Source organism: Dipteris shenzhenensis, chromosome 4 (genome assembly GCF_047967505.1).
Source record: "Dipteris shenzhenensis isolate YYH24624 ecotype China chromosome 4, Dip_SZ_1.0, whole genome shotgun sequence".
In the NCBI taxonomy this organism is placed as follows: Eukaryota; Viridiplantae; Streptophyta; class Polypodiopsida; order Gleicheniales; family Dipteridaceae; genus Dipteris; species Dipteris shenzhenensis.
In genome coordinates, this window is record NC_141599.1 from 30,810,415 (window position 1) to 30,954,593 (window position 144,179).

Genomic DNA, 144,179 nt, shown 5'->3' on the forward strand with positions numbered 1-144,179 from the left:
GATAGGCTGAAAACCATAAACTCCATCACGCATAGCAAGGACTAGCTACTATGACATCCCCCCTCACAACATCAATGCCCAATAGTGGGTGTAGACCAGAGTATAAATAGGTGCTCACACACATACAAATCCACACACTCACATACTTGAGCATCCATTTATACAAAGGTCATCGTACTGAGTTCTTGTTGGCACTCCGGAGGTGAAGGGTAAACTCAATCATGACAAAGGCTAGCACTAAAGAAGAAGGCTAATCAAAAAGTAGTCAACATTCTCTTCATTCAAGCTACAACTACAAGTGAAGACTATACGATTTCATTTTAGTCTCTCCCAAACAAGCATCCAAGCAAGGCAATGCACCACTTTAGATAGAAAGAATCTATCACAAGGTTATGCTTTTTCCTTTAACAAGAGCAATCTCATGGCTATCCAAGAAGCAAGCAATTTTTCATTGTCCTCTACAAAAGCAAAATACAAAGCCCCTATCACAAGAGCATGTGAAGCAATATGGCTCAAAAAACTAACATATTACTTTGATTATACAAAGCCAACCACATTATATCGTGGTAATCAATCAGCTCAAGCAGTATCCACCACACCAAAGCAAAGCATATTGATGTCTCAAAGAATTTCATGAGAGAGAGAGTGCTACTTGAACCAAAAAGGGCATCACACCCCTATCACATATATTTGAGTATCTTATATAAATGTCTCTTTAATTTTGTATAACTAAAGCCAAGATACTACAAATTTAGTTCTGAAAGCTCTGGAAATACCCTTACATGAGAATCTTATCTTGGTCAATGATAGTGTCTCGACTTCCAAGAAAATAAGGACTTGCATCATGTGAACATGGATTTGCAAGAGTTAAAAACTGGGCGAACGCATTTGATAGGGCGACAACTACACGATCACAGCATGTAGTAAAGCAGATGAGGACTACTTAAAGTGGATAGGCATGTAGTAAGGCAGATGGTATCTCACGATCAAAGAGCTCTATCCAAAATTAGAATAGAACCACCAAGTCAACTGCTGCCAGGCTATTTTACGATATTGTTTCAAATCACAGATGCCCAGGAAGCTTCAGGGTTCTAAAGGACAGAATTGCAGAAGGCTTTCTGCAACCTGCAGATCTAAAAGTTCCCTGTCATTTAATATTTCTTATCATGTATTCTTTGGGGATTTATCTTTGACAATGCTGTGGAGGAATTTCATTGCTGATTGTGTGCATTTCTCATAAAAAACCACTATTGTGATTCATCTCATGTCTGCGATGTTTTCACGCTATATTGCAAAAGGTGCAATGCAAACACATCATTCCAAAAATCAGTAACACCAGGGAGGCACCAGTGCATGCAATCATCATGCAACTTCCCAGCAGATTTAGAAGGGTGTGCATCTGCTCTCAAAGAGCTCATATAAGAAATATTCAAGAGCTGGAAGCTAGTCCTTTTGACAGCTTCCTGCAAATGCTGGTTCACCAAGTTCATCTCTACATTGGGACCTAGACTGTCAATAGCAAAGAAGGCTTCCACCTACATAGTGAAACAAAAAAATTCTGTTAGAAAAAAGAATGTAGAAAGTAGAGACGAAGCATCAGTTTTGCTTCCACAAACAATGGAAAGAAATGCACTGGTATTGATTTCAAATAGAACTAAATCCCCTGAAGGACTGATTTTAAAATTTTCTCCCCATAACCTCTAAACTCACTCTTCTACCTGTTAGAATTATAGATATAATCCAGCAGTGACCAATGTAATTTAATAAGCTAGTTAGGGGCACTTTTCCCTCTTTAAGAGGTTTTTCCCCCTAACCGCAGTTAGTCCACTAACTATGGTTAGTGACTACTTCTCACTCCTTTAGTTGTATCTCTTACACTCTTCTATTGCAACTAAGCTTTCAAGCTTTCAAGCTCTCAGCTCACTCTCTTGCTCTCTCTCCACTCACACTCACATTTGGTATCAGAGCAGATCGTGCTCTTGGACCTGCTCAATGCTCCCGGACTCTAGCTCCCGCGAGCTCCCTTTGCTGGCCGTACCTTCTGTCTGCTGCAGTCTCGTCATCCCGTACAGTGCCGTACATTCCGTACAGGTCCGTACAGCCCTGCTACTCCAGCACGTACTACACCTGCGCTGATCGTCCGTACCTACTCGTACCTGCCGCTTCCGTACTTGCCGTACCAGCTCGTACCTGCAATCTCGTCATCTGTACCTGCTCGTACCTTCGTCAACTGCAGATCTGCCGTACCTGCTCGTACCTGCTGCTTCCGTACTGAGCGACCGTATGGCTGTACAGCTCGTCGCCGTACAGCCTTCAGCCCCGTACGTACCTGCGCCGTACTAACTGCTCCGCAGATCCGCTCGTTCGTACATCCGTACCTACTCGTCCGCACGTGTGGCACCAACCTACATCGACCGTACAGTACGGTCATCCGTACTCTGTCGTACAGTCACCGTACCAACAGATCTGGTGGTATTTGTGCAGACATTTGCAGTCTTTTGCAGTCATTTGGGTATTTTCGGGTTCGTAGTTGCTTGTGAAGCAGACATTGCAGGCAGATTCAGAGGTTTATACCAAAAATTTGGGGCTTTCTGCTGAAATTGCAAAATTTGGGGCTTTCTGTGCTTTTGCCCCTTTCTGGTTGCAATTTCAAGCTCGAAATTTGGGGCTTTCACTTTTGCAGTACAATTTCTTGCAAAAATTTGGGGATTTTGTGATTACACTGCAATTTCGTAGTGAAATTTGGGGCTTTTGCAGACAAAGCGCAATTCTTGCAACATTTGGGGCTTTTGATCAATTTGCCCCTTTCTGGTTGCAATTTCAGGCCTATTTTGAGGCTTTTGTGTTGGGAGAGCAATTTTGGAGATTTCAGTTCATACTGCCTTTCTTGAAGTGTTTTGCAGCACTTTTGGCAGATTCTAGAGAGTTTTTGATGCTTGGACAAATTTCTGACAGTGCAAGTGCAGAAATCTAAGTTGCATTTACAGCTAGTGCTTGGCTGTGTTTTTTGGGAGTTGTGCATTTCATTCCCAGTAAGGGAATTCAGTTTTGTATCTGCTAAAATCTCTTTCTCAAATATGGCCCAGCAAAATCAGAATGATTTCCAGTTCGGTGGTCTTTCACAGGAAGACAAGTTGGATGGTACCAACTACTCCCTCTGGAGTTTTATGGTACGCAATATTCTGATTTCTCGCAATTTATGGGATTATGTGAATGGGGGTGAGATCCGACCAGCAGGTATGGCACCTAATACCCCTCCCCAGCAAGGTGGAAGAGGTCGTGCACAGGGTGCAGCTGCAGGACAAGTTGGTGGTGCAGCTATATTCACTACTCCAGAGCAGAAGAGATGGGATTCACGAGATGCCTTAGCTTTGTCATGCATCTCTCTTTCAGTGAAAAGATTTATCATTCCGCATATCCGGTCGTGTAAGACCTCGAAGGCAGCGTGGGATATCTTAGAAAGCATGTATGCAGCCCGGAATGATGCAAGGGTATCTTTCTTGAAAAGAGAGTTAAGTAATACACATATGGAAGAGGGTGACTCCATGTCAGTCCACCTCACAAAGCTACAGGATCTCAGAGAGCAATTATTGAACATTGATGAGATTATTCCTGATTCAGAGATGATTACCACCACTCTGAATTCTCTTCCTGAGACTTATCTCAGCTTTCATACCTCGCTAAACTTATCATTGAGGGGGGGTGCAAATCCTCTCACTTTTCATGAGTTGATAGGACTTCTACTTCAGGAAGAGCAAACCAGGAAAAACTTGGCTTCACGTGCAGGTGAACAAGCTATGCTCTCAAAGTTCAAGTGAAAAACAAAGGGACAGGCAAAGACATCAGTAAATCAGCCTTCGAGTGGGTCAGGACAGCCTTCACAAAAGGCTAAGAATGATGCAAGTAAGCCCAAGAAGAAGGGTTTTTGTCATTACTGCAAAAATCCAGGTCATCACATTGCAGAGTGCAGGAAAAGGCTTGCAAAAGAGAAGAAAAACAGCTCCGGTATGGCTGTTTCAGATTCAGCTCCTCATGCATCTGACAGTGGGGATGCTACAGCCAACTTTGTTGGACAAGATTATGCCTTTTTATCTTGCATTTCAGATTCTAGGCTAGCTACTCTAGATGCTCAGGATAGTACAGCCACTTGTAATGATGATACATATGCCTTTTTGACTTGCAGTTATGATCCTTCCACGGATGCATCAGCTTTTAGTGTCAATGAAACACTGAATACTTGGTATTTTGACAGCGGTGCCTCCAAGCATATCACTTCTAGGAAGTGTCTCTTTACTTCCTTGCATCCACCTTCCGTTGGTAAGAAAGTCACTTGTGCCAACAACTCGTCATATTCAGTACGTGGTACAGGAGAAGTTGAGCTTACCGCCATTGATGGCTCAGTTTTCAGACTTTCAGATGTCTTGTATGTGCCTGGTATCACCAAGAATCTCCTTTCAGTATCCACTCTTAACAGGGCTGGATTTCATGTCATCTTTGAGGATGACAAATGTGCTGTCCGAGACAAGGAAAATGATTATGCCTTGAGATTATCTCGTACTCTGCTGCGTGGGCTTTTTCAGCTTGATCTTTTTGAGAAAAGAGCAGCCCATGCTCTTGCAGTTTCTACTCCTACTGCTGCCATGCAGAATGCAGAGTTATGGCATGCCAGATATGGCCACATGCATTACAACAGCTTGATGACACTTCAGAAGCACTCTATGGTTGATGCATTGCCACCTCTTGAGATACCTCCTCCACATGCCTGTGAAGGGTGCATTTTAGGCAAGATGCATAGATTCCCCTTCAAAAAGGATGGTTCAGTTAAAGCTGTCCGAAAATTACAGCTTATACACAGTGATGTCTGTGGTCCCATGAGGACTCCATCATTGGGTGGTCATCTCTACTTTGTTACTTTTATTGATGATTACTCCAATTTCACTTGGGTCTTTGGGCTGAAGCGCAAATCAGAAGTGTTCATGGTGTTTAAACACTTTTCAGCCATGGTTGAAAATGAATCTGGACTCAAGATACAGACATTGCGCACAGATATAGGTGGGGAATACTTGTCTGCAGATTTTGATGCTTTTCTAAAATGCAAGGGTATTGTGCATCAGCTCACAGTGAGGCTAACCCCTCAGCAAAATAGCAAAGCTGAGAGAAAAAATAGAACTCTTATGGAGATGGACAGATGTATGCTGAAAAGCAAACACATGACTCACAAATTCTGGCTTGAAGGTCTAATGTGTGCCAACTACATCTTAAATCGGTCTCCCACTAAGGCTTTGAAAACAAAAACTCTCTATGAAGTCTAGAATGGGAGAAAGCCTTCAGTGGATCATTTCCGTGTCTTTAGATGCCTTGCATATGCTCATGAGCCAGTTGAATTTCGGCATAAATTGTCAGATAAGGCAATTAAGTGCATATTTGTTGGGTACAGTGCAGAAAGCAAGGGGTACCGTCTCTACAATCTTGCTACACGCAAGATCATTGTCAGTAGAGATGTGATATTTGCACAAAATTCAGCTCACACTCGGGCTGAATTTCATACGCCTTCTTCTTCAGAGGATGTTTTTGAGGGGTTGCTACCCATTGCCTTGGGTTCCCCTGCTGATATTTCTGATGCAAATCAGAATTTACAGCCACCTCCCAATGCTCCAGTTCAGCCACAGGATGTCTTGCCACCTCCACAGGCAGTGGAACAGGTGGTTCAGCAAGAAATTGCAGACATACATGCAGCAAAAACAGTCCCAAACTAGCTGTTACAGACTCTCAGGGAGAGTAAGATTGATGCTCCATTACCTGGCAGGACTCGCAGTGCAGTAAGGCACATGGAAGGTGCTAATTCAGTGGAATCAGCATATGCAGGTACTCTTCTCGATGAGGAGAAGCCTGCAACATTCGAAGAAGCAAAGGACAATGTGCATTGGATGAATGCCATGCACGATGAATTGCAGTCCATTCAGAAAAATCAGACTTGGGATGTCGTAGACTTGCCACCAGGTAAACATGCCATTGGTACACGATGGGTTTTCAAGGCGAAACGGAAGCCAGATGGCTCCATTGACAGATACAAGGCAAGGCTGGTTGCCAAAGGCTATGCTCAGAAAAAGGGCATAGATTATGAGGAAACTTTTGCTCCTACATCCCGGAGGACCACCATCCGATCTGTTATTGCAATGGCTGCACATTTTGAGTGGAATGTTCATCAGTTGGACATTAAAACAGCCTTCCTAAATGGAGACTTCTTGGAAGAGGTTTATGTCAAACAAAATCCAGGCTTTGAAATTTCAGAAAATGCACTTCAGGTATGCAAGCTAAATAAAGCTTTGTATGGGCTGAAACAGGCCCCTCGTGCATGGTATGCCAAGATTCATGCCTTTTTGACCAGCAAGGGGCTGCACAATAGTCCTACTGAGAGCACCCTCTACATCAAGAAGAATGGGGGGGAAATTTTAGTCATCATTCTTTATGTCGATGACTTACTGCTCACAAGGTCCAATGAAGATAATATTACAGATTTCAAAGCTGATTTGCAGACCAACTTTGACATGTCAGATTTGGGGCTGCTTCACTTTTATTTGGGGATCCAGTTCTCTCAACAGAGACGTGGCACTGTTATGTCTCAGTCCAAGTATGTGCAAAAACTCCTGGACAGATTTAACATGCATGATTGTAAGCCCATAGCCACTCACATGGAGCCGGGGCTGAAACTCACAATGCATGATGCTGGAGAATCAGTTGATGCCACATTTTACAGTCAGGCTGTTGGATGCCTCATTTATCTCTGCAACACTAGACCTGATATTCAGTTTGCAGTATCTCAGGTGAGGTATATGCACAGCCCAAAAACTATGCATTGGCAGGCAGTTAAGCGCATCTTCTGTTATTTGCAGGGCACGAAGTCTTTTGGCTTGTTATTTCCCAGGGGGGGTGACTTGCAGATGCATGCCTACAGTGATTCAGATTGGGCTGGTGATTATGACACTAGGCAGTCCACTAGTGGCAATTGTTTCTTTTTGGGTAAAGCTTGCATTTCCTGGCTGAGCAAGAAACAATCTACAGTGGCTACCTCATCATGTGAAGCTGAGTACAGGGCAGCTTTCACAGCAACAGTTGAATGTGTCTGGCTGCGTCGTCTATTTGCTGATCTTCATCTGTCATTGGAGGGTCCTTCTCCAATTCTCACTGATAGTCAGAGTGCCATTGCAGTGGCAAAGAATCCAGTGTTTCATGCTCGCACGAAACACATTGAGGTTCACTATCACTACGTCAGAGAGAAGTTGCATGCAGGAGAGATCAGTATGATCTTTGTGTCCACACATGACAATGTTGCAGATATTTTCACCAAAGCACTTCCACGTGAAAAGTTTGAGGCATTTCACAGTGCCCTGAACTTATATCCGTTTGGTGATTAATCATCCTTGTACATGACATTGGCACTGCAGGGGGGTGTTAGAATTATAGATATAATTCAGCAGGGACCAATGTAATTTAATAAGCTAGTTAGGGGCACTTTTCCCTCTTTAAGAGGTTTTTCCCCTTAACCGCAGTTAGTCCACTAATTATGGTTAGTGACTACTAAGGTTTTGTCACTAGGACAAAACCTTATCCCACTCCTTCAGTTGTATCTCTTACACTCTTCTATTGCAACTAAGCTTTCAAGCTTTCAAGCTCTCAGCTCACTCTCTTGCTCTCTCTCCACTCACACTCACACTACCCAAAGAATCTTCTTTCTTCATTATGATTGATGCATGCCTAACTCTGTGAGTGTGAACATGAGTCTCATATGATCTAATATATGAATATGTCTCCACAAGAAAGAAAAAATTAGAACATTCATCATACCTCGTCATAAGTCAATGGTTTCAAGCGGTCACATTTGCCCCCTTCATCCCACTCACCACCTTCGAAGTGTCGTGGGGATTGTGTACGAAGAAATTTCAACCCTGTGGCTGGCATTTCTCTCTCAATAAAATTTAGCTGTGACAGAAAGGAGGAGAGGGCATTACAAGCATCAGTTTTACAAGAAGAATTCGTCACCCAGGTCGCAAAAATTGTAGAAGGGTCAAAGTAGTCACAGTGACGCATTTAAAAAGGAATCTGGGAAAGCAAGCCAGCACATCTAATTGTCCCAAAAAAAGCACCATATCTATCGCACTCTGAAGCAATAAGTTGAGACAAAACAGCCATCATTCGAAGACCATTTGATATACAAGTACCAACACTTTAATTTCAATAAAGGAAGACACACCATGTTTTTAAGAACCAGATCCAAGCCTTCCTCAGGAGATTTTACAGGTACAATTGGCGCTCCACCCTCAAAAAAGAGCATAGGGTACTTCACAGGATCAAATTTTTTGGGCGCCCACCACCTGACCAAAAGATTAAGCAATACCAACAATGCAAGGAACTAAGACATCATATACAACATTTTAGCAGCAGCTGATAATGCACATGGGAAAGACAAACTACCCTGAATCCTTCAAGACTTGTATCCGTATGATGGTAGAACCGTATAATCACAATCGTTTAAGATGCCAGAAAGCTTAATCCTATAAATGCTCAAGATTGGAGTTAAAGTTTAGAAACACTAAATGAAGCTTCCATTCAAAAGAAACTCTTCTAAATTAATACAAAATAGTACAATTCATTCAGTTGATAAACTTTGTGATTTTACCAGTGACCTGTATTCAAAATAAGTACATCATGGAACCCAGAAGCGTCTGCCCAGGTACTTTGTGGAACATCCACATCCACCCTCAATCCTTCCTTATAACCCAGACTCTCGAGCTGTCCCCCATCTGCTTTTGCTTCCCACCTGTAGAAGTTGTAATCAAAACGTAATTGCGATTAAAACGTAATTGCAAAGTGGTACAACTGCGAACCAGTTATTAGCTATAAACTGCTAAAGAGTTTCTAAGGCTAGCTCACAATATACAATCTTTGCCAATATTATCATCAATTGAAATTGCTTTCATACATACTATGAGTGTTTGATCATGTAACTTAGACTCATACTATGTTAGAAAAGATAAGAGTGGTGGAGGTTGCTTGCCACAGCGAACACTCCCTGCAACTGAAGATAAATATAACAAGATAGTGCCCAGGAATCACACATGTTAATATCAAATCCAACTTCTTTCTGTGGTGTGTACTACGAGAGAGAGAGAGAGAGAGAGAGAGAGAGAGAGAGAGAGAGAGAGTTGTACACAGTAAATGAACTGTGCTAGAGAGAGATGTGGAAACAACATATATAGTGTGCCACCCTCTATCAGCCAGGTGCCGACTAGATGTGTGACCCCTGTGATGCTCAGATCCTACCTTCTCATGGCACCTTCAGAACACTTCAGCCTGTGTTGCTCCCCTAGAGCTTCTGTGCGATTTTGTAACTGTCCCCTGAAACTCGCCTTCCTGCTGCTCCAGTAAACAGCCCAACTTAAGGCAGAGCTTGCTCCAGTGATCCTTGACCTCCTTGCTGCTGTTTAGGAAGCCAATGGTGGGGCACAAGTCTCCCATGATTCCCTCCTTCCTTGCTGCAGTGTGGGCAACCAATGATGATTTACTGCTTGTAATCTGGACCTCCAAGAGCCCTGCAATGTAGAATAGTGAATGTACCCCCGGGAGGCCCTTTTTATAGAGCCTGGAAACAGGCAGACTTTCTCCAGCCAGCCAGCTGACCCAGTTTGTAAATCCTACAGACCAGCCAAGCTCCATATGTTGGCCAAAAAATGCCAAACCAGATCACCTCCCCTCCTGCCACGTGTCACCGCGCCTGTCTGCTGAGTACTTCTGCCCTGCTCTGACCTCAGAATCAGCTCTAGAATGCACCCAAATGCTGCACTTGTTGCTGCTGTCTGCTGTGCAGGTGTTTCCCTTGATTGCTGCTTGCAGACCAGCTCCAAAGATTCCTTGGAACAGTCACCAGACTGTCGTGTAGCACACCTGCTACAGGCGCATCTGTCCCACTCTGTTTCGTCCTGGTAATGTGGCCTGATCAGCTCCTGCAATGCTCCAACAGGTAACTGGGTACAGCGTGTAAGAAACATGGTATGAGGGAGAGAAAGAAAGAACGAAAGAAAGTTTATTAAAGTCTTCGGAAGACCGATGGGTCTATGAGACTGTGAAACCCTGGTACAATCAAGCCGTGAGAGTGGAGCTACTAAACGAGCATCCACACCAATGCATAAAGTAAAAATAATGCAGAATGATAGTTCTAAGTATTAAGTACAACATAGTCATGTCGGTGATCGAACTATAAATCAGTCACATCATCATAATCATCCTCATCCGGACATCATAGGTGAATGAGGCACTGGAGGCAGGAAGTTGGTGATAGAGTGCTGTCGGCCACTCGAGGGTGCGGTCCTGTGATGTCTCCTGGTCATAGCTCTACGCCTAACAAGGGCTACAGTAACCCTTGTCGGACGGGCTCCAATGGTGAACATGGAGGCAATATCCCCAAGTGTAATCTGTGCGTCTACCCTCTGTCTGAGCTGTCGAGTCACTGGCTCTGAGTCCCGATCATGTCAAGGTCTCGTCTCGAGGGGGGTCCAAGAGATCTGGCTGAAAGAACTCCGTGATAGAGCTCTGGAAGGGGTCTGCCAAGGAAGAAATCTGCTCATGTCTCCGTGATTGAAGTATCCTCTCGCGGTGCCTAACTACCTCATGAGAGAGAGAGAGAGAGAGAGAGAGAGAGAGAGTGAAGAAATGGTAGACAAATGTAGAATCCATGAAGGCTTTCATTCATTCATCATCATCAAATGAGACAAGTGAAGTACAAGCCTTATAGACTACACACTCAGACACTTGCCCCAAGTGCATATGGGATAAGTCCCCTAGTGACACGTGGCACTCACACAATCACTAGTACTAGATCTCTAGTACTACACACCAACATATCACATCAACACACTCTTTGGCTTTGATATCTCCAACACCCCCTTTCAAAGCAAAGAGTGTGAGACCCAACACGCAAAGAGTAGACCGATCCCCCTCCACCGCAATACTGCGAAGATCAAGTTCAATTATCCAACACCTCCCATGTGATAGTGACTTCTCAGCCAGCTTGCGACCGCCAAGGGCAAACCATCACTCATCACTCCCCCTTACTCTGAACTCGGTGGTCAATACCCTCAAACCAAAGTAAAAGACAATACATTCATTTTTGGGAGACAACCCAGGGCACAGTACTCCAATATACCTGCCCTCCAATGGTTCTCCCGGGGCTTATTGGAAAACCTGCTTAGTACACCAGTCGCAAAACTGATGTCCGGCCGTGTGTTGCACAGGTAAATCAAGCTGCCCACAAGCCTTCTGTACTTCACTTCGTCCACCAGTGGTGATGAATCCTCGTTTGAGAGCTTCGCGTCAACCTCCATAGGGGTACCAACTGTCTTGCACTCAGCCATGCCAAATGCCTTCAGTATCTCTCCAGCATACTTCAGCTGTGAAATGAAGATCTGTTTCGGCTCCTGCCAAACTTCAATCCCCAAATAGAAATGCATCAGTCCGAGGTCTGTCATTTCAAACTCTCTTCCTAGCAAATGCTTCGTCTGCGAGATCTTCTCTTCATGGTTCCCTGTTATGACAGGTTGACCTGCTCTGATACCATGTTAGAAACATGGTGTGACGGGGAGAGAGAGATAGGCCAGAGTGAAGAAATGGTGACAAATATAGAATCCATGAAGGATTTCATTCATTCATCATCATCAAATGATACAAGTGAAGTACAAGCCTTATAGGCTACACACTCACACACTTGCACGAAGTGGGTATGGGATAAGTCCCATAGTGACACGTGGCACTCACACATGACTCACACAATCACTAGTACTAGATCTCTAGTACTACACACCAACACATCACATCACCACACTCTTTGGCCATGATATCTCCAACACAGGGTAGTCTCATACTCCTTGTTGCAGCCTCCACCACAAGTACTTCTCTGTTTCTTTTTTAGAACCAGGTCATATGTGTTGCCCATAGTCTAGGGGGCAAGGCTTGTCCAGACCTCCAATGTCATCCTGGTCATGTTCCCCATGCTGCCCACATGACAACCTGCAAGCTGCCTGCCCATGAGGGCAGCCCTGCAGACCATCTCAGTTTTGCCCCCATAGCATCTCTAAGACTTCATAGTGCACCTCCACCATGATCTCCTCATTTGGGGGCTCACAGATGTGACCTACCAAACTCCAACATATGAGTATCGGGAAAGTGAAGAAATTGAAAAATGACTCATAGACTATTGTGTAAGCATACAATGCTAGAGTAAGTTATGGCAAACAATGGGCATGCGAGAAGCACATAGTGATGGAAAAAGTCAATATTTATGGTTATGCATGCTGATATACAAAGGATTGATGAATGGGAATAAGAAATGTGATCCTTAAATCAAGTCTTGAATGGGAAGAAGAACTGTGATCCTTAAATATACAAACGATTGATTAATGGGAAGAAGAAATGTGATCCTTAAATCAAGTCTTGAATTGTATGGTAAACTCTCCCTGCTGCCGTGTAGCCTCTTCAGTTCAGCAGCTGCTAGCATGAGCTCATACTGCTCAATATGCTCACTGTCTATGCACGTCCCACTGCTCTTAAACAGGATATTGGTATGCACAATGGATTGCACTAATTGCTGCCTCACATATTCATTCCATTTGCTCTCAATCAAGAGTTGGTCTACAAATTGGATGCCCTTGAAGAGTGCTTCGTTGACTGCTGAAAGCCCTCACAATAGGGCCCTTTTATAGAGGGCTGTATGCCTGCCAAAATAGCCAACCAGGGGCCTGATCTGGTCAACCAGATATGGCAGGCCATCCCTGGCATAACAGGAAACCCCCGCACCCCCCCCTTTGGCAGCAAGGTTTTGCCAATTAGCCCTGAGTGGGCTCTGACTTCTGCTTGCTGGCAAATCTGGTGCACAAGACCTATATATGGCCCTGCCCAAGCCCCTATTAGCCCATTTGCTGGATGCCCATACTTGCCCATCCAATGCCTGTTCCAGCCTGCCATGTTGCCCTTTTCCAGGAACATTGCCAGTCATATGTGCTACCCACATGGCTGCCACAAAGCAAGAAGGATGATATTGTTGCTGCCCATGCGGCAGCCTATTTGCTGCCCACATGGGACCCTTCTTCTCGATCCCTTCCATCTCCAAGTGACCCTCCCTCGTCCTCCTCATATGGGAGCTCATAGGTGGGAAATTGACCTCTATATTCCCACACCTTCCAGCTGATGATTTGACAATTTTGGACTGTTTTGGGCATCTCTTGGAGTGTTCTGCTTGTGTTTGATTGAGGATTGATGTTTATGGCGACATATGTTCAATATTCGAATGGAGCAGAGAACCACCAAATTATGGCGATAAAATTCTCAGAAAATAATAGGGCTGAAGCAGGCAGCCAATAGAGAAGAGGCTCCATAAAAGTGTGGCGACAGAAATTGTTCAAAAGATGGTGGCAATTCTCTCAAAAATAGGGCGACAGAAATTCTCAAAATCAAGGAGAAGGTTGCGCAGGCCTCTCAGCATCACGGCTCTGATACCAAATGTTGGAATCAGATGGTGGGAAAGAGAAGAAGATGCAAGGCAAGCTGAAATTGTATTCATGCATGGTGAATGAACTGATTACAACCGCCTGGCTGAGGGCAACCTTTTCTTATGTCTACTAACCAATCACATATAACCTAATGACATACCACTGACCAATCACATGCAAGCTAGTGACACCCTATGATACCTCATGTCCTATAATCACTCAAGGTCAAGTGACTGTTGAACCCCTTCACAAAGGACAAGTTACCCTTCACAAAGAAGAAGGTGCACTCACCATTGAGTACCTTCACACTGACACTCTAACCTTAGAAGCTTAGTCACACACAACACAACCTTAGTCACACACATCTTAGGCTCCAATTTATCCAACAAGGACCAAGCATTATTGGAATATAGAAGTATGACATATGCTTAGCTTTGGCACCGATGAACCTCATTTGCAACCCATGCAGTGTCGCTATTTCTATGTTCCATCCCTCTATTTATGCTTTAAACCATGTTTGAATGCTAGAAGTTATTGTTGTTATTTAATTTCAAATGTTAATTAAATAAATCTATCAATACACACTAGCTATAGCTCATATGAGTCTAACATGTATCAAATCTTGCTTTCTTTCCATAGATTTATTTGATTAGCCAAGTCTATCTTAGTATAGAGTGTAGTAAAATCAAATTTTTCAAGCAAGATTGGAGTACAGAAGTGTGAGATTCACAGTTTTCCAGATAGAAGCAATGGTAGACACCCAAAATCATGATGTCAATTTCCTGTTCGGTAGAACTTTCCTGCTTTAGTGAGTGCAGGGGAGAAACAAGGGAACAGCAGGGATAAGCAGATGGTATGCTTTAGGTTCCGCTTCTGACAGGGGAAAAGCTTGCCGGTTCCGGGAGAAGCTTTAGGTTCCGCTTCTAAGTTACCGTAAATCGGAGTACCCTTCAGTGTAATAGGACTCTCAGTTACAGCACGCGATTGCTAAGGTGCTCCCTGCTGGTGGTTGGAACAACGCAAGCTGGATGAGGACAAATGGAGCAGATTACCCATATCACTGGGAACAGGGAACAAATCAACATCTCGATGTGCAGTCTTTAGTAATAATGGTAAAGTCCATCCATGGGTTCAAAGAGGCCGTTTCTTGTCCTTGAGGAGGCAATGTCCACAAAGAGAAAGAAGATAGTCCAATTTCTGGGCAAGATAAAGCCAGTTGAGCCAGGCTGAAAGGAGGAAGTTCCCAAGCTAAGGAGTCGTCTTCACAGGACTCAGGAGTAAAAAAAAGATGACTATTTCAGCCGTTTGACTCTTTCAAGAATACCTCAGATAGAGGTAAACCATGTCATGCAACCAACACTATGAGTATCTTCCTATTACATACTTGCATTGTTGCTCGGCTTGGTCAAGATGGATCTCTCCTGACCAAGGCAGTATATGTGTTGCATGGTTACCTTTTGTCAAGATGAATCTCTCCAGACCAATGACTGTCTATCTTAGGCAAGTTGAGTACATACCATTGGACTTAACACTGTGCATCCTGCCTGACTCAAGGCATGGAATACCAAGGCAGCTTGTTTTCAGCCAAAGAAGATAATGGAGCCAAGGACTGATCAGCAGTGAAGGCTGCTTTCCTCCTACTTAGCCTCAGTCACATGTCTAATAGATTTCAACATACAAATCTCAAAGCTTAACTAACGAAACAGCCACCAAAGCTATTTCCCAAAAATCTCTTTGTGCTCAATAAGATAGATCATATAGACTGACCATTACCAACATCCTACGACCTTAAAAATTTTAGCATTAACCTACCATATGTAACATTCTGAATACAATAATATTACTTACCACATGAATTTACACTCCACAACGAATTATGTAAATCGACCTGATAGAAATACACCATGTCCCCGTCTGTAACATTGCCCAAAATGAGTCCAAAACAATTCATACTTGTTTCAAGGAGCTATAAGAACCTTTCGATAATAATGTGTCTGGCTTTTAGCAGCTACATGTCTCTTACGTCCAGCTAACTTGTAAAAGAGAATTTCAATTGAGCCAAATGCTACAAGCTGTTAATGATTCAAATTAACCCATCAAGATAAAAACAACCTTGAGTGGAAATCAATTATCCAATAATATATTCACCAAAAATCATTGTCCATATACAATGTGAGATTAACTGAAATAAGTACTGACCGTCCAGAACGTGCTAACAAGTTTGTACGATGGTATGCCAAAGTCAAGTTGTGACTTAGAAATGTTACTGCTTTGTCCGCTCCAACAGGACGCCATTTTTTAACTTGTTCAGATGCTTGCTTCAAAGAGCAAACAAGCGAAACATACATGTTTCGATTAAGTGAATCGCCAATAAAGCCTGTAATTTTTATCACCAAAATGTCAAGAGATAAGACTATCGGCATGTTAGCTTTGGAAAATATCAATTCAGCATAAAAATGAGACTTACAATCAAGGAATACCTTTCTAAAGGTGCATGCCCCTGTGTGAACCAAGTGCATGCATACTCTTCTGCTTGTGCTCGCTCAATGTGTGCAGACATTCACCATAGTTTATTCTCAAAGCATACGCTGGCATACCTTGGGATGTACAAAAATCTGTTGCACAAGGACTAGTCACAGGTGTTTGTGTTCAATGTGTTCTTATAGCTTACCATACATAGCCTATATCAAATACTTGAACACCGATAAGATACTAGGTGAACAACAAGAAGGTCAAACAATTCAAGATGTAGATAATTTTGAAAAAAATTAAATACACATGGACTTTAGGTCCTGGGGGTTCCAAACTTGTATATTGCTCGACCATAATACTACTCAGCTATCAGCTGCAGCTTTCAAATTAGTAGCATTAAACCATATTGAGGAAAATCCTTTGCATTAAGGTATCAATCCTGGCCAAGATATTTGTACTTCATCCATACAAACATGCAAGAGACACTCTTAATGATGCTGTGACTCAGATTGGGCTAGAAATAGGAAGGCCTCCATATGAGGAGATGCCAAAGAGCAAAAGGTTAGGTGAAGAGCTCAGCCATCTGTGGATCACATGTGACCATGGCATATGCTCATGTAATGCTTGGATTTCCAAGCCATTGGTGTCTCTTGCAAAGGCCCAAGACATGCATCATTGTCTGATATCCACCTACATCCATCTCTCACTCTAACAAGTTGGCTGATGATGTGGCATGCGGAATTGCAAATCATGTCGCAGCACACGTGTCAACTGTTGATGTGGCAGTCAATTGATGATGTAGCATGTCAAACGGTTGTGCTGAGACAACAGTTAATTGCTGATGTGGCATGTCGGCTGCACATATGGCAGGTCGACTGTCCCTACATGCCAGTTGCCCCCTACTCCATGTTGGGTGACTTCTAGCCCATTAGGGACAACATAAGTAGACGATTACACCCTCCTCTCCATACATCTCAAGCAGCACTTGTGTGCAATAGCATGTGCAGAACACTTTTTCCATCTCTTATCCTGCAATTTGGGATAGAAAGAACTGTCACAATCTGAAACAATGGCCTTGGGAACTCTAGTGTACAAATACATGCTTATTAAACAATGATGGGTCTTCAGTAGCCTTCAAAGTCTTCTTGCATGGACAAAATGTCCTTGCTACTGAACCAGTCAATAACTGTCCAAATCATATCAAGTCCCAGAAGTGATCACATACTAACTATATCCTCCCAAGGTGCCTCTGGAACTGACAATGGCTGCAATAATCATTGCAGTTTTGAACTGTCATAGTTTGCCTTTTGATATACCAGACAAGATGTAACATACAAAAAGACAAATTTCTGAAACTGATGCCAATAAAATGACGCTCCAACTGCGCCAAAGTCCTATGTCCACTGAAGAATGCATTGTTCTCATTAATAACCTTCTCTCTCAAATTTTCTGGTAACACAAAATCTATTTTGATTTCAAATATCCTTCATGTTATATCTTTATGCCCAAGCAGGATGGCTAGAAAGGATTCGCAATTTAATAGAATGCAGGAATACACATGTGGGCAGCACGGGCAGAAGCAAAATAGCAAGAAGATGGCTGATCGCTCAAAAGCAAGCTCCAAACAGCACGTGAGAATGAATTGAAACAAGCATACAACCCCAACCTAAACACAAAAAAGCTAGAAAACAATGAATAAACTGAAAGCTAAAAATAGCTTTTATGTTAATTAAAGTAATTATATGAAGATTCAGACAAATATTCTAACCTAATAAATTAGAATCAGGAATCTTTTGGTGAAATGTATGTTCCGCAAGGTGCCAAGACCCCTCTATCCAAGTGCACAACCAGCACAATTTGCACATTTGATGTAACCTACGCTTGCAGAGGCCATAACTCAAAGCTAGACAACTCAGCTTTGATCCGAACTCAAACTAAGGGTTAGGGCTTGTCATATACTATATAATGTGCGAGAAAGAATTGAAACAAGCATACACCCTCAATCTAAACATAAAAAAACGAACTTGAAAGCTTAAAATAGTTTTTTCTTTCATTAAAGTAATTATTTGCAATTCAGACAAGTAATTATAACCTAATAAATTAGAATAAGAAATCTTTTGGTGAAATTTATGTTCCCAACTGAAACTAATGGTTAGGGCTTGTCATGTACTATTTAATGTGCAAGAATAAATTGAAAGAAGCATACACCCCCAACCTAAAGCCAAAAAAGCTAGTAAACAAAAATGGCTTTATTTTAATTAAAGTGATTATATGTCAATTTAGATAAACGATTATAACCTAATAAATTAGAATAAGGAATCTTTTGGTCGAATTTATGTTCCCCAATGCTCCTCTATCCAAGCGCACAATTAATTAAATACTTAGGCCTAACACAATTTGCACATTGGATGTAACCTAAGCTTGCAAAGGCCATAACTCAAACCAGATAACTCAGTTTTGATCCACATTGAAACTGACAATTAGGACTTGTCATGCACTTTCTAATGTGTGAGTGACTGGTGGTTTTAAAATTGAATACACATGAAGATTTTTTGTTCCAATACACCTAGATCTCTTGGTTTAATCCTATGCAATCTCATTCTGTCCACATAAAAGCCTAGCATTATTGCCCAGCACACCTTAGGATATATAAAACCTATAAATGAGTATGGAAACACGGTGGATGTGCAAAGCAACCCTAATCTCGTGAGACATGTTGACAGGTTGAGGGTGATTTAGTAAAGAAACATCAAGTCCTGCGGACTTGGACAACGATGTGGTTGGTATATTAATGCCATATAAACTAGGGTCCACCGAATGCACTAGCTCCAAATGTCCTAGATGTGACTATCTGCACCCTATACGAAGTGTCAGCTCTAGCTACCTTCGCAAAAAAGGTGCCACCATCATAGCAAATGGCGTACTCATGGTGTATAAACAATGGAAAAAGAAAGAGATCTCTATAATGATAATGATCATTGCACTGAATGATGATATCCCGGCCAGTATGTGAAGTCCTATAACAAAGAACTCACACAGACACTCACACATGTGATCACTAGCATGCAGATAAAAATGAAATAATTAAATAAATTAGCTGAAAATAATAATAGATGAAAAGATGTGTCCATAAAATTCAGAATTTCATTACAGCGCTTTACTCAATTCAAAGTTCGTTAGGTCATTGTTGAAGCACTTGCAATGCTTTCACATGCCTATTCCTAACTTTGGACAAAGTGGGAAATTGGATGGGACTAAGTATCTTATCTAAAAGGTGACCTAAGTTGTCATCTAGTTGCAAGGCCCATATGGGAGATCACTGAAGGAGCCAAGGTGAAGGCCAAGGACGTGATGGATCCAACAATAAGAGCTATGACACTAGCGAATTCAATAACAATGCAAGGTTGGACACAAAGAGATACGAAGCCACCCTCCACTATAATCGGCACCACTGCAAATGCACTTGTACCCCATCTTGAAAAAAGAGCACCAAAGTAGGGTATCCTACCATCCTCACCCTTAACAAATAATAGCCTAAAATGGGTGACTGTGCTCTAAACTTGGTGGAGAAAATTAGTAAATGCTTATTTTGATGCATGTAACTAACCAAATTATTTTTAAAACATGATAAAATCTAAAACATATCTTGCCATTTGATTTGATGTCATCCTGCTTCAACATGTATCCACTTGCTTGGTACTATTTCTTTTTGTTTTTCAATAGTATGCTTATTAAGAAATGAAATGTTTTCCTACTGTTCAGTTACGGACAATGGGGACTAGGTCTAGCATTTGAGGGTGGACCCCCTCGCTTGGGGTTATGGGCATTAGTGACCCACAAGAGTGATGGCCTCTCTTTGAGAGGGACATCTAGAAACCACACCCCACCTGAGTACCCAAACATGGGACCAATCAAATGCACAGATTGCATACCGACCTAGGAACCATTCAAGAGAATGTTCCCTGAGCTTTGGGTGTGGGCCTGGCAGCATGCCAAGAGTAATGGAGATACAAGATAAGACGACAAACAAATGAGCTCAGTATGGCTCAGTTATGACCTTAGAGTACGTCAATAGATAGTCTAAGCTGTTAGGAACCCGTGGGTGCGATCAGAATTAAATTCTGACAACTTTGAAATTTTAGGGTTTTTGGGAGTGACGTGGCAGCTGACACGTGGCAGACTGCCACATGGAATCTGAGCTGGCAGGTCAGTCCACCTGTCCCACACATGTGGCAGCATGCATGGCAAGTGGCAAGGCATGCAGGCCAAGTGTTTGGCCCCAAATCTGGTAGATTTGGGGCAGGTTGTGGGTTGTCCTCTTTGGGACTGCAGTCCACCAAAAATCTGGGACAAGTGTCCACCTTCCACTCTAGGCCTAGGGGGGGGGGCTGAGCCTATAAAAGAAGGCCTCTCCCCTTCATTCCACACATGAAAATTTCGTCACTTTTCTTCTCCCTCCTTTTGGATGATGCAGCAGAACCTCTCCAACTCCTTGGGTGCAGCCAGCTTCTCCCCAGGCCATTCTCTCACCTCAGCAGCACTTTCTCTCTCTACAACAGCACATTCTCTCTCTACAGTTCCAGCCCCTCCTCTCCAGAAATCTGCTCCCTCTCAGCTCTTCTGGAACAGCAGCAGCATCCTCTCTCCTTCACCTAGCCTGGAGCAGCCACAGCCCCTTTCTCTCTCCTGCTGCAGTCTTTCTCTCTCTACTGCAGAATTTCTCTCTCTACTGTTCCAGCCCATTTCCCTTGCAGAAATCTGCCTTTCTGTGCACCTCTGGAACAGCAGCAGCTCCTCTCTTACATATCCTCCCTTGGGATCAGCATTGGCACTCTCTCTCTACAACTATCACTCCATAAAAGCTTTCTCTCTCTAGCCTACAGGCTGTTTTTCTAAGCTGTTCTCATTCCAGCCCCATTTCCACACTCTCCTCACCCAAGGTAGCTTCAGAGGCATCAAGGACTTCATCTACAAAAGGGTCAAGTCACGAAGGGAGCCTGTATTGTCAAGTTTATCTCATTTACAGCACTATTTCATGTTGTTTCTACTATCTTTCTAGAAACTAGTGCTTGTCTCTAATGTTGGATGTAAGTGGTGATTGTTGCAGGCTTCTTCCTTGTGGATTGGGCAAGCTAGGAGTTGAAACCTGAGCTTGGAGTCCTCTTTTTTGTGGTCTACCTTGTACATATGCTCTTGAGTCTTGTATCTAGGTCCTAGGTTTTCACTGAGGTCATCAGTTTGAAAGGTGCATTGCACCTTGGTCTTGTATCTCCATTTTCAAGAATAAAGTGAGCCTGGATAAGGGGGGGGGGCCGTCTTGGCCCCTCAATCATATTGCATTTTCCAATGATGTCACTTTGTGTTTAAGCTGTATAAGTCTTAATTCCAACTTAATTGCAAACTCTTAAGTTCAAGTATATGTGTTTGGCAACTCGCAATCATCTCATTCAAATGCCTCTGCAAAATCCGTTGTCTGAATTGATAGAAAGCACCGAGTAGTTTACATTTGATATGCTACATGACCGGATCTAGACTTGTCAATCAAAGATATAGGTTGTCAAAGTTTGGTTGTTTTTTACGATTGCATAGAATTTTTCAAGAAAATTTTGTATACCTTGGTCGCCTAGCTTTTGTCCCAAACCCAAATGAGCGCCTAATCTTCTAACATTCACCTTAATAAAAACAAATGATACGGCGGCGAAGACCTCAAAGATCTTAAAGGATCTTTATGAAACAAAAGAAAATCACTCATCCTTTCCCTATAGGATCAATTGTTCACTATGAGGATGGAGAATGGGCACCAAATCCATGATCATCTCACCAAGGTGAAGGCTGTGAGGGACTAGTTGGCTGCAATTGATCACAAAGTGAACACAAATTCTTCGGCCATGCTTGTGCTAGGGTCTCTCTTCAAAAGCTTCAAGGGGTTCGTCACAACAATGCTTGCAAGACAATGATCCACTTCGATGATGTTTGAGGAGCCCTGGCCTCTACTGCTCCAAGAGGGAACTCAAGAGAAGCAATACGACGGAGGTGGCGGTAAGAACTCCTTCCTTGCGAGAATGTTAGAAACATGGTGGGTGGGTGGGTGGGTGGGGATGTGTGTGTGTGTGTGTGTGTGTGAGAGAGAGAGAGAGAGGCTAGGGAGTGAAGAAGTAATACACAAATGTAGAAACCATTAAGGCTTTCATTCATTCATCATCACTAAATGAGACAAGTGAAGTACAAGACTTAATAGGCTACACACACACACACTTGCACCAAGTGCATATGGGACAAGTCCCATAATGACACGTGGCACTCACACATGACTCACACAAGGACTATACTAGATCTCCTAGTACTACACACCAACAAATCACATTAACACACTCTTTGGCTATGATATCTCCAACACCCCCCTTCAGAGCAAAGAGTGTGAGACCCAACACGCAAAGAGTAGACCAATCCCCCCTCCACCGCAATACTGCAAAGAGCAAGTCCAACTATCCAACACCTCCTGTGTGATAGTGACTTCTCATTCAGCTTACCAGCAAGGGCAAACCATCACTCGTCACCCCCCCTTACTCTGAACTGGGTGGTCAATACCATCATACCAAAGTAAAAGACCATACATTCATTTTTTGGGACAACCCAGGGCAGAGTACCTCTTATTGACTCCAAATACATTCATTTTAGAGGGACAACTCAAGGCTAAGAACCTTTATTGACTCAACACAAAAACACATAGCATCACTAAACATCATCTACCAGCTCAGAGAGGGATAGATCATACAATATAGCAAATAAAGCTTGCTGCTCAGGTCAATAGATGTGGCGTAAATATTTTCGAGCTTGTCTTGGGTCTCCTTGGCTGAAGTAGTAAGGTCAAGTTAATGAAGCAATTTGTTGGCCAACCTCACACCACTAAGTGCCATTGCTTTGTCATTCTGCTCATCCCTAGCTGAGAGTGGTGCTGATGAGTCTTCACCACGAGGACGAGGCTCCATCGTATCAATCTGAGGTAGCAAAGGCAGCAAGCTGAAATGGATAACCAGCCAATAAAGGAGCTGGTTTAGGGCTCTGAAATAAATCAGCAGCCTAAGAAAAGCTTGCATAAACGTGTCCAGCAGCTGGTGGATGACTCGGAGACACCAAAATGCAAACCTTAAAGTAAAAGCAGCAATAATACGCCTCGAAATGTAGAACTGAGTGGCCTGAATCGAAGAGCAGCAAGTAGATGCCCCTAAGTGCAAAAAGGGAATCAAGAGATAAGCACTACCACTCCAAGTGCTGTAGTAGGTCCGAAACTGATCAGGCGGCTCTCTAGAGTATTCCGAAATGAAGGAGCAAGCCTCCACAATGCTAACCGACTGTTGTAGATGAGTTGGAGGCCTCAAAACAGCTCCAAAATGCAAAGGCCGCTAATCAAAGTGCATCGAGGTGCTGCAGCAAGTCTTCACGCAGAAAATCGATGGACTTTGATGTGCTGAAAGGCTAGAAACACCTCGAAAGTTCCTTTGTTGTAGGCGGTTCTACAATAGCAACCCCAAAATGACTCGAAATTGCAGCAGCAGCGTCAGAATATGTCGCAATAGCCTTCAAAGGTCACGAATTTCTGCCATCAATGAGCGTGGGTGGTCGACTGTGCTGCAGCGGCCTGGAAACCCTAAAATCGGCAATCGAAAGGCTCCAAATCAGCTAGGCGCTTGTGGCTGCAGGGTACCAACCAGCGATCCCAAGGGCCTAGGAATTGCTCCAAGAAATCCCGTATGGTGGCGATAGGCTGTGCAGATTCTAGACGAGTAGAAAAGAACACAAAAGGCTGCAAGAAGGAGAGGCGAAATGAGGCGGCTGGCTGTGGAGGAAGTGGACAGGCAGAAATGGAGGCAAGGTGAGGCAGAGACGGAAATGAGCTGAGAAGACGCTGAGCAGAATTAGGGTTAGGTTACGGTAGAGATGATGATGTGGCACCGCAGCTATGGCAGGGTTGATACCATGTTAGAAACATGGTGTGTGTGTGTGTGAGAGAGAGAGAGAGAGGCTAGGGAGTGAAGAAGTGATACACAAATGTAGAAACCATGAAGGCTTTCATTCATTCATCATCATCACTAAATGAAGTGTAGTACAAGCCTTTATAGGCTACACACTCACACTTGTACCAAGTGCATATGGGATAAGTCCCATAGTGACACGTGGCACCCACACATGACTCACACAAGGACTAGTATTAGATCTCCTAGTACTACACACCAACACATCACATCAACACACTCTTTGGCTATGATATCTACAACAGATAGCAACTAGAGGGGGAACAAACCAATAGGGACAAGAAAAAGAGAATCAAGATCAAAATTGTTTCTACTGCAATAAGCTGGGCCACATTGCAAATATTGCGAAAGGAAGAAAGTGATCAAAAGAGGAAGGACAGCTACAAACCCAAAGAAGATGTCACAAAGAAGGAGCTTTTTCTAGTCGTAGAGCACTACTCAGCTCATCCAATGAGTAAAGGCAATGATGGCTGGTATATGCCCATAGTGGCGCCTGGAGATATAAGTGCAGTAACAAGACCGGTTCAAAGTATTACAGCCAACACATCCTAACTCGTTGGTGACTGTTTGGGAACAACAAGAAGTGCTCAATCAAAGAGATTGGGGTTGGAGGTGAACATCCCTTGATGTCACCTAGAGAGAGAGGGCCAGTGCTTGTGGGTGTGCCTGCCCCTCGTGAGGTTAGGCTAGTCCAGAGAGAGGGCTTGTTATGGGTGTGCCCACCCTCCGTGAGCATAGAGTAGGAGGAGGGTTGGGAGCCCACCTGGGCACATGTACATACGAGACAGCTCCTGTTTAGGGGTCTCTTTTGCCCATATTCATGCCATGGTGGTTGGCTGTGGAGGTGCCCTTATGTGTGCCAGGAGAGGTGGCCATGTAGGCAGCTCTGTGGGCAGCTTTGTAGGCCCCAACAGAGCACAGTGCAAACAGTTCAAAGGTACACCAGGCTTGCATGGAGGGCACGTAGCACTGGGAGGCATTAAAGAACAAAGAGCCAAGATTCTTCAAATGTGGTGGTATTTGGCACCATTCATGTATATGTTGGATAAGTAGATGTTGATTTGAGTTCGATGAGGATGGAAGAGCAATGCATAGTAATCTGATTAAAAATATGGGGTGGGTGGGGAAATGTTGCATTATGAAGTTTCTTAACAAATTATATATTGGTCTTTATGGCTAACTAAGTGTGGTCAATTCTTACCATTTGAATAGGAACTAAAATTAATGCTTGATTGTTATTGGTTATATATGGGTGGGAGCATATAGTTTTCCCACTTCTTTCAATCGAATGTGTGTCTGTGTAAATTGGTGTGTTGTTAAGTATTACATTGAAAGATAATAGCAATACATGCTACAAGCCCTCACAATTGGTACGGGCAGTTCTCACAGACAAGTAATTTTGCAGCAGTCCCCTGGTTCTTACCAGAGTTGACTTCATAGAGTGAGGCACAGGAGCATCCTTCAACCTTAGACTACGAAAGACCTTGAGGATGCATAGATTTTGGAGCAACTTGGGTAGCAAAGGGTCAAGGTGTTGGAAAGGTCACCTCCCCATCTGTAAGCCCCCATATGAGGAGAGCATGGGGGACGGAGAACTAGGGCAACATACCCAGAGGCAAGAACACAGAGAGGGGGATGCCACATGGGCAGCACCTCACAAGGTCAGGACAGCAAAAGGGGGCTGCCACATGGGCAGCAAACAGGCTACCATGTGGGCAGCACACAGCAGGTTGACAGAAGAGCATGGCAGGCCAAAAGGCGCTGGCAAAGGGCAGGTCATGGGCCTGCAAAAGAGGCGTACATGTGGCAGCAAGGGCAGACTGGAGGCGCCTGCACGGCGGGCTGTCTGGCAGGGCAGATGACGCAGAGACCACACCATTGGTGGGACTCTGGATCTATCTCTTTTGTATTGTGTCCATAGCTTTGGACGGAAATATATTATTTTGGTGGTTTCTCTATCCGGTTGGTTCATTGTCTATTGATGAGTCTGCACATCTATTCTATGCACATAAGTTTAAGAAGTTTGTGATTCCACAACCCACACCAAACTGTGTGAGCTCCTCGGCAATTCTATCAGTCTTCCGCTGCCTTTGTTGGTCGATTTCTAACACAGGGTTGTAGGCCACTTGGGCAAAGACTGAATCATTGACCTAGTTCAAGTCTGGGCAAATGCAAGAGGGAGCAAGATGGCGCCTTTGTTGTGGGAGGGCTGCAAACCGGCCAATATGGCCCTAGTGGGTCAGTTTTGCTGGAGGGGGATTTCCCCTATATAAGGGCAGCCATTTGGTCTCACGACTCACTCACCAGAAGTCCATCTGAGGAGCAGCTTGGAGCTGCAGAGAGCCTGCCTCAAGGACCAGGTCAGGGACAAGGGAGGTGGCCATCAGCAGCAGACAAAGAGACTAGACCAATGAAGGCTCTCCGCACGCAATAGGTTTCCAGCCAAAGAATCCCAACCATGCCATTTGAGATGAGAGTATTTCCTTCCAATCCGAAAACATGCGGGTCACAAAAAGGCATCCCTTTCGACTAAGCATTGTCCAATCAATTTTAGCTGCACATATATAGTTCTTTTTGTCTTTGATGATGTTTGGCAAGCAGGATATTACAGGTTTCATGTCAACTATTATGGAAACCTTTTGGTGGTCCAAGTATGGCCGTAAGGGCCATCTCCATTGAGCGCCTTTGTTTGCCAAAGATGCATGGGGTTTGAATATCATTAACATTCATATGCACATTTTGGCTCATAAAGGGAAAATGTTGCTCGATTTTATGCAAGGAGATCAGCCTTGGGCTGTTATGACGTGTCACTTGCTTTCGCATTTGGCCACTCATGCCTTTGGTCACTGGCGGCCATCTCAATGTAAAATTTTTTTTGGATTTATTGATGGAAAGGTTACATGCAATGGCCAAGTGGCTGATTTTTAATATACCTAGATGAATCCAGGAACATTCCCAAACTCATCCTCTAAAAACACAACATAGTGCAGTTTCAATCTCATGATAGTCACTCACAAGGTTGAAAACCATAAACTCCATCATGCATAGCAGGGACTAGCTACTATGACATCCCCACTGACGTCATCAGCGCCCAACAGTGGGTGTAGACCATAGTATAAAAATATGCTCTCACACATACAAATCCACACACCCACACATACTTGAGCATCCATTTATACAAAGTCTTCGTACTGAGTTTCCTGTTTCTTTTTCAGCTTGGTGAGCATTCAATCTGTGTGCTGACTGTGAGTGACCATGCATCCCAAAGGATAACCAAGATGACGGACAAACTGCTCAAGCAAAGCAATATCCCCAAGCCAAAGATTATGATGCCATTCCTTAGCATGTAAAGGTAAAGGCTTGGATTTTTGAAAAATTACCTGCAAAACCGAGGGGACAGGCCGCAACTCATGTTCCCACTAAATCCTACATGTTCTTGTTATATTTGAGAACCGTTATGGAACACATTACTACGCCAAAGAAAAGTTCAAGCAGACCCCTATTCACTTTGTGAGGAAATTTTGCCTAGAGGCATATTTACGCAGTCTTTCAGCTCCAATGCCTCATTTTGCTCGATTGGTCTTCGGTAGAGATACAGTTTTACAATGATCAGAGGTCCGACTTTTACTCATTCCCTCAAACGAAAGCCATTAAGTTGCACTGATCAAACAGAAGCACGATGTTTAGCACGTATTTCACACAAAATTGTTTACCTTATAAGGAAGTCCTCAACACCAAACCATTAAGTTCCACTATCACGCAAGAGCTCCAGTTAACGCGTTTCAGAAAAAGCATGTGGAGCATAGAAACCCAGATCTTGATATGGAAGAGGCAGCTCACCAATCCGCTTGTGCTTGAAATGATCCAGGAACAAGTTTGGGTTGAGCTGAGGCAAGTCACATTTCCATGGCTGCCATCGCCAAGCTAACATTTCCCTGGAGTTAGACTTATTATTACGTAAGCAATTCCAGCCTTTGAAGATGTAACGGCAGGTCTCATCATATACCGGCCTCCTTTGTTCATCACGGACCCATCTTCCTGAAGACAAATCGCAATCAGCTTCTTTAGAAACAATTGGAGATATACCATCGCTCCACTGAGTCTTCTTCGCTTGATTTGACGGGGCATCCGGATGATGAAGATGCCAATCATCATTAGAGGCAGTTTCATTCGAAATGTGGATGTCTGAGGTTGCGTCTGATTGTAGAATAACGTTGCTCCCAGGGCCAGGCGAGTGGTATTTGGAGCGATCGAGAAGGAAAGAAAAGAACCAAATAACTATGCAGGAAAAGAGGAGGGAAGGAAAAGCTTTACAAATGGAGCTTGTAAAGCTGCAATGTGGGATGAAATGAGGCCGTCTATGAAAGTACTTGGCAGCCATAGCTAGCAAGTACTCATCTAACACTCACAAACAAGCTGGCAAAACAAAGGAAGAGTACTTGAGGTACTACTAAAGAAAAGCACTCTTTCATGCCCATTAACACCTACTTTCAATGACACTCGGGTGAGTTCCTCCTCCTTTCACATCAATCTTGCATCTCTCAGACCCTCCTTAGAGATGAGTTCCTCCTCCTCCTTGCTCATCAGTATTCCATCTCTAAGGGCCAGTGCACACAGAAGAAGAATGCACAATTTCCGCACAGCTGGTGCGACGCACGCAATTCGCCGTGTGAACTGAAACCAAAAATTTAGCAACGCCTGCCTCCGCCATTAAGGACTTGCAATAGAGCTCTCTATGGAGCCTCAGAGCTAGTACATGCCTCTGTCAAGCCTTAGTTGGCATTTATACATTGGCTCTTCAATGTCTCCCTCAGGTTTTCAAGGTTCTGGGGGTTGATTGGCTGAGGGCCAAAGTCGCATCCTGGTGCTCAAAATCGCACCTTCAACAAGATGAATTTCATTCATGTGGTCTGCCCTAGATGGTGAGAAGAAGAAAGAGAGAGAAAAAGGGGGGGAGAAAAAAGTGGAGGATTTGAAGGGATGAAGAGGAGAGAGAGAAAAAGGTGGAGAATTTCATGGGATACTCACATGCTCCTCCAATCAATGCATGCCAAAAAAAAGTGAACATAAATTAACTAAATAGTTAATTCTTCTATTTGGAGCCCAAACATTTACAAAGGCCTACCCATTAGGGGCGGGCCAAAAATGAAGGTGCCATTTAGTGTACCACTGTGAGTCTATAGGCGTTGGACTCTAATTTGTGGCGTGAAAAATCTGCCACCAACCCTGCATTCTTTTCCCCGTGTGCACTGGTTTAGGGCCTCTTTCTTGCAGCCCAGATGTGTGCCTCCGAGTGCAGGTGTGAGCATCTATTTAGTTTGTGTGACGTTTGAGCATTTGGGTGCGATGGTTATTGGAGCATTCGGGTGCGAGCTTGAGTCAAACAAAATTTGTTGGACTTGCTTGGTCACTCAATGTTGGGAAGCCAACTAGAGGCCTCCAGCCTCTTGTTGCTGTTTACGGATTGTTTGCCTCTAGCCAATCATGCGCCTTCATCCTCCTAATCAAGCTACAGACAGTCTGTATTGCCGCGTGGCTCAAATAACCATTACCACTCAAGCCACCTTCTACTAGATGGGCATTGCACTGCCTACCTCCGTGGCAATAGGCCCTAAGAGATGCAATATAGTTCCTATGCAACATAGGCTACAAGCAAAGAACTAGCCCATTTTGGTATTATGCTCAATTTTTTTAGGGGGTTGGCCTCCCTAATAATATATAAGCTGGCATATTTACCCAAAAGAAAAGCAAGTGCTACTTTTCAAAATGGCCAATGGACCAAGAGTGCCATTGAAGAAAGGCAACTTTAATGCCCAATAATAACTTATAATAGGTTAGGGCTAGGGTAAACAAACTACCACAATACTTAACACCAAGCTCAATTTCAAAAAAGTCATGTTAACCACATACAAAGGAAAACTAAATGTCAGCCAACATGAGGCAAAAAAATCCCCAACTTTCCATAAATCCATTAGCAAGCCCAAAAAGTTGTCTAATTGAACCAAAACTCTATTATCATTAGGGGGGCATTCTTCAAGTGATAATAATGGATGATCATCATCAACCTAACAAGCTGAATATGACCTATGTCACAAACGTTTACTTGCATTGTTTTTGCCTTGGATTTCAATGTTCGCATCCCTCAACTTTTAATATAGTTATGTCTTTCTTTTTGCAATACACATTTGATGGAGTGTATTGTTCCTTTCAATTATTATTTTTGTTAATGTTACTTTCATGATGTTCCTTTTAATTGTGTTTTTATTACTTGTAATTTCATCAACATCGAGGTGATGGCTATTTTTTTAAATGCCCATGAGACATGTGGTTGTGGGAGCTAATAGACCCACTATTGATAAGATGGTGTCAATCAAGATGCTTACGAAAGACTGATGATAAAAGAGGAGGAAGGCGGGGCCGAGACAAGCTTCATACCATTATTGATAAAGTTAGTGCACAATCTAGAATGTTTGTGCAATTCGCATGTTGGCTAAAATAGTAGAGACATACACCTCGACCACACTAATCATGTCAATGCAAAAACAAACATTGCAATATTTATGCTCATGAGCATGAGAGTTACCTACAAGATTCCAAAACATGAATTCCAAATATGCAATAATGTGTCATCAAATGACTAGTACTAGGTAGACACACACGTACAAAACCACATGTAGGTCTTCATAATAATTTTTATCAGATTTCCATAGATATGCGGGAGGACATACTTAAGATTAAGCCTCACACTAATTTTTTGAATTCTCATGAGGGCAACACTGTAATGATTTGAGCCTCTCACAAAAGAAAGAGTCGTAATGAACGTGCTAAAAAAAAGTAGCTCATAGGGTGGGTATATGAAACACTCATGATCTTGATCTTGCTGATCCTGTTCATGCTGTTCCTATTCCTGCTGTACCTATTCCGACTGATCTCGGCCTTGACGTCTCGATTCTTGATGACCAGATGTTTATTTTTGTATGACTGTAGTGTTTTTCCTTTGAGAAGTTGTTTTCACTAAAAGCTCTTCGAAACAGTTGTATATATATATTTGACATCTTAATATAAACCCTCATTTTTTAAAAAAATATGAAACACTCATAACAAAAATAACATGAAATGGGTATGCTTGATTATACTATACAAGCAAGTAGTAAGTTTGCTTTATGTAACAAAGCCTTTGCATATTTGATTTATTTTCTTAAAGAAACATATGCAATGTGAAATGCTAGCTTTCAACTTAGACTTCCAACTAGAGTGCACAAGGGATTGGATTCAATTTGATTTTATAAAAATTGTAGGAGAAAGTGGAATTTCCACGAAACCAATTGGAAAAAAAGTCTATAAGTATGTCCTATGAGTGCACCCCGGTGCCATTATTGGAGTTTGCCACACCAACATTTTTGTTGGTAAAAGAGATGGAGTGCTAAGAAGTACTATGGAATATGAGAATCGTAGTGATGATGAGGAATCAATTATTAGTAGAACCCATGGGAAGCATGTATTGTAGTAATAAAAGGTTGGATTTGCTCTCATGAAATAGGAAAAATTAGATAGTGATCCTTTATAATCCCTCTTGTAGATAGGCTTTAACACCTTCTTTCTCAAGGAACTTGTCCAAGAGTTAAAGAGCATCGTTAATGTCTCAATCAGAGCTTGTTCAAGAATTGAGCCTTTAACACTTTCCTTCTCAAGGAACTTGTCTAACAGTTAAAGAGCCTTTAACACTTTCTTCTTGAATGAGAGTTAAAGAGAATTATTAATATCTCAATCAAAGTTTGTTCAAGAATTGAATAGCATTAGTAACTTGAAAAGTGAAAATATGGGAGCAACATGTGGTGATTGAATCCAGTTAGAAGATTAGCTCTTATAGTGTATTCTCTTAGACTTTTGAATTAAAAACCATCCTTGCAAAGACCATATTTATGTGCTATTGTCACAATAGATGGCTTAGTGGAAGGCAAATGCAAAAGAAATGTATGAGTATCTTTATCTTTATGGCTATACTATGTCTTGGTGGAAAGCCACCCTTAATCTTGGTGATTAATAATTGCTCATAATGAATCATTTTGTTCAATTTTGTTTCTTATGAATTTTCCTTTTCATTAAATACTTTTTATAGTTCTTTTTCAATGGGGTTCAGGTCTTTAAAAAATATAGGGTTTTAGCTTTTTATATATGTTTCTTTAGATAGAGCTGACTCAAACGAGATGTGCATACTATTGTTGCAAATCTATCAATACACTTAAATTTTATTAATGATGATTTTTGTTGATTTTATATTTAGCATTACGGCTATGAGTATAATCAAAATGTTAGATAGACTCTGTTTTATCAACACGATGTGTTTTCTTCTTTCCAAATGTTGTGCAATGAAGGATCTAGTACAAGATTTCCATAATTTGTGTGATTGGAAAGAGCATAAGCATGTTTAGTTTCGTAATACATGGAGGATATACAATTCAAAAGTCTATTGTTGGTTTGTTCAACATAAGTTTCTAATTATGAAATCATAGTATATGCACCCTGAATCTAGCAATCACTACACATGCACCGCTACACCTTAGAGAGCTGATGATGTCTTGGTCAAATAGATTGAGACATCACAACACCAATGCACCCACATCCTTGCCCCCCATAAGCACCATTGCATCCACCACAAATTTTCTTTCCACATCCTCCTTTCCATCCTCCCTTTCATACTCCATGCGTGCAATTCTCATCTCATTCATTAAACATGCTCCTCGAATCCGCAACCACATACACAACAACCATCTGTCCCATCACACACTTCATCACATCCTCTGAGCAATCCCACCTTATGTTCCTTCAGTCGTTCCACATCTTCCAACACAATCACACCCTAGTTTTGCACCATTTACTTCATGTCCAATTGTGTTTCCTGCTGCACATCCATATTATTTTCCCTCTCCCACACACTCACCCACATCTGTAACTACCGCCATCTGACCACTACAACCCACTGAAGTTGCAACACATTCATAGCTTGCTCATCATGCAATGTTAGATCGGCCTCAGCTTGTGCTTCTTCAAGGATGAGATATGAAATTCACACCTCACACAACAGTGGGCACATGCTAGTGTGCAGAAGTTAGCTTATGCAACATCCATGTCCCCATATTTGAATCCAAAAAGATTTATGCTTGCAAGGTGCTGAAGCACGGAAGACACCCAAGGGAGTTGCAAGCAAAAGCTTTGGAGAATCTCAAGAGATGCCCAATAGTTGGGCATCATTCGAACTATTGGTCTTGTTCAAGATAGGAAACCAATGATTTTATTTCCATATTGGAACAAAAATCATTTGGATAGATGGTGGTGTACCTCAGACATGATGGCAAGAAGCCATCTCTAGCGAGACACCAAAATGATGCAAAAATGCCACTAGAGCTCCATGTGTTTAAGATCATGTTTTTGGATCTTCTAAGTGCACTTGTGCACATTGTCTGCTACATGCACCAACACAATGTCTTACATAATGATTTGCATGCGCAAAATATTTTGTTACGTTTCTTTAAGTCAACCTCAGCTGTACACTTGGGCATTTGTGATTGGGGTATGATGACATTGATGAGCACTACAAAGCAATATCCACCTATAAAGAGGAATAGCTGCAACAGTGAACAATCTTTCCATAAGAAATATCGTCACCTAGATAGGCAAAATTTGAGGACCACAACTTTGAACTACTAGTAACAAGAACTACGTGGAACTGATACTATTGTATATCTTAGGTCATGTTTTGCATGCTAGCACTAGAAGTTTATTTGCATGAAGATAGAAACTGATTGTTGATTTGGAACTAATAGTAGATAGGCCAGTAGAGGCATGGGTAAAAAGTATGCAGATAAAAAAGAAGTAGCACCTCCTTAAAAAATAGCAATCATTATTTTTTGCAATAACTTTTGATCTATAACTCAGATTTAAAAGTTTTTGTTATCGATGTGAAGTTGAGATTGTCATCCACGACTTTCTAGAAGAAGTTGGGGTCTAAAATTGATAAAAGAGAGGGTTGAAAACTTAGATTATGACAGGCGACCTCTCTTTGTTGTAAAAGTTGTCTTTTAGGAGTAAAGGAAGTTTGTGGGTGTCTTGAGATTGGAATCAGGGTGGTTCTCCTACTTTCTGTCATACCAAAGTCTTCATTGTATATAAGAGTCTCCTTTGATTGTTGTTCTTGTTTATAGAAGCAAAAATTAAAAGTATGGGCTTAGAAGTCATGATTGTTGCAAGGTGTGTTAATTATATATATGAGTTTCTAGCTCTTTTCTTGTGTTTGGTGTATGTTTTTGTGTTAGAGTCCTATCATAAAGGTCACCCATGGTCCTTCGGTTCCTCTCATCACTGTTTTGGAGTTCCCAATGAGGAGTTTCCTCATTAGGAATTTCCACTGGTTAAGGAGAAGTACTCACATCACATATGTAGCTATTGTTGCAAGAGGAGATGGCCCAAGATCTCCCTAAGTTAAAATAAGTAAATAAATACATAAAAGTTTCTTGGGTTGCCTAATGAGGATGTGTCTCAATTTATCAAAGACCTTGGGTTCACAGCACTACTAAAAGGCAAAGAAAGACCCAAAGTTCTTTCACAAATCCTAGGTTGTCTACAAGGTGAAGCAAGGGTATGGTTTCACAGTTTTGTTCAAGTTGGGAACCCAAAATTAGAATGTTGAGTATTAGAGGTAAGAGCTGCATTTTTTATCTAGCATGCATATGAAAGGTTTCTTAATCAAATCTAGAAGAAGTTGTGTAACCACCAGCAAGCACCGAGTCAACAAATGGACTACTACTTGAATTGCTCTGCTGAGCTGTGGTGAAAATGGAAGGCTTCTTTGCATCCTGAAGTCCCACACAAAGTACTAAAGATCGAGAGATTTGTTGCTAGTCGCATGCCGGATCTTAGGTTGAAGGTGAAATTGAAGAATCCTTGTTGGTTTGATAAAGCCATTGTAATTAAATGGGCCAAGCAATGGAAATTGCATCAATTAGGTTTGATCAATGTATCCAATTTACAAGAGAAGTGGTCTTATGCATCAAAGCTTATAAAGGCTTATTTGGATGTGTTTGTGTTGCCTTATACGCCAAGAAATGGGTTTATTTCTCATGTATCACTTCCCTTATGCACCAAGCAGTGGGTTTATTCCTGATGTATCACTTCCATAGGCTGGTAATGTCAATGATGCAATTGGATATAATGTAATGAAATCAAAGGAGACCAATGATGTGATGGAATGTAACATGAGCTTCTGCCATTGCCAATGATAGATGCTGTAAAGTTGTTTATAGAAGGTGGTGAAGGAATGCTTGAGGACACTTAAGATTCTCAGATCATAGATAAGGAATCATATTTAGTAGAGGCCAATGAAGTGGAGTGCGAGATGCTAGGAGTGATGATGAAGAAGTAGATAACTCTTATAGATCTAAGGCTCAATTAGAAGAGGATCCAAAACCTCTTAAAGAAGAACCGAGCATGCATGCTGAAAATGAGGTGGATGTTTATGCTGAAGAAGAGGAGACAGTTAGTACACGAGGTAGAGATAGTTATGGTTGATTTATGAGAAGAAACTTCCATAGATGTTGAAGGCTAGCAAGAGGAGCCATATCAACCCCATATTGATAAAGAGATTAGTGCCAATGCAAGCAAGGTGCGAGGATGATGAGGATGATAATAATGAAGAGCAGGGGAACAATGAGGCCTTCTTACTCTATGATACCGATGTATTTGATAGAAATAACCATTTTGCTTCTCTTTCTACCTTTGCTTATCCTTCTTTGGGCTATGATGTTTTATGTTGATCTGAAGTAGCATAACCTATTGTAGCAACTCCAATGTAGAAGCAGAGAGTTGAATGTTCTTGTAGGGATATGCCACTTGTTGCTATAAATCTATTACAAGTGCAAGCTTATGAGTTGGATGCCTTTAACATAAATACATCTTTCTACATCGTGTGCAATGAAGGAATCTTGGATTACTAGGTAAAGGTAGAATGTGATGTTTTGCCACATGACTTAGTGCATGATGGATCTTATGGAGAGTCATGCATGATGCATGACTCAATGCATCGTGTGCACAAACCACCGTAACAATCGAGAGGTTTTGGATTGGGTATTTGAGGAATCAATTGAAGAATTATATTTGAAGATGGCATGCATATTGCAGAGATTAAAATATGGGCTGCACACTTTGAAGACACAAGGACATGAGACTCAAATATACTTGGATGTAGGTGGATCGATGCAATGTGACCGGTATAAAAGGAAGGGTTTATTTTTGTTGATCTAGAAGGATAACAAGGCAAAGCAAAAGGAGATTGCTAGGCATGAATATCCATAACCGAGGGATGGGAAAAATGATAGGTAGATTTTGAGGACCCCAATTTGGAACTGCAAGTGATGGGAACTAGGTGGAATTGATACTATTGTATATCTCAAGTCATGTTTTGCATGCAAGGACCAGAAGTGTATTTGCATGAAGATAGAAACTGATGTTGATTGTTGAACTAATGGTAGATAGGTGAGTGGCATAAAAAGCATGCAGATAAAAAAAGTAGTCCCATCTCCCCCAAAAAAGTAACAGTCACTATTTTTGCGATAATTGTTGATCCATAACTCAAATTTAGAGGTCTTTCTTATCGATGGGAAGTTGAGATCAAGATCTATGAATTTTTAGAAGAATTTGGAGTCTAATATTGGCAAGAGAGAGGGTTAAAAACTTAGAACATAATAGGCAACGTATTTCTATCATAAAAGGTGTAGGGAAGTTGATGTTTTTGAGGGGCAAAGGAGCTTTGTGAGTGTCTTGGGATTGCAAGAAGTGTGGTGCTCCTACTTTGTGCCATACTGAGATCTTCCTTGTATATGAGAGTCCCGTTTGATCATTGTACTTCTTTACATAAGCAAAAAGAAGTCACGATTGTTGCAAGGTGTGTTGATGAAATGTATGAGCTGTTGGCCCTTTTCTAGTGTTAGGTGTATGTTTATGTGCTAGAGGCCTATCATAAAGGTCACCCATGGTCTTGTGGTTTCTTTCATCAACGTGACACTAGAGGTTATGGCATGGACCCCTAATCTTTTTTTGTTGAACAAGTTTGCAATGTCGTATCATATTTTGAATATGATGGACATATGTGTATCATGTACTCATACTGGTTCTATGCAAGTTCTATTGAATAAGCTTTGATGAATAGCTCAATGTGGAAAATCTCTAGATCCAAGCAATCGTCCTTCCACATCAGATTTTTGTAGCACTTTTGATATTGTATGACTATAGCTTAGTCCCAGCTAGAGGGAGACTGTGCTTTTATGAATGAAAAAGTCCTCCCATGACTTTGAAGGGAGACTTGTTCTCCAAGAAGCAACTTCCTACAAAACTCTTAAAAGTTTCTTATGACTTCCACATTTTTGATTGGCATGCATTTGATATTGTGGATGTAGTGCAAATGCAACTCCAATTCTTTCCACATTTCTCCAAAATGAACTTGACTCTACAAGATGTGCGCATTTATTATCAAGTAGTATATACTGTGTCTTTTTCTCAAGCTAGTTTACCCATCGTTTGTCAGCAACATTCTCAACTAAAGCCTGATGCACTTCTAGCAATCTAGCAAGCACAAGAAAATATGTGGCAAATCTAGTCTAACAAACTTTCTAGAGTTAGTTCAATGAGTGCTCTCTAAACACAACATGTAGGTATTGATGGGTCTTTTACAAAATTAAGAAGAATGTTGGCATCTTGTAGCATTGATTGAATAAATGGCAATTGTCCAATTCTTTCAAAAATAAGTTCAGAGTATGAGCACCACATGGCACCCATGTCAACGTGGGATACTTTGGCATGATCCTCTCACCTGTACTCTTATATTTTGATGCATTATCTGTTTTACCAATGCAATAACATTATCATTACCACCAATCTTGCAGTAACATTATCACTATCACCAATCTTGCAAATTGCTATTTTGTATACTTTATAAATGTAAGCGCATTTTTTAAATAAAGAGAAGTATCAATACTCTCTAAAAACATTGTTCCTTTAGGATTAATGCACATTACATTTATTAAGGGGTTGACTTGCTTATTCATACATTCTCTTTTAGAGAAGTATAACTACTCTCTAAAAACATTGTTTCTTTAGGATTAATGTACATTACATTTGTTAAGGGGTTGATTTGCTTATTCATCCACCCATCAAAAGAGAGAGTACATCTATATGTAGGAACAAAATCAAGAATCTTATTTTTTATGCGTTCTACCACTGTCTTTTGGACTTTATCAAGATGGACCATTCTCATTTTATTACGATCTGGCAAGACAAATCCTAGCCTAGGACATGACCTTAAGGCGTTACAAAATGTTTCGTCACTCATGAAATTGAATGCTTTGTCATTCTTTACAAATTATTTCGTCCATATCAAGTGATCTTCACGCATTTGTTGTTTGTAAAAACCATGCTTGATGGATTCTTGTCCTAGTTTTTTTCTCTTTTTAACGAGACTCTCATTTAAGGCATCACCTACCACATATGACTTGCATCCTTGACATGTGCTTGTGCATGTCCTGCATTAGGAGTCTCTTCCACTTCTTCATTTCCAACAATCTTTGTGCTAACATTGACACTACCATCGCTCCTTATTAAAGTAGGAGTCACCACTCTCTTTACTTTTTCTAGATATGACTTGCATAGGGGAACAAATCGGATGGAGGGCATGTATAAGCTTTAACATCTGTCCCAATCCCTATGAAATGTTGCTTAATGCAAGTAGAGCCTCCAGTAAACTTATGTCCATAAATTTTACATTGTACAAAGGAGACTGAGGCATACACTTTCCACATTTCATCACGTATGACTTAAGTAGAAAAATTCAAACTCATGATTTAAAATTTTGGGAATTTAGGACGAATGATATCTAAGGTTAGAAAAATAAGGCTACAAATTACAACCACGCCATGTTTTTTTTAAATTCGTCACATCATCAACTTGTATTCATACGAATCAAGTTTATTTGTACAAATAGTTTAGGTTATATAATCTGGCAAATGACCATCATATGCTTATCTCGTGCTTGGTTCTCTAGCCAAAGAAGAAGAGATAAAAAAAGGTAATGGAAAGAAGGAAGGCTTAATAGGTTGCTTTTGAAGGTATATACATTCATTCATTAACTATTGAAAAGGAATATATATTGAAACACACATGTAAGAATGCAAATATATAAAATATTATACTCATGAAAGAATACAATTATTAGAAAAACATATTTTGACATTTAACAATATCACATGTAGAATACTTAAAAGTTCATACAATTAAAATTGAAAGAATACGTATATCTTCTTTCAGTAAGTGTAAAAACTCAAATTTTACAAAGATGCAAAACATTCATTCACATAATATTGAAATAATAAAATATATACTCTTCATAATAAGTGTAAGAATGACGATAACAAATAGATATATATTTTGAAAGTCAACCATATTTTGCAAAGGTGCAATACATTCATTCACATAATATTAAAAAAATAAAATATATCCTCTTAATAATAAGTGTAAGAATGCCAATTACTTAAAAAAACATTTTGAAAATTAATCATATTACATGCAGAAAACAAATTCACATACATAGAAACTTACTTTTTAAAAACAAGAAACTTTTAATACAAGTCTTAGAAACCAAACTCACAAACTTAGAAACTTAGGAAAAATAAGAAAATTTCAATAACAAATATTCCAAACTGAAACAAAGGACACAAATAGAGATCTTAGGAACTCAATAAATGAGATCCAAAGAATCTATCAAAGAAGAAAAAAAATCACAATTCACAGAAGAGATCTTAGAATATTAAAAGAGAGATCCTTAAAACTCACGCAAGCAAAAAGGAAAATTTCAATTTTGTTCAGACATTCAAGATTGCTTTAGTAACCTATGAGGCCTTCCTTCTTTGATCTCATCTTCTTGGCTAGAGAACCAAGCATGAGATGATAAATGAACGCTCATCTGTGAGCCTATATAGCAGTGAGTATTCATATGAATAGCTTATTCTATATTAATAAGTATTCGTATGAATAGTGTTCGATGATGTGGTAAAATCTTGAAAAAAACATGATGTGGCACCTTTTATTTCACCAATTTTTTTATCCTTTCGAATTATTCGCTTGATTTTCTTGAATTTTTCAAATGCTAAATTTGAATTTTTCCAGTTAGCTGAGCACAAATGCATCAAACATTTTCACACTTAGTCAAAGACAATCTTTACAGTTGTTTGAAAATTGCAACCTATTGAATTAGAGAGAACTATGGTAGCCTTCTTAGATTGAGGAATCTTCTCCATTCTTTTCAAAATAGATTATTGCTTGAGAAACTTATTGGATCTCTTATACGTCTTTACAAATCTTATCACTCAATATTAAAAGCTGCTATGTATCACTTGTACATACTAACAGTTGCATGCAATCAATTAAAAGGAATGGTTGGCATTGGCCTAATGACTAGATCAGTTTGCAATTTAAACAAGTTGAATATTGGGTGAAAATTGATGTTGCACCTTGATACTCTCATAGCCAGCACTAATCATGGTTCTTCATCATGTCAGTCATCCTATTGAGCCACACTTTGACCTTGGTTGTGCTCGTAATTCTTACATGCTCATTTGGTAATGTCAAATTGGTCGCTTTAAACTAGTTTTGTCATGAATTTGGATTACTACATGCTAGGATTGGCCTCTACTACATGTGTTTGCATAGTTTTGCTTGCTTCTCAAGCATCACCATACTTGATCTGCCAATCACTCATTGACCACGCTTGATCATCACCACTTTCCTTCTCATGGCTAAGACTTACCTCTATGTGAAGTTAAAGCTCCATTAAGGCTCCACTACCTTTGGTTGGATCTAAGATGGTGGTTGGCATCGTTGATGATGGTGGATGGCATCCTTAATGATGGTGGTTGGATCTATGTCTACAATGGGGTTGGCATCTTGATGCTCAACTTTGCTATGTAGTGGGTTTGGTAGCCAGGGGTTTAACAACATGTTCATGATGTTTGAGTAATCCTTTTCTAGTACAATTGAGTGAGTTATGGAAATAACATACAAACATCTTAGAAATGCAACACTAGTAAGTTGGTGCCAAATTCTTGGGCATATCCTCACAATAGGTAGTGGACTCTTCTTTTATGATGATAGGATCCTCATTTGGTGTTGATCCTCTTGGCTTCATAGCTTGGTTCCCCACTCTATTCTTAGAGGGAAAATTAAGTAATTTTTTGGGAATGGGGTTGCAAGCCTTCTAGGTACCACTAGAGCTCATGGATAGCTTAATCATTGAGATGCCTCACTCTGTTGATGCAAGAGCTTGATGTGATTTGAGTGGTATTCCCAATCCTTGAGCTATGAGTTTTGCTAACTTTGGAGCTTGAGCGGTCACTTTACAAACATAGCACTTTAGTTTAAAAAGGGGTGTTTTAAAAATTGGCTACTTTCATGCCCTTTACTTACATGAGGGGATTTATAAATTGATTAGCAAAAAAAAAATCTATTTAATTTAATTAATCCCTATAAATATATAGATGGGTTTCAACATCCAAACAAGTATACATATGTATGGGTAAAAAATTCTCAAAATAGATGTAAATTTACAACAGTGGGGGTATTTAAAAAACTTTCTTGCTTGCATTTGCTATACAAGCTTTTAAGAGTGATCTCTCAAGGTTTGGATCCTTGACATCTGGCTTTCATATATTAGCCACAAAGCATCTCTTGTAGCTATAATATCTGCCAATTGTTGGACAAATCTTAATACACTCTTAGTTGTACCAACTCGTCTGGTAGCTACTTTATACATTTTTGCATTCCTTAGAACATTATTTACAAATCGTTTATCTTGTCCAAAGAATCTAAGAAATATCAGTGTAGCCATTATGTTGCACGTGTATCTCCTTCAACTTGGTGTGTAGTGTAGCCATCTAAAGCACCAATAATTTTTCATCTTGATAAGTCTACAACACATCTCCTTAACTTCAATTCTTGTCCATTTGCTTAAGCATCATTGCATTATGCCACTAGCTTTGGCATACAATATTTTCTTTTGCAAGCAGCTTTGACATACAATTGTTTTGAATCAAATGCTAAACCCATATTGTGTGGCTTGCCTGGAGTAATACTTCTCCTCAAAAGACTACTCATCCACGAGAGGCCCTTGATTTGCATTCAGGAAAGCTTATAAATAATTGATGCTCTAGTTGCCCACCTAGTATATTTGGATTCTCACTTTCTAACCAATACTTCCACTTAGTAGTTTGAAGATTTTTTTGCTTTTTGGCAAGTATGGAAGAGAATTTGGCCCTAGGCATCATTTTGAAAACCCAGATTTGCCATGGAATAAACAAAGAGCCTCCTTATCAACAGGTCAAGTTAATAGACGAGCCTGAAAAGTTGTCATGGTAGATTCGATTAGAGATGCTGAAGGCTTCTTAGTGGAATGTCTTCTAGGAGAAATAGGTGGAGGTTGTAACTAGCTCTTATAATACAATATTTTCTTTTGCAAGAAGCTTTGACATACAATTTTTTTGAATGTAATGCTAAACCCATATTGCATGGCTTTCCTTGAGTAATGTTTCTCCTCAAAAGACTACTCATCCATGAATGTCCTTTGTGGACCTGAACAATCTGCCACCATCATGCACACCAAAAACCAAGGCATCCTCATGTGCATCTCGAAAGGCCAAAACCTAAAGAGGAACACCCCTCTCGTAAAAGCACCTACCCAAGTGGAGCAAGTGAGTGGCATATCATTTGTGTCTACCCAATCTGCTGGAAGGGCTGCCTCAATTTGCAAGATCCTCCTTCCACTCCCTTTGAGATGTCCTGTCAACTGAGATTTGGTCTCCTCTGGAAGCCTGTGGAAAGCTTTCCATGACCCTAGAGATGAGGTAGGTCCCCTCTCCCATCTGAACCACTGCATGTAGAGTGAAGCACCAAGTGGTCTACCAAGATCATCCAGTATACTGTCATTCCACATCATTGGTTGCCTATCAATCTCTTCATGAGAGGAAGGGGAATCCTTTGAAGAGTGCTCCTGAAGCTGGCCCATGCTTTTAGGATGGCAACCATGAGAGGGGACGAAGGAGACCTGAGGTGTGCTGTGGTGAAGATCCATCTAATGCTGAGGAAGGGGGAATCCTCCAAAGAGTGCTCCTAAAGCTGGCCCATGCTTTTAGGATGGCAACCATGAGAGGGGACAAAGGAGACTTGAGGTGTGCTGTGGTGAAGATCCATCTAATATTGCCCATCCAGTCTCCTCCTAAAGAAGGTGTGCACGTCTGTATGCTGCTAATAAAAAATGCCTTCCACGGAAGGAAGTACACTTTTGAAGTAAAGAGTAGAAAAACCTACTACTTGCCCACTTGGATCTAGGGAGTTATAATTCAAATCATCACCTTTGATTCCCAAGATGTTAGAGAGCCTCTTTAGAAGATGAGATAAAGATCAAGGTCAATTTGAATGCTTAATAGCCCTAAAACTAAAACTAGAAGGATCTTTGAAGGAACAAGTGAGGTGGCCTTGTTGATTCCTTTCCTATTTGGTAGACATGACACGTACTTTTTTCTAGCTAACTAAGAAGGATTGCCCCTTTGAGTAGACTCTAAAATGGCCCCTAAATTGGAGAACCTTAGATGGATGTTGTCTTTTGCCTCAATGCTAAGGCAACTAGACTATTCCAACCAACTAGAAAGATTGTCCCTTTGATTTATCCCGTGGTATTTCAAAACCTTAAATGGATGTTCCTTTCACATTGGTGCATAATCAATCGTTAAAAGGAATTCCATGTTCACATTGATGCATCCAATATTGTTGTTATTAGTGAAGATCCATCTAATATTGCCCATCCAGTCTCCTCCTAAAGAAGGTGTGCACGTCTGTATGCTGCTAATAAAAAATGCATTCCACGGAAGGAAGTATACTTTTGAAGTAAAGAGTAGAAAAACCTACTACTTGCCCACTTGGATCTAGGGAGTTATAATTCAAATCATCACCTTTGATTCCCAAGATGTTAGAGAGCCTCTTTAGAAGATGAGATAAAGATCAAGGTCAATTTGAATGCTTAATAGCCCTAAAACTAAAACTAGAAGGATCTTTGAAGGAACAAGTGAGGTGGCCTTGTTGATTCCTTTCCTATTTGGTAGACATGACACGTACTTTTTTCTAGCTAACTAAGAAGGATTGCCCCTTTGAGTAGACTCTAAAATGGCCCCTAAATTGGAGAACCTCAGATGGATGTTGTCTTTTGCCTCAATGCTAAGGCAACTAGACTATTCCAACTAACTAGAAAGATTGTCCCTTTGATTTATCCCCTGGTATTTCAAAACCTTAAATGGATGTGTCTTTCACATTGGTGCATAATCAATCGTTAAAAGGAATTCCATGTTCACATTGATGCATCTAATATTATTGTTATTAGTATTATAATGGAGGTGGATGGCACCAACCAGTATGCGCACAAACTATTCAAAGACAAAGCAAAATGCTGCAGTGGTGTACTCCATGAATAAGTTTGGAATCATTTTCTTTTGGTTTGATGTCGATGATCAAGAGATACTTAGTTCTCACAAAAGGTGATTCTCTAAGGGGATGAATAAGGACCAACTATGATGCTTAGCGATCTACAATATACCATCTCTCATGGCCCCCTTGGCCTCTCACAACCTGCCCCACCCAATCTTGATGTCTCATGCCATCCTTGACCTCGATTCCCGGACCCCAATGTCACAAGACCATGGCATGTCTTGGACTCGTGACCCCTTGACCCCAATGCCTTGACCTTGATGTTGATCCCTCAACCCCCAACTTTGAGTGGTCATAACTTTCACATATGAACTAAGATCGAGTTGATTCTTAAAGCACTGCGTTGAGAATGACATCTTCTTATAGAGATGGGAGCATAGCTTCCTCCAAGCTACTTGTGTTAGACATATGGTGGGCCTCAACCACACACCCATCATCTCACTTCTGTATCCCTCCCCCTACTCGCATATAGTGGACCTCAACCTCACACCCCTCATCTCACTTCTGTATCCCTCCCCTTATTCACATGCATGCCAACACCCCCATCTACTATCCCTGTTGCATGTGCTATCCCCTTGCTTGTGTAAATGTGTTCCCCCCCCCCCCCACCCACCTTTGCATGCATGATGCAAAACTTTACCTCCCCCTTGCATGCATGGGCACCCATGCCTCCTCACCACTTGCTCTTGAATTTCATACAAATCTTGTAAATACATGATGTAAGTATTACAAATGGACTGTCTTTAGCATTTGGCCTACTCATAGTCATAATCTATTAAAATCTATTCACCTAAATTAATGTCCGTTAAACCAACACTCACAATATAGCCTTCATCTTCTAGGATTGCATCTTGGTCATGCTTCTTCCAAGAAAGCAACTTTGGAACATAGTCCCAACATGTTTTCAATTTATCTTTGCAAATGTTGAACTTTTTCTGTAATGATGGTTGGTATGTTGGTTTGTGTCCGATGGGATAGATCAAGTGGTCTAGTGACACGTTTTAGATCAAGTGGTCTAGTGACACGTTTGAAATTGTGAGCACACTATGGCATTCCGCGAAACTCATTTGGTCATTTCTTTGGTGAAGTAACCTCTTGATAGATCTTTTAGGTAGGATTGTGATAGCTTACCTTATTAAGGATGCTTGGAGGCTTTGCCTAGAAATGTGATAGCTATCCATGAATAGGGCAACTTGCTCCAGTGAACCATATGTCTCATAATCTACTTTTTCCACTAGAACCCTTCCTAAAATGGTTATAGGGGAGTGATCTAACATCATCGTACCTACCAAAATACCTATGGTACCCCCTCTATGTAACGTTAATCTCCCACATCCGATCAAACCAAGGAGTATGTACCTCACCATAAGGAAGCTCCATATTGATGTGCAACAGATGAATAGCTCCACAACAATTGGGGAGCCCTTGATTTTCCTCAAAGTGGTCTTTGATTTCCTAAGGTCATAGTACATATCTCATATCTTAAAAAGAGGTCATAGTATGTGCCTGTCATCTTGAGCGCTCCAAAATTTTCAGGGACTTCTAAAGCCTTCTATGCCTTGGTCCAAAACTGGTATATAACTATGGAAGTTGATTATTGCAAAATGGGTGAAAGCTTGTGCCTTGAAAGATAACTAAGCATGGTGGTCGGTGACAACATGATTGTAAAAAACCATCATGAGCAAGTTTCAATGTATCATTGAGTTATTGATCAAACATTTCACATTGAGGCACATTATCATACATAAAAAGTCTATGGTGTAATACCCTTAGGCTAATGGCCAGGAAAAATTAGAAAAAAAAAATGCACTTAAAAAAAAACTTGCTTCTAGATTTTGAAGAGTATTGATCTATGAAACTAGAATGACTAGGATCCAAATTGCATCACCTTATGGCCTTTTCAGACATCTTATGAATCTACCATAAGTCAAATGCTATCTTCATTGTCTTAAGGATTGGAGTGTGTGGTGCCCATGGGCTTCCTAGTGTCAATGTAAAAGTGCACACCAAAAGGTGGGGGAGCAACGATGGCATAGAGAGAGGGAAGGATAGGTCATAGGAGCAACAAGGCATTCATTGTGTAAGCCCCTGTATAGTATGTGTGTTCAAGGGGTATTTAAGAAACCTCTGCCTACAGATTTTTATAAGCTATATACATTTTGTAAAATTTGAGATGATAGGAGTACCTCTTAGGTATGGGAATCTACACTTTTTGTAACTCCCCCAAAAAATAGCCCCTCTCCTATTGAACGTGTGTGCTACCTTACATATTTCTTAGTGAAATTGACGAGCACAAAGGGGAAAGCTGTATCAATCAAAGTGCATGCTAGGAGGGGAAAGCACCAAGATCATTGGACATCCAAAACCTTGCTACTATCTGAAGAAGTGAAGGATCAGGTAGAGCTAATAGAGGGTGACAGGCAAAGACAAGCATCAAGGGGCTAGTATAAGTAAATCACTGGAGTTCAGAGACGAGATACTCTGGTCAAGAGACTATTGAATCAAGCATCTCAATGATGGGTTCCATATATATATTTGTGTGTGTGTGTGTGCACACATGTGCGTGCGTGTGGTCCATGTATATTGGCTGATTGTAAGTAAACTCTTTTTGGAGGGCTGCAAATCTGAGGGTGAGGTGATGCTATGCAAATTGCACCATGTTGGTTTACAGGATTTTCTTTATAATAGAGACCATTCTTTTCACACAAAGAAAGGGATTAAAAGATACAAAAGTAATGACTCACGAGTCTCTACTCTTTATTCTCAGGGATCGTGTGGACCATCTGAGCAACTACAGCTTGAAAGAGAGGGATGTGTGGAAAAGAGAGCTACGATTAGAAAAAAGAGAGAGGGGCTAATTGGTAGCAAAAGAAAGCTAAAGAAGTGAGGCAAGCCAGCATGGTGTGCAGCAGAAACAATGAGAGTTGTATGGGCTGAAGCAAGGGAACAACAAGCAGCTTTGAAATGGGCTGAGGATTATCAAGAAAGGTAAAGAAGTGAGACAAGTGATAAGGGACAGCACAGACTGCAACAGGCACAAAAATGAAGCAAGGAGGCATCAATCAGATTTGAGATGGGGGCTGCTGAGGGCAGGGGCGGGCAAGAGCAGGTGGCATGTGCACACAAACAAGCACCAAATCAGCCCTTTAAAGCAGGGATGGAGCAAACTTTTGAGCCCCACATCTCTATAGTATGGTATGGTATGGAGCCTTATGAAACGTACGGCTCATGTTGAGAGGTATGTGTACCAGCACTACCTTGCTCTCAATTTATTTCAGTTTCTAAAGAGGACATGAAAATGGCTCCACGTCCCTATGGCTCATCCCCTTTGGTGGTGAAGACCATTTGTGAGCAGCCAAGCAGGTAATAACCAGTGTCATTGTGGGATATCAGTTGTAGGACGCTGGACTTAATTATTCAGGCTGCATGATTCCTGCATAGCAGGAGATAATGTTTGCTGTTGTTTCATTTGCTTACTTTTAACAAATGTAGATTCTTAAAAGTATTGTATATTTTAACCACAAACCCTCCCATTTCTAGTGTAGAAGGGAGAATACAAGTCTGCTTATGAAGGTTTTAGTTTTGTTGCAAAGATTTTAAACACACATTTTTTCAGCTTTGATTTTTTAGCTTGATATACCTCTCCCTCTATGGAGCTCTCGTGCTGCTTCTTTATCAACGTAATACAATGAGCATTTCCCCCCCCCCAATATTTTTAATGGCAATTTTGTTGTAACCCCTAAGAACCATGATGATCATTTTAGTTTGAGGCATTGGCTGATGCTGCTTTCCTGTCCTTCAAGTGTTTAACCTCTGCCCAGTTCAAGTTGCACCTCGTACATATTTTTGTCTACCTTACTTCTCTCCTGTGTCCTTGTTGAAAACTGTGACAATGGAGAGTGAATGTCTCCAGGTTAAGTGTGCATTTTGAAGTGAAGAACATTTACAAATCCCTTGCTGAATAGCGTAAACTGCCTTTATTGCAAATTCTAAAGGAAATCCATCTGCTTCTTTTCCTTCTAACAACCAACCTTTGAGGAAGGATTGATAGAAGTAAACCTTTGAGGTGAAATGGATTTCTATGAGGGATCTACTACAGCATTTGTCTCTTCCGATCAAACATCTTTTGATGAACCCCCTATGGTTGGAAGAAGCATCCCCAATAAGTACTGTAACACGGCATGCAACAAGGATATTCTCCAAGGCATTCTACTTGAGTGCATCTTGCTTGTCAAAACACTCCCAAATCAAGACGATTTGCAAACATGGGAAATTCAGTGCAAATATGGAAAACCCGAGATCCTTCAAGTTGAGGGTTTGCTTGCATAGCTGCAAGGTAAGCCAGTAGATAGAAGTGCTTGACCAATGACATCTCCTCAATCGCCCTGATCTAAGACACCGTAGGAGATGATATGCAGCCTTGCAGCATGCCACTAATATCTCCTCAACTGGAAGACCCTTGTCCATCCATGATTACATCGCATCTCACTCCCAAACCTTGTCAGTAATCGAGTAAATTTATCCAGACTCTCAGATACATATGACATCATTGCTCGGTCTCATGAGTCCCTTTCTAGGCCAGCATAATAATTTCTATAGCTTTTAGCTGGATATTCAGGCGTTCCTTTTTTCTTTTGGCAGATTTTTCTCTCTTTTACTTGTATTGTACTTTGTTTCAATTGTTAATAAGCATCTTTCTTGGATGGGAACTAAAAAGAACAATGAAAAGTAGTTACCTGGAAACAATTTTCTGTATTCAAATTCATTTATTTCCTTAATCCCACAATATTACTATTGAAGATGCATAAAAAATGAAAATTTGCAACTAATTTGTGGTTTCAAGAAAACACCACCGATCATGTGCAATGCTGAAAGTGAAATTACTGTAACTTAAACATGTGCAAAGCTTATGTAGCCTCATCATTTTACTGTCTTACTTGTAAATTTCACTATATCCCTAACCAGGATGAACAATGTAAATTATCATCATGTCCCTGTAAAACTTCCCTACATAGATCAAATGGTTTTATATGATAACAGTGCAGGCAATCAAACCAAATACTGCACTAAAAATTATGAAAGCAATCTCTTTATTAGATCTGAGGGCTTTGAATTCACATATCAGGGAGTTCCTGCTGATCACCAATCCCAAGCTTCCTCCTACCCTTGCTGCCTTAAGGCATCCCTTCTTCAAAAGTCATGGGATTGAGATGCTAAACTGAAAGCACAGACAGGCTAAAGCCTATATTTGGCTTCTCTGTTTTCAATGACCTTGTATTTACCTCTGCACAAAGCCCCACTGTTACCAATGGCTTTGGTTCATACTGCAGAAGAGCACTTACGATGCCACAATTATTAACTCGACCTTTTAAAGTTGTAAGAGAATCAACTTTGTATAGTCCGCCAATTGTTGCTGTGCTAATTTTCTTCTCAAGTTGATAATCAACATGCAAGCCCCATAAAAATTTAGAATCTACTTCATGTGAACAATATGTACGTATAGATTTCTCTCCCTTTGGACTGTACATAACAGCTGCAGAGATTCCAGGTGCTGTGTAGCCAAGCCCTGAATAATAGAAGTGGAGGTATAAGTTTCCTTAACCAAGAAGATACAAAATTGCCATGATGGGACAGATCCAGCTGCATATTCTTTGAAACTCACTACAAATTTAACCCAAAAAAGTCCGGAATGTAGCCCTCTTAAATAAAATCTCTTTAAAAAAAATTTAAGTTTCTTCCCGATCCATCCCCCTCTTCAGGTCAATCATGTAACACCCAGCAGCATGGCACATTCAGTCCAACACTTTCATGTGCTTAGGCTACAATTGCATTAATCAACAAAAAAATGATTATCTTGTCCAGAATAGCCATTTACACATGAAATGTACATTACTTAAGATACACATTGAACATAGCGACCACAGACAAAACCAAAAGCAGATTTAAGGCCATAGAATCATGCATGCAACTCGAGAAGGGTACCATGCTCCACTATGATTTGATTTAAGCTGGAATAAGAAAATGAAAATGAACAAGCAAGCATGTCCATAAGTACAAATAAATAAAAAACGATATATGTGAACAAAATGAGAGCAAGAGTGAGTGAGCTGAACGTAAGTCTGCTGAATAGTGGACTGGAATGAAGTGAGTACAAAAGAGAAGTGAGGGGTTTTGTCTAAGTGACAAAACCCTATCTTATCCACTAACTGTTGTTAGGGATTAGACTGTGGTTAGGGGGAAAAACCTCATAGAGGGAAAAGTGCCCCTAACCTACTTATTACAATACATTGGCCACTCCCTAGAATATGATAATAATTCTAACACCCCCCTGCAGTGCCAATGTGGTGTAGTGATCAATCACCAAAAGGAGATAAGTTTAGGGCACTGCGAAATGCCTCAAACTTCTCACGTGGAAGTGCAATTTGAGCTTCTATCTGACATTTGGTGACTCTCACTTTGCCACCTTGAGAGTCATGGGCTGAGTGCCCTTGGTAATTGCTCCCATGGACTTATCCAGCATATCTTTAGGGGCATTCTTGCCATGCGCTTCATTGACACATCACCGACACAGGGAAATGTGCACACTTGTGTGCAGGCGGTTACTTGGGGAGATCTACATTTTATTTTCTATATGTGAGTCATTGGGTACTCTGCCTTGGGTAGTCCCCTAAAAAATGCTTGTAATAATGAGTGTTGTGTCCTTGAGTCAATAAAGGTTCACAGCCTTGGATTGCCCTCCTAGAATGTTGTGAGCTTTCCTATTGTTTCGAGTCTAACTCCCGAACATTTTGTTATGGAGTTAGGAGGGGGATGTATTGTGGGAGCCATGTATTGGCTTTGATAGCATCTCATTTTGCTCCAATTGTCTAGACCTCTGAGTTGTTCATGCATCCATGCATGATGAGCCTCTGAGCCATGCTTGATGAGCCTCTGAGCCATGCTCACTTGCCTCTGAGATTGTGTGGGAACTATGTCTAGTTCTGACTTGGAGGTTAGTAGTCTGTCATTGCCATGTTTTGTTCTTGGCTCCGTTCCAGTCGTCTCTCACCTTGCCTTCACGGGGGGATGTTAGAACATGAAGCCAAAGTGAGTGTTTCTAGTGTGTTTGTATTGAGTTCTAGAGTGGTACTAGACTACTTTATATCCTAGTGTGCCACATGTCACTATGGGACTTATCCCATATACATATGACACCTAGAGTGTGTGTGCCTATTCTATAAAGGCATTGTACTTTCTACTCTTGCAAAGTGGTACACTTGTTGTTCTTCATCTAAAGCTTGTACGAGTCAGGCAAACCATCCACAAAGAAACCTAACAAGGTGTAACTGGATCCATCTTTGTAGCTCTGGTTTGCAAATCCCGAAACCTCTGAAGATAAACCTCAAAAGTTAGATTCAGCTTGGACATATCGAGGGCCTTGAGCTTGCCTACGATATCGTAATCTTCTTCCTTCTTCAATAACTCTTTCCTGAAGACCTCTTCGAATTCTATCCATGTTACAGGCTTGGGTCGAAGTTCCTTCCACCACAATAAAGCCTTCCTTGACATATACCCTGCTACAAGCTGCATCTTCTTGTCATCTGGGTAAGGGTGAAATTGGAAGTGTACTTGCCACTTGTGCAACCAAGTGTCAACCACATGCTTGGTACGAGACTTCTGATCTCCAGGAAAAGGATATGGAGTGATATTTGGACCTAACACTGAAGCTGAGGCATCCACATGTGTGAGTGCCTGAACAGTGCTAGTCAAAAGTGAGAGTGAAGTCTGAATACCTTGGAGTTGCTGTGTCAACCCCGTTTGATTCGTATTAACTCGCTCGAACTTTTCATCGAGAGCAGTGGTGAATTCACTGAAGGTAGTCTTCGTAATCAAATCATCGTAGAGGCCCTTGTCATCATCGGTATGGTAGTTCATATCCTGGTCTCCCATAGCGAGCCCAGGGTCTACGGAATCAGACATGACTGAAATCTAATCTGAAAAAGAAGATAGGCTAGAAAAGAGAAACAATCAGGTGTCCTCGAAGCTAGGAGGTAGGGACGAAGTGAAAGCTGGCCAGTGAGGAGATAACAAAAGAAGGGAAAGGCTGGCCGATGAAGGCTGACAATCAGCTCGGATTCCTGGACCCAGGACTCCCGCTCTTGGCTGTCTGTATGGATTTCTGTAGCAAGCCGTACAATGTATCTGGCTCCTGAACGTGAGGGCGTAGAGGGGCTTGGAGCATGGGCAGTCCACAGGCTTTTGTAGAAGGCAAAGTGGCCGAATTTAAAAGACGGGTGAGCACGCTTTTAGGAAATCCCTGCTTTTCAAAGTCCACCCTCCAAACTTGGAGGGATGGTGCTTTTTTAAGCCTCCAGGCCCCCCCGAAAAGCACCCGGCCTAGATCGCGATCTAGCCCTAGCTTGTTGCACACCTTCCTGCGCTCCTCTTCTACCTGCCATCACGTCCCCTGAGCAGTTAGCCGTATGTGGGATCCCCCTTGGTTTGCCTCAGCTCTACGCTCTCTCACGACTCCCTTCGCACTCCTCTACCCGGACCTCACTACCTCCTCCTAACTACACCTCTCTCTCTCTCTCAGCCCTTCACATTTTGCAACGAAATCACCCTTCTTACTCTCTTTCTCCTTCCTTCTATCCCAATCCAGCACCACTTCCCTTAAACAATGAAGCAGTAGTCACTTGCAGGGCATGAACATGACTTTTCAAAATTGAGGCATACCTGGAGAAAAATTCGTTCAAAATTCTGCAACAGAGATTCCTACCTCAGGAGTTGGCTCTGATACCAATTGACATGACCCCATCACTCCTGAAACCTCTGATCTACAAGCAAACACAACAACACACCAAACGTGAGGAAGCTGAGCAAGCTGCTCACCACCCAACCACAACATCTACGGGATACGATCCCGAATCAGGAGATGTCCCCTCCGAGCCACGAGCTAAGCTACTGGCATGAACTCCCAACCAAATCCTAACTAGCCTGGTGTCCCATACCACCAGGTGGCGCTGTGAAGCTTGGGATTTGCTGCTGGGCCTTGGGCTACGCTATGATGCAGGCGCGCGTCCGCGACTGAATAATCCAGGATTAGACCTAGCGCTTGGGAATGAGACTTGCTCCCATCAGCTCCCTGAGAACTGAACCTCTGGGCCCCTTATCTAGAGTCAGGCCCCAAGCACCAAAAATAGCAAAGACCTCTAACTGGTTCGTACCCTTGCCACTCAACCCGAGAATCAAGCCTACCTAGCCCTAAGCCTCCCCAGGCTACCTGAGCTAGTCTTGTGCACCCAGTACACGTCAGATACCAATCCTTGCACATGACATTTTGGCTGCCTCTAATGTGGTAGATGGCAAGATAGGGAGGATAAGGGATTTGCTGTGACCACTCCAAAAGAGGCGCGAGGAGCCGATGATAAACTTGGGGGAGGCTAGGGAACCTGATGAAAAGCGATGTGACTTGACTCTCCTCCACCATAGGGTCAAACCCCATAGTGAATGGTGTCAAAAAGATCTTCCTGGCCCCAATAGGTGTTAGGGGCAAAAGCAGCAACAGTAAAGAGGAGCTAGGGGGGGAGTCCTTAGATCATTAGTCCTTAGATTATTATTAATACGTTGTATCTAGTTTATTAATGAGATATGAAAAGACGGAAGTTCTAGGGGCAGGCGGAGAACTGAATAGGCACGGCAACCGTGAAGGAGTTATGTGTGCCGGTTAGATAAGAGAGAAGAGAGCGATCATTCAGGGGGATCAATTGAGGCTCATTGATGAGGATCGGAGCAAGGATCAGTGCTATGTATCAGAGAGTACAGTGTTGTATTGCTCGGAGAAATGTAATACAGAGATTCTATTGCATCTACCTTATTGTTTTATCATGAATGATTCCGTCGATCACTGTTCTACTCTATGTATTTTCATACGCAGTTCTGAAGTACGATTACGCATGTAAATCTGTCGCAGTAGTGCGTTTCGAGTTAGTCTTCAGAGTAGAGAGGGCTAACACTTTGGCGACCACGGAAGATTTCCATGTTCGTCGCGGTGGATTCCCCCGGAGAGGTTGGATGCTCCCCATCTGTAACACTCTGATTCCTCGGTGCGAGGCCTAGCGCATGAATGACGCTGGGAGTGAGCCAGGGGGAACATCGCGCTCTCCGGAACGGCCTCGGGAGCCTGCAACTCCAGTATCGGCACGTACAACCCGCGAGGAACGGCATGACAGATATGTGGCTCAACGTGATCTTCTCTTCGGCTTCTTCACGGATAGTGAGAGTAGTAGCCGCTCTGACACACCTCCGCTGATCCCAGGAGAGGAAGGTCCAGTCGTTTCCGGTGTTCAGGAGGAAGGCGAATCCTCCGGACGCAGTAGCCCGTTCGATTTAACAGGTACTCCTCCGGAAGACGAAGCGTCACCGTTGCGGAATTCCCCACCACCGAGTCCCAGGAGACGGGAGGGTGGTGTGCCTGCAGGAAGCGGAGCCCCAGGTCCGTCACCAGATCCCGGTAGGGGAGGTGGAGGCGGTGGAGGCGGAGGCGGGGGTGGAGTTCCGGCGGTAAGCAGCGCGGCTATTCCACCACTGGTATCCAGGATGACGATGAAGTACCCCAAGTTTTCGGGACGGGATAAGGAGGATGCGGATGCACATATACTGTCATTTGAGATGGCATGGATGGTGAATACGGCTCCACCAGTGCAGGCGACAGATCTTATGAAGATGGCGACTTTCATCCCGACACTGCAGAAGCAGGCGGCAGTATGGATCGCGCAATATGGAGCTACCCATTTCGCCACGTTTGATCTACTGCGGGATGCTTTTTTGCTCCGGTTTCGGGAGGACAAGACCCGTGTTCATGTCCTGGCCAAACTGGGGAAACTGGAACAGAAGAACCAAGAAGTGGAGGCGTATGCGGCCAGGTTTCGGTCGTTGATCCGCCGCCTCGATGCAGCAACTACTCCAGCAGTCCCCATCCAAAATGCTTACTTCATGGAGGGGCTGAATAAAGGATTGAAAAGGTCCCTGGCATCGTTGGATCTGGAAGCTCTTTCATTGGAAGAAGTCGTCCAAGCAGCGGTGAGGGCGGAACAAGTCCTGTTTACTTCCAAGGGAAGGAAAGGAAAAGTGAAGTATGAGGAGGCTGAGGGAGACTCCGATACTGATACTGAGGAGGAGTCGGATCAGTCGGATGAGGAGGAGGACAAACGTTCCATGAGGCGGAAGGCTGGAAAAGCGGCAGGGAAGTTATTTCCGGAAGGATCTGCTGCCGGAGCCAAAAGCCGGGATAGTGGAATAGGGTCCTCTTCAAAAGTTCGCAAGGATACTTGGTGTAATCGGTGCCGGAATGCAGGACACTTAGCAGAGGAATGCGGTTTGAATGAGCGGTGGTGTGCGATTTGCCAAACAGCGACGCATACCACGGAGATCTGCCGCTATAACGCACGAATAGCCCCGACACCAGCGGTGGCGGCGGTAGTTGCGGCACCAGCCGCAGCACCAGCCGCGGTACCAGCCGCACCGGCGAAAAGACCTTGGCGGCCGAGAACGGCTGGAACAGGTGCAGATGAACCAGCAGGGGAACGGACGTTCCTATGTTTTTATTGCAATCAACCCGGACATCGAAAGGTAGATTGCGAATTATTCAAGCGCCACAAGGCGGAAAGGGAAGCAACCCGGGGATCCGGAGAAGGCAAGTCCGCACCAGCAGTGAATGCGGTTCTGATTATCGAATGCGATGATGACAGTCCGCAACAGGAGAGCAAGGAGCCTAGTCCGCAGTCCGAAGAAGTACCGGAAGTACCGGCGGGTGTCCCTGTTGAAGACAACGTGGGAGGAAGGGCGAGCGGAGATGTGCTCGTGGTCACACGATCCCAGGAAAAGGTGCGGGACTACAAGGCCCCGCAAGAGAAGGGGCGACCCCCGGCGTTGGATTGGCAGGCACAACAAAAGGTGCGGTCGACGGTCGGTGAATGGGTCCAGAAAACCCCAACGGTGTTACCTAGGCCTAGCGTGGAAAAGGCAGTCTCGGTGACGGAGAATGGTGCGACGGTGGCAAGGCGCCTGCAAGGAGACCAGCCAGAAGCGACTTGTCTACCTACCAGTCAGAAGGACAGCCTGATGACCGGCAAGGAGGGTGTTGAACCATATGATTTATGGCAAGATTTGCGGAAACAGCAAATACACATGACAATGGAGCAATTGTTAGCATTGGTACCCAACTTCCGGAATTCTCTCATCAAACAATTGACGGAACCAGTCAGGGCGATGGAGTCGGAGATGGAAGCGGTAACAATGGAAGTGTCGCCTGACGGATCTGCAAAGCCTGAAGCGGAAGAACAGCCTCCTGTTTTTGATGAAGCGGTCCCGGTAATTTCCGTAACGCTGGAGAACAGCCGTGTGGGAGGGGTGTTGCTGGACGGAGGTTCTGGGGTCAACATCCTGTCCGAACAAATGCTGGTGCCATTGGGTATCACAAAATGGGAATCCGCACCCTTCGCCGTTCGGATGGCGGACCAACGGAGAGTGCAGCCGTTAGGATTGCTCCGTGGATTGAAAATGGAGGTTTGCGGCGTGAAGTTCGAAATCGCTGCGGTGATTCTCCGGATGGAGGATATTAGCGGGTCATACCCGTTATTGCTCGGAAGACCGTGGTTGCGGCAGGCCCGTGTGAAACAAGACTGGCAATCCGACCGCATCACCATTCGGAAAGGAAAAAAGAAGCTGAAGCTCTCGGTACATACCAAACAAGGGCTGAGGACGCCATTCCGACCGACGATGGCGGAAGGTATCCATATGATGGACGGAATGGGGGTCGAAGAGGAGGATGACTACTTCAGTAGGAATACGGAGCTGGTAAGCTTGTTCGAGGTAGATGTGGTTGCCGTTTTAAAGCAATATCAGCATCAGCTTCCCTCGGCTACGCAGGAGTCATCCAGTTCCACGGAAGAACCAGTCGAAGGGAGTCTACCGGAAGGCACAGGAGACATGCCGGACGAAGCGGGAGTGGCGGAGGCGGAAAGAGTTTTCGAGCAGGAACTCCGTCGCTCGCGGAGGGTCAAAGAAGACGAGCTGCTGGATCTTAACCTCGGAACGGAGGGGGAGCCAAAGAACGTCCGTGTCAGTGCAAAGCTCGACAAAGGATTTCGGGGAAAATTGGAGACATTGCTGAAATCCTTCAAAGACGTGTTCGCCTGGGACTACACAGATTTGCTCGGCATCGATCCCAAATTCTATCAGCACAGGATCAATCTGCAGAAGGATGCGATACCGGTTCGGCAACAACGGTATAGAATGAATCCGAACTATGCCCAGAGGGTGAAGGAGGAGCTGGACAGGTTGCTAAAGGTCGGGTTTATCTGTCCGGTTGACCGTGCAACGTGGCTTTCGCCAATAGTGATTGTTCCGAAAAAGAATTTGAAGTTGCGGGTCTGTGTTGACTACAGAAAGCTTAACGCGGCGACAATCACGGATCCGTTTCCATTGCCGTTTAATGATACTATGCTGGATACAGTGGCAGGTCACGAGATGTATTCTTTTCTGGATGGCTTCAGTGGGTATAACCAGGTGCAGATGGCACCAGAAGATCGAGAGAAAACAGCCTTCATCACGGAGTGGGGAGCATTTGTTTTCCTGGTGATGGCATTTGGGCTAAAGAATGCTCCGGCAACATTTCAACGCATGGTCCAAGAGATATTTCATGATTATTTACTAATCTTTATGCAGGTATTTCTGGACGATTTCAGTGTTTTTGGGAGTCGCGAGCAGCACCTTGAGCATCTGAAGAAATGCTTAACCCGGTGTAGGGAGGCACGGTTGTGTCTGAACCCTATGAAATGTGCATTCGCCGTGGGCAGCGGTATGCTGCTAGGTTGCATTGTCTCGGCGGAAGGCATTGCGGTGGATCCGGCGAAGGTCGAAGCGATTCGGCAGGCAAAGGTTCCTGGCAACGGTAAGCAGCTCGGGAGATTCCTAGGGCAGGTTAAATGGCACAGCCGAATGCTGCGGTATCTGGCGGATGTGGCGACACCACTGTATGACCAACTCAACAAAGTACCGGTAGTCTGGTCTCCTGCTTGTGACTTAGCTTTTCGACGGCTCAAACTGATGTTGGCAACAGCACCGGTGGTTCAGCCGCCAGATTGGACGAAGATGTTTCATGTCTTCGTGGATGCCTCGGATGTGGCTATTGGTAGTGTCCTCATGCAGGAAGCCACAAGCAAGTGGTTCCGCCCGGTGTATTATGCAAGTCGCAGGTTGTCAAAAGCCGAACGGAATTACTCTACTACGGAGCGGGAAGCATTGGGGATGATTTATTCCGTAACAAAGTTTCGTCACTACCTGTTGGGGAATCGGTTCACGTTTCATGTGGATCATTCCGCCTTGTTGTATTTGGTACACAAGCCCGAGCTCACTGGAAAGTTGGCCCGGTGGATGCTGCTTTTACAGGAGTTCGACTTCACGGTGGTCCATCGACCAGGAAGTACACATGCCGTAGCGGATTACCTTTCGCGGTTGGAATCTGGCGAAGACCCGATGGGTGTGGAAGACGATTTTCCGGATGCCCAGCTGTTCGAACTGGAGGCGGTGGTACCGGTAGCTCCAAAGACGTGGTACGACGACATGTTTCACTTTGTCGACACGGGCCAGATGCGCGACGGAATGTCGCGAGACCAGCGGAAACGGCTGGCGCTCAAGAGCAGAGACTTCCGGATCATTGCTGACCAATTGTATAAGCAGGGGCTAGATGGTGTGTTGCGACGGTGTGTGTACCCACATGAGCAGGAGGTCATCCTGGAAGAGGCTCACCAAGGAATCAGCGGTGGACACTTCGCAGGAGAAGTAACCGGACGGAAGGTACTCCAAGGAGGTCTGTGGTGGCCAACATTAATGGGGGATGCGCATAGGTTCGTCAAAAGATGCGATGTGTGCCAGAGGTTGGGCCAGCCATCAGGTCGGGACCGGATGCCGCATAATCCCATACTGGCCCTCGAACCGTTCATGAAGTGGGGGCTGGACTTTGTAGGTCCGTTTTCGCCGCCGGCGAGGAGGACCGGTAACCGGTATATCCTGGTGGCGACGGATTACTGTACCAAATGGGTGGAGGCCAGAGCACTGAAGGATAATTCGGCAAAGGCTGTGGCCAGATTCCTTTATGAAGCCATTATGACACGGTACGGATGTCCGGTTGAGCTCGTCACGGATCAAGGTGGGCATTTTCTTAATGCGGTGTTACGGGAACTGGTTACCCGGCACCTAATCATTCATAAGAAGTCCACAGTGTATTACCCTCAGGCAAACGGACAGGCGGAGTCCTTGAATAAGGTGTTGCTAGTCATTCTGAAAAAGCTGGTCAATGAAAATCGGACAGATTGGGATGAAAAACTTTACTCCGCATTATGGGCGTTCCGGACTTCCTATAAGGTTGCGACGGGGTTCACGCCATTCAAGTTGGTTTACGGAGTTGAAGCAGTGGTCCCCATGGAATTCCTAGTACCGAGTCTGCGGATTGCAGCGGCAGAGAAATTGGGCTGGGACGAGTCCGTTGACCGGAGGATTGAACAGCTGGATCGGCTGGGTGAGGAGCGGTTCTACAGTGCGTATCTTGCACAGGTAGTCCAGGACAGACGGAAGGTCTGGGTGGACCGTCATTCAAAGAAGAAGACCTTCAAACGGAGAGATGCCGTGATATTGTTTAACACTCGGATGGGTCCGCATCCAGGTAAGCTGAAGTTACGGTGGGGAGGTCCGTATTGGGTGGTGGAGCGTTATGGTGACGGCACGTTCCGATTAGGAACACTACAGGGGGAGCTGTTGCAGAAGCCGGTAAATGGATTTCGTCTCCGACCATATACAGGGCCCATGCCACCTTACCCATTTCCGGAGAAACCACCTGTCAAGATCATTTCCAATGCATTCGTAGCCATTTCGGTGGAGAAACCGATGATGGGGGCTATTAGTACGCATGTGTGGTCTCACTCACTTTATTCCGAGAAACGGTGGGAGCAAAGCCTCGTGTTGCGGAGTGCGGACGCCGCCATGCAATCTACTGAATCTTCGAAGTGGGGCTTTTATCAGAATGATGGGACACTTGATCGTTGCATGCAAACAAGGAGTTCACCAAGACATCCAAAAGGCAATTTGGAAGCAAAAAGGGGCTTATTTCCAATTCTTTGTTTTCCAGAACTCTTCTCTCTCGCATCCCAGCTTTTCGCCGCTATGGTGGTCTTCCATCTGATCAATCCGTTACCTGTTGGGGATGAGGCTGTGCAGTCTTGGCTGACACGAGCTCGTCTGGTGGAGTTCGCAGGTTTGCCATGGGCTACGACACCAGTTCATCCATTGGCACAAGATATCTTGGCGCAGCTTGCACGCGGGCGCAAGGTCGTGGTGTATGGAAAGACTTTCACCTTGTGCAAGGAGCTGGTAGCGGCCCGGTTGCACTTGCCGGTAGATGGCCCATGCAAAGTCACGAAGCTTACCAGCAGTGCCATGGAGGCAGCTCTCGGCGCAGGTTGCAAGGGGGAGTACAACATGAAGAAGCTGGATGCTTCGAAGAAGATATGCTACAAGTTTATTGCAGAGGCACTCTGGCAGAAGGTGAAAGCAGAGTTACTGGGACAGACCCAGTTTACCTATTTCCAGAGGGCGGAGCAAGGGAAACCGGTTCCCTGGGCGAAGCTGCTGGCGGACAGAATTCTGGAGGTGGCCAAGAAGCTCTTGAAGCCCACGGCAACATCCCGGATGGGGCAGGTCTTATTCTTTTTGTTCGGACCAGATGCGGAACCGGTCATCCCAGGATCGTATGTGGAGGTGGAGGAGTCCACAGACGAGGGTTCGGACAAGGAGTCCAAGGAGGTGGAACCAGCGAGATCAACAACGGAGGGAGTTCTGACGCTGATGCCAAGGAACCAGGTGACTCCGGTAGTACCTGCGGTGGAGGTTCCGGCGGTAGTACCTGCGGTGGTGGTTCCGGCAGACGTTCCACAGGGCAGCCAGCGGAGTAGGCCAGCGGTTCCGGCAGAAGTTCCACAGGGTAGCCAGAGGAGTAGGCCAGCGGTCTCAGCAACATCGAGCCGCATGGCCAGTTTATTGAAAAGAAAGTTGGCTCTCGCGCCGGAAGGAGGCATGTTGAAGAAAACCCGCCCGGAAGCGGAGGCCTTGCAAGGGGAAAGCTCAGTCCACACTCGGGAGGACAGTTCGGGGAGACAGGTATGTCCGGAGGAAACCCGTGTCGTCCCAAGGGGGAGTGGTGAGCTGCAGCTATCTCCGCCGGTGGAGACCTATGATCTGGTCACGGCACGACGGTTGGCGGAGCGCTTGCTCCAATGTTTTCAAAAGGGGCAGCTGGAGGAGAATGAGGCGAGGTTGCGCCAGGAAAATGCCAGGTTGCTCGAACGCAATCAACAGCTGCAGGAGCAGTTGGTACGACTCCAACAGGTGGATGCACGGCGACAGCAGGCTATGGAGGAAGCAAGGACGGCGATTGTCGCCCAAACTCAAGAACACCTGCGGCTGACGGAACAATTGACGGAGAAGGCTACAACTGCGACCGCCAGGGTGCAGTTGTTGGAAGCAGAAGTGATGGCGTACCGGCAACCCTCTAGCTCTACACGCATGCTGGACGAGGCACTTTTGTTGGATTTATCGGAAGCCTTCGTCGCAGAGATGCAGGGTATTTTTCTTGATCATCAACATCAATTGCGAGTAGAGCTGGAGCGGGCTTGCAGGCCTCTCGACCGACGGTTGGCCCGGAGGGATGAGGATGATCCGGCAGGAGGGGGCGCAGGAACAGCATTTTTACCACCAGCACCGGTGACGGAAACTGCGGCACAACCGGAGGGTGGAAGTTCTACATCGGCAAATACTCTCGGGAAGCAGACAGCGGCGGGACCGGTGGATTCTGCCGAAGGCTATGTCAAACGGATCGCCGAGCTGGAAGAAGCCCTCCGACGAGCGAAGGCCAGGGGAAAACGACCCGCGATCGCACTGACGCCTCGACCCCAAGCAGACGCAGCGGCCGCTTTTGTGGCAGCTTTTCCGGCGCCAGCGGACGGGGAATCCTTGGACGCAAGGCACTTTTTGCAGCTGAAAGAACACGTCGCGGTGGTGCAACAGCAGTGTGACGATGCAAGATCTCAGCTGTTGGCACTCAAGCTCGCCCGGAAAGAAGAGCACCAGCAACATGAAGTTGAGGTGAAGAGCCTCATGGCCGATTTGCTGCAGCTCCGAGCTACTACGCCAGACCACTCAACAGGTGCCCAAACCAAGGAATTGGGGCGGGTAATGAAACGACTGGATAGTGTGGCGAAGAAAGCAGATCGCACTATGCGGGTAACCGATCTCGAACTCGCTTTATCTGAGAAGACCCGACTGCATGAAGAGGAGCTACAACAGCTGCGGAGAACGAGTCATGTTGAGAGAGCAGCTATGTTGGTCGACCTGCGGACAGCATGCCGCTATATTCATCGGATGGCGGCAGTAGCTCAGCAGGCGGGGGCGGCGGCACCACCTTTCTATGGACAGCTCCAAATTTTTGTGGATGCCCATGCTCTCAACCCGCAGCAGCTACCTTTACTTCGACCGGCGCAAGCGGCTCCGGCAGTACCAGTACCGGCGCCGGCGGCTCCAGCAGTTCCAGCAGTTCCGGTGGCAGCGGCAGCAGCGGCGGCGGCGGACGATGACGGTGGCGACGTCGAGGATGAACCGTAGCGGAGAACCGGTGGGTTCGGATGCGGATCCGGAATCCGATTCCCCGGGAGTGCCAAGTGTTAGGGGCAAAAGCAGCAACAGTAAAGAGGAGCTAGGGGGGGAGTCCTTAGATCATTAGTCCTTAGATTATTATTAATACGTTGTATCTAGTTTATTAATGAGATATGAAAAGACGGAAGTTCTAGGGGTAGGCGGAGAACTGAATAGGCACGGCAACCGTGAAGGAGTTATGTGTGCCGGTTAGATAAGAGAGAAGAGAGCGATCATTCAGGGGGATCAATTGAGGCTCATTGATGAGGATCGGAGCAAGGATCAGTGCTATGTATCAGAGAGTACAGTGTTGTATTGCTCGGAGAAATGTAATACAGAGATTCTATTGCATCTACCTTATTGTTTTATCATGAATGATTCCGTCGATCACTGTTCTACTCTATGTATTTTCATACGCAGTTCTGAAGTACGATTACGCATGTAAATCTGTCGCAGTAGTGCGTTTCGAGTTAGTCTTCAGAGTAGAGAGGGCTAACAATAGGAAGGGGGCTAGCCTTGAGCATAGTGCCTGGAGAGACAAAAGCCACCTGGAAAAAACCACGTCCCAACAACTGAACACCTAAGAGGTAAGGACCAAGGTCTGAAGGTATGGCGGCAGGAATCCAATCCTTTACTTATAACCTGGAAGGATGGGATCCATAAATGCATGCGAAAAGAGTAGCGGAGCTGTCAAAATCCACGTACTCGTCTTTAGAAAAAAAAATTTTCTTGCAGCTGGTTGAAGTGGGAGAGGATTGACTGAATGGATAGATGCCATTCCTCAATCGAGGGTGGAAGGCCGATAAGGATCCCCTATTGGGATCAAGTGGGGACTCACCCTCTGTCTCCAATAAAGAAAGGGAAGGGCAAGGGAGAGGCAGAGAGAGGATAAGAAGGGAGTGGGAGAGGCACGGAGAGGCACAGAGAGGATAAGATGGGAGGGGGAGAGGCAAGGAGAGGCGGAGAGGGTTGAGGGATAGGGAGGGAGAGGAAGAGAGAGGGCACGGGGAGGGCAGAGACGGCTGAGGGAGAGGGAGGGAGAGGAAGAGAGAGGGCGCGGGGAGGGCTGAGAGGGGGGCGGAAGGAAAGGGGGAAGCGGGGGAAGGCTAGGGGGGCTGAGAGGGGAGTGATTGAGCAGGGAGGGGAGGTGGGGGGGGACGAGAGCAGGCAGGCGGGGCTGAGAGGGATGCGAGGGGCTCGGAAGGGAGGCAGGGGGCTGAGAGCAGGCACAGGGGCTGACAGGGGATTGAGGGGGTAGGGAGAGAGGGGGGCAGGCAGGGGGACTGAAAGGGGAGGCGGGGGGATGAGAGCAGGCAGGCGGGGCTGAGAGGGATGTAAGGGGATTGGCTGGGAAGGGATGTGGGGGGGCTGAGAGCAGGTGCAGAGGCTGACAGGGGATTGAGGGGGTAGGGAGAGAGGGGGGGGATGAGAGCAGGCAGGGGGGCTGAGAGGGAGGCGGGGGGCTGGGAAGGGAGGTGGGAGGCCTGAGAGGGGTGCGAGGGGGACTGGTAAGGGAGGAAGGGGGGGTTGAGAGCAGGTGAGGGAGCTGAAAGGGGTGCGAGGGGGTTGGGAAGCGAGGCAGAGGGGCTAAGAGGGGGGCTGGGAAGGGAGGCGGGTGGACTGCAAGCAAAGAGGGGAGGCGAGGGGGGCCGAGAGGCAAGGCGGGCTGGCTAAGGGAGGGGTAGGGAGGGCTGAGAGGCAGGGAGGGGCTGAGAGAGGGGGCAGCAGGGAGGACAAGACAGGGAGGAGAATATCTCCCCATTTTAAAGTTTGCTTACGATAATACAGTACACTCTTCTACAGGAAAAACTCCTTTCCAAATCATCTATGGTAGATCCTACGCAACCTGACTGAATGTTTTCTGCCTTCGATGGGGCACTTACATAGGCGTAATGGCCCCTTAAAATGGTCAACCCAGTTAGGGTTTTGGCCAACTGAGTTGGCTGGCTGGCAGTCTATAGACCGGCTGACAGCCCTAGGTTGGGACCTAGGGTAACCCCCCATCCATTCTCCATTCTGATAGGGATTTGCCCCAACTCTCATTTGATGAGAATGGACCTGTCCAAATCTGCTCCCTATAGAAGACTTGAGGACCTAACTGTATGAGCCAGGCAATAGGTTCCCAAGTGTATGTCAGAAGTACCTCTCCACGACTCAATTGACGACAACAATGACACTGTCTGAATCTACTCCCTCATAGGAGACCTGATTTACACTTGTTAACTTCTTCAATGTCAGGATTATGTTGAATTATAGATGGACCCGGATAGGATAGAACTGGCCTTGAAAGCAACTCTAGCTCTGTCGCATAGACTACTTATAACACAAAACTTATGCAACGAGTGCACATGATGGAAGTGATGAGATTTCTGTTCAAATCCAAACCTTGCCTATAGGGAAACAAAAGTTGCCTTGGTAATCCTTTTGAATGGAATCCCTAAAGTACTACAGCAGGAAATTTCATCATTGTCTGTTGAATATCAATAATACTTTGAAATAGACATAACAGCATGAATGGAAACCAAAGGTTACAAAGAATTCCTGAAAATTAACTTATTGGATGCATGACTTTTTACGAGTTAAAGTGCCTGTCATATAAGAGCATGAATGGTTACGAATATTTCCTGAAAATTAACTTATTGGATGCATGACTTTTTACGAGTTAAAGTGCTTGTCATATCGAATAATACTTTGAAATAGACACGAGAGCATGAATGGAAACCAAAGGTTACAAATAATTTTGAAAAATAGCTTATTGGATGCATGATTTTGTACGAGTTAAAGTTCCTGTCATATCTGTTAATCAGCACACACTGGAAAAAATATCTCTCCCCATATCTTGTTTTTCCCAAGCAACTATGTTCCACTTCAAACTCAATGCATAGGAGGATCCCTTCCTGAATCTCGTAAGAACAAGAACCTGTATGGAAAAGTACGAAACATGGGGAAGGGGTTCCAAAACCAGGGGAATGAGGATGTATTTCATACAGAATGAGAATTATATCTGTATAATCAGACATCAAAGAAGATAAAACATCAATAATTACCTGCAACTGTGTTTAACAACATATTGTTTGCAGTGTCATACTCGAATGAACCTCCGAATGACAGATTTTCAGAACCAAAGTTTGCAGTGCACTCCAAGGACGGTGTGGCTTTTAGGCCTTTTACTGTGGCTGTTATAGCAGCGGAATCATGTTGATAAATCAACTCTGCTTTCCCAAGGTTGCCTGCATCAGGTATTGTCGTTGTCAAGGAAAGCTTCAATCCTGGAACCAGATCTTCATATGTTGTTCCAGCAGTGATCTGGGCAAGCAAAAAGTATTGGTGTCAGCACGTTACAAAGGATTCTGCTGACAGCAAATATCTACATTAAAGAAATTCTGCATTAATTTTCTGATACCTAGATATTAACATTAAAGTTTGGAATAAATCCAGCAAACAACTTCACCCCTCGGAAACAAGAAGCTAATGAGGAATCAATGACCCTTCCCTATCTTGTCTGCTATTCCTTTCCAATACAAGAGCAGCCACATGGAAGTTGCTCATGTTTAAGTTTCCCGTCAGGGCATGAAGGCCTCGATAGAGTTTAATCATAATGTTTGATTGAATGAGGTTGATGTGAGTGATTCTGTTTTCCATATGCAAATGCAGCAAGTATTTTGAAGGTGAAGAGCATCGTTGTAAGCTGGTTGCCAACACACACTTCATGCAGTTGGTTTTCAATTCAAAATCACTAAATCCCAAGATTGAGACACTTTTAAATAGAACAGAGTGCGTGTTAACAAATCAGCCTCTAGTCGCCCTTCAGTGAGAAACTAACAAGAGATCTGCACTCGGAGGCTGGTTCTGGCCAGTTGATGCAGATTCTATCAAAGGAACAGAATGGCTGGCAAAAGAATACTTATCATGATAACACGCAGCAGATGACTGGCACAAACAGAAAGTAACAGTTGTTTACTAAGATCAGAAGAACCTGAATTAACTCACATTGTCATTGCTGAACTCATTTGCTTGTTTCCAGGCCATTGCCTCCTGCTGGCATTTCTGCATTAGATGTGTAGGGCAATAGCCCATCCAAACTATGACATTGCCAAGGCTGCTAATGGCTGCTCAATTATACTCTAACCTCATTCCTCACATTGATGCCCATCGTTGAGGCAGACGACTGCTCCTTAAAGGGAGGCCCAAAGGCTTACTGTTAGATATAGACTGCAAAGGGGGGTGCTGCTGTTCATAGGCTGTAACCTCCCTCCTTAGGCTGACTCAAGTGTGCCGTGACAAGTGGTCAACTTGCTTCGGCCAGCTGTTGTTAGGCTGATCTGTAGCTTTTCTAACCTTTAGCTCAGCTGCCGAGCTCGTTGGCTATGGCGCGGGCAGAAGGAGTGCTGCAGCTTGTAGTAGATGCAACCGGGAGCTGATGCAGAGTTTCTTTATTTTGACTATTTCTCAAACTTGCTGCCTTATGCACTTTATTTGGGCTTGTGTAGACCTGATATACATAATCAATTTGGAGAACTCTTGTCTGGTCCTTTATACATGTTAGAAAACAGAGGTGGAGGTTGCTTGCTACAGCCAACACTCCCCGCAATAGAAGCTAAAGAAAGAGGTAGTGCCCATAAATCACACAGTGCTGATTTCAAATCCAACTTCTTTCCTTAATGTGTACTAGTGTGTAGAGGGAGAGAGAGAGGTGAAGATAGTAATAGAACAATGCTAAAGAGAGGGACAGAGAGTAGAAACAGCAATATATATTTGTCAAACACTGGACCAAATCATATACAAGATGTGGACAAATGTGCCACCATCCATGACCAGGTTGCTACGGGGATCCCTATGGCTCCCAAAATCTGTTCCCCTACCTTCTCGTGGCACCTTCAAAACACTAAAGCCTCTGTTGCTCTCCTAGAGCTTCTGTGGGCTTCGTAGTGGTGCCGCTCGCAAATACACTTTCCTGCTTCTCCCTTCGATAGCCAATTTTGCTGCTTGATCCTTGACATCCTTGTTGACTCCGTCTACAGCCAATGGCGAGGCACAAGTCTCCAGTGATTCCGTCCTTCCTTGCTGCTGTGTAGGCAGCACAAGTATGAAGACGTGTTAGACCTCCCTGCTGCTGCGATTGGCAGCCCAAAGTGAGGCACGAGAGTCCAAGCTCAGTGGAACACAAATACATGGAAAGACCTCAAGGCTGGGGGCCTTTTATAGGCTTGGAATCATCCAGCAAACCAACCGACCCAGTCTGCAGATTTACAGACTGGCCAACTTGCTGGTGCAAACACAAACTGGCCCAAGCCTTGCACAATCTTGCCAGGTGGCAGTGCGCCACTGCCGCGCCTGTCTGCTGGGTGTTCCTGCACTTCCCCGACCTCCAAATCTGCTCCAAACAGCTTCGGCCTGCTGTGCAGATCTGCTTCTTTGTCTACAGACTCTTTCCAGCCTGCCCTAACCTGCAGAACACCTCCAAAATGTTACTGGAATAGGTGCCTTGCTGCCACATGTCAGTCCAGCTCCAGCCGCCTAGATTTTGCTCTGCCTCGACCACCACATCAGCTCCAATCTGCTCCAGCCCGGTCCTGGATGCTGCGCAGACCTGCAGCACTGTTTGCTGCCTCTAACCTGGCCCTGACAGATCCATCTGGCTGTCCTTGCAGGCTTTCTTCTACTCCAGATTGATGTTTCTCCAGTTGCACGTCTTCTGACAGACTTTTGTGCAGTCCTTGCTGCCCACATGGCAGCTAGCATGCTGCCCATGTAGCAGCCCTGCCAATGCTATCAGTTCTTCTCTCATCGCTGGCCATGTGGCATCTGTAATCCTCTGATGCTACACCTCCCCATGCTCTCCTCATTTGGGAGCTCACAGTTGGGGAGATGATCTACAAAACTCCAACAATACATGCCCTTACTCTTTTGCTATTTGATCCTTTCCCATGAGGCTAGACATATATCAATTTTACACTTAATGTCAAGAACAAGCGACATCTCCACAAAGAGAGATATACTCCCCAACCTTGGAGGCTAGAAAATATGTCAGTGGTAATCCAACCTATAAGAGCAAGATGATGCCCTAGGACATGGCATGTCAGAAAGAAATAAGGTGCTAAAATCCATCCTTGTCTAACTGATTTGGAAAGACCAGAGGGCTCATACCACCACAAAGTACATACACCAAGATGAATAATACTCTTGGTTCTATATGCTTGTATATGTTGCATCTAGCTGTTGAAGAAGTGTACCGAAGGTAGATGAACAATAGAACATGAAAGAGTGCATCAAGCAGTGCACTAGTTGCCTTCCCCTCTTTTGAAGAGAGTATGTACTTCTCAATCTCAGATACTTCTAAGCTGCAAGAAGATGAAGCACTTGCTTCTTTGTGGCTGCTCCACATAGCTGTGAAAAATTGTGGAAGGCTACGAAATCTGCTCCATAAACTCTTCCTGCAGCTCCAAGTGCCCAATAAATTGCTTGTTGAGCTAATGATAACTAAGCCCCCTAAGTATAGCTACACGTAGCTTGTTAGAATATGAAGTCAAGTGTGAGTGTGTCCTAGAGTTAGGTGAATTAGGTGTGTGAGGTGAAGGTCTAGTGACCTTACCTATGATGTCAGAAGAGAAGGTTGCCCAGCCTATAAATGAGGCCCTTGTACTTACTTATGAATCATCAATCAAAATCTGCAACTATTGCCTCAGATTCATGCTTTGTGTCTCTCTTCCTTTCTCCTTGGTTTCTTCATGTGGTATCAGAGCTAGCTTTCCTCAAGGATTGAGGGGGCCTTGAAGCTCACCTCAGACCTATTGAGAGGCTAGCTCCTCCACTCCCTCTCCTTGAGCTGTAGCTGCCACCATCACCTACAATAACCATCTATGGGTCGTCATCAACAAGCGCTACTTTGACAATCTGAGATGTCTGCCATTTGCTACTCGACATCTACTGTTCGACTGACGACCTGATGCTGATCGTGATTTTTGCTGCTGCTCGAAACTCTATCTGTGCTGTGATCAACATCTCCAAGTGCTGCGTGTTGATATGGTCCTGCACTGATCATCTGCGCTGCCCTGTTTGCCGCTACTACCCGTTCGTTAGAACTTACCTGTGCTAATCTAATGCTATCAACGTTGTTCCAACCTGCACTAATCTCTACTATCAACATCGTATAAGGAATCGCCTGGAAGCCTTTGCTCTACCCGTCCTCAATTTTTTGCTCATGATCAGCAATACAGCCGTCATTCCCTGCCGACCTGAACTAATCTGGACACCATACTTGAAGAGGATGGCGTGATGGTCTGATGCTGTTTGCTGCTTGACGAATGGACGGACGTACCCTCTTTTTTTTTTTTGCAGGAATACAATGGCTTCTTTGCAGCAAAGACATGTGCACACGAAGGCAGGACTGTGAGAAGCCCTGACCAAGAGAAAGCCATTTTGATGCCACGATGAAGCTTTGCCTCCTTCAATAGATTATACAATGTCCTGATTAATCCAAGCTTTGTTGGGCAACAGAGGATCTTGTTTCCTAAGCATTTACCACAGTTTTTTTTAATCAACTAAGTTTGTCTACAAGATCTACTAGCTCTAGCCAAGTGATTTTACTTGCTTAAGATTGAAGCCTCCAGGCATGTAACATTTGGGGCTTTCTTCAAATTCATGTAGCCTCATTCTAATTTTGTACACTCATTTAGGCATTTTTCCTTCTTTGGGCATAATTGCTTGAATTTGAGCCTCTTCTTTGCATTCGGTGACTCTCCGATAGGCACATAGAGAGTCATGACGTGATTACCCTTGGTAGCTGCTCCTATGGCCTTCATCGACACATCATTCGAGGGCATCCTCACCTGTTTCTTCATCGACATACCTCTTTGCATCAAGATGTGCACACTCTTGTGCGGTAGCTATTGTGGGCTCATGGGTTCTCTACCCTTGCTATGCATAAAATGAATGAAATCTTTTATATTTTTTATATGTTTGAGTTAAAGGTTCTCTGCCTTTAGTAGTTCCTCTAAAAAGGATGTTTGAAGAGTTAATAAAGGTCTTCTGTCTTGGATAGTCCTCCTAAAATGATGTATTTTCTCTTATATGTGTGGTGTATGACTCCATGTTCCTAGTTAGTCCCTGGAGTCAAGAGGGGGATGTACTGTGGGAGCCATGTACTGGATTTGATAGGGTCTAGTTATCAAGCCTGGCATATGAGTTCCAGGATGTTGGTGCATTGCTCTTCTAGACCTCTGAGTTGTTCATGCATCCATGCTGAGACATGAGCCTCTGAGTCATGTTTGGGACGTAAAGCCATGTATGATGTGAGTACTCAGTCCAACCTCTGAACCATGCTCAGACTTCAGCCTCTGAGTTGGCATGGGAGCCATGTCTAGTTTAGACATTGCACAATTTAGTAGTCCTGTCACTGTCATGTTCTATCCTTGGTTCCATTCCAGTAGTCTCTCACCTTGCCTTCATGGGGGGGTGTTAGAATATGAAGTCAAGTGTGAGTGTGTCCTAGAGTTAGGTGAATTAGGTGTGTGAGGTGGAGGTCTAGTGACCTCACCTGTGATGTCAGAAGAGAAGGTTGCCCAGCCTATAAATGAGGCCCTTGTACTTGCTTATGAATCATCAATCCAAATCTGCAACTATTGCCTCAGATTCGTGCTGCGTGTCTCTCTTCCTTTCTCCTTAGTTTCTTCATAGCTATCTAGAAGGAAGGGGCTAGCTGACTTTTCCGTCAATCCTCACAGCCTGTAGGGATGTAAATGACAACATATCAATTTGGAAAACACCTTGGTTGATGTGGTCACTCCCTAGAACTGCTTGCATGGGTCCTTGTGTGTCACCAATTACATAAAACTCTCATGCCTTCGGTCTCAGATTTCAATGCCATCTAGTGTCTAGAAATTGCTACAATTAGAGCTATACCTTGTTGCAAACCGGATTCCAAAAATCCTCTTAGATCCTTTAAACATAGGAAAATTTTGTAACAATGGAATCATAGATCTGATACGCCATGAATGGAAAATATGAGGTGACACAAGAAAGAGTAGAAGAACAAGGAATGGAGCACTAGGTCCGATCTGTCCCCTCTAGATGGTGGTTCTATCCTCCTCTCTCAAAAGAAAAACGAGTCAATAATAGTACATCCAAAAGTATCCCTTTGACAATTGAAGGAACTTCTCAACATAGCTCCACAAGCTTTAAAATAATTCAAGGCTGTTACGCATTCATTTATCTTGTTGCCCATGGCTTATAATTATAATACAAATAAGAAATGTGGCACGTGGACAAGATATTCCTAAGTATCCTTATCCACAAATGGAGGGCTAACTCAGCATAGCTCCACAAGCTTAAAATATTTAAGGCTCTTATGCCTTCATTAATTTTTTTGCCCACAGCTTAGAATTATTATACAAAAATACAAAAATGTGGCACGTGACCGAGATAATCCAATGATGCCTCCACACACTCTTCAAAAGTATTGGCCCACGGCCATTCCCCTCCATTGATACATCAATATGTAACATCTTCATAATCTCCATTCCTCGCTATCCAATCCACCTTGTCTACCCAAGCTGCCAAGAATGTTAGTAAATTTCAATTGCATGAGCCATCATATCAATCATATCAAATAATCCCAACACAATTACGGTTAATATACAGGCATCAAACACTCCACTTGTTAAGGATGGCGTAGATTGAACTATATCATAAGGGCATAGGGTCAAACCCTAATCCGAATGGATTCTCATGTATATATTCGTGTTACAATCAATACAGTGCATATATGTCACGGGGATGTGTTGGTGATGGTGAAGTGTTTAAACTAACTGTCACTGAATTTAGCCTAGGGTACCAGGCTAGGGGCCTATAGTTAATGCCCAAAAGGTACCTATGATTTCATGTGCAATAAGTGCAACTCCTGGTGCTATTAGAGTGGTTTCAATTTCTAAGGTCATTGGTTTGGTTCAGTGGGGTCATTCTTTAAAAACTGACCCCCTAGAGATCCTACCAACTAGGGTCATTGGTTCCCAAGCATTAGGGTCATGGTGTGTGTTACGCTCTAGCCGAGGTAGCATGACCTCAGAAGAATCAGTCGACATTTCCCTTAAAGGATCTATATTTGTAATATATATTTGTTTGCGCTTCATGTAAATGATCAGGAGGGAATTAATGTCAAGGTCCTAGGTGAGGGTTGATAGCACCAGACTAGGTGGATCTAAGGCTAAGGGCCTAATGCAAAGAATGTGCCTAGGGGCAAAGGATATTAATGCATCCGAAGAGAGGGGTGAAATGTTGCATTAGGAAGGCCCTGTGATGATGACATGTGGCATCTAGATCCATCTAGGGAGATGGGGCTTGTTGAAGCTACAGAGAGAAGAGAATGTGTGACTTACGTATGTTTTCTGATTCGTAATTCTCTGTTAGCTCGTGTGCTTCAGCAAGGATGGCTGGGAGGAAAGTATTGGTGCTGCTCCCATGATCTGTAGTAGGAATAGATTGTAGTGTTTAACATTTGGTATCAGAGCTCAAGGGAAGAGACCAAGGGAAGGTACTAGGACTGTGGAGCTGAGAACAGAGATTATGACAGACTTTGACGGAACGCACTTGTGAAAGGAAGCGTGACAGAGATACGTATCGAGGGATTCCAAGGCTAGGAGTTAGAGAGGGGACGGATTTCGAGCTAACAGACGTGTCTGTTCGGTGGTCATCCCGCACTGCCTCCAGGAGGTTGTTAGGTGAGAAAGACGATCTGGGTGACAGAGAGTCCATGCGGGGATCGATGATAGCGGACAACAGGCGTGGAGCGTAGGTGTGGCGACTCGACTACTTGTGACCTGCGATGGATGGACGGGATCGACGTGGTCTACGACGGAACCAGTGATCGTGGTCTACGACAAAACCAGTGATTGTTGACGGGAGGCCTTCGATGATTCGTGGATGAGCGACGCGCGGGCAGGATTACGGAGGTTATGCGGAGCCTGTAAAAATATGCTTCGTCATATCTCCCGTTATTTGGCTACGGGTCTGGCTGGCCCGTAATAGTTCTTGATCTGCTTCCCTGGCGCACTTACGGTCAAAGCTCTCCAACGCCACGCAGCCAGCTCGTAAGCTGTGACTGGAGCGACGCTCAAGCAAAGCTCTTGGTTGCAGACTTGTCGTAGGAGCGTAGGGGCTTGAACAGTGCAGGAGGCTGTTGGTTGGATTTGCATGGATCCAAGAAGGTTGTGACGAAATCGTTGATGACCAGGAAGCTCTCTTTGACCTCCATCAATTCCGTGTTTTTTTTTCTTGATTTAGTCGGTTGATGCTCTGCTTTCATAAACGGGATCTCGTAAGTGATTAGTCTGCATGAAGCTTTGATGCTGTAGCAGGGACAAATTATGCTTGAGATTATGCCTATGTGCTACAGTCAGAGTTAGTTTGCAGGAGCTTCCCTAGGATAGGGAAAAGCGCTGTTTGAGATATATGCCTGTGTCAAATGCCTAGTCAGTGTGCATGTGGGATTGCAGGAATTCCCTAGTGTAGGGAATTGTGTCAGAGTGTCAGTACACTGAATTGCGTCAGTTTGTAAATACAGTTTTCTAGCGGTGTTTAAAAAAAAAACAAAACAAAACAAAACACCCATTGAACTGAATGGAAGCAGAAGAAGGGGCTTCCAGGAGGGACCCTGGTGAGTCAGGAGTCCGGCCGACCCAGCAGGTGTCGCGCCCAGTAGCTCACACTTTATCTGGCAGGATTGCATTGCTTGAGGATGCCTTGCAACAGTTATTAGCGCAGCAGTTGCACGCCAATGCAGGGCAGTCTGAACTTAGGAGAGCGATACACAGTATGTCTGCCGGACCTTATCGAGAGGAGAAAGGAAAGGCTCCAATGGAACCGGAGTCTAGTGTCCATACGGTCGAGCCTAGGAAGGCTAAAGTACCAAATATTGCCAATTACAGACCGGAAAAGTATTTTGGTCGGATGAATGACCGTAGTTCTGATGTCATTGAGACCTGGTTACACAAATGGGACGAGGCGTTCGCCATTTGTGAAATCAGAAATGATATCAAGAAGATCCGCGAGGCCACCCACATGTTTAGTGAGGCAGCGGACAGGTGGTGGATTAAGCAACAAAAAGATGGTATAGCATCCACTGCCTGGGAGGGGTTTAAAAGAGAATTCAGGAAACACTTCTTACCTCCTGACGAAGCATCCCGAGCTTGGGATCAATATAGGAACCTTCGTCAGAGAAATTTATCGGTGGCAGAATACACTGATAAGTTTCGAGAGAGTGTAATGAAGGTTGATGAACCCCTGCCTCAATCAATCCAAGTGAAAGATTTCATATTTGGATTGAATGATCGAATAAAAATGGAAGTTCGGACTAAGTATGCGAACACGTTAGATGATGCAATAGCCATAGCCCTGAACTATGAAGATGCCAAGGGCAGCAGGCCAAGTGGGTTTGCACAGGTCGGAACCCAGTATGGGTATCCGAAGAAATCTGGGTTTAAGAAGAAATGGATTAGTAGAGGGAGTGGTTCTCAGCCGAGTGGTCAAGCCAAGCAGGCGAAACCGGCTGAAACTCCTAAACCAAGTACCACCATTGGAGTGAAGAGGAAAGTAACCGCAATGGCAGCCCAGGCTTGGTCTAAGTCTCCCTTAAACCCAGAACAAAGGGAAAAAGCGAGGAGAGAAGGCTTATGTTTTGGTTGCCTTCAGCCTCATCAGTGGAAGGATTGTCCACGTAACAAAGATCGTCGGATGGCTGAGATCACCTTGCCTTCAGCCTCATCAGTGGAAGGATTGTCCACGTAACAAAGATCGTCGGATGGCTGAGATGGTGATCTCAGAATGCGACGTGGAGATGGAAGGAAGTCCCAGAGCGGAAGAGACGCAGATTCAGCTAGTGGGATCTTCTCAGAGGTTAGTACCTTGTTTGTTATGTGTGTCTGTTGCTAAGCTAGTGACAAGTGTACCTGATAACATCCTATCTAAGCCCGCAGCAACGGGGTATACAGCCTTTAATGATACGGAGTTAATTAAAATGAAAGGGCAAGTGGCCAATCATGATGTCATTGTGTTGTTTGACTCGGCGTCAACTCACAATGTGATTAACTCCAAGCTCGTGAAGAGGCTGAAATTAAAGACAAGTCCATCTGACTATGCGTATACAGTTAGGATGGCAGATGGAAGTTCAACTGAAGTATGGGACCAAAGGGTTACCTAGTTGGAGCTTCGGATTCAAGTCTATGCTGAGAAGCTTGATTTTGAAATGACCAAGCTTGCTCATGCAGATATAGCCCTGGGTATGGCGTGGCATTCTAGGAAGAATCCAGCCATTGATTGAAAAAAGCACGTATATCAATTCAAGATGAATGATGTGCTTTATGTCTTGAGAGGTGAGGAAGATATACCTCAGGGACCGTTGGTTTCCGTGATGGAAATCCGAAAGGCTCAAGAAGAGTTTTTATTCCTTTGCACAGCATCGGTAGAGCCGGTTGATGATTCTTCGGCTAGCACTGATGTTACGCAAAGTGGTGAGATGGCCAAGCTGGCTAATCTTATAACAGAGGAGTTCTCTCAATGTTTTAGGGATGAACTACCTTATGGATTACCTTCAGAGCGGAATGTTTAGCATAAGGTTGAGCTGATCCCAGGGGCAGAACCTGTAAATAGACCTCCCTATAGAATGAGTTTTATTGAAGAGGCAGAGATGCGTAGACAATTGGAAGAATACCTCAAGTTGGGGCAGATTCAACCAAGTTTCTCACCTTTTGCTTCACCAGTGATATTAAAGAAGAAAAAGGATGATACGTTTCGCCTTTGTATAGATTACAGAGCATTGAATAATATCACTGTTAAGCACAGGTATCCGATGGCTCGGATTGATGATTTGCTAGATGCATTACATGGAGCCGTGATTTTCAGTAAGATAGATCTTAAGTGTGGCTACCATCAAATCCAGATTAGAGCCGAGGATGTGCATAAAACCGCTTTCAGAAGCAGGTTTGGTCATTATGAGTTTTTGGTAATGCCCTTCGGACTTACCAATGCTCCGGCTACATTCGTCATGCTTATGAACGATTTACTACGTCCGTATATCGGAAAGTTTGTAGTACATTTTATTGACGATATTCTAGTGTTCAGTAAAAGTATTACTGAGCATCGTGAACACCTGAGAATAGTGTTCAGTACTTTGAGGAAAGCCAGTCTTTATGTAAATAAAAAGAAAACTATGCTGTGTATGGTTAGGCTTGAATATTTAGGATTCATAATTACTCCAGAGGGGGTAGAAATGGATCCGAAGAAAGTGGCTGCGATACTGACTTGGCCAATCCCTCAGAGTCTGACCGCGTTGCGATCATTCTTGGGATTTGTCCAATTTTATAAAAGGCATATCAAAGGATATTCCGAAATAGTATCGCCATTGACTGATCTGACCTATATTCCGAAATAGTATCGCCATTGACTGATCTGACCTCAGATAAAGTATCTTTTATATGGGGACAGAATCAACAAGAAAGTTTTAACACCATAAAACAAGCAGTGGTCACACGACCGTGTTAAAAATAGTTGATCCCTAGAAACCGTTGTTCATGGAAACCGATGCAAGTGGCATTGTGGTAGGAGCAGTCCTCCTTCAAAAGGGAAGGCCAGTAGCCTTTGAAAGCAAGAAGCTTTCTCCCTCTCAAAGGAATTGGCCAACTCATGAATTGGAGTTGTATGCTGTTATCCATGCTTTGAAAACATGGAGGCATTATTTGTATGGTTCAGAGTTTTATGTGGATGTGGATCATGATACTCTGAAACATTTTTGTAAACAGCTTGACTTGAGGGGCCGCCAAGCTAGGTGGGCAGAGCTCATGCAGGAGTTTAATTTAACGATTCGGTACCGAAGAGGAAAAGATAATAAGATTGCTGATGCGTTGTCTCGCATTATGCACAATATGAGTTTCACGGTATTAGAGAGTGCTCTAATGACCGAGATCAGAGAAACTCAAAAGGTGGACGAGTTTGTCCAGAGATTATGGCCTAAGGCTCATGTGTTAAAACCCGGGGAAAATGAAAAGGATGACCTAGCATCCAGAAAAGGCCAAACTTATGTAAGATATACCATAAGGGATGGTATGCTGAAAAGAAATGGCAAGGTTGTAGTACCTAGTCAGAATGATCTCAGGCAGAGAGTCATTCGACAGTGCCATGATAGCCCATGTGCGGGACATCCAGGAGTCGAGAAGACATATGATCTCGTGAAGCGAGATTTCTTTTGGCCAAAGATGAAAAAGCATATTCATGAATATGTGAAACGGTGTTTCTCGTGTCAGGTAAGTAAGGCCGAGCGGGTGAAGCCACCCGGACTTTTACAGCCCTTGGAAATACCATTGAGTAAGTGGGAGAGCATTTCCATGGACTTTATTGTACGGCTACCTACGACACAAGGAGGGTATGATTCTATCCTTGTGATGGTTGATCGTCTAACCAAGATGGCTCACTTCATTCCGACTAGAGAGTCTGTTAGTGCCCCACAAGTGGCGGATTTGTTTATTAGACATATATTTCGTCTGCATGGATTGCCTAGATCCATAGTGTCAGACAGAGATGTCAGATTTACCGGTCATTTTTGGACAGCGGTTTTTGAGACACTAAGGACTGAGTTGGGAATGAGTAGTGGGGATCATCCTGAGACGGATGGTTAGACGGAGAGAGTCAACCAAACTTTAGAGGATATGCTGAGGGCATATGTGTCATTGAGGCAACATACATGGGACAAGTGGTTGCCATTGTTGGAGTTTGCCTACAATGATAGAAAACATTCCTCTACAGGGTTCAGTCCGTTTGAGCTGAACTATGGTTATAGACCAGGCAATCCAACTATAGTTGGAGTACCTTAGAAAGTGCCTAGTGCCGCGAACTTTGTGGTTCAGATGCGGGAGATGCTAGCACTTGCGAGAGCTAATATCCGCCAGGCTATGGATAGAGCCAAGGTGTATGCGGATGAAAACTGGTCTATAAGAGTATTTAAGGAAGGAGAAAAAGTTTTTCTCAGAGTTCCTTCGCACTCGAAGTCGTTGACTTCAGGAGAGTGTGCTAAGTTATCACCTCGATACTGTGGGCCATGGTTAATTCTAAAGAGAATAGGCAAGGTAGCCTATAAATTAGAATTGCCACAGGGGTGTAAGGTGCACAAGAAATTTTTACATACAGGTGACTCACTAATCGAAGGTGTGGTTTTGTTTCAGGAGATAGAGGATAATACGAGGCGCAAACCAACAAGAATCCTGGACCGAGGAACAATGCAAATACGAAATCAGAAGATATCCACGGTGTTGGTTGCATGGCATGGTCAGCCTCTATCCAAAGCTACCTGGGAATCCGTATACCAATTGCGGAGAGTGTTTCCAGATTTTATCATCGAGGACACTGATGTCTGAAGAGGGAAGGAATGTTACGCTCTAGCCGAGGTAGCATGACCTCGGAAGAATCAGTCGACATTTCCCTTAAAGGATCTATATTTTTGTTTGCGCTTCATGTAAATGATCGGGAGGGAATTAATGCCAAGGTCCTAGGTGAGGGTTGATAGCACCAGACTAGGTGGATCTAAGGCTAAGGGCCTAATGCAAAGAATGTGCCTAGGGGCAAAGGATATTAATGCATCCCAAGAGGGGGGTGAAATGTTGCATTAGGAAGGCCCTGTGATGATGACATGTGGCATCTAGATCCATCTAGGGAGATGGGGCTTGTTGAAGCTAGAGAGAGAAGAGAATGTGTGACTTACGTATGTTTTCTGATTCGTAATTCTCTGTTAGCTCGTGTGCTTCAGCAAGGATGGCTGGGAGGAAAGTATTGGTGCTGCTCCCATGATCTGCAGTAGGAATAGATTGTAGTGTTTAACAGTGTGCCATCTCACCCCCTTGGGGCATTAAAATCCCACGCCTCATTTTGTACATGTGTTTGCATGTGGCTTCTCTGCTTGCCTTGTGGCACCTAGGTGTCGCCCCTGGAAGCCCCTGGAGCCCTTCCTTGCCTTTCCATGCTGATTTGAGACTTCTCCCCTACCAGGGGCAGCTTCATTCTCTTCATGGCCGATTTCTGCAGCTCTCCTCTTGCTGGCTGAAGTGGTTTTTCAACCTTTCTTTGCGACAGTTCTCCTTCCCTTGGTGCTCTCTACTGCTGGCATGCTTTCTGGACCTAGACACCTCCACTCTGGGCATGGCTCACCACTAGTTTTGAAGTGGATGTCATGACTTAGTGGCATAACTTGAATGCTAGGGAATGCAGGAATCTAGAAGATTACAACAATAAGTTTTGGGATGCGCTTCTACCTATGAGCTCTTACAGAACAGTCCCCATTTCAAAGCAAGCTGAAAAGTATTGTTGGGTCTTCCCAAAGAGTTGAGGGACTGTTGCACCAAGACACACATTTCCAGCATGTCACAGTTGATAGAGAATGCCAACGCAGCTTACTCACTCATGCTCTGCACATCTCTATCTTCTTGTCATCATGCTCACCCCCAATGATGTTAGGTATATGGCCAGCACTCGGCTTGGGTTTCTTGCCTCTGGGGTCCTCTCTATTGCCTTGATTAGAGTCAGCCCGAGTTGCTGCAGGTTCTTTCCTCTTCTTGTTGGGACAATTTGCTGCCCTATGACCCGTCTCTTTGCAGAGAAAACACCTCCCTTCAGCAAACAACTTGTTCCTCTCTTCAGGAGTGAGGGAAGAGGGCTGCTGTTTTCTCCTTTGTCCTGCCACAAACTTTGATTTAAGAGGGACTTTCCCAGCTTGCTGTGGTTTCTTTGGCTCCTCCTTGAAGTTGCTTTTGAAACCTGAGACTCTGCCTTGCATGGGGCAAGCTACGGGATCAGCATTGTCTGTACTTCTTCAATTCAGGAGCTAAAGCAAATTTCATTACTTTTGAACTTGCAGCTCAGTTGGGTCTTCGACCAGAGGAGATTGGTCCTCTTTGTGAGGACAACATGGCTAATCTGGAGCTTAGTACCTGCAATCTTCATCACAGATTGCAGGTAAATCGTCCGAGAAGGAGAAGTGCCGCCTGTGTTACACGCTACGCTCATGCCTACTCTTGTAATTCAGGCCTTAGTTTTTCCGACGTGTGGGTTCTTACAACCTTCATAGCTTTAGATCGTCACCCCCTTCAGAAAGAAGGCGAGCCAAGCTCTGATACCAATGCAAAGTTCATCACAGATACACTCTGCAAAAAAAACCCTCTCTTGCTCTCCCTCTCTCCCCCTCTCTACAGATACACTAGGGCCCAAGACAATCGTCGGGCTGGACCCCCCCGAAGGTTTTTATTCATCAAGAGAATCTGAGTACAAGAGTTCAGCGTAGAGCTGCCTGTTACAAATTCAAAACGTGAATTCATTTTACAAGAGCTTCAAGCTCATTCAAAAATGGCAACATGCCATTGTCTAAAATCTAGACTAAGTCCTATTACATGCCTCTAAGGGCAATTTCTGGGGTCTTCGTAGCACTTGGTCACGCGGGTGGCCTCCGAAATACTCGCTACGCTCCAAATTACTTGAGTCTTTAGCCCCTCATAGTACTTGCAACAATTAATTAAAGCGCACCACCATGGCACCCATTAATTGTTAGCGCTTTGTATGCAAATAATAAACTGTGGACTAATCCTAATCACAGGTGGGTGTCCCCATTGAACAAACATGTGAACAAAACATAGAACACAATTCTTGGTCAACCGAAGTCAACCCTCTTGGTCGTAATTAAGGGGCTTTGACCAATGGTCGTGGCGCCTTAATTATGGCCAAGTCTCCCAAACCGAAGCTGGCACATCTCTCCAACCGAAGTTGGAACAACTTGGTTGACTGTAGTTAACCCTCTTGGCGCATGCCAAGTCTCATTGACCGAAGTCAACACTCTCTGACCATAGTCATCTTTGTGGTTCTCTGGTTAACCGCAGTTAACCCTCTTGGTAATAAACCAAGTCTCCCCGACCAGGCTTACTTGACCCGAGTCAAGTATCTTTGACTGTAGTCAATTCTTTGACCATTAAAAGAACTCTTTGACCATAATTCACACATATGAAAACTCTTTAATTATGATCAGATAAATCGTCAACTGTACTTTGACTTAGGATATTTACATTGTGGTGACATCCCCTCAACTGAAAGCTTCCTTGTAAACATCCAAAAGCTCTGGATGATCGGACAACATGTCTTCATCTATAATTTTTGAATTTTACAAGATACTTGTAAAACTCCTTGCCCTGAGGGCCTTTGTGTACAATATGGTACAAAATCTGCTCTGGCTAAAGGACCTCCTCCAACTCATCCACTTCTGGTGGATCCTTTGATATTGAATCTGTAGGCTCTGGCCCCTGGAATTTCTTTAGAAGACTCACATGGAATGCATTGTGAATCCTCCAATGCTCTGGCAATGCTAACCTGTATGCAACCTCATTAATCTTTTCTGTAACCCTAAAAAGGCCATAGTATCTGGAAGATAACTTTGCATACACTTCTTAAACTTGCGGAGCCTAGCTTTCTCGAACTTCAAAAGTAGCCAATCCCCTTCCTTGAGATCCAACTGTCTCCTATGCTTATTTGCAGCTCTTTTATTCTTCTCTTGAGACCTTTCAATTGCTGTCCGGACTTGGCCGTAAGCTGTCTGGAGGTCTCTCACAAACTGATCAGCTTCAAATATTTCATCCTTGGTCCTCAAGATAGGTGGCAGAATCACCTTCCCATAGATGACCTTAAAAGGGGCTTTCCCTGTAGAGCTGTGTACTGTATTATTGTAAGCAAACTCTACCAATGGTAGGTACTTTACCCAGTCTGAACCTTGATCACCCACGTAGCATTTCAGCACATCCAATGCTGTAGAATTTGCTACTTCGCTTTGACCATCTGTCTGGGGATGGAGAGAAGAAGAAAAATTCAGATTCGTCCCCATATTATCAAATAAAGCTCTCCAGAATAGACTGGTCATTCTAGGATCTCGATCACTGACAATGGACTTAGGCATACCATGATGCTTAAAGATTTGTGCCATGAAAAGCTTAGCCATATGATCTGCCTTTATGGTTTTGCGAACCGGAATGAAATGAGCTTGCTTGCTGAATCTATCAATGATAGTCCAAATCCCATCATTCCTTGACTTTGATCTTGGCAAATAAAAAATGAAGTCCATTGCAATACTTTCCCACGGCGCCTGAGGCACGGGAAGAGGCATAAGTAGGCCAAGTGCCTTTCGTCTAATACTTCACTTTTTGACACGTAAGGCATTCGATAACAAACTGATGTATATCTTTCCGCATCCCTGGCCAAAAGAAATACCTCTCTAATGCTTGATTTGTTGCTGTAATTCCTCTATGTCCAGCATAGGGAGGTGCATGGCATTCCTCCAAAATCTTTTTCCTCATCTCTTGGGTGATGCATAGGCACTCATCTTTCATTAAATACTGTCACCACAATGTAAATATCCTAAGTCAAAGTACAGTTGACCATTTATTTGATCATAATTAAAGAGTTTTATATGTGTTAATTACGGTCAAAGAGTTATTTTAATGGTCAAAGGATTGACTACGGTCAAAGATACTTGACTCTAGTCAAGTAAACCTGACTACGGTCAGAGAGTGTTGACTTCGGTCAACAAGACTTGGTATGCGCCAAGAGGGTTAACCCCGGTTAACCAAGATGTGCCAACTCCGGTTGGAGAGACTTGGCTATAATTAAGGCGCCTTGACCTTGGGTCGAAGCTCTTTAATTATAATCAAGAGTGTTGACTCCGGTCAACCAGAGAAAATATATATATATTTATTTATATATATATATATATTTATTTATATATATATATATATTTGTTTAAATGTGCACGTGTTTAGTGGGGACGCCCACCGTGACTAGGATTAGTCCACAGTGTGTTATTTGCATGCAAAGCGCTGACAATTAATGGGTACCATGGTGGTGCGCTTTAATTAATTGTTGCAGGTACTAGGAAGGATTATTTTTCCTAAGCGAAATGGGAGCCTGACAAGCATCCAGGAAGCGGTTCGTGTGACCGAGAGCTTTGAAGACTCCAGAATGGCCCTTAGAGGCTTGTAATAGGTTTTAGTCTAGATTTTAGACAAGTGGCATGTTGCCAATTTGAATGGGGCTTGAAGCTCTTGTAAAAGAAGAATTCTTTTCATGTTTTGAAAAAGAGAGACTTACGAGACAGCTTGAAGCTGAACTTCTGTAATAGATTTTCTGAAATGAATAAAGACCTTCGGGGGGGTCCAGCCCGACAATTTGTCCTGGGCCCTAGTGTATGTTCAGAGAGAGAGAGAGAGGGAGAGCCTTTGGAGAGTTAATTTCCGTCGTGGAAATAAAGTCAAAGCTGTTTCGTCAGTTTGGGTTGTATAAGCCATAGCTGTTGTATCACCCTTCGTCGAATACGGGTTGTATTGGTATCAGAGCGTAGGTTCATAGCCTTCTCAGGTTGTGACGATTCAGCAAGAGAGTAAAGATCCAACGTTGACCCCGAAGAAAGGATGGCGTTGCCCTAAGAGGTGGCAGTTGGAAGGCTTGGGGCTTCAAATTGGACGGGGCAAGAACATTAACTTTGAAGCCTAGGTGATAATCGATGAACGTACTACAGGGAATGACCTCTGTACATCGAATTTCAAGCAAAGCATGAAGGTGTGGACACGCCTTCGCGATGGGGGATTCCGAGCTTGTGATGAATGTGTACGCCTCTGTTGCGCCAATATTTGGGGTCCCGTGAATATCAGACGGACGGACAAACTATGGAAATTGGGAAGGCAATGCACGGTGAGCTATTCCGCTGTCTAACAGAGATGCTGACGAAGACCTTCAGCGAATCTTCGTGAAGGCTTAGATCGATGGTCATCAAGGCGCAGGCGCGACGCGCGATGACTCCTGCATAGCCAAGGTTTGAAACCTTTGGCTGTGCTGACGTGGCCAGGGTGCCACCTAGGCAGACACGTGGCATGCACAGAGCTGACGTGGCAGACACGTGTGGATGCTGACGTGGCAGCATGTGCAGGCTGATGACGTGGCAGTACACGTGGCATCCAGCTCAGAACTGACGTGGCACTCTGACACGTGGCAGCCAGGCTGGCAGACCTGTGGTTAGTGTGACCTTATTCAAACTAACTGCAGTTAGCTGACCCTGGTTAGGGATTTGGTCAGAGGACAGCCTAACCAGACTGGACTGGTGCAGTTAACCAGTTTGCTTCAGTTAGGGGCCAAGTTACAGTCATCTAACCAGACCAGAACAGGACTGATCTGGTTAATGTAACCAGTAGTTACCCATCTGGTTACTGTTTTCATTTAAAAAAAAAAAAAGAAAAAAAAAAGAGACAGTTGCAGAGACAGTTTTGGCTATCAATTTTCTCCTGCCTGTCAGACTTTTACTGTCAGAAAAGTAGCAGAAAACCAGAGAAAAGCAGAGAAAACAGAGCTTTGCAGAAAAAGGAGTATGCATGCCTTTGAGCAGTAAAAAGAGGGAAAAACAGATGCCTTTTGAAACCATCTGCAGCAGCCAGAAAAGGGCAATATAGTTGATAATGCTTTGGCAACTGTGTGGGTATATGCCTTAAACTGACAGCCAGTACTGGCATAGATTGTGAATGCAAAACACCTCTTGTTGAGGTACCTTTTCTGTTGGAAAAGCAAAGGTAGTGTGCATTAGTTACTTGCACAGTGTGAGAAAAATCTGCAGATCTCAGAATATGGATCAATCACCTATCCAGTGGGATTCTCAAGATAGGGATGTGCATCCAAGACAGAGGAATGTGCCACAAACTCAACAAGAATTTGAACAAATGGTACGCACTCGTATACAAGAGCTGGAAAATCTTAAAAGGGATCCCAGGGCTCAGCATTTGTTTCCAGCAGAAGCTATGCCTAATCCAGTATATGACGTGCCAATGCCAGAGGCACACTCTCGTGTACAGTCTGAGAGAGAGAGATCTCATAGATCTCATAGGAGACGGTCCCATAGTAAAAAGAGATCGAGGCGTCATCACCGATCTCCTAGTCCATCACCGTCTACCTCGAGTTCGACTTCTGTGTCTTCTTCTTCCTTATCAGATAAACCATCCAGGAAAAGGAGGAAACACGAGAAGTCTGGGAAGAGAAAGTCTTCCAAAGCGACCAGGGAATTTAAAGAGGGAGGAAAATCTGTTAAGTTTATGACCTACAATGGACAGTATGGTCATACAGACAAAGCATTGCAGTTTATCAGACAGTTTGATGCTGCATTCGGTACTGAGAAATTTTCAGAATCCTCCAAGTTAAGAATGGTCAGCCTACATTTAACAGCAACGGCTAGTGCATGGTGGAGTGCACTGACCAAAGATGGATCAGCCCCAAGAAAGTGGAAGGGCTTCAAGAAAGCCTTCTACCAGCAGTTCATGCCTAAACAGTTTAGAGACCATGTTCTTCAAGATTGGGACAGCTTGCACATGGATGCAGGAGATACAGTGGATGGGTACAACCAAAAGTTTTGGGATGCTTATTTGCAGGTTGCACCGTTCAAAAAGATCTCCAAAGGCACCCAGATGAGGAAATACAGAGCAGGTCTCACTCCAAGAATTCAGGCAGTAGTGAATGCTTTGGGGGCAAAGAATATTCAAGATCTTATGCATTCAGCCTCAGTAGCGAGTCTTGTGCCGCTACAAGATCCATCTACAGTGCCATCCTTGCATGCAGGACGTGCTGATAAAAAGAAAACTGATTTTCAAAAATCAGAAAAGAAAGAGTCCCCTAAGGCTGAAAAGAAAGGGTTTCAGCCTCAGAAGCTGAGGGGTACTCAGTTCTCGAAGACCTATAAGGGCAAATCTCTATTTACCCCTGAACAGATAGCGGAATTCCGTAGAGATGGGAAATGCTTCAGGTGCGGTAAAGAGGGGCATGTGGCTGCCCAGTGCCTAGAAAAGCCTTCAACATCGAAGGGAAAAGAGGCAGAGAAGCCACGAGGACCGCAAAAGCCAATGGCGGGGGGAATTCCTGATATACTGGGTCATGCTTTGAACCCAGAAGAACGAGAATTGCTGCTATCATGGGGCAAAGTTAGAGACCAGCAAGCGCTAATTTTATTTGATCCAGGGGCTACTGATAATTTCATATCAGAGGATCTAGCCCTGAGGCTGGGAATAAAGACAGAAGAGCTAGGCATGGCTTTGGATGCCGATCAAATGTTTTGTGGGAATCCTGTGCCAGTTACTCCCTTGATAGGGAAGCTCCGTCTTCATATTCAGAGTTATGTGGATCAGGAAGACTTCTTCATTTCTCCACTGAAACATTATGATGTAATTTTGGGGATGCCTTGGTTTCACCGCAAGGCAGTGAAGTTGACTCTTCCTGAAAGAGTGCTGGAATTTGTACATAGGGGGAAAAATCAGCGTGTAATTGCCAGGAATAAAGGGGACACTATCCCCATTGTATCTGATGTTTCATGCGGTAAAGCAATAAAGTCTGCAATTTCTGCGTACATGGTTTTTGTAAAAGAAAAAGAGAATGATATGCATGCTGAAATGAATGATGCAGACAAAGATAGGTTTCAGTTTCTGGTAAACTTTAAAGATTGCTTTTCTGATGTTTTGCCAGGGGAGTTACCTCCAGAGAGACCAGAAGATCATCAGATAGAGTTAATGCCTGGTAGTGAGCCACCAAACAGACCCCCTTATAGAGTCAGTGCGACTCAGAGAGAGGAGATTATGGCTCAGGTACAGGACTTGCTGTCCAAAGGCTTGATTCAGCCCAGCTCGTCTCCTTTTTGTTCCCCTGTACTGTTAGTACAGAAGAAAGATGGTTCATTCCGTATGTGCGTCGATTATCGCGCACTGAACAAAATGACCATCAAGAATAGATTCCCTATTCCGCGTATTGATGATGTCTTGGATCAGCTAAATGGAGCTTCAGTTTTCAGCAGGATAGACTTAAAGAGTGGCTACCACCAAGTGAGGATACAGCCTCAGGATGTGCATAAGACAGCATTCCGCACAACATTCGGGTTGTATGAATACTTAGTGATGCCTTTTGGATTGACAAATGCTCCAGCCACATTCAATAGAATGATGAATCGCATCTTCCGGAAGTACAGGCATTTTACGGGTACCTTCTTTGATGATATCTTAGTTTTTTCTAAGACAGAGGAAGAGCACAGAGAACATCTTGCTATAGTGTTTCAAGAGCTGAGAAATCATCAGCTCTATGCAAACAGCAAGAAAAGTGAATTCTTCCCGGAAGAAATCCACTATCTGGGGCATATAATATCCAAGAATGGGATACAAATGGATCCAACAAAGATCCGTGCCATTCAAGAATGGCCAGAGCTGAAAACTGTGCATGAAGTTCGAAGCTTTTTAGGCTTGTGTTCTTACTATAGAAGATTTATCAGACATTTTGCTGATATCGCGGCTCCATTACATGACCTTACTAAGAAAAATGCAGCCTTCACCTGGGGATTATCACAGAAGGAAGCATTCAATACACTCAAGGAAAAGTTGACTACAGAGCCTATTCTGGTAGTTCCGGATCTGTATCAGTCTTTTGATGTGGATTGCGATGCTTGTGGAGAATGTGTTGGGGCTGCGTTGCATCAGAATGGTCATGTAGTAGCCTATGAAAGCAGGCGACTTCGGGATGCGGAAAGATATTTAGGAATCTATGAGAAAGAGTTATTGGCTGTAATTCATGCTATCCATACCTGGAAACATTATCTTTTGGGTGCAGATTTTACTGTCAAAACAGATCACCAAAGTCTGAAATACTTTTTGACTCAGACCAAGCTTTCAGAGAAGCATATGAAATGGGCAAACATGCTGTCAATGTATCATTTTCAGATTGTCCATACCCCAGGAATTCGGAACAGAGTGGCAGATGCCTTGTCCCGAAGACCCCAGGTCAACAATGTAACTATTGCTTATCATCAGGACCTGGAAGGCATGAGGGAGCAATATGCTCATGATTCTGATTTTGGTGAAATTTTACAGCAGATGCAAGAAGGGCAATCCACCAGTCACTATTCCCTGAAAGATGGGTATTTAATGAAAGATGATTGCCTATGCATCACCCAGGAGATGAGGAAAAAGATTTTAGGGGAATGCCATGCACCTCCCTATGCTGGACATAGAGGAATTACAGCAACAACTCTAGCACTAGAGAGGTATTTCTTTTGGCCAGGAATGCGGAAAGATATACATCAGTTTGTTACTGAATGCCTTACGTGTCAGAAAATGAAGTATGATAGACAGAAGGCACCTGGCCTACTTATGCCTCTTCCCGTGCCTCAGGCACCATGGGAAAATATTACAATGGACTTTATTTTTGATTTGCCGAGATCAAAGTCAGGGAATGATGGGATTTGGACTATCATTGATAGATTCAGCAAGCAAGCTCATTTCATTCCGGTTCGCAAAACCATAAAGGCAGATCATATGGCTAAGCTGTTCATGGCACAGATCTTTAAACATCATGGTATGCCTAAGTCCATTTTTAGTGATCGAGATCCCAGAATGACCAGTCTATTCTGGAGAGCTTTATTTGATAACATGGGGACGAATCTGAATTTTTCTTCTTCTTTCCATCCCCAGACAGATGGTCAAAGTGAAGTAGCAAATTCTACCATTTTGGATATGCTAAAATGCTACGTGGGTGACCAGAGTTCAGACTGGGAAAAGTACCTACCCTTAGTAGAGTTTGCTTACAATAATACAGTACATAACTCTACAGGGAAAGCCCCTTTTGAAGTCATATATGGAAAGGTGATTTTGCCACCTATATTGAGGACTAAAGATGAAATATTTGCAGCTGATCAGTTTGTAAGAGACCTCCAGACAGCTTACAGCCAAGTCCGGACAGCAATTGAAAGGTCTCAAGAGAAACATAAAAGGGCTGCAGATAAACATAGGAGACAGCTAGATCTCAAGGAAGGGGACTGGATACTTTTGAAGTTTGAAAAAGCTAGGCTCCGCAAGTTTAAAGGCAAACAGAAAGTGTATGCAAAGTTATCTCCCAGATATTATGGCCCTTTCAGGGTTACAGAGAGAATAAATGAGGTTGCATACAGATTAGCATTGCCAGAGCATTGGAGGATTCACAATGCATTCCATGTGAGTCTTCTAAAGAAATTTCAGGGACCAGAGCCTACAGAACCAGTATCAGAAGATCCACCAGAAGTGGATGAGCTGGAGGAAGTCCTTCAGCCAGAGCAAATTGTGTACCATACTGTACGTAAAGGCCCTCAGGGTAAGGAATTTTGCAGGTATCTTGTAAAATTCAAGAATTATACGGCATTAGATGCCAAGTGCATGGACGAAGACATGTTATCCGATCATCCACAGCTTTTGGATGTTTACAAGGAAGCTTTTCAGTTGTGGTCAACTGAATAGAAGCCGAGGGGATGTCACCACAATGTAAATATCCTAAGTCAAAGTACAGTTGACCATTTATTTGATCATAATTAAAGAGTTTTATATGTGTTAATTACGGTCAAAGAGTTATTTTAATGGTCAAAGGATTGACTACGGTCAAAGATACTTGACTCTAGTCAAGTAAACCTGACTACGGTCAGAGAGTGTTGACTTCGGTCAACAAGACTTGGTATGCGCCAAGAGGGTTAACCCCGGTTAACCAAGATGTGCCAACTCCGGTTGGAGAGACTTGGCTATAATTAAGGCGCCTTGACCTTGGGTCGAAGCTCTTTAATTATAATCAAGAGTATTGACTCCGGTCAACCAGAGAAAATATATATATATTTATTTATATATATATATATATTTGTTTAAATGTGCACGTGTTTAGTGGGGACGCCCACCGTGACTAGGATTAGTCCACAGTGTGTTATTTGCATGCAAAGCGCTGACAATTAATGGGTACCATGGTGGTGCGCTTTAATTAATTGTTGCAGGTACTAGGAAGGATTATTTTTCCTAAGCGAAATGGGAGCCTGACAAGCATCCAGGAAGCGGTTCGTGTGACCGAGAGCTTTGAAGACTCCAGAATGGCCCTTAGAGGCTTGTAATAGGTTTTAGTCTAGATTTTAGACAAGTGGCATGTTGCCAATTTGAATGGGGCTTGAAGCTCTTGTAAAAGAAGAATTCTTTTCATGTTTTGAAAAAGAGAGACTTACGAGACAGCTTGAAGCTGAACTTCTGTAATAGATTTTCTGAAATGAATAAAGACCTTCGGGGGGGTCCAGCCCGACAATTTGTCCTGGGCCCTAGTGTATGTTCAGAGAGAGAGAGAGAGGGAGAGCCTTTGGAGAGTTAATTTCCGTCGTGGAAATAAAGTCAAAGCTGTTTCGTCAGTTTGGGTTGTATAAGCCATAGTTGTTGTATCACCCTTCGTCGAATACGGGTTGTATTGCTGGTTGTAAATACCCATCTTTTAGGGAATAGTGACTGGTGGACTGCCCCTCTTGCATTTGCTGTAAAATCTCACCAAAATTTGCATCATTAGCATATTGCTCTCTCATATCTTCCAAGTCCTGATGATAAGCAATAGTCACATTGTTGACCTGGGGTCTTCGAGACAAAGCATCTGCTACTCTGTTCCGAACTGCATGTAGTGAAGGCACACTAGTAGGATCCTGCATGTACATGAGACTAGCCACATTGGCTGAATGCATAAGATCTGATATTTCTTTAATATCTTTGGTGTTCACTTGGGCCTGTATCTTTGGAGTGAGTCCGGCCTTGTACTTCCTGAGTTGAGTCTTATCAGAAATATTCTTGAAAGGCGAAACCTGCAAGTATGCGTCCCAAAATTTCTGGTTGTAAGACTCAACTGTATCTTGTGCTTCCATATGAATGCTCTCCCAACCCAAAAGGACATGATCCTGAAATGTTTGGGAATATATTGTTTATAGAAAGCTTTCTTGAAGTCCTTCCATTTCCTGGGGGCTACATAGTTGGCTGTTTTAGCTATCCACCATGCACTGGCTGTACCAGTCAAGTGTAAACCAACCATACGAAGCTTTGAGGACTCATTGAACTTTTCCAGGCTAAAGGCAGCATCAAATTGCCTTATGAACTGCATAGCCTTTTCAGCTTGGCCATACTGGCCATTGTAAGTGGCAAATCTTATTTACTTCCCACCGTCCTTGAATTCTTTTGTCTCTGCCTTCCTGCTGAACTTCTTCTTCTTTTTCTTCTTTGACTCTGAAGATCCCGAAGGAAGTGATGTCGAGGATGAAGAGGTAGAGCTAGAAGATGAAGACGAACTGGATGAACTGTGATGATGCTACGCCTTCTTCTTCTTGGGAAGAGGACCTGCTCTTTTTCTCTTTTTGCCCACCACCACTTCTTCCTGATCTGCTTCAGAGGGAGGCTTCTCTGGGTTTCCCTCAAAAAGAGGTTGTACCATCCTGCGAAACAAGGGATCGCTTGTTGCCTCTCCCAACTGAGTAATCATCTCTTTTTTTTTTTTTGGGTCTCTTTTCTGTGGGAGGTCAAAAAAAAAAAAAAAAACTAGCCTCTCCTCCTTCTCCACCTCTTGGCTGCCTCTCCACTTCAAGCTTCCGCACTACCTCTCCACCACCTCGCACTGGACGTGCCTCCCATTATGGGGGGGGAACTGTTGCTCCCGCTCCCGGTTGAACATTAACACTACGATCTGCACCCGCACCCCAAGAGAATGGGGGACAAAGCCAAGAAAGACGAAAATAACAACAACAAAAAAAAGCAAACGACACAACTGAATTTGGAGGATGTGAACACACGTTACAACCGAAGTGGACTCGGGGTAAACAACAAGGCAAAGTTAGGACCCGCCTCAGCTTCTTCAGCATCTATCTCTACCTCAACCTCAACCTCAACTCCCGCTACAGTGTCAATTTCGTTTTCAGCTCCAACCTCAGCTCCCTCTATCTCTATCCCTACTTCGACTTCAGTCCCCGCTTCAGGCCCAGCTCTAGTTCCAGCCTCATCTCCATCTACATCTACGATCAGTGGCATACTCATGCCCATGGCACCGGTTGTTGTTCCCTTTCCCTCTTCTCCTATTACAGCTCTCACACAGCTTTTGACACCTACTTCCGAGGTGTCATACACTGTGCCGCATTACGCTTCACTCTCCCCTCTCCCTCTCAGTCAGCCCATCCTCCCACACCCTGTTGGGACTGCCTCACCCATTCCACTGTCATCTCCGTTCCTCACTCAGCCACCGTCCAGTTTTCGGACTCAGTCCCACTCTTTCATGCCACAGTCACCACAGTTTCAGCATGGACATGGGTGGACTGACACACCAGAGGCCCGTGAGACCCTACTCACGGAGATACATAATTTTTGTGAGCGTGAGATGGAGCTGGTTCGCTTCGCACGGGAGTAGGTCCGCTTCAACCAGGAGCAGAGCCGCATCATACAGGAGGAGGCTAGGGTCATTCGGAGCAGGCGGATCTCATTCAGGGACTCAGACAGGATATCATGCAGCTCCGACAGGAGGTCACAGCCATACACACTGTCCCAGGGAGTACCCCGGTGGTCGAGGCACAGATTGCGAGCATGCAATCTGCTATTGAGGAGACTTCCAGATGGGTTGACGTGGCCAAACGGGAACCCACAAGGGTCACCGTTTCGGCTACCCTCATGGAGCAGCAGCAGAGAGCCAGTAAGGCTCTCAACATCAGAGTACGCGGGATCCCACGCACTGAGGCTACACCAATGGTAGATGCGACTGCGTTCGTGACCGCTACGCTGGGTGTGGCTGAGCACAGGATAGAGAGGGCATGGCGGGTGGGAAGAGATCCCAACCGAGAGCAACCCCTGATCATACGATTTCATGACACTCAGGCACGACTTTCAGCTCTACGACACAGGTCAGTCCTTCGAGATCAGCCAGCGATCTCTATGGATGAGGATCTCACACCTCTACAGGTTGAGGAGAGGCGCTCTTTGCTGCAGCAGCGGGATCAGGCCCGAAAGGAGGGGAAGTGGGCAGTGGTGCGAGAGGGACGACTTCTACAGGCCCCCGTAGGACACCTGCCCCCTCCCCTACATAGGGAAGCGGGGCCTATGAGACTCAGATATCCGAGACCCTGTCCTACACCATTTGGAACTGTAATGGTACCTTATGGTCAGAACCAAGGAACTTCTCGGAATCCTATACAGGCCACGACATAGTCTTCTATATAGAGACACATAAGAGTCCAGAGCGCCCTCTCCCAATAGTCAGCGGATATACATGGGAGTCTGCCTACAGAGATGAGACGAGGGGTACATGAAGAGTTCGAGATTCAGGTGGAGTTGCAGTCCTTTTCAGATCCACACTTCGGGGGATCATTTCAGTAGAGCAGAGAGATACACATTCCAGATTTCTTTGGATCCGGATACGACACATGGATAGCCAGGATCTGTTTGTCGCAGTTTGCTACTTCCCCCCGAAGACCTCCCACTTTGCCAGAGATATTCGAGGTGATGATGAGACATCCCCATTTGCTGCCCTTTATCAGTCCATCCTTGACTTTTCTAGCCGCGGAGAAGTCCTTCTAGTGGGGGACTTCAACGCGAGGACAAGGACCCGTCAGGTACCACTTCTTGATTTCAGAGATGATTCCACTCTACTGGCAGATGTTGACCTTGAGGAGGCAGGTATGCTACGGGTTTCGGCTGACAGGCGAGGTCCACTTTCATCCTATGGGCAGGCCCTATTAGACCTGGGCAGAATACATGATCTCATTATCTATAATGGTCTTGACAGATGGCCCACTTCAGGTGGTTTCACATGCTTTCCACATGGGGGGGGCTCCAGTGTTGTTGATTACATCATGGGATCCCCTGTCTTCACATCTCGCATTACTGACTTCACTGTAGCACCTCTCCCCCCAGGGGCTGATCACACATACCTTTTCTTTCGCATCTCCACCTCCCTTCGCACAGCACCTTCCATCCCACTCAGGGCTTACTCCACCTACCACGATATACGCTTTGATCGGGATCACTCACCTTCTTACTCTGGCCGTCTGTACATACTTCTCGCTTATATTGACTTCATACCCCTTTTAGAGGATCGTGCTGCCCTTGTCACCCGCTCACTACACGAGGCTGCCATTCACGCCTTTCCCCACACCATCCGCCCACCACCCCCTGGAACCGTACCCTGTAATAGTTGGTACAATGATGAGTGTAAGGCCTTACGCCGTGAACTCAGATTCAAAACCAAAAATAGTCTTCCGAGCGCACCAGATACGCTACATGAATACCGTAGACTGGTATGAAGGAAGAAACTAGACTTCGTTCGTCGAATCGAGGAGGAGCTACTGAACATTTTGTTTAGTAACAACTCTAAGGACTTCTGGCGGAGATTTCTAGAAGGACGGTCCCCTCCGCCACTCACTGACACCCAGATCTGGTTTGATTATGCATGCATACTTTATGACATCCTAAATCAGCCACAGTCCCTAGCCTCTCACACATGCCTCGTCCCACATCCTGCACCCTCTTCACTAGAGGAGGGGTAAAGGATGCTGTAATGAAACTTCATAATGGCCGAGCGAAGGATCATGAGGGACTATGTACTGAGTTCATTGCATATGGGATTAGCCTCCTAGCCCCGATCTTAGCAAAGCTTTTTAATAAAGAGGTTTGTTTGGGATTTCCACACACTTGTACCATTAACACTATCTCACCCATCCATAAGGCAGGGGATCCCATGAGCCCGAAGAACTACAGGACCATTATGATTGGACATGTCATGTCCAAGATTTATGCATCAGTACTTGACTCCGAGGTTAGCAGACTTGCAGAGTGTCAAGGACTCAAAGCAGCAGGACAGGCCGGATTCCGGCGTGATCATGGAACCATGGACCACATTCTGATGCTCAGATGTATCATCGAGGAGGCGAGATCACGGAAGCAGAGGGTTTATTGTTGCTTTGTGGATTTTCGCAAGGCATTTGACACAGTCCTGAGAGCCCGCCTCATACGGCGCCTACAGGACTTGGGTTATGACCAGGAGATCATTTGGGCTGTCATGGCACTTTACGAGAGAGTTTCTAGCAGAGTTTGGGTAGGATCCGGGTGGACAGACGAGATCATGAGTACCATCGTGCTCAAACAAGGGTGTCCTTTGTCGCCTACCTTGATTGGCCTCTACATTGACGAGCTTGAGACAGTGATGCAGACACAGGGGGGTGTAGGTTGCTCTCTTGCAGGCACGCTGATCCAGATTTTGCTCTATGCAGATGACGTGGCTCTCTTGTCTTCCTCAGCAGAGGGGCTTCAAAGACACCTAGACGCACTACAGTCCTTTTGTGAGTCTCATGATTTGAAGGTCAACCTGGGTAAAACCAAGGTCATGATCTTCAATACATCTCGAGCCATCATGCGTCAGGAGCAGTTCACATTTGCGGGGTCATCTGTTGAGATAGTTTCATCATACACTTATCTTGGGGTTATCTTCTCCGGACCAAGCTTCACTATGAGACCCGCGATGCAGGCACGCTTGAGTAGAGGGTATGCCTCATTGGCCAGGCTAGAGAGGCAGTGCTTCCACTCACACTTTCAGGATCCACGCACCAAGGGGTTGCTTTTTGACTCCTTGGCTCGCCCAGCGGGGATGTACGGCAGTCCTTATTGGGGGGCAGACTTGTCGGATACAGAGTGGGCCCGTGTGGAGCGGCTACAGGTTCTCATGCTATCACGGATGATTCGTGGTAAGTCATCCGTTCCTCACCAGATCATTCAGGCTGAGTTTGGGTCACCCCCTTTACAGCTAGATGCTGCATTTCAGGTCATCACATATCTGTACCGAGTTAGGGAATATGGGGATTATACCTCGGGGCGTAGCAGGCTACCATGGATAGCTTTATCCTCTTCTATGGCACTTGCAGCAGGAGGAGATCAGAGGTGCTGGTATGCACGTACAGAGAGATGGTTTGAGCGACTGGGGCTCCACATGGATAGACTACCTCCCTTCCAGTATAGCATGGATGCTCCGTTCTCTCCCCTCTTATCACATGAGGTCAACCAGGTTATCCGTGAGGATCTACTACAGCTACACACTTTTCGTACCTGGTTGGAACCGAGTGAACTCCCAGTGAAGCTTAGCTTCTACAGAGATCACTTCTTATCACAGCGGAGGGTTTCATTGACCCACCAGGATGCACACAGATTCACCTACCCCACTCGATGAGGATCTCTCTTGGGCAGCAGTTCCGGGTCTCTTCACACAGACTTCGCATCGAGAGCGGTAGAGCAGAGCAACTACCCAGGGAGCGGCGCATATGCACAGTATGTGACATACAGGAGGTTGAGACAAAGGAGCATTTCATCTTCAGGTGTCCTGTGTACTATGAGATCCGAGGACGTTTCCACTGCCTCTTCAGAGATAGTTATGGGATTTTAGCCCATTTCCTCTCCTACCCAGACCAGCGGTGTTTGGCAGGTTTCATTCATGAGGCACTTAGACACCGCGAGAGGATACTCCGAGCACGGAGACAGGAGCAGACTTCTTCCTCGGTTGATCCCTCTCACAGCTCTATCACGGAGTTCTTTCAGCTAGATCACATGGACCCCAACGAGACGAGGCCTCGAGATGACCGTGACCCGGAGCCCGTGACCCGACAGTTCAGACAGAGGGTCGACACACAGATCACACTTGGAGACATCCCCTCCTTGTTTACAGTTGGAGCCCGACCGACGGGGGTCACAGTAGCCCTGGTTAGACGTAGAGCTACGACCAAGAGACGTGCCAGGACCGCACCTCTGAGTCGCCGACAGCACTCTATTGCCGACTTCATGCCTCCATTGCCCCATCCATCCTGATATCTTGCTGTTGCTGGGGATGATGATGATATTGATGATGATGCTGAGATTGATATATAGTCGACCACCGACATCACTATGTTGTACTTAGGACTTAGTATTGCCATTCTGCATTTTTGGCATTTTGCATTTTGCATTGGTATGGACGCTCGTTTAGTAGCTCCACTACCACAGCTCGTTGTATCAGGATTTTCACAGTCTCATAGACCCATCGGTCTTCCGAAGACTTCAATAAACTTTCTTTCTGGTAAGCATTCTCTTTGTTTATCTATAAAGCCTCAGCTTGCTGTACCTGGTTAGACTCTGCCATTCCCTCATGGGATGATTGGGCATGCTGCTGTGAAGCCATCTCTGCAACTTGTCTGAGATCTGCAACTCTCTCTCTCACACACTGTGTAAGCAACTGATGCACTCAGCCTTTGCTTTTCAAAAGTACCTCAACAAGAGGTGTCTTGCATTCACAACTTGTGCCAGTAATGGGCTGTCAATTCAAAGCATATACCCACAAAGTGGCCAAAGCATCAACAACTGTATTGCCCCTTTTCTGGCTGCTGCAAAAAGCACTCAGAATGCATTTGATTCATCTTTCTAGTACACAAAGGCATGCATTTTCTCTTTGAGCAAATCTCTGATTTCTCTGCTTTTTTGCTGCTTTTCTGACAGTAAAAGTCTGAAAGATAGGTGAAAATTGATGGCCAGAACTGTCTCTGCAACTGTCCTTTTTTTTTGGGACAGTAACTGGATAGGTAACTGGCTGGTTACACTAACCAGACTGATTGGCTCTGGTCTGGTTAGTCTGTGACTAGATGGTTACTGTCTGGTAAACTGACCAGACTGGTTCTGTTCTGGTCTGGTTAGTTATCAACCCACCTGTAGTCTAGTTAACCAGCTATGGTATGGTTAGCTAGAACCAAGGTTAGTTGGTCAGACCTGGTTCCACTAACCAGTCTAGTTTAGTTAGGCCAGCTAACTGGACCTCTGACCAGAGTCCAGCTAACCAGAGTTACACTAACCACGGGTTAGCCACCTGTTTGCCACGTGTCAGTGCCACATCAACATTTGAGCTGGCTGCCACTTGTACTGCCACATCAGCTGGTGTCCTCACTGCCTAGTCACCTGCCACATGTCAACTTGACACGTCAGCATATGACACGTCACTGCCACACGTCAGGTCACACGTGTGCCACGTCAGCTGGCTACCTTTCCTGCCACACGTCAGATCTGCCACGTCATCATCTTTGCAACCTTCTGGAAGCTCAAGCGACGCTTGACAGGCGATGGCAAGCCAGGCTGTGTAGCGATGGCGATGGTGGCTCAAACCATGTATGATTGCGATGAGGTGCAAGGTCTGCAAGCAGGTAAATTGTCCGAGAAGAAGAAGTGCCGCCTGTGTTACACACTACGCTCACGCCCACTCTTGTAATTTAGGCCTTAGTTTTTCTGACGTGCGGGTTCTTACAACCTTCATAGCTTTAGATCGTCACCCCCTTCAGAAAGAAGGTGAGCCAAGCTCTGATACCAATGCAATCTTCATCACAGATACACTCTGCAAAAAAAACCCTCTCTTGCCCTCCCTCTCTCCTTCTCTCTACAGATACACTAGGGCCCAGGACAATCGTCGGGCTAGACCCCCCTGAAGGTTTTTATTCATCAAGAAAATCTGAGTACAAGAGTTTAGCATAGAGCTGCCTGTTACAAATTCAAAACGTGAATTCATTTTACAAGAGCTTCAAGCTCATTCCAAAATGGCAACATGCCATTGTCTAAAATCCTATTACATGCCTCTAAGGGCAATTTATGGGGTCTTCGTAGCACTTGGTCATGCGGGTGGCCTCCAAAATACTCGCTACACTCCAAATTACTTGAGTCTTTAGCCCCTCATAGTACTTGCAACAATTAATTAAAGCGCACCACCATGGCACCCATTAATTGTTAGCGCTTTGCATGCAGTTAATAAATTGATCCTAGTCACAGGTGGGCGTCCCCACTGAACAAACATGTGAACGAAACATAGAAAACAATTCTTGGTTGACCGAAGTCAACCCTCTTGGTCGTAATTAAGAGGTTTTGACCAATGGTCGTGGCGCCTTAATTATGGCCAAGTCTCTCCAACCGAAGTTGGCACATCTCTCCAACCGAAGTTGGCACAACTTGGTTAACTGTAGTTAACCCTCTTGGCGCATGCCAAGTCTCGTTGACCGAAGTCAACACTCTCTGACCGTAGTCAGCTCTGTGGTTCTCTGGTTAACCGCAGGTAACCCTCTTGGTAATAAACTAAGTCTCCCCGACCGAAGTCAGGCTTACTTGACCTAAGTCAAGTATCTTTGACTGTAGTCAATTCTTTGACCATTAAAAGAACTCTTTGACCCTAATTAACACATATGACAACTCTTTAATTATGATCAGATAAATGGTTAACTATACTTTGAGTTAGGATATTTACATTGTGGTGGCAGTACCCCTGTCACTCCTATCATAGGGAAGCTACGGATTCACATTCAAGGATCTGTGGACTATGAGGATTTCTATGTGATACCTTTACTTAAGTGTGATGTTTTGTTGGGGATGCCTTGGATGTACCGTGTGCATGCTATCATAGATACTCATGATAAGAAGCTTACCTTGACTTATAGGGGTAAAAACCAAGTCATAGATGTAAACTCGAAGGGAGAATCAGTCCCATTTGTATCCGCTTTGGCGATTTCTTCTGTAATGAAAAAGCATCTCTCAGTGTATTTGACTTTTGTCAAAGAAAAAGAACCAGTTGAGAATAACTCTTAACTTTTCCAAGCTGGAAAAACAGCAAACTGAGTTTTTATTTCAGTTTCAAGATTTTTTTTCAAATGAACTCCCAGAGGAGTTACCTCCTGAGAGGCTAGAAGATCATACCATTGATATCATTCCTGGCAGTTCTCCACCTAACCGACCACCATACAGGGTGAGTGTGGCACAACAGGAGAAGATCACGTGTCAGGTGAATGAATTGTTACAGAAGGGGCTGATTCAGCCAAGCTCTTCTCCATATTGTTCTCCCGTCCTACTTGTGCAGAAGACGGATGGATGTTGGAGAATGTGTATTGACTACAGGGCTTTGAATAAGATCTCAATCAAGAATCGATTTCCTATTCCATGCATTGATGACATCTTGGATCGATTAGAGGGATCAGCCATCTTCAGTTGCATTGACTTGAAGAGTGGTTACCATCAGATACGAATCAGGCCCGAAGATGTACATAAGACTGCCTTCAGGACCACTTTTGGGCTTTATGAGTTTCTTGTCATGCCATTTGGTTTGACTAATGCTCCTGCTACCTTCAATCATATGATGGATCGCATTTTCAGAGAGCACAGGAAGTTTGTGGTACATCCTTTGATGACATTATTGTGCACTCGAAAGATGAAGAACAGCATAGGCAACACTTGGCAGTTGTATTTGCAGAACTCAGGAAACACAACTTGCTGGTCAACACAAAGAAGAGTGAGTTCTTCATGCCAGAGAGACATTAATTCAAGAAATTACATGAAGTCCGTAGTTTTCTTGGCTTGTGTTCGTACTACAGGCGCTCCATTCGCTATTTTGCTGAGATAGCTTCACCCTTACATGCTTTGCAGAAGAAGGCAGTGCCTTTCCGTTGGGGGAAGAAAGAAATTGCAGCATTCAATGAGCTGAAAGAAAAGCTATGCTCTAATCCTGTCATCATTTTGCCAGACTTGCGAAAGCCTTTTGTTCTTCAATGTGATGCAAGTGGCAATAGTGTTGGTGGAGTACTTATGCAAGAAGGCAGAGTGGTTGCATATGGAAGCAGGCTACTCCGAGATGCTGAACACAACATGAATGTATATGAGCAAGAGTTGGTAGCTGTAATTCATGCTCTTGTTGTGTGGAAGCACTGTCTTTTAGGTGCTGATTTTTATGTGCAAACTGATCATCAATCGCTGCGATACTTTCTCACTCGGAGAAAGTTGTCAGAGAAGCACATGAGATGGGCAAAATTCCTCTCCATTTTTCATTTTCAGATTGTACATGTGGCTGGAAAGAAAAATGTAGTGGCTGATGCACTTTCTAGAAGGCCACGTACGGAAGCTATGTCCAAGAAACCACAGGTATCTGCAGTTACCATTGCTTATCACAATGAGCTTGATGCCATGAAGGAGCAGTATGCTACAGATGATGCTTTTGCACATATTTATGATCAGCTTATGGAGGGAATCGGCATGATCATCATACACTTAAGGAGGGATTTATGATGATGCATGGAAAACTGTGTAACGCAGCCATTGAGGCATAAGGTGCTCACTGAAAGTCATGCCCCACCGTAAGCAGGGCATAGGGGTATTGAGGCTACAATCAAAGAAGTAGAGCACTACTTTTATTGGCCTTCTCTACGGAAGGATGTTGAAGACATGTATCACATGTCAAAAGGTGAAGTATGATAGGCAGAAACAGCCCGATTTACTTCAGCCTTTGCCTATACCAGATAGACAATGGCAGAGTATCGCCATGGATTTTGTTTTTGATCTCCCTCGCACTCCTTTTGGTCATGATGGCATTTGTACCATAATTTGCAGATTCCGCAAGATGGCTCATTTCATTCCAGTAAAGAAGAAGATTACTTTCGAGCAGATGGCAAAGAGTTCTTAAAATCTGTTTTCAAGTATCATGGGATGCTTGAGTCTATTGTGAGCGATAGAGATCCACGAATGACCAGCATGTTCTGGAGAGGTTTGTTTGATGACATGGGTACCTCATTGCTGTTTTCATCTTCTTATCATCCACAGTCTGATGGTCAATCAGAAGAGGCAAATTCTACAGCTTTGGATTTGCTGCGTTGTTATGTGTCTGAGCACAAAGCAAAGTGGGAATAGTATTTGCCACTAATTGAGTATGCATACAACAATACAGTGCACTCTTCCACGGGTAAGGCACCGTTTGAAATAGTGGAAGAAGCGAGAAAGGTTCCTCCTATTTTGCATACAAAAGAGAAGATTTTTGTGGCAGATGAGTATGTGGAGGACTTGTGGGCAGCCTATGAAAAGGTTAAGTATGCCCTCCAACACAGCCAGGACAAGCAGAAAAGAGCTGCAGATAAGCATCACAGGAACCTGGTCTTCACAGAAGGTGATTGGGTATTGCTTTGTTTTCTTAAGGCACGCCTCAGGAGCAAGAAAGGGAAGGTAAAGCTGTACACCAAGCTGAATATGAGGTATTACGGCCCCTTTCAAGTTCTTGAGAAGATCAATGAGGTAGCTTTCAGGTTGAAGTTACTTGAGCAGTGGACCATCCACAATGCTTTCCATGTTAGCTTGTTGAGACCTTTTCATGGAGAAGTGCCACAGCATATGCCAGTTGAAGAGCAACATGAAGTTAAGGAGCAAGATGAGGTCTTGATTCTTGAGCAGATTGTGGCACATAAGGATCGAAAGGTTAATGGTAGAGTTGCCAGACGCTATCGAGTGAAGTGCAAGAATTATCTTGCGAACGATACGATCTGGATGGAAGAGAGTGAATTGGCAGATTCACCACAGATTTTACAGCTCTACCTTGAGGCATTTGGTCTCGAGCCTCCTACGGTAGCGACTCATGCCGGTTCAGCAGAGCACATGTCTGGAGCAATACCGGATGCTCATGGGGGAGGGAGCACCTCCGCACCCACAGTGCAGACAGGCTCATAGGATATCTAGAGGTCGCTTGGTGACACTGCGGTTTCACCTGAGGCGCTGATGCTGACAGTGTTTCTGCCGTGAGACTTCTATGATCATGACACTCAAATTGGTTGATACACTGCCATATGGATGGATCTGCAGTCCTGTTGTATCTACATTGTATTTTTGGTACTTTATGTGATGTTGTACTAGTGATTATGGGCTGTTTATGCCTATTGTGACACCCTTTTCTATATGCTGTAATTTTGGGACAGCAAACAAGATAGTTTGCTGTTTCAAGAGAGAGGTATGCCACGGGGACGTGTTGGTGATGGTGAAGTGTTTAAACTAACTGTCACTGAATTTAGCCTAGGGTACTAGGCTAGGAGCCTTAGTTAATGCCCAAAAGGTACCTATGATTTCATGTGCAATAAGTGCAACTCCTGGTGCTATTAAAGTGGTTTCAATTTCTAAGGTCATTGGTTTGGTTCAATGGGGTTATTCTTTAAAAACTGACCCCCTAGAGATCCTACCAACTAGGATCATTGGGTCCCCAGCATTAGGGTCATGGTGTGCCATCTGACCCCCTAGGGGCATTAAAATCCCACGCCTCATTTTGTACATGTGTCTGCATGTGGCTTCTCTACTTGCCTTGTGGCACCTAGTGTCACCCCTAGAAGGCCCTTGAAACCTTCCTTGCCTTTCCATGCTGATTTGAGACTTCTCCCCTACCAGGGGCAGCTTCATTCTCTTCATGGCCGATTTCTGCAGCTCTCCTCTTGCTGGCTGAAGTGGTTTTTCAACCTTTCTTCACGACAATTCTCCTCCCCTTGGTGCTCTCTACTACTGGCATGCTTTTTGGACCTGGACGCCTCCACTCTAGGCCATTTTTGAAGATTTTCTCGACTTTCTTCAAGACAGAAGTTCTTCTTTCCTGCATCTAAGGCCATATTCTTGGACGCCTCACTCTTGACCTCTGTCTGGTGCAAGGCCCATCGAGTTCTGAGGTGTTTGTGGGCTGAAAACTCCATTCTAGAGGATGCATTTATGGCGGGTTTGCTACAGCTTGGTGGACGCTCTCTTTTCTGATCTTTTCTAGTGCTGGAAGACACTCATAGGCAGCTCCCTCCTACCAGAGTTTGCTGTCCGCTATTCAACCTACTTCTAGAGCTGTTTTGGGCTGAAACAGGCTCTTTCTGTTGACTGAATTCTCATCTTCTCTTTCTACTCTATGCTATTGCCACTCCTACTGAGTTCCTGATAGGTTGGATGCCCTGCCGTTGGCCCGGGAGAGGATTGGGGCACTGGTTGTTATACTCTCTTCCTAGGGGTGCAGTGGCTTGCCTTGGGCTCAGTAATGGCTTGGATATGGGTGAATGCATTGCTTGGCATGCTGTCGGATTGGTCTAGTTGTGTTATACATTACTTCTGAAAGGAACCAAAGGAATAGCACTGGGAGTTGGTCGCTAGCACAGCCACGAGTTGGCATTGTACTGGGTTGCACCTGCGGGTGAGCTCTTGAAGGGAGTCCCTTTGTATTTTGAGCTAACCAGTAATTAAATAAATAACGCAAGGGGCGCCAAGTGTTGGGGCCAACAGGTGTCACTCTTAATGCTTCTGAGTAGGGGCATTCTAGCCTCCCTTGTCTTAAATGGTTCCATGATGCTATGCGGTGAAGTTTTATGCTTTGAGTTTTGTTTGTGGACAAAGGCAATCTTTTAAGTTGGCCGTATTTTCAGTTTTGTAAGATAGTAGAGACAATTACACTACCCTTTGTGATCAAAGGCCGGTTGCAATATATGTACAGTTACCTAGCTTGTGCACTCCACTCTTACCCCCCTAAGCTCCAACATCACCACCAAATATCCAATAGTGTTAATCAAAACCACTTGAAGCACCAAGTAAGCAATTCAGCTATACATCTAGCTCCCATTAATACCAACCGCACTCGCGAAAATTATACTACATGGAACCACCCACAATACCAACCATCTAGCCTAGAAAAACATAGGCATAGTTATGCGTCCCCAACCAAACCTCGCAAAATGAACCCTCGAAAACCCCGCAACATTTAGTGCCATTCTATGGAGCACTTTGCACTTCCCATTAGTGAGAAAATGATAATGGAAAGTGACTTCCGTAACAATCCTAATCTTGCCGTTGGGTTGAATGAGAGAACAAAATGCATGTGATCTTTCAATGGCAAAAAGAAAATAGGGGAGGTGGGGGTTAAGGGGGCGGGGCTCTATGTGTTGTTTGGAGGGCTTGGGGGATGGATTGGGAACTTCAGCAATCTTTATCTTATCAGCCGTAGATGGAGCCATGGGAGAAGACATTCCTATTATTTCAGGCTTGCAATAAGCAGCCATGTCCATGCATTGATGTCTCCCCACATCTGATAGATACTATGAGATTCATATGTAGAATGCTTGGCAAGCGGCTGCTCTAGGACTGGATGTGACTGCTCTAGAACTGCTGCGTGGACTGCCTGCCTTTTGGTTGCATAGTTTAGTCTATACTCGTAAGGATGGAAAGTGTGCCAGAGCAGACCGTCGCCAGTCTGCACGTCCGCTTGCAAGTCTGCGCTCTGGCAAGAGTCTGCCATCTACACTCTATCCAGCAGTCTGCAAATACCTTCCATCTAGAGGTGACACAAGCACGAAAAGATGGCCAGAGGAGGCCTGCATAGTTATAGTCTTTTATAGTCATTGGGCCAACAATCTCTATACATCATCATCATGACGCAAGAAGATATAGCCACATGGCACTCTATGAACAGTTTTGATGGTTCTCTTTCCTCATCTTGGATCCCCCATTGATCTTCCCTCATGATCCAATGGCTGCGATGCTTTTGAAAGGCTTGAGCTTTTCTTTACTTTGAGAAGGTGGGTTAGATAGAGTGGGGCACATTTCCTTTCCCAATGAGAGGAAAGAAAGTTTCCTGCAAATTTTATATGCGTGAGTTTCGTCATTGTTATAGAACCTAACCAAAGATTAGACCCACAACTCTATCTCTAAACCAAAGGGCCCTTTTTGAGTTCAAAACTCCCCTAATGTGATGGAAGTTTTCCCTTTACGACCTTTAGCCAAGGACATGATTTTCAAGCAAGGAGCTTCAGTGTGCAAAAATACAACATGATGACGGTTGCATGGAGCTTTAGTGTGCAAAAATACAACATGATGAGGGCTGCATGGAGCTGCCTTGGGCTATGCAAAGCCTAAAAATTGCAGCCGCTTGTTGCTTCCTTGTGTGTGCTCATTTGTTCTCATGCTCCTACTCCTTCCAAAAATTTAAATGCAAGACTACTCGGAAGACACATAAAAACCACAACAGGAGAAGAATCAATTGCACATTGTATAATACAAAGAAATGTAGGGTTATGCCAAAGAAAGAGAAAATTAAGATTAAATCCTAAACTGCCACATCTAGAGTGTCTTTTTTATTTGGGACCCAGAGCTAGAGAAACCTAGATACCTCAGCTTCACTTATGCCCAACAATACAAAATCCTAGATCTGGCTAAGATTCAATGCTATATATAGTTAGACCCGTAAGCAAGTCTAAGAACCCTAGATATCCCAGCTTCAATAAAGACAGATTCTCAACTTCATTCCTCGATAAAGAGCTGTGAACCCTATATACTAGTAACACAATCTACGTTAATCATAATGCATAGCAATAATGCAAGCATTTAAACCAGCTAGGACATTATCTTGAGCAACAAGGTTGGATCGGAATCACTTTCAAGAAATAGATCTGACAAGATAGCCTATGGTTTGAGATGCATGGAGCTGCCTTAGGCTATGCAAAGCCTAAAAATTGCAGCCGCTTGTTGTTCCTTGTGTGTGCTCGTTTATTCTCATGCTCCTATTACTTCCAAAAGTTTGCAAAGTGCACACGTTTGCATGCAAGACTACTCTGAAGACACATAAAAACCACAACAGGAGGAGAATGAATTGCACATTGTATAATACAAAGAAATGTAGGGTTAAGCCCAAGATATATAATACATTGTATAATACAAAGAAATATAGGGTTGGATATGTCTTTTTTATTTGGGACCCAGAGCAAGAGGAACCTAGATACCTCAGCTTCACTTATGCCCAACAATACAAAATCCTAGATCTGGCTAAGATTCAATCCTATAGTCGCATGTAGCATGCAACATCTTTATTTCCCAGACCTGTAAGCAAGTCTAAGAAGCCCAGATACCTCAGCATCAATAAAGACAGATTCTCAACTTCATTCTTCAATAAAGAGCTGTGAACCCTATATACTAGTAACACAACTCTATGTTAGTCATAATGCATAGCCATAATGCAAGGATTAAAACCAGTTAGGGCATTATCTTGAGCAACAAGGTGGGATAGGTATCACTTTCAAGAAATAGATCTGACAACATAGTCTATGGTTTGAGAAGTAGAGAGATGGAGCCCAAAGTTAAATCTGCGAACCCTCCTTCATTTCCAATATGCAATGGAAAACCTCCAATGGTAAGAAGAAAGTGGCGGGAATGGAATGAAAACTTGCTTTCTGTTTTGTCAGTCATAAATAGGCCATCGTTACACAAAATGCCGTTTTTCCAAACGAGGAAACCTTTGAAAGGGAATTACAGGGAAAGTCTAAGGTCTTTCGAAGGAGAGAAACCTGATTGAGAGTGCTAACAGATAAGTCCGTTTTTACGCCACCACTCTTGAAAGTCGAGCTAACAGTGCCCAGAACAGCACCTTGTGTCATTATTGCGGTTGTTGAGAGGGTGGCGCCAGTGGGGGTCACGTAGGAGAAGAGCAACATATGTCCTGTGGAGAAACCTTTCTGCAGCAAATCTTTCGCCTGTTTCCCCACGTCCATGAACAAGCAAGGCTTCCTCGAGCCAGAGCCGCTGTTGGCCATTGTTATGGGTAAGCAGAAAATCTATGGCGATTGCAAGTTGGTACAATCGGTTGATGATCAAAAGATAGAATCTCCAGCGATTGCAAGTGGAAGCGATCACTTGAAGTGAGGGATAAAATGATGGGTCTAAGTTTCTCCAAGGTGCGCCACCAGCGATGGCAGAAACGTTAAAGTAGGGAGAACAAAGCGATAGCTGGGAGGGACAGGAATGGCAAGCTGGCCATCCTACGCGAAAATATGCTGAAATAGAAGATGAAGAAACCCAGAAAGTTGAAGCACGTAGCATGAAGAACCCATGCGCTCCCCAAACAGTTGGAAGCACGTAGCATGGACAACAAATGAAGGAAACCTCGCTAACAAGCTGCCGCATGTCATTTCAGAATTTGCTACGACCCGCTTTGCCTTTGAGCCACATGGAAGCCTCATATCTATCTATTATCTCTATCCATCCATGAAGGAAAAACAAGACGACATTTCATTCATGTTGCTTGCCTCATTTGTTTACACACCGCCCACACCCGCCCCATGTGTGCCCAAGGTATAGGAATAGGTGAAGGTCTTCAATGGGCACGGGGTTTACACACTGCCCAAGCAACAACGTTTCAAAAAGTCTCGGTGGGACCAGAATTTTATATGAATTCTTGCAGTTGATTGGTTGGTGGGGTGGGTGCCCAAGTTTGGGCAGCCAACCTTGGCTGCCCATTATCTTGGGTGCCAGTCAGCTCTTGCCACCTCAACCCAACGGAAGGGCAAGAGGTTGGGCAGTGTGTAAAGAGTTCTGCACGCCCATGATCATTTTAAAAAATTGATTGGGCCACATCAGTCGCCCAAAGATGGGCGGCTTTGGTGTGTAAACAGCCTAAGAGAGAGAGAAGAAGAAGAAGATGAAGATGAAGAGAGAGAGAGATAGAGAGAGGGGGGGGTGAGGATACAAATAGCAAGATGGAGGATTTCAAGGGATACAAATCGCAAGTGCAACTTAGCCCAATCATAAAAATATGCATAAGAATACATGAAAATATTGCAATTTTCACTAAATGAGTGAGCATTACCATAGCCTACCCATCCAGGGCAGGCAAAAAGAAAAGGACACTTGGCACCATGGAGGATGAAATTGTAGACAAGTGTTAGCTTTTTCATTAGAGATACATTTGCAATTCACCAAAGGTAAATGATGGAAGATGAATGAAGATCAAGCAACATTTGGATATTAGATGTTTCGACGAGCGCATTAGACGTTTCGAAGACGAAGTGTTTGGCATACCTTCGTCACTTTTGCATGATCTATGTGAGCAAGCGTCATCTTCATTTGGTGTATCTTCGTAGATGCACAGTTCTGCATGATCTGTGTGAGCAAAGTAGGAGGAGGAGGAGGTGCATCAGCGGTGGCGGTGAATCTTTCTTGAGTGGGTACTTAAATATATCATACACCAAGTCTTTTTTACCAATGTATTTACACGTATGCCAAGTCTTTGTGTTACAATAATTGATTTCTATATCAACAAATTTAAAGATAAGACCCAATGGTGGAGTAGAACATCACCTTAATTCTTCCTTCAATGAAATAAACACACAAATGTTTACATGAAGAAGGGAAAAGATATGTTCTATCATTAAGCTGCTCAGCATTGTCTATTGAGAACAATGCACTATAACTTTTGGGAACATTGCACTAGAACGAATCTTCATAGGAGAACTTGCCGCTCAGACTTGTCTGGGACTGGGCGTTCGGACTCTGGGACTGATAGATAAGTTATTTCTGAGTTATCCTGGACTTGAAGACTGGGGTGAAAGTCAAAATAGGAATAAGGATGATAGTGAGCTTACTGGCCCTGATGATTCAGAGTTTGCTCCCGCATTAGAACAAGATGCTCATTGTTTAATCAACAATTTTGGGGAGATTGCAAGAATCCCGAACTCTTTCAGTAGCTACAGTGCAGTAGCTTGCAGCTCCCAAGGTCCAAGCTAACATGTGGAGTCCTTTGATGAGTTGCTTTCCAATTTAGGAATGCAATGCAATGCTTTGAGCGTTCCAAATTTCCATGGCACCCGTCTCTAATTGCTTTGACCCCAGCGGCATAGGCAATAGGGAACATGTGTCTCCTAGCTTATAGAAACGAGAAAATTGTTGAGAATGGTGTAAAGCAACATAGGTTATGGGACAAACCCTAACCTTAAGCCAAACCCTAAGGGGTCCATGTATATATTCTCACTTTCCATGGAATACAACTTAGTGTATAGTTAGTAATCTTGTGTGCACTCCACTCTCTCTTTCTCACCCACTTCCGTTATCATGTTATTAGAGCTAATGGTGCTCACAAGTCCTTGCATGTTGTCAAGGCAAATCAGCCCTCCACGTGCCAGGCATCCTCCATCTGCACTTTGTGAGTTTGAGAGATTAGGAGGAGATTTTGAGAGTGAGAGTTCTTTAGTCTCTTCTTGAGATTTATTCCATTCATTCTTCCGTCGGAAGTGTTCTTCCTATTGGAGAGAGTTTTCTTTTAGAAAAAAAGAGATATATTTTAGTGGTAGAGGTATGAAAGTGTGATGAGAGAGCCCTTGAGTTTTGTTGCAAGGTATTGTGAGAGAGAGCTAATTCTGCTATGCTGAGGGAGGATGATTGTAAGGTTCCATTGAGAGGTTTTCATTTGTCTTAGAGATTGTAAGGTTCGTTCACTGAGTTTTGCTCGACTGCTCAGCTAAAAGAGTGCATCGGTGACTACTACGACTGGCGGCTCAACCCTTCAACCTCATACTCACCTCTCCAACGTGGACTTGACCTTGCATGCAAGAAAGCCTCGACGGTCTTCACGGCTCCCAGCAAGGCATCTCACAACAGAAACGAGCCAATAGCTAAGGTGACTCCATACCCGTACTCAAGCGACTCTTCATCAACACTCAGCCCATCAACCCACGACTCTCAACTCCCTATGTCAAGACAATGATCCTCACCCCTCAGGATAGTCGATTTGCACGGGCAAGGCTACCTAAGCAGTACCACATACGCAGCTTCAGCGACTATCAGCTACGCCCTACACAGCCTGCCACAACTTCATCGACAAGCTAAGTTTCTTGGCCCCTATAGCAAAACAAAATGCCAAACAGCCGATCACGACTATCCACTAGCAACAAGGCTCCTATGTGACTATAAGCAGCGATAGCAAGCAAAAGGCTTCATCACGAGCCGATCGACTCGGGCAGCATCAGAACAACGCAACAAGTAAGATGTCAACTCTCTATAATGAGCAACGCCTAGCAGCTGCGACTGAAGAGCGGACAACCCCACAACGCTCACATCTAGCGTCGATTACCATCTCACTGACGCACCAAAGCTACGCCAAGAACTTGACGACATAGAGAAAAATGCAACAACGACAGATCTATCAACAACCCACGCATAGCATTGTCGACCAGGCCTCCAACGACTCCGGCTCCTCATAAATCAACTCGACGCCTTCTCCAACAAACTGCAGTTCTTCCATGACCTAACGAGCTCCGAGAAGCGGCTCTAGAGTGCCACGGCCCGACATGCCTTCAACACCTGCTGCAAGCAAACCCAATGTTCGACTGCCCTCCGTCCCGTTTCCATGAGAGAAACATGCAGGGTGAATTTGACAGAAGAAGCACGTCGCTGGTTGAGTTTGTTGAAATCCTCAAAGGCTTTTCCAAGGTTCTCAGTGGTTGACACAACGTTGTAAACCATAGTTGCTAAACTCACCACACTTGAGTTAGTCAGGCTTGGTCAATAGGTGGCCACGTGGGAGCCCTATTTGCCACATGGCAGCCTCATCCACCATGCCACATCAGCATTGCAGGTAAAGTGCCGCATCATCACTAGCTACTACATCACCTACCCATGTGGTATTGCCACATCACCACTACCACCTCACCCCTTGCCACATCGTCTAAACACGTGGCAGTGCTATGTCTTTTTCGCTTGTGCCACATGGTAGTGCTAGCTCAACATCTGTGCTTCACAAGCACACTACATGTGAACACCCACAGTTCATATCATCAGTGCCATCCACATCATCATTGTTGGGTCCTCTTTTGCGTAAGATTTTGCCTTTCTTCCGGGGCCCGTATCTTTTGATCCAAGTGGAATTTGGAGGAGCTCCAAAAAGCAAAATTTCTCTCCAGCTCTCACGCTCTACGCACATATAACCTCAGATTTCACATTTGAGATTTCCAATTTGCAGCATTTGAAGAATCCTCTTTGTTGAAACCCCTCTTAATCAAATTGTATCCTCTCTAAACCCATCACTTGAAACAAATTAAGATAAAATTTATTTTATTGCTTTTTATCTTGATCGACGTGTAAACTAGTTACATGACTAGCTACCTTAGAGGAGAGAACTTCAAAACAAGACAAGCCATGCCCAAAAATTCTTGATTAGCTCCCAACTGGTGTTAGTACCTACGGAATGTTCATCTCATATCGATACCTGTTCCATTCTTTGACAGAGGGCACATTCATTCTTGTTGAGTCACTTGGCAGTTTGGGTTACTGATTCAAGACAGCTGCACCTATTTGCACTCACATGCCACCTTGTAAAGTTAGTAGTTGACTGTTTGGCATTGGTTACTGCACTACTTCTTCAAGCCTTGTAAAGCCTCTGGCTATCATTGGCACTTGGTTGCTATTTGTATACAGGTTTTGATTCTTAGTGCACCATGGAGAAATCACACGATGATGTCATATTTCTTGATCAAGTAGCAAGCTTGATGATAACAACTATGGCAATTGGAAGTTCAAAATGTTAAACATTTTTCAGCTGAAGGGTTTGTGGGACATTGCCATGGAAGGTGAAAAGAGACCCGATCCTACCTCAACAACTCCTCTTACCATAGATTAGCAACTAGAGCTCACAAAGCAACAAAAAGAGTGGGATACCAAGGCTTGACTTGCCTTGAATATCATCAACTTCAACATGAAGGATACGATGATTCCTCTTCTTCATGGGCAGACCTCAGCTGTACTTGCTTGGAAGACTTTGGAAAGAAGGTACAATGCCAACAACATGTCATGTATTCTCTTGTTAGAGAAGCAATTGAATAACAATCCAATACTTCCAAATGAACGAGGTCTTTACTTCTTACTCAGATTAAAGAACTCGGTGATCAACTCACATCACTTAGACAAGAGGTGAAAGAAGAGAGACTAGTCCAGCTTGCAATCAATGGGCTTGGACTAGATTATGGGTAGTTTGCGACTGCATTAGTCACTTGAGATGCACCTCTATCATTTCAACTCATGTGACATGCTCATGTAGGAAAAATTGAGACGTGGTCTCAAAATAGATTCGAGATAGATTCGAAGAATCATGACACTGCCTTCACAGCAGTAAGCAGAGGCACAAGAGGGTCATTCAAAGGAAAAGACAATATCCATCTTCATTGACTCAGAATCATGGTCCTCTCGCATAGAGGGGGACATGGAATCCAAGAGGTAGAGGTAACATTGGAAGAGGAGAAAATCAAGGAAGTACTCCTGGATGTGAGGGAACCTGTAGCTATTGTGGCATCCTAGGTCATTGGGAACCAGAGTGTAGAAAGAAACAAAGGGATTTAGCCAATCAAGCCAGACAAACAGGTCTCACAACTCTCACCGAGGTAACCATGATCAACGACAATCCACCCACTATGCCTATGATGAAGACATTTCTCAGGACTATCAACACAAAGTTCTCATATCACAGTATGCTCAATCTGAGAAGTGCACATCTCAGACACAAAAGGATGAGGACACATGGTGGTTTGACTCTGGTGCAAGCAACCACATGACACCTGAGAAAGAATGGTTCTCCGATCTCGATTCACATCGAGACCCGAGATTCTCGTGATGGGGGATGACACACCCCACAAAATTGAAGGGATCAGCAACATACCCTTACATAGTAATGTAAGCACCGTAGGGAGTATTGGGGATGTGTTCTATGTCCCCACGATGCCATCTCTGTTGGACAGATGACTGATAGTGATATGGAAGTCATCTTCAAAAAGTATGGATGCATCGTGAGAGAGCTCAAGAGTCCTGGATCCATCATTGCTCGGGGTGTCAAGATTGGAAGAATGTTCAAGCTTTCCTTTGCCATTCAGATTCAGAGAGCCTAATAGCTCATCATCAGAATCAAGATGCCTATTTGAGTAAATTGTGGTGTAAGAGGTATGGTCACCTCAACTTGTGAGGCTTGTTGCATGGGTAAGCAGCATAGATTGTGCTTGCTTCATGTTAATGGTTGGAAAGGTGAAGTTCTAAAATGTTTAGGGCTGAATGTACCCTGAACACATTTGGTGATCTTGCAAATACTCCAAGGGCCCAGGCAAATAATCGGATCTTGCTGTATCCTAGTGGATTGTGGCCATATGGCTGCAAGGAACGAGCCTAGAGCAAAGTTTGTTAAGACTTCTTGATAGTCTGACGCTTATATATGAAGTTTGGCGCAAAATTACGAGTTTTTGTCTTCAACAAAGTTGTAGACGACTTCAAGAGTGACATTTTAACTTTTTATTTCATCTTAATCTGAGTTTTCCATAAAAATTTATGGCTATTGCAAGATCTGACAAAAATTCTACCTATTTTCGGCGACTTGTTGAATTGTGGTGGCTAATTTCAAGGGTGAATGTGGATCCTCCTCAGTTTGTACCTTCATCATTGGGTTGCAAAGAAGAAGAAAGATCTGGAAAATTCAACCAAATGGTCGTGAATAGAATCAAAGGTCGCAAGGGTGGCAGAACCATTTTCGATTTTCATTCCATTCCGCCTGTGATATGGACAATTTTTGTAATTTGGCCCTAACTTGAGCATTCGATGTCCGTTTGGGGTGTTCTAGTGCTCAAAATGAAGAGCGAAACAGGATCTATACATTTGTATGAATACAAATTGGATTCAAGATGGTTATAATTGCCTGTTTTGGGAATCTTTAGAGCGGCTCATGCTTGCAGATTCAAACGATCCTTGAAAAGGAGGATTGTTCCTTCTCAAATTCATGATAGATAGAGAAGACAAAAGATGCTTATATGATGGCCTATTGTTGCACATACAAGAGATTTGATTCTTGGAAATTTGTGTCTCTTCAATATTGCTCATGGAGGTGCAAATCTGATGTCATTCTTGGTTTACAATCTGCTCGCTTTTCCACACACAAATGGATGCAAAAGATGAAGTATTCTCCTCTAAAACATGAAGATTCTAGGAGGAATAAGATTTCTTGACTTTGGGTAATCATTGTGTCATTCAACCATATAGTAGATCGGATCATTTGGAAGTAAAGTTGGAAAAATCTTCAAGCTTTGGACTGACCAACAGTTAGACATAAATCAAAGATCATCATTTTAGAGTCTGCCTCATCTCAAGCTTAAAACAAAGGTTGAAGTCTTGACTAGATGATCTGAAGTGCAAGCTGAGTTTTCAACATCAAATTCAAAGCAAAGGGAATGTATGTCAGACAAATGGATACAATTTTTATCACTAGGTTGTCGGGTGATAGTCCGACCACATTCCCACCTGCTATAGCCTGACAAAAGTTTGACCAAAGTTCTCTTATTTCTTACTTGTTCTTCATAATCCGACTTGACAATATGATTCTACATTGTATCAGCTTTTAGTATATGTTTTCAGATTTTGAAATGGAAAAGATTTGCTTATTGGATTGAGCCTTGACTTGTGTTCATTTGTTGAAAGACGGTCCGACACAGTTTCAATGGACAAGTTCTAAAGCCTGATCAGTCTGAAGCATCATCAAAGGTACAATTATCTCTACTTTTCTCATTTACCAATCCTATCATGGGAAAGTCAAAGCAAAAGAAGTGTCAGAGGATGCATTGTGTGATGTCTTCAAATTCTGATCACATGGAAAAGGATTGTTATCTCAATTTTTGTAAGCATTGCCAACAACCCGATCATCGAAGGAAATATTGTTCTTGACTTTTGGATGAAAAGTTCTATGAAATCTTTCCTACTTTATGTGAGGCAAAGTATGATCGGAAGGTCAGAAAGCTCTGGGATAAATTTTCCAAATATTCAGTTTTACTTGAGAAGGAAAAATCTTGGCATATCAAATTTCACAGAGGTAATTGGAGATCAAATCAGCATATTAATGACATTGCTGAGCTTCAACAAAGAGTTCGGATTCTATAGTCTGAATATGGGCATGAAGAGGACAATAATTTCGATTTTGACTCAAATTTCAAAGATACTGGTAAGAATTGCAATGATAATTCAGTGATTTTTGTTCATAATCAAATGGATGCAAATGTTTCAGATCACATTCAATACAAACAGTCAGACAGAAGTCCAATAGAGGCTGAGTCAAAGTCATATGGAAGTTGGAAGGTCACAAGTCATATACATGAGTGGCAGTTACAAAGAATCATAGTAGGCAGTTATAACTCCTTTTGGGATATTCTTTGTAATAGTTTTTGATATGTAACAGTTAGACTGCTGTCAGCCTGCATATTTCCTTTTGGCAAGCTCAAGGCTGATCATATGCAGATCTAGAGGACATTTGTCCGTGTTCCTGAATGGAAAGGATCTAGCTTTTGCTTCTATTCCAATGTTGAATGCTGTTCTTTGATGAGAAACTATATTTGGATTTCTCTTTGTCTTCCGACTATGATCCGACTGTGTGTGCTTGTGCTTGCTTCATGTTAATGGTTGGAAAGGTGAAGTTCTAAAATGTTCAGGGCTGAATGTACCCTAAACAGTCATCTAGATGCATGCTTAATGAGAAGAATGTTCCGAGACAATATTGGGCCGAGGCATGTGACAAAGTTGTGTACTTGATGAACAGAAGTCCCACTACTTCATTGTAAAACATAACACCAGAAGAGGCATTCACAGGAACTAAGCACTCCATTGGTCACTTGAGAGTATTTCGCTCTCTTTATTATGCTCATGTTCCCAATGCACTTAGGACTAAACTTGATGTTAAGTCAATCAAGTGTGTTTTTCTTGGATGTGCAGCAGAGTCGAAGGCATGCCGACTCTATGATTCAGTCAAGAAGAAGTTGATTATATCCAAGGATGCTATCATTGATGATGCATCATGATACTTTGACAGTCTAACTACAGTTTCCGACTATAGTTTCTAGTCGGCCTCCTCTAGCAGTGCTAGTGATACATCAGATTCCTTTGCCTTCAAAGTCAGATAGTATGCAGTCCACAGTGACCCCCCAGAGTAAAGGAAAGAGAATGTTCTTAACATAGTGGATACAACAACCACCACAGTCATTATTGAGATTCCTAAGAGTTCCACTTCTAATCTCAAAATATTTTCTCATGAATCGAAAGGCCTCATGTAGATCACTTTGGTTGCAGTCTGAGCTGTGTGTGCTCATTTGTGGTTTGCATTGGGTTGCAGTGGATGCTTAAAAGGCCACTTGGATGTATTGTGATCCTTGTTGGATGTGTTGATAGGCCCAGATTACCTTGTGGGATGCTTTATTGATAGACATTTAGCACACAGATGCTATTTTATGCTGAGGGAGAGCTTCGACACATTGCAGTTGATGCACTCATAGTGCTATGCTCTCTTGGATGAGACATTATTGATGCTTATGCCCATCGATGGTGTTTATGCTTGAGGCATTTGGCTCTTATTGGCATTGGGTTTGCCATCGTTTTGTCATTGCGGGTTGACATTTTCTTTTGGGCCAAATTTGCTCATATGGATGCATAGTATATGCACATGAGTCAGATGCATTTTGATGCTTTGAGCCTTGAGTTTTGGTGACACTATCCTTCATTAAGGAAGACATATTTGGTGCACCTAGTATTTGGTGTGATTTCTCTTCTGTAGGTACCAGCATTTGGGATTTTGTTTCATTTTCATCATGGCATCGTCTCCATATATGAAAAGGAGTTTTTCAGTAGTAAAAAATTTGATGGGACAAACTTTTCTTTGTGGAAAGAACAGATAAGGGATGTCCTTATTCAAAAGAAGCAGATTAAACCGTTGGCAGGGATCGAGGCTAAGCATGCAGATATGTCTGAAGATGATTGGAATGAGTTGGATGCATTAGCAAATTCTACTGTAAGACTTCATATTGCAGAGTCAGTTTATTTCACAGTAGTGAATGAAATTATGTGCCACTTATGAGAAGGAAACTCCCTCTAATAAAGTTTACCTCATGAAGAGGTTGTTTGAGCTGTAGATGAAGAAAGGGGTCTCCATTGCTTCACTTGAATGAATTCAATATTATTTTCAGCCAACTTCAGGCACATAAAATGAATTTTGATGTGGAGACGAAGGCAATATTACTCTTATGTTCATTGCCATCCACATGGGATACTTTCTGTACAGCTGTCAGTAACTTAGGTGGTGGAGAACTAAAGTTTGATGATTTCGTGGGTAGCTTGTTGGCCGAGGAGATTAGATGAAAGTCTATGGATGGCAACAAGTAGGATGCAACCTTAAATGTGCGAAGGGGCAGATCACAGTTCAGGGGGAAGTCCCAAGAAAGAGGGAAGTCTCATAGCAAATCCAGGGCACAAAACATTGAGTGTTACCACTATGGCAAGAAGGGCCACATGAAAAGGGATTAATACAAGCTGAAAAGAGAGCAAAAGGATAAGAAAAAGAATGCAAATTGGGGTGCAAATAAGAAGGAAGAGAGTCCAAGGGAGGACAAAAGGAAAGATGAAGATCGAGGGGATTAATGCAGTCACTGACGATAGTGACAATGATATTCTCTTCATGTCTAGTCTACTTGCAGAATTGCTTACCACTTCAGATGATGCATATCCCAGGATTGGATTTTGGATTCTGGTGCTTCATTCCATGTTACTCCCCATATGGAATGGTTCTCCACTTATGATAGTGGAAAGACAGGTTGTGTGCATCTTGGAAATAACTATGCATGTGACATAGTGGGAGCAGGTGATATAAAGTTTTCTTTTTCAAATGGGTCTGTATTTGTTTTGAAAAATGTGAGACATGTGCCTAAGCTGACCAAGAGCCTCATTTGAGCAGGTTAGCTAGATGATGCTGGTTTTCAAACCACTTTTGACTTTCAGAGTTGGAAAATTCAGAAGGGCTCTATGGTTTTGGTCAGGGGTGCCAAGTGTGGGACTTTGTATCCCTTACATGTATCAAGGGTGTCTGTGTTACAATAACCGAGTAGCCTAGTACTTCTTTGTGTCATTGCAGGTTGGGGCACATGAGCCAGAATGGAATAAAACTTGTATGCCGTTTGGGTTATGTATCGCATTTGAGTTTTTTTGATTTTGAATTTTGTGAGCACTGTCTCTATGGGAAGCAGACTAAATAATCCCATAAAAGAAGGGGAAAGAAAGAGCTTGAAAGCCTTGATTTGGTGCATTCAAACGTATGTGGTCCCATGCCTATATGGGCTTATGCTATAGCTTGGAAGAGCAATGTGTTCTAGGTATTTCAAAAATGGTTGGCTTTGGCTAAAAATTAATCAGATAGAACGCTAAATGCATATGGACTGATAATGGTAGAGAGTATATCTCTCATGACTTTTAGCATGATACACGTGGGATCAAGAGGGATCTTATGTCCCCTCGTACTCTAGAGAAGAATCCAGTTGCAGAGCAGATGAACCGCACCATTTAGGAAAGGTTGCAATGTATGCTTTCCAATGCAAGGCTTTCTGGTGGTTTTTGGGCTGAGACAATGAAGACTGCAGTGCATGTGATCAATAGATCACCTAGCAAGAGTTTGGATGGTGGTATTCCTGAAGAGGCATGGAGTGGCAAGAAGCCCTCTTACTCTCATTTGCGTATATTTGGATGTGAGGCATATGCACATGTGCCAAAAGAGCTTCGGAAGGAACTAGATCCTAAGTCTAGGAAATGCATCTTTCTAGGTTATGGTAAAAGTGGAGAGATGGGCTATCGTCTCTAGGATCCAGAAGCAAATAAAATCATATGAAGGCATGATGTGGTCTTCAATGAGAAGAAGATACATAAGACACCCATGAGGGATGTGGAAATGAGGAGAATCACTCTCCAGGATGTGAATCCACCCGCATATGTTGATAGACAGCAAGCTGTCCATGCATCGAATGTGTAGGAAATGGTGCCACTAGGTACTCCCACAGGTACACAATCAAGGGTAGATGATGGATCATCTATTGGTGGAAATGATGAGCCAAATGTGGCTGATATGCAAGCGGGGCAACAAGCTGAAATGCTCTTGAGAAGAACATCTAGAGTGTCTAGACCACTTGAGAGATTCGTTCTAGGGGTAGACTATGTGATGCTTTATTGATTGCGAGGAGGCTTCTTGCTATAGAGAGGCTATGATGCATGAGGATCTGGGCAAGTAGGAGTATGCTATGCAATCAAAGATGAGCTCACTTATGAAGAATAAGAATTGGGACTTGGTTTCTTTGCCACATGGAAAGAAAGCATTGCCATGTAAATGGGTCTACAAGATGAAGCTCATAGGTGATGATGTGCCTAAGTACAAGGCTTGTTTGGTTGCTAAAGGGTTCAAGCAAGAGAAGAGTGTGGACTTTGATGAGATCTTCTCTCCGCTTGTGAAGATGACCACACTTAGATGTGTACTTGGACTTATGGCAGCAGAGGATATGGAGCTTATGCAGATGGATGTCAAGACAACTTTCCTTGCATGGGGATTTGCATGAGGAAATTTACATGGTACAGCTGCAAGGCTTTGAAGAAAAGGGCAAAGTACATTTGGTTTGCAAGCTTAAAAATAGTCTCTATGGCCTTAAGCAAGCACCTAGAGAATGGTATCACAAGTTTGATGCTTTCATTTGGTGCCAAGGTTTCAAAACAAGTGAGATTGATCACTGCCTCTACACTAAAAGGGCTAAGGATAATAGCCTGATACTCCTTGCACTTTACGTGGATGATATGCTATTGGCTAGCAAGAACACTTATGAGCTTGATGCATTAAAGGCCTAGTTGCATGAGGCCTTTGACATCAAGGATTTGGGACCTGCAGGTCATATTCTTGGTATGTGCGTGACCGGAGTAGGAAGCTCCTTTGGCTTTCACAGAAGGAGTATGTTACAAAAGTATTGCAGCATTTCAATATGGAGGGGGGGAAGGCAGCAAGTACTCTATTGCCTCCATATGTGAAACTGAGTCAGGAAGATAGGCCCAAATCATATGAGGAGAGGACCATGATGGCCAAGGTTCCTTATGCACCAGCGGTTGGGAGTCTTATGTATGCTATGATAGCTACTAGACTGGACATTGCATTGGCAGTGGGAGTTGTTAGCCAGTATATGGATACTCCAGGAAAGAGGCATTGAGAGGCAGTTAAGTGCATCATGAGGTACATGAAGGGTACCAAGGAGGCATGTATCTGCTTTGGCATAGGAGAGATGAGTGTATTTGGGTACACAAATTCAGACTATGCAGGGCATGTGGATAACAGGAGATCCACTTCTAGTTATGTGTTCACCTTTGCAAGTGGTGCAGTGTTGTGGATGTCTCGTGCACAGAAGTGCATTGTTTTGTCTACCATAGAGGCCGAGTATGTTGCAGCCATAGAGGGTTGCAAGGAGGCTATATGGCTTGATCGGCTAGTGAGAGATTTGGGGATTCATACAGGTGTACCAACATTGCATACTAATTCCATGAGTGTTATTCAACTAGCACGGAATCCGGTCTTTCATGCAAAGACCAAACACATTGAGGTCAGGGACCATTTTATCAAGGAGGCCCTTGACAACAAGCGCATAGAGCTTATAAAGGTTCATACAGATGATAACCCTGCAGATATGCTGACGATGAGTCTACCTAGTTAGCGCGGTTTGAGTATTGTCGTGTATTGATGGGCATTGGATAGTATGCTCATTGGCTCCCTTAAAGGCACATTGGCCTTTAAGTGGGAGGTTGTGGGGGTTAAAGGCCACTGTACCTTAACCCCGATTATGTACAACAATACTCAAACTATATGGATGACATAGAAGATTAGGGTGTTCTACACCCACCAAAAACTTGTGTGACTCTCTCTTCTGGCTCTCCCTCTCTCTCACCTTCTTCCATTCCGATTCCGTTGTTGAGATCTCTCACAATGCAATATCAAGTTGTCACCACTTGATTCTTCTCTAGCTTCAAATCCTCTCCAGCACATACAGCTCACTGGTAGCTTGATCTACTTGACTATCACTAAGCCAAACATCTCATATGCAGCTGGTGTTCTCAGTGAGTTCATGCAGAATCCCAAGAAGACTCATCTCCTTGGAGAAAAGAGAGTACTCAGGTACCTTCATGGTACATGGGATCATGGACTACATTATGCAAAGTCATTGGACTTACATTTCCATGGAAGTGTAAATGAAAGAAGATTCACCAGTGGATACTGCTTTAGTCTTGGCTCCATAGCTTTGTCATGGCAAAGCAAGAAGCAATCAATAGTGGCATTGTCTTCCACCGAAGCAGAGTATAGAGGATCCACCAATGCAGCATTCAAAGCAATATGGTTCAGAAGTCTTCTTTTAAAGATTGAGATACTGTCTGGAGACCCTACTATGATCTATTCAGATAATATGAATAGCATCCAACTAGCAAAGAACCCAATGTTTCATGCCAGAACAAAACACATTGAAGTGCATTATCACTTCATCCGTGAGAAAGTTCTTAGTGAAGAAATCAACTTGGTACATTGTCCGATACAAGAACAGGTTGCAGATATCTTCACCAAGCCACTTTCCCTTTATAAGTTTTCACATTTATGACATCAGCTTGGTAGTCGCAAAATAGCAACTTAAGAGAGGGAATTGAAGGTTAAGTTGTACACCTTTGTACATACTTTTTTCCGTTGTGCTCTTTTTGCACTCGTGCATCTTTTTTTATCTTTATTTCTGTTGCCATCATGCAACATTTAGAAAATCCAAAAATTGTGTTTTGTCAAGCACTCTCTTCTTATGTAGTGCAATTTAAGAGGGGGTGTTGAGAATGTTGTAAATTGCACCATAGGGTTATGGGACAAACCCTAACCCTAACCCTAACCCTAAGGGATCCATGTATATATTCTCACTTTCCATGGAATACAACTTCATGTACAGTCAGTAATCTTGTGTGCACTCCTCTCTCTCTCTCTCTCTCTCTCTCTCTCTCTCTCTCTCTCACCCACTTCCTCTATCACAAATAATAGAGCGATTGAACAAGGATAGATATGAGAGATTCAATGCTGAAGGATGTTCAAATGAGGGAAACACAACATGCTTGCCCACAGGAGAGACTGGATGCTACTGCATAGAGTTTGTGTTGGCATTGGTGATTGAATGAAATAGGGACAGATCTTACATAGGAGGATTTGTTGCCTAGACTCCTTTGGGATTGATAGGTAAGTTAGTTTTGAGTTGGAGACCGGGGCGAATTTAAAAATAAGAAAGGCGAGCTTATTGGCCCTGACAATTTAGAGTTTTCTTCTACATGAGAGCAAGATGCTCATTGAGACAGAGAGACAATCAGGCAGTCCTCTATAAGGAAGAGAGGGTGTTCTAACAAAGATACAAAGTGGATGGATGCTGTGAAAGATGATAAAGGCATTTTAGTTGGGGGTGATTCAAATGGTTGTGGAGTAGATGATAAAGTAGTTACTATAGGATGAGACTCAAGAGACTAGCATTCACTTTTGCATGTCCACTCCTTTAGCTTAGGCCAGTTCATCCATGATTCCATATTGCTAGGCTCATCAAAGTTTTGGGGACGATCAGGCCCTTTTTCCTTACTTCCCATGAGACACTCACATTTGAATCAAGGAGAGTGGCATGGGAAAAAGAAAAAACATCATAATAGTCTAGAAAACAAAATTTAAGGGAGTGGGATGAAGAGAGCATAAGGGTTAATGCTTTAAGAAATCAAATAAAGGAGGGCGCTAGGTGGATTCTCTTGGGAAAATGCCTTAAGTTGTATTTTAAAGGAGAATTCTTTTGCATATTACTAGTGAATTTTATATGGAAAGGAAGTTTTTACACCCTTGGCCAGATATTATTTTGTTTGCTAGAATTGAAAATGGTTGGGCTAGATGCAGAAATCTTGACTTTGACTATCTATCTCTAACCAAGCTCACAATGTGGCCATTGTGATTTTATCTCATGAGAACTTGTATGGTAATAGATACACTTTACACTTTATGCTATGATATTCTACACTGTACACTTTATACTTTGATAAATGGAAAAGGCCATCATTTCTCATTTATTTGCCATGAGTCGATAACTTGTTATAATTAGGAAAATTGGACTTGGAATGGGACCATGGCCTTACAGCATGGAGTCTATCCTTCGATACTGGTAATTAGAAAATGCCAACTGGAAATCAAGAAAAGGTATAAGTATATGGAGGTTATATCTGGATTTTTCGACCTTGGGAATTCCCTTGGACTTGGTTAGAACTCCCATATTTATGGTTTGTTTGAGATCCCACTTATTACTTGGATTTCACTAACATTTTATAACATTTCTTCATATCTTTTATTGCCCACTTCATTACTATTGAATAGTAAAATGCCAGGATTTGATTATGCTAATCTAGATCAAGTGACACGGATAACAACTGTGTGCCGGCATTGAAGCCTGTAGTCCCACAATTCATAGTGTACATGTTCTAACATGCTATGTTTGTGGATGGATGTAGGTGAGTCGGTATACCTCTCCATCAGATTTGCATTGGAAATTCTAAGGCAAAAAGGCTCTATTGGCATCTTCGAAGCGTGCACCACAACAGATTATCTCCAACTACTAGTAAATATGATTGAACAATCTATTGGAGACTAGCCATCATTATTGTTGTACTTTTTGCAATGTTCTGACATGAATGTGAGTATAAAAATTGACTTTCACTTCGTAACTTTGTCAGAAGGAACGAGATGATATGAATTATTCTCACTTAGGCAATATTAAGAGAGTGGTTAACAATGGATTACTCTCATTACATGTTTGAAAAGGGCAAGAGCGACAATGGATTACTCTCATTACATGTTTGAAAAGGGCAAGAGCGGATGTTTGCATTTGATTTATTTTGACATTGGAAACTAGTCTAGTAGTGTAGTAGGATAGTTGTTTGATAAGCAAAACACACACACACACTCACACACTCTTCCCATCCCCTTATGCTCTGTCAAAAAAGGGGGAGAAGTGGGAAAAAGGAAGATATAAAAACAATGGTGAAAGATAATTGGGCGAAGGACCTAGGGGGCATATTATCTGGCATGACCCCTGGGACCTCTAGGTAATCAAGGGTAACATATGGAAATATACGGATGGAATGGATGATCGAAAGGGGTGAACCAAACTAAGGTCAGCTATAAGACCATGGAGAGATAATGGCACTACTACCCTTGATATAATGGAGTATTTGTTGTACACAATGGTATCAGCAGTAGCAACCACACATAAGATGCCCTATAGGGGTGAGGGATATAGATTTTTTAGAGAAACCAATATGGTTCTTAGTGGGAGGTACTATGGGATATAGGTAATTGGAATAAGCATATATAAATAACCAAAAAGAGATGACCAAGAATATTTGATGAGTAAATAGTAGTGACTTTTACTAGCATTAGAAGTATGGGAGATTTACCCTGGAGGCACCTTGGGACTGCCAGGTATTACGCTGTACTTGGGGATGGTATGGAGGAGACAAGGGGTAGAGACCCTTCGACTAATGACCGGTAGGAAAAACCCCTCTGTGACTGACAAGTGGTGCAAGCCACATGAAATGGCCTTGGAAGAACTAGCAGGTACCTTCGAAGGGGTCCCTAATACACACCAACATGGATTGTACTTGCAGCGTGGGATATTAATGCAGCAAATGGGACAAAAGACGAGTAGGATAAGGCTTATACCACACTTAGATGGAGCTCAGTGATGATGGATGGCTAGCATGCAACAAATCGCAAAGTAGTAGGGATATGATCAACACCTCAGAGGCGGGAAAAGAATGACTGCATGATCTGATGGCCTGCGTGCTCCCACCCTGTGCATGTTTTTTCTTTGGGGTGTTTGTACATGCAAGCTCAGTATGTAGAGTATGTAATGTGCCACTGCTCAGTTCATGGATAGATCAAATCAGCCTAACTACTATAGCTATCCATAGCAATAAAGTAGATGTTGTAGCTTAATTTGCCATTTGGGAAAAAATTGCAAAAGACAAGGAGTTTGAATTGAAGAAGCCCAGGCCTTCCATGGGGATCGATGCCCCATGTCACCCCAATGAATGTGCAGTAAGTAGGCCACTTGGATCCTCATCATGTATCACAAAGGAGACCAGGATTTGTAGTCTAAGGTCTCTGTTGGAGCCAGTGGTTTGTCCAAAGAGACACTATGAGTGGCACCACATTGAATACATTCATGGCAGATGCGAGCATTGCAGTCTAAAGCTGAAGAAGAAGACATTTCATGTCTGTCCAAATGAAATGAGGGAAGACAACCATGTTGCTCTAAAAAGGAGGAGATTTGAAAATGTCAATGTTGAAGGATCTGATAAAAAGAGATGGCTACAATCATATAAGAGCACTCAGCCGACGGAGCTTATAGGTCACGTGGTTCAATCCATCCCAAAATATGTGCTCCACAATTTCACAGCCAGTTGGCAAGATAAGCAGTTCAAGATGTGCCTTACCAATTTTCCCCATGACACTATTGTCTCTGTCATAGATTTTGCTGAAAATTATTCATTTCAAGAACAAGATGAGATACAAAATGCTCACTGGTACAACAAGAAAGTAATTCTTGTGCATATCACGTACAATCATTTGCTTGATTTTTCCACGACTGATGTCAATCTCCTTACTAACCCATAGGATTCCAAGTTAGTGTAACACACATACCATTTCTACATTTCAGGTGATAGGGAACATGACACCTTATTTGTGTGGCATGCTTTTCTACTGCATTGGGAATGGTTAAAAAAAGAAAATCCCCATGCACAAAATATAAAACAACATCGGGTGTGGTCAAATGGTGCAACCTCTCAATTTAAATCAGCCCGTGGATTCTACTTTGTCTCAAGGTTCGAATCCTTGACCGGTCTAGACATGATGTGGAATTTCTTTAGGTCTAGCCATGGCAAAGGTGAAGATGGAGGATGTGGTGTTGTTATTAAGTAAGATCTATTTAAACACCAATTAACATGCCCTCAAGAAAAGCTCAATGATGCCCATGATTCTGTAACATGGCTTACATCCAACCTCTCCATAGGCACACATTCAACATACAGTAAAGAAGCTTAAAAATAGTGTAGTACACAGAGTGTTCCATGAAAACACCTATTTCATTAATTTTGGACTAGTGCACTGTCCAAATTCCTTTTGTGAGATAATTTTGGATAAAGAATTTAAAAAAAAGAGGCTCTTATAAAACAAAACTTTGAGTCAAAAAGTAAGATTTTAAAAAATCAAATTAGAAAAAATGACGTGACATGTTATTAAAACTAGAGTACATTAAAAAAAGAGGACTTCATGTTGTTAAAAGAGACAAAAAGTAAGATTTTAAAAAATCAAATTAGAAAAAAAACTAGAGTACATTAAAAAAACTAGAGTACATTTAAAAAAAAGCATGACACATTTGTACAAGAAGTAGATCATATAACTCAAAGCCATATGGTGTTAAAAAACACCTTCCATTAGCTCAGCCTAGAAGATGTCATCTTTGTCTCTCTTGTCTATTACAACTTTACATTAGAGAACTAAAAAGTCTTTGTGGAACTGTAGTTTTATTTCTTGTCTATTACAGTTACTTTAGAAAACACATAAGTCTATGGAATTAAATTTCACAGTTACTTTAAATTTCTATGGAATTAAATTTACATCACTTGACTATTAAGTCATTAGAGAGAGCATATGTCCTCGAAAGTGCCTACTATGGCATTGGCTTCATGAAAACAAGCAGACTTTAAACTTGCAGGCCATGCGTAACCAGGGCTGGCATCGCAAATCTCCTCACGGACTCTTCTCACAACTTGTTTCGAATCTTCTGCCGACTTGTAAGCATTTAACAACTCTTCTTTTCTCTCTTGGCTTTCCTCGTCTTCACCATTTTTTTCAATACAGCTTCTAGCCACCGCCATATCCTGTACGAAAATTTAACTCGTTCGCATAAGAAATACGTGATTAAAAGAAGCGAAAAAGAAAGCTAAGGATATTCACCTCTTCTGTTGAGTTCAAATCAAGCAGCCATGTGCGTAACATATCCTCCTCGAATGATTTTCCCTTCATTAGTCCATACAAAAGAGATCTAAGACAGAATTTGAGTTTAGTAAATGAAGTCGGGTAGTAAGTAGTCATTGTCTTAGAGGGAAAGTGGGAGAAGGAGAGTGAGGGAGCGATAGCGAGGGATGCACAGTGAGCTGCCCCTCCTTCAAGAGTGATAGAAAGTGAGGGAAGATGTAAAGTGTAATCAAAAGGACTAGGATGTAAGAAATAAGAGAGTGTTTGTGGAAGGACTACGATGGAAGATTACAAGTGCACTAAGGCACAATGTGTTCGCTATGATAAGGATAAGGGTTGGAATAAAGTGAGAGAAGCATTGGAAATGCTCTACTTTAAGTGAGTGGAGACTGTCCAACTGAATAAAATTTTGCAGAGCATTGGAAATGCTGTACTTTAAGTGAGTGGAGCATTGGGAATTGATACTTTGCCATGAAATAGGTTATATTTTCTAATAATCACATCATCACACATTCATATCATAAAATTGTGTGCATGAAATAAATATATAAATATCATGAGTCATCAATGGACCGATGAGATGCATGCCATGTCATCAACTCCACTATGGATTTGCATCGGAACATGTGCTGTATTCTTGCAATGATGGGAAAGTGTCTCAAGACCTTTACCGGTATCTACTCACCCTGCAAGTCATCTCTATATCGTTGTTCCCACTAGCCAAATCTCCATGCTCACGACAAAAGAGAATACAATCATTACAGCAAGCATGGATGGTATCATAATCCATACCCACCGTTGTTAGCATCTTCTTCGCTTCATCTCTTGATGCCCGCAGGCAACATCTTCTGGAGCAACCTATCACAATTCAAACATACATAGGCTTCGAATAATGATGATTCGGTACACTAATCCATACATGATGATTCTCCAAACAAACAATATCCAAATAATGAGTCAAATTAATGCAGGAGCTAACCTCATTAAGGCCGAGACACTTGTATCCGACCACCCATACTTTACTTGCAGATTCAAGATTGAAATAAATATATAAATATCATGCCACTTAAGTAATAAGTCAGAAATTGGTGTATAATCAATAAAAACTACATCATGATTCATACATTGCAACAAATAAACGTCAACCATAATATTCATGGAGTAAACAACATCGTGAGAATATGCTCCTCATGCATATATACAAACACAACATCATACATGCATCACAACTCTTCTGATGCTTCTAGTGGAGACTGTGGCAACTCTTCTGACGCTTCCAATGGAGGCTGTGGTGCTCTAGATGTACACTCAGTCTCTACTTCTTTTGTAGTATGTAGTGCTTTCGGAGTAGACTCAGTATCCTCTTCCTTAAATGCAAGTGGAGGCTGTGGCAACTCTTCTGATGCTTCCAGTGGAGGCTGTGGTGCTGTAGGTATACACTGAGTCTCTACTTCTTCTGTAATGTGCAGTGCTTTCACAGTAGACTCAGTCTCCTCTTCCTTAAATGCAAGCTCTGATATTGCTTCAGTTGCACGTTGTATTCTAATGGCAGCAATTAGGTCTCGAATGATTTCAGCCCTAAACAATTGTATATCCTCCTCTGAATATTTGAGCTCCAAAGAGACTTCCGATGAGATCTATGGCTTAAGTGAGAAAATTTCTTTGAAAATCAACATGCAGTTGTAGGCAACTCTCCACCCACAACTATGCCCATCTTCCTGCTCTACTACTAAACGCTTTTGGAAGTCTAGCGAGTCTTTGTACTGTCCTGTTTCTCCGATAGCAGATACCAACTTCTCAATCGACCTGCTCATCATGACATATTAAAAAAACTTAGTGTGTCTATTACATAAGATACATAATATAGAAGTAACAACAGATTAATAGAATACTTACGTTTGCACTGAGCCATGAAAGCCTGCAATCGAGTTAACAAACCAACAATAGTTGTCTTCAAGGTCCCAAACCACCAGACTCCAATGTTCCCTACACGAATAATTAAGAACCATTATTATTTAACACAATGTTGCCAGTATAAGATGAAAATAAAGGTTGCCATGATACTTACATCTCATGATATGCCATAAATAGGACTCGCACGCCATGTAAATGTAAAGGCTATAACCATTTACAAACATCGACTATCGTCTTTCTGTTATCGCTAAGTATAGGAGAAAGGAGGGAATCCAACATATACACACGGTTTTGTACGGCTCTACCAAATCGTGAGATAACTATACTGCACCAACAAATAAATGAATATTAGCTTATTAGATTTAATCAAAATATTGAATTATCAAGCAGAGAAAAAGTTTGTATCAAACCTGAGAATGGCCATCATAACGTTGTTATTGACCTCATTTGAAGCTCTAGAGAGGATTGAAATCTCCTCTCCCCCAAATTCAAGATACTGAGGTCTATGTTGAATCATAACCCTAACATTAAAAGAGCTTCCCAATTCTTCCAATGAAGCCATGTTTGTAGAGTTGAGGTCTTCTATCCCCTTTGACTCTTTGACGGCATTCATTTCACACTCCTCTGAGCCATTATCTATTTGCCTTGTGGGAGGGTCCATAATGTCGCCCTTAATGATTGCTCGAATGGTGCATGTTATAAATGCATAGAGATGCAAATCTGTATATGTTGACAGTGTGGTGTCATTTTGTATCTCAAAAATTTGACCAAGTACCAAAAAGCAATTGTAGCCCACCCTCCATCCACAATTATAGATGTGGCTATTCTCTTGATGTGATACCTGACATGTTATATACTCTATTTGTTGTGCCAAGTCACATTACTGCATTACTATGTCGATAGCACCTACTAACTTTCGAGCTGATCTGCACATCAAAACATATAACAACAGTGAATATGTGCATTGCATATCAATCTACATGTCAAGAAGTGACAACAAGTGTATTCTATACTTACTCTAACACAGTGCCATGGACGAATGTCATTGAGTTGGCAAAGAAGCACTTCTTTGCAAAGATGTCCACGACTACCAAACTCCAATGTGAGCTGCATTATCAATAAAGAATAATTACTGTGTTTGAGACAATTCTAGCAATGCAATAGAAAAAACAAGTAGGGTTTGATGCTTACTTCTCATAATATGCTGTAAAAATAACTCGTGCATCATTCATAGGAACGTGCTTCAACCACTTGCAAACATCCTCTATGGTTTCTTCTTTGTTGCTAAGCACTTCCGAAATAGGAGGATCGAGCATATATGAAACGCTTTGTATATTTTGCGGAAAATTTGCTATAACATTACTATATTAAAAAAAAAAGTATTAGCTTCTTGGGTTTAATCAAAATAAGCAAAGTATAAAGCCAAGGAAAAGGCTGCATCAAACCTGAGGATGGTTGTAATGACTTTGACATTAACCTCTTTCTTATGATTCAAGAGGATTGAAATCTCTTCTTCACCAAATTCAAAAAAATGAGGTTGTTGTCGAATTAACAACATAGCGGTGAATGAACTTCCAATCTGCTCCAATAGATTCATATTTTCCTGACTCATCTTATTGAGAGAGTAGTCTACATCGTATTCTTCTTCACTTGCTATGTCTTCTACATCCTCCTTCTACTATAAAAATATAAAAAAGTTATGCGATGTACACATCCCAAATAAAGGCTTAAACAAGTAGATAAGGTTTCATACATGCTTTCATTAGAGTGAGTCTCTCCTCTACTTGGAGCAAAAATTTAAAAAGTAAAGTTTCATACATGCTTTCATTAGAGTGAGTCTCTCCTCCTCTTGGAGAAAAAATTTAAAAAGTTATGAGATTTACACATCTGAAATAAAAATAAAGGTTTAATTAATCATAGAAGTATAAAGATAGCATGCTTTCATTAGACTCAGTCTCTTCTCCTCTTGGAGGAAAATATAAAAAAGTTATGAGATTTACACATCCCAATTAAAGGCTTGAACAAGCATACAAGTATAAAGATAAGGTTTTATACATGCTGCAATGTAGTCATATTTTCAGGTTGTTTCCCAATGGTAGCAATTAGACGCTAAATACTCTCAGCTCGAAATGCTAGCAGATCGGCTTCTGTATATGATTCCATTTTGACTGGTAACTCCAAATCAAAAATCTCTCTAAGAAACAACATGCAGTTGTAGGCAACTCTCCACCCACAGCTGTGCCCATCTTTTTGCTCCACTGGCAGACGTCTTTTGAATTCTACTTGGTCTTGTTGCTCCGTGGTTGTTCTGACAGCAGATACTAGCCGATACGCAACACTGTCCATCATGACATATTAAATATATTAATATGTCATGATCATAAGATACAAAATAAGAAAGTATCAAAAATATTAAGAGAATAATTACCTTGGGGAGTTGGCATGATAGCCTTCCATTGAATTCACAAACCACAAATGGTTGAGTTCAAGGTCCCAGATGATCAGACTCCAATGTGAGCTACACGACCAAAATAAAAATGATTATTGTTTTACACAAACTTGCCAAAGAAATAGTAAAAATAAGGTTAGAGTTGATACTTATGCCTCATGATAAGGCATAAAGATGACTCGCACCCCATCTAAATTCAAAGGGCTTACCAGGTACAAACATCTTCTATAGTCTTTTGAGGAGAGCTAAGAATAGAAGAAAGGAGAGCATCGAGCATGTAGACACGATGTTGCACTGCACTAGGAAGCTAAGAAATAACTACACTGCACCAAGAAATAAACAAACGTTAGCTCATAGAATTGATTTGCATTCTGCACTAGAAAACTGATATATAACTACACTGTAAATAAATAAACAAATGTTAGCTCATTGAAGTAGCAACAAATAAACAAACGTTACCTGAGAATGGCCAAGATTAAATAAACAAATGTTAGCTCATTGAAGTAGCAACAAATAAACAAACGTTACCTGAGAATGGCCAAGATAACATTGTCATTAACCTCTTTTAAAGGATTGGAGAGGATTGAAACCTCCTCTCTACCAAAGCTCAAATACTGAGGTTCTCGTTTCAAAACGATCCTAAATTCAAATGAGCTCTCCATTTTATCCAATGCAGCTAAATTTGTAGAATGGGTCTCTGTCATAGCTTGTATTCTATGTTTGGGGTCATTCTACTTTTCCATGGTGTCTTTAAAGCTCTTGTGCTCATGGGATTCTTCAATCAAATTTAGAGCTGGTTGCATTATTGAAGTAGAAGGGAGTGCCTCCATATTGACTTCATCCATTTCTTCTCCCTCTATTGCTTGTAAACAAATATGAGAGATTAGATTCATTATCTTTAAATTTAAATCTTATTTTAAAAATTGTATTTAGTAGAGAAATAGAGAGTTCATACCGCTAAGTATTGTCGTAGTGGCCTTTTTTCATAACCCTGCGAGCCATAATTATCAAAGAAGGCATCATCATGTTTGTCTTCATCCACCAACCTCTCTCTGAATGGGTCATGTAAGTCCATCTTTTCATCATCATCAACTGGGACATTATGATCTTCAAGGTAATCATCCATGTCATCAGTGTCCTTGTGGTCTATCTCTTTTTCATAGCCTGTGGTTAGATCTGCTTGAAGCTGAAAATAAGCCATGAAATGCTTATTTTCAATAATATTTGTGGAGTTGCCTTTTCTGAGGAGATCCTCAAATAAATATCCCATCCTGCACAAGGTGACCTCCCAACCTGCCGGTAGCAAATTCTCCATCATGGTAAGCAAGAGACTCCCACTTTTTGCAGGACTTCCATAGTTGTTTTTTTGATAATGTATGGACCTGGGAATATCTTGCTCTTCTAGCATCAATCTCAAATTATTTGAATTCCCTCTTATGTTCTTTTGTAAGGAGTGATCAGGGTTGGGACTCTGCATACACAAAAAGAATGATTCAAGAGATTGAATCACTATGCCACATTCTCTCTTGCCTCTCTTTGCTGCATAAACACCACTATAGATCTTCAAATCTGATGAATATGCTCACTCAAGAGTAACCTGCATGGCTTCTTTGTCTTTTTTATCAACAAAATTGACAGTGTTGCAAATTGCCACTTTGCTAATGGTGGTATATACTATTCTATCAATGAAGTTATGGATATCATCGCTAGAAACTTCATTGATAAAGAATAGTTGTGGCTTATCCCATGCTGACTCATTCTTGAAGAAGTCATCTTCTGAGACTCCCCTGAAGTTCACAAGCTTTCCAGACTCTACCATAACCTCTACATTGAATTGAAAGCTTTGGTGCATATCTGTCGGCATCCTTATCTCGCTGATTAATCTTTCCACATATGCAACCACCTATTGTGGGATTTCTTTTCTCATATAAGAGGTTTCATCCTTTTTAATCCACCTGTTTGCCCATAGCTTTACCTTGGGTGTTGACAAAGAAGCTATATGCTTCACCACATTATAGTCAATGTTACAATGAGTAAGTGGAATTTGTTTCTCTGATAGCAAATACTTAATGGCACTATGCACTGCATCACGCCTCCCCTTTACATTGATGCATTCTTCCATGCAGTGGTCTTTGTCTTTTTTTCCAAAAAACCATTCTTTCTTTAAATTTTTTTGTGCTGCCATGGATGCATACTTGTCAGCTAAGTACTTTATAGGCCTCCACATCCTTGCCGTCAACTCCTTCTTATCCATTACCTTTGACTTTTCGGAGATAAACAAAGGAGCTTCATAGGTCAACTGTCCATGCTCACAAGCAATGCACGTTTCAAGCATCTCATTGAACACTTCAACAGGACGAAATATGATAGAAGTGTAGTCGGCATATCTGTCCCTCACCACCTTGAGGCTTGTCATACTTTCTTCTCGCTCTTGAGTTCCCCTAGGCACAACTGCACTCAAAGAAGTATAGAAGTTCGTGAGTGTGTCGGCGTCTGCTTTTGTGACCTTTCGCTTCAAATCAGGATTTGGATAACCAAATGTTGTCCATATAACCCTTGCCTTCTGTAAGACCTCTGATGTTGAGGATATCTTACGCTTTCCATGGACATAATGATTAAGTCTTTCAGACTCAATCAAATACTTGATCTCATGCTTGAATATACAGATTGTTGCAGGATAATAATGGAATGAACTTATCGTTGCAAATTGTTCTGAAGTGAGTCTTTTGACCTCCTTTGCTTCCTTTGCGATCTGATTACAAGCATAAGCCCAATGTTGACCATCAATGGGCTGGAATCTGCAATGAAGGAGGAATTCCTTCTTTGCTTCCTTTAGCATATTCTCACCTTGTGCCTCTTCGCCTTGTTCATGTGGAATATTTTTAAGAGTGTCTTTAAAGAATCGACTGAAGGTTTCCTCGAAATGTGTAGGCCTTGTAAATGTTATTTGATCCAGAAAACTATTTTTGATTGGACAAAACATTATTGGGCGCAAGACTACATTGCTTGCCACAAGTTTCTTACCATCTCTCAAAGCCTCGTATATTTGTAGTGCATAGGATATATCAAGGCTTCGGCTATTAGTAAAGAAATCTGCAGCTTCCACATCTTTGGCACTCACAAACCATGTCCTTTGACCCCAAATATATCCCACATCATCATCTGTAACTGCTTCATTAAGATGCAGATTAAGATTTTTGATTGATGTGAGTTCATCCTGATCATCTTCAGCCTCGGGTTCTGAGTCTTCTTCATCTTTCTCTTCTTTTAACCGTTTTTCATCCACATTATCTCTCTCTACAGTGGGACGATGCCTTTTTTTACTGCTTGGAACCGTGGCTCTTGCAGTACTAGCCTTTTGCATCTCACGTCGTGGTTTGCTAGCAAGAGCTTCTAGCATAACTGTAGTGGATCGACCTTGATCTTCTTCAATTTTTTTTAATTCCCGTGCACTCAAGGCTTGTGTTTCATCATCCTTAGTTACATCCACCATTTCTTGCTCTAGAAGTTTGCGCTCATGTTCTACATGTTTGTGACAGTGTGCCTGTTCTTCTTGTCCCTGCATCGAAGTCTGAGCTTTTTGATCTCCTTCATGTGAAGATCCTTGAATATGAGGAGCATATTGTGCATCCTGAAAGTACTCAAACATTATCTTTGCATGCATCCTTTTTGCCACCACACTAGGAAATTGCTCCCAAGTATATGAAAGAGCCTCCAATGCACTTTGCAGCTCTGGAAACTTTGATGGTTGAGGAGGAGGCATCATAAAGGTCTTTGAGTCTCTCCTTAACACAACAAAATGAAGACCGCCAACTTTAGGATCTGAACTCTTTGTAAAAATATCCATAAAAGTCTCTTTTGGCTCTATTATTATGCCTACTACAAGGCTTGAAGTCATATCTTTTTTGAAGAAAGTAGCATCCCATGGATCTTCAACACCATTGAACTCCCTTTTTGACATAAGTAGAAAGAGTCTCTTTTCGTTTTGATGAAGAAACCAAGCTCTTCTGCCCATGTGATATCGAGTCCACCTATTAAAGCCATTGGGGCTATATTCCTTTCCTTTCAAATTCAAAGTGACATCAGAAACCCATTCTCTGATCTCAGAGTCATTTAGGATAGCCACCACATTAGTTGATTGCTCCATAATCCTACAAGAAAAGATAATGAAGAATTTAGATACATACAAGTAAAGTACAATATACAACGCTTGATACAATAAATGTGGGAGATAGCCCAAAAGGCTTTACAAGGCTTCATATGGTAATAAATGTGGGAAATAGCCTAGAAGGCTTAACAAGGCTTAAATATTTGTACAAATGTAAAAAAGTTAGCCAATAAAGCTTTACAATAATATAAAATGTCATCTAGTGATAAAGCTTCAATCTTCGTGAAGACATGTAATCTGTCCATCCATTGATTTGCCCTCTGGTCATAAAGCTTCAATCTTCGTGATGACATGTAATCTGTTCATCCATTGATATCTGTGCACTGATACCCAACTGATGCAATCTACCCACTAAAAACTGTTCCACTGATATCCACTTATGCAGCCCACATGATATCCACTTATGCAGCCCACTGATACTCGTTAAATAGTGAATGGTCGGGATGGTTGGGTTTATTATAAGGTGCTTCATATGACAATAAATGTAAAAAATAGCATAGAAGGTTTTACAAGGTTTTTTATGACAATAAATGAGCTTAAATATTTATACAAATGCAATAAAAATAACCAATAATCATCAAGCTCCAATATGTCCCATGACATGTAATCTGACCACTGATATATGTAATCTGTCCACTGATATCTGCTCATGCAATCTGCCCACTGATAAAATTCTTGGTAAATGGTAAAAGGTCTTATTTAATAGCATGTTATGAGTGTTAAACCGCATGTGAGCGAAGGGACTGACAACGATTAGGAACTAGTTAGAAAAATTTGAGCATGGCTTCGATTGGCAACTTCGAGAATTGTCTCTCCTCTAAGGCAATCTAATCTATGCTAAACCAACCGTCGAAGCGAAGAAAAGCAATAAATAATTTCTTTTTTTGTGTTCATTTTAATGTGCTGGGGTTTAAGAGGCTTAAATATGCAAAAAAAGGGGTTTTGATGTAGAGGCTAAACCTGCATGTGAGAGAAATGAAGAACAAGTATCTAAAGAAAAGTTAACATTTTTCAATTTAAAAGATGAATATATATAAAAATATTATCTCACCTTGAAAACAAACCATAAATTCACTCTTTTATAATTTTTTAAAAGTATAATATAAAACATGTAAATATATAAAACTCTCTTTACTTTCTCTCTCTCTCTCTCGACTCCTAAATCTCTATGTAGCCATAGTCAAGACACCTCATTCTCTCTCTTAATCTCTCTCTCTCTCTCTCTGACAACTCTTATGTGTTTCCCTCTCTGTCCTCATCCCACTCATTCTCTCTCTTAGTTTATCTCAAGTCTCTCTTTCTCTCCCTCCCATGGCGGCTAAGATTTTTCATTCTCTCTCTTTATCTCTTTCTCTCTCCCTAGGATTTATAATTATTTCTCTGTCTCTCTCCATCTCTCTCCTCTCTCTCTCTCTCTCTCTCCTCTTCTCTCTCTCTCCCTCTCTCTCTCTCTCTCTCTTAGCCTCTCTACCTCCCTACCTCTATCCTCTTGGCCGCTAGGATTTGTCATTCTTTCCCTCTCTATGTCTCTCTCTCTCTCTTTGAATTCTCTCTCTTAATCTCTCTCAGCCTTCCTCCCTCCGTCCCTCCCTCCCTTGGCGGCCACGGCTGTGAGAAGTCTCTCTCTCTCTCTCTCTCTCTCTCTCTCTCTCTACCTCCCTCTCTTGGCGGCCATGGCCGCTAGAAGTTTCATTCTCTCTCCCTCTCTCTTTATCTCTCTCTCCCTAAGTCTCCCTCCTCTCTTCTCTCTCTCTCTCTCTCTCTCTCTCCCTCTCTCCCTCTCTCTCTTTCTCTCTCCCTAAGTCTCCCTCCTCTCTTCTCTCTCTCTCTCTCCCTCTAACTCCCTACTCTCTCCCTCCCTCTAGCACAGAAGTTTCATTCCTCCCTCTCTCTCCCTCTCTCTCTTTCTCTCTCTCTCTCTCTCTCTCTCTCTCTCTCTCTCTCTCTCCCTCTCTCTCTTTCTCTCTCCCTAAGTCTCCCTCTTCTCTTCTCTCTCTCTCTCTCTCCCTCTCCCTCCCTCTCTTTCTTTCCCTCCCTACTCTTCTAGCAAAGAAGTTTCATTCCCTCTCTCTCCCTCTCTCTCTCTCTCTCTCTCTCTCTCTCTCTCTCTCTCCCTCTCTCTCTCTCTCTCTCCCTAAGTCTCCCTCTTCTCTTCTCTCTCTCTCTCTCCCTCTCCCTCCCTCTCTTTCTTTCCCTCCCTACTCTTCTCTCTCATTGCCACGAGGAGACTCTCTTCTCTCTCTCCCTCTCTCAGCTCTCTCTTTCTTTCCCTCCCTACTCTTTTCTCTCATTTAAGGAGCCCCTCTTCTCTCTCTTAATCTCTTGTCTCTCGCCCTCTCTCTCTTTCTCTCCCTCCCTACTCATTTCTCATTCTCTCTCTCCCTCTCTCTCTTTCTCTCCCTCCCTACTCTTCCCTCTCATTTCTCATTCTCTCTCTCCCTTTGGCGGCCACGTCTCAGCTCTCTCTTTCTTTCCCTCCCTACTCTTCTCTCTCATTTAAGGAGCCCCTCTTCTCTCTCTTAATCTCTTGTCTCCCTCCCTCCCTACTCTTCTCTCTCATTTCTCATTCTCTCTCTCCCTTTGGCGGCCACCCGAAGAGCCCCTCTTCTCTCTCTTAATTTCTCTCTTTCCCTCTCTCCTCTCGCCATGCTTCATTTTGATAAACATCTCTCTCTCTCCCTCTCTCCCCCTCTCTCTCTTTCTCTCTCTCTCCCTCTCTCTCTTTCCCTCTCTCTCTTTCTCTCTCTCTCCCTCTCTCTCCCTACTCTCTCCCTCCCTCAAGCAGCCACAGCTGCCAGGAGACCCTCTTCTCTCTCTTAATCTCTCTCCCCCTCTCTCCTCTCTCTTTCTTTCCCTCCCTACTCTTCTCTCTCATTTAAGGAGCCCCTCTTCTCTCTGTGAATCTCTCTCTCTCTCTCCCTCTCTCCTCTCTCTCTTTCTCTCCCTCCCTACTCCTCTCATTTCTCATTCTCTCTCTCATTTCTATTCTCTCTCTCCCTTTGGTGGCCACGGCTGCCAAGAGCCCCTCTTCTCTCTCTTAATTTCTCTCTTTCCCTCTCTCCTCTCTCCTCTCTCTTTCTCTCCCTCCCTATTCTCTCATTTCTCAAATTTACAAACTCAAATATAAATAAGAATCTAATTAAAATAGAACTCAAAAACTCAAATAAGAAACTAATTTAAAAATAATTGTAATGCCTTCTAAAAGACCCCCCTCCTCAAAAACTTTAACAATAAACTAATTGAAAAAGAATTGTAAGTAAAGAAAAAGAATTACAAGACGAATTTTAAGAAATAGAACTCAAAAACTTTAACAAGAAACTAATTGAAAAAGAATTGTAAGTAAAGAAAAAGAATTACAAGACGAATGAAAAAGAATGCAAGTACCTGGAAAAAGTGAAAAAAGTAAGGCTCCGCTTATCCTTTCTCTTTAGCTCTTGGTTGCTTCAATGAAATGAGGAGAGAGTGAGAATGAATGAATGGAAAGAAGAGTATATATAAGAAAAACTAGCCCACTCCTCCTACACATAAATTTGAATTTTCAAAAAAGAGGGAAATTTGAATTCAAATTTGTGTTCAACATTCTTCTTGATTCTTTCTTCTCGTAAGTCCCTTTCATTCTTCTCGTAAGTCAAATCTTATTTGTCGCTCTTGCTCGTGATAGTAAGTCAAATCTTATTTGTCGCTCTTCCTTGTGATAGTAATCTTATTTGAGCAAGAATCTTATTTGTCGCTCTTGCTCGTGATAGTAAGTCAAATCTTATTTGAGCAAGAATCTTATTTGTCACTCTTGCTCGTGATAGTTCTACTCTTAGTTGTAAGAATTCAAATTTGTGTTCAACATTCTTCTTGATACTTTCTTCTAGTAAGTCCCTTTTCATTCTTTTCCTAAGTTAAATCTTATTTGTCGCTCTTGTAAGAATTCGACCTCTCTCCCTCTACTCCCTTGTTTCTCTCTCCCTCACTCTCTCTCTCTCTCCCATACCTTCCCCCCTCACTCTCTCTCTCTCTTTCTCTCTCCCTCCCCTCACTCTCTCTCTCACTCCCCTCCCTCCTCTCCCCTCTCTCTCCTTTGGCTCCCTCCTCTCCTCTCCCTCTCTCTTTCTCCCTCTCTCTCCCCTCTCTCTCCTTCCGCTCCCCTCCCCCCTCCCTCCCTCCCTCGACCCCGCCCTCCCCCCCCCTTCCCTCCCTCCGTCGCCAGAACCCCTCCCCCCCTCGACCCCTCCCCCCCCTCCCCTTCCCCCCCACCCCCCCCTTCCCCCCATCCAGGGGGTCTGGCGACCGCGGCCGCCAGCCCTCCCTCCCACCCCCTTCCCCCTCGACCCCCCTTCCCCCCTGCCCCCCTTCCCCCTGGAGGGGGATGACAGCCTCCCCTCCCCCCCCCCCCCCCCGCCAGCCCCCTGCCCCCCTCCCCCCCCCTTCCCCCTCCACCCCCCCATCCCCCCTTCCCCCCCTCCAGGGGTCCTCTGCCAGCCCCCCCCCCTTCCTCCCTGCCCCCCTTCCCCCTGGAGGGGGGCGCCAGCCCCCCCCTCCCCCCTTCCCCCCTCCCACCCCCTTCCCCCTTGCCCCCCTTCCCCACGGCTGCCAGCCCCCCCCCTTCCCCCCCTGCCACCCCCCGCCCCCCCCTCCGCCCTTCCCCCCCCTTCCTCCCTCCATGGGGCTGGCAGCCGCGGCCACCAGTCCCCCCCTCCCCCCTTCCCCCCCCGCCCCCCTCCCCCCCCCTTCCCCCTCCACCCCCCCATCCCCCCTTCCCCCCCTCCAGGGGGTCTGGCGGCCGCGGCCGCCAGCCCCTGCCCCCCGCCCCCCTCCACCCCCCCATCCCCCCTTCCCCCCCTCCAGGTGGTCTGGCGGCCGTGGCCATCAGCCCCCCCTCCCCCTTCCCCCCCTCCACGGGGCTGGTGGCCGCGGCCACCAACCGCCCCTCCCCCCTTCCCCCCCCCGCCAGCCCCCCGCCCCCCTCCCACCCCCTTCCCCCTCGCCCCCCTTCCCCCTAGAGGGGGGCGCCAGCCCCCCCTCCCCCCTTCCCCCCCTCCATGGGACTGGCGGCCGCGACCGCCAGCCCCCCGCCCCCCCTCCCCCCTTCAACCCCTCCACGGGGCTGGCGGCCGCAGCCACCAGGCCCCCCCCCTCCCCCCTTCCCCCCCTCCCCCTGCCAGCCCCCTGCCACCCTCCCACCCCCTTCCCCCTCGCCCCCCTTCCCCCTGGAGGGGGGCGCCAGCCACCCCCTCCCCCCTTCCCCCCCTCCACGGGGCCGCCCCCCTCCTGCCTTCCCCCCCCCACCGCAAGCCCCCCGCCCCCCTCCCACCCCCTTCCCCCTCCACCCCCCCATCCCCCCTTCCCCCCCTCCCTTCCCCCCTGCCCCCCTTCCCCCCCTCCAGGGGGTGGCGGCTGCGCCGCCCCCTTCCCCCCTGCCCCCCTTCCCCCCCTCCAGGAGGCGGCCGCCAGCCCCCCCCTTCCCCCCCGCCCCCCGCCCCTCCCCTTTCCCCCCTCCCTTCCCCCCCGCCCTCGCCCCCCCCACCCCCCCTTTCCCCCCTCCCCCCCTCGACCCCGCCCTCGCCTTTCCTTCCCCTCCTCCTCCCTCCCCTCCTGCCCCTCCATCCTCTCCTTCTCCTCCCCTCCTGGCAGGAACCTTTCTCTCTCTAGTTCCTCTCTCTTCAAATTTAAAAAAAAAATCTAGATAAAGAATTAATCAAAAAAATTTGCAAGTACCTGGAAAAAGTTTGTAAGTTTGCTCTTCCTTCCTTGCTTTCTTGATCGTCCTTGCTTTCTTGTTTCAATGAATGAAATGAGGGGAGAATGAATGAAGAAGGAAGACTATATATAAGAAAAATTAGGTTTTCCTCCTCCTCTCCTATTGGCTTTCCATTCCTCCCCTCTCTCCTATTGGCTTTTCATTTATCCCCTCTCCCATTGGCTCCCATTACTCCCCCTCTCCCATTGGACCCCCATCCCTCATCCCAATCTTCCATTAGCCCTCCCCCCATCCATTTCTTCTTCCTCCCCCATTGCCACCACTCCCCTCCCACATTTCCACCACGTCCCATACTCCTCCCATTTCCCAAAATCCCATATTTCCCCATCTCACCCTCCTCTTTTTCATCCCCTATTAACTCCCCTCACTCATTTCACTCCCTTATTATCCTACTCCCCTATTACCTTCCCCTCTCCCATTCCATTCTTCCCTCCCCACTCTCACTTCCACTTCCCATTACTCACTTGAAAACTACTAATATATTATTATACTATTTTTTATACTTATTATCATACACCCCTATTACTTCCCTCTCCCATTCCACTCCTCCCTCCTCACTCCCACTTCCACTTCCCATTACTCACTTGCTATACACATTTGCAAACTATTAATATATTATTATATGATTTTTTATACTATTTGCAAACTTACATGTGGGCAAAATCACAGGTGTTAAAGCGATCCTATTGTGGTCATACAACAACTGTGCTTTTATTCAAGGGCATATTTATCCTCATCAACAAGCTTATTTACTCAAGGTATGAAGTGCATAATTTGTGCACTAGGTGTTTACTTTGTTGTATCAAAATTGTTTGCCACACACACACATATACACATACCGAGAATTTTCTAATATTATCGCATCTACATTTCTCTGATGGGCACAAAACTTTGTACACGCCTCAACCTAGCCGTATTGACTTGCATACAAAGTGGTGCACCCATCCCATAAGTACTTGTTCGGATAACACACCTCCAAACGTATTTTATGACGATTGTGCATAACACTAGGAACAAAATGGTGTATAATGTGAGATCGACTATGCAAAGCATATCCAATGGACACAAGACTTTGCACATTCCTCAACCGAGGCAGTATTGACTTGTTTGCAAAGTGGCATCCCCATCCGATAAGTACTTGTTTTTAAAATACACCTACGATCGTGTTTTTTGACGGTTGTACATGACACCGAGG

At 43.6% G+C, this 144,179-nt stretch overlaps 2 protein-coding genes across 4 annotated transcripts; both read right to left on the reverse strand.

Annotated features, from left to right (window-relative positions):
• Window positions 1-715: 715 nt before the first annotated feature.
• Window positions 716-28,551, reverse strand: TBL13 (TRICHOME BIREFRINGENCE-LIKE 13). 3 transcript variants are annotated; one of them, XM_087373289.1, is made up of 7 exons: window positions 28,358-28,551; window positions 27,884-28,081; window positions 15,738-15,915; window positions 8,678-8,818; window positions 8,252-8,372; window positions 7,846-7,980; window positions 716-1,535 (listed from the first exon to the last, which is right to left on the reverse strand). In XM_087373289.1, the coding sequence occupies exons 2-7, from the start codon at window positions 27,972-27,974 to the stop codon at window positions 1,263-1,265; spliced, it is 939 nt and encodes a 312-aa protein (XP_087229415.1). In that variant the 5' UTR covers window positions 27,975-28,081; window positions 28,358-28,551; the 3' UTR covers window positions 716-1,262. The 3 variants fall into 3 exon arrangements, with proteins under 3 accessions (XP_087229415.1, XP_087229414.1, XP_087229416.1); XM_087373288.1 differs by having other exon boundaries at window positions 27,884-28,551; XM_087373290.1 differs by lacking the exons at window positions 27,884-28,081; window positions 28,358-28,551 and adding an exon at window positions 16,019-16,112.
• A 21,211-nt stretch (window positions 28,552-49,762) lies between these two features.
• Window positions 49,763-108,755, reverse strand: LOC147902715 (mitochondrial outer membrane protein porin 5-like). Its single transcript, XM_087374266.1, has 3 exons — window positions 108,339-108,755; window positions 66,385-66,643; window positions 49,763-50,180 (listed from the first exon to the last, which is right to left on the reverse strand). The coding sequence occupies exons 1-3, from the start codon at window positions 108,582-108,584 to the stop codon at window positions 49,828-49,830; spliced, it is 858 nt and encodes a 285-aa protein (XP_087230392.1). The 5' UTR covers window positions 108,585-108,755; the 3' UTR covers window positions 49,763-49,827.
• Window positions 108,756-144,179: the final 35,424 nt, after the last annotated feature.

Coding starts and splice junctions, on each gene's coding strand:
- LOC147902715 (XM_087374266.1), bottom strand. CDS start 108,584: ATGGCCAACAGCGGCTCTGGCTCGAGGAAGCCTTGCTTGTTCATGGAC. Junction 66,644..108,338: donor CTGTTAGCACTCTCAATCAG/GTTTCTCTCCTT, acceptor TTGCTTGCCCAG/ATCACTGCTGGAACAACATA. Junction 50,181..66,384: donor GTTGTTAAACACAGTTGCAG/GTAATTATTGAT, acceptor TCTATTATTCAG/GGCTTGGCTACACAGCACCT.
- TBL13 (XM_087373288.1), bottom strand. CDS start 28,424: ATGGCTGCCAAGTACTTTCATAGACGGCCTCATTTCATCCCACATTGC. Junction 15,916..27,883: donor TTTCAAGCACAAGCGGATTG/GTGAGCTGCCTC, acceptor TAAAAATTACAG/GCTTTATTGGCGATTCACTT. Junction 8,819..15,737: donor TTGTTAGCACGTTCTGGACG/GTCAGTACTTAT, acceptor CAACTTCTACAG/GTGGGAAGCAAAAGCAGATG.